At 40.5% G+C, this 123,141-nt stretch overlaps 1 protein-coding gene across 1 annotated transcript; it reads left to right on the forward strand.

Moving 5' to 3' along the window:
- Positions 1-24,825: 24,825 nt before the first annotated feature.
- On the forward strand, positions 24,826-115,805 carry plxnb2b (plexin b2b). Its single transcript, XM_036576542.1, is given in 37 exon segments — positions 24,826-24,891; positions 67,017-68,170; positions 69,145-69,339; positions 70,255-70,380; positions 70,615-70,715; positions 72,974-73,100; positions 73,606-73,762; positions 76,126-76,237; positions 76,784-76,895; positions 78,767-78,868; positions 79,813-79,908; positions 81,102-81,189; positions 81,407-81,570; positions 83,289-83,437; positions 86,450-86,555; positions 88,492-88,628; positions 90,723-90,905; positions 91,805-91,904; positions 93,242-93,448; positions 95,017-95,196; positions 96,641-96,780; positions 96,925-97,025; positions 97,114-97,343; positions 98,407-98,588; positions 99,351-99,417; positions 101,163-101,309; positions 102,442-102,598; positions 104,339-104,439; positions 104,562-104,646; positions 104,824-104,975; positions 106,873-107,033; positions 110,998-111,019; positions 111,021-111,146; positions 111,363-111,427; positions 112,449-112,524; positions 112,648-112,722; positions 114,857-115,805. Coding segments are annotated over 37 exon segments (5,646 nt in total). The 5' UTR covers positions 24,826-24,833; the 3' UTR covers positions 114,962-115,805.
- Positions 115,806-123,141: the final 7,336 nt, after the last annotated feature.

A 123,141-nucleotide genomic window follows, 5' to 3' on the forward strand; every position in this document is an offset into this window, starting at 1 on the left:
CTTAATATCAACTTAAATACTTATTTTCTCAAATGTTGACTTAGTATCTTGTAATAATGACTTTTGATTTTGTTGAAATAACTTGTTTTCCTACAATATTGACTTACAATGTTGAAGAAATTACTCATTTTCTCAAAATATTGACTGACTTAAAATAGTGACTTACTACGTCAAAATAATTTCTTAATGTCTTGTAAGTAGTAATATAATAAAAAATTCCCGGAATTATTATACCAAAATAATTATTTACTTTTCTTAAAATATATTAACTCATTATTTTCGACATTGTGTCTCAAAATCTCAAGAAAATAAGTAATTACTTTGTCATTAAGTCACTATCAATGCTGTTAATGTTATAGTAAGTCATTATTTCCAGATATTAAGTCAATATTTTTAGATACATCTGTTTTAAGAAAATAAGTCATTAGTTAGAGATAATAAGTCAATGTTTTCAGAATATTTTTAATTTCTTTCAGACACTAAATCAAGGAATCAATATTTCAAGATAGTAAGTAATTGTTTCCATATACTAAGTAAATGATTCAAGCGAACAGGTCGTTTTGAGGTACTAAAGCTATGTCAAGAAAATAAGTAATTCTTTTGAGACATTAAGTTAATATTTTGACATACAGCTGCCAGAAACAGAGAAGGGAAGAGAAGAAAAAAATCCTCCTCTACCCGACAGGAAAGGGCTTCCATAGCAGTGGCTGTGTGGTTTGTGCTGGTGGAAAAAGTGCTGTCCGGTTGCTTCTGATCGGGTTTCTCTCGCCGATGTGCCCCTTGCATAATCCTGATCATGTACCACAAAACCAGTTCTTCACACATCAGCAATATTTGGGGGCATAAAAATCGAAAGCTTGTATTTTTTTGTTTGCTGGAACAAAAGGACATTGCTGAGCTGTTCCAAAGTGATCGCCACAGAAAGCCCAGGGTAGCGAAGCAGCATTTTCATGTCAAAGTCAAGATGTGCGCATGCGTACAGACAGACACGCACACACTTCCTTCAAAAGAAGCTGGTGCTCATTCTGCAGTGATATCCAATATTTCGACCTTACATATCTTGTTACATATTCTGATATTGTTTCTCTCTTTCTGTCTTTCTCTCTTGCTTGGCAGGAGTGAGAAATCCTTGGAATACTTCTAGGCAAGAGTTTGTTTAAGTTCTAGATCAGGCCTGAGTCCGATTTCACTCCGAGTTCTGTTTTCAGGCTGAATAATGGCCCGTCTCACTGTTCTGAGGCTGCTGAGATGACTTTCTATATTTCTCCTGCGCAACAAGCCAGGCTGTGATAGCAGTGGTACTTTTCATCTCCCTGCCAGAGAGACTTAAAGGTTTTAGGGAACATAAATTGCCACCTCTGTAACCACTTTCCTAGGCTGCGAAGGTTGAGACTGCTACTCCAAAACACACAGCTCGCTTGTTGTTATACACTGATAGGAATGAACATTTTCCTGTTGGGAGCAGTTGAGAAGGAGGGAGGATATGACTATTACATCCTGAACGAACGCCATAGGAAGTCATCAACCGAACAGGAAGAGGAGACACGCATGTTTTCAGTCATGGCGGGGGATTGCTCCATCACTCCTTCCAATTGCCCTTCATGAGCTATGAAGAAACGCCCTAAATGCATTTCCGCTGATCGCAGATCATCAGACCCATGGCTGTGTTCACGAGCTCATAGACAAATTGCCAGCTACTTGAATTCACTTTCTCTCTTCACATACTTGTGCACAGCTGTCACCAGTGTTAGCGCTCTGGGCTACACGAGTCTCTTTTTATTTGGTTGTGTGGAGGAATATAAATAATGAAATGGAGCTGGTAATTGGCGGTTCATGGTAATTAGGCCTTGGCTGTCAGCTAAGCCAATGCCTTTCTCTTGTCAGAGGAGTCTGAACCAAGGACAGTAATTACTATTATCTGTGGGGGTTGTTGACACAACAATAATCCCGTCCTTAGTGAGCCTATCATGGTGCTACGTGGCCGCCCCCTTTTAGCATCTTTTTCAAGAAGGATTTATCTTAGCGTTAAAGCTAATTTTCCTACTGTGTCCTCACAACCTCCGCGGCACCGGAGAGAGCCTGACCCAGGTTTCTAAATTTTCTGCTCGGTGACTCCGAAAAGCTCGTCCATATTTTCATTAGACGAACAGTTTGACTCTTCCCTGCTAGCGGTGTGAGGCTCGACCATAAACAGCATTATCAGGCATCTCAGCAGGCTTTCTAATGCACCTGTAATCCTGTCATTTCATTCATGGGTACCTCCGGGGTTATTCTTGGATGCTGGTGGTGTATCTGCCTGCCTGTCTGCTTCTGTCTGTGTGAGATTGGATTCCCTTGACCTAATGCTCCCCCTCAAACCCACCCCCAGGGGCTAGCTTCTGCATGTGTTTCATGCGAGCGATACAGGGACCTGCTGTCGAGGTATGAATTTGAGCATCTGTTGATGAAGATTATGCTAAGGTTACGAAATATATATTTATACAACGGAGTATAGTCAGATTGGTGAAAGCGTGGGGTATAAAGCTTAACCACTGACCTTACTGAATTGTTGTTTGCCTGGAGTCAGCTTGCATTTGTAGTGGGACAGTTATGGCAGTACTGGTAGTCAACTTGGCTTTTGTTGATGTTTACCCGACCCTGGGGCCTCTATTTTAATCCCTTGTTGTTCACACAATGCCAAGATGTGTGGTTGAGATGGACCATGCACCACTGTTGATGGAGAAAGTTTGTTTTTAGCCTCTAGACACTGCCATCTTTCTTGTTGCTGGACTGTAGAGAAACGGTATCTAGCCATGGCCACAAAAATGGATCTAGCCTTGCATCTTGAAGCATTTCTTTAATACCATCACCCAGGTAGTCATCCAGAGCGTCCCGCCTCCAAGGCTGAAATGTATTTTAATAACTTTCTCTATCTGTACGCTGATCTGCTGTGAGACCTCTATCTTTGGTGCAGTGGAAATGGAGTGCTGGAGTGCAGGCCTGTAATGAATACTACATGTTTCTGGGAGATAAATACAGGGATGATGCACCACTTTCTGTGCTAGAGTAAGACAGAATTGCAGGTAGGTATTTGTGTGCCCTCCATGGTAGAAGAATTGTGTGTGTGTGTGTGTGTGTGCGCGTGCACGTGCGAGTGAGTGAGCTGAATGATGAGCGTGTAAATTGCATTGGATCTGAATTAAACATGCCGCACCTCTGCGCTTGCGGCGTGATGGACACTCAAACATATTGCAGGCTGAGAAAATGACTTTTTAAGTAGGGTATTTATGGGAAGATATTGTATTCATTTGATTATAATAAAACATCCATTGTGTAGGGAATGAATGGCAGGGAGAGCTGGCGACAGTTCAAGGCAATAACTGTCTCAGTGTCTGTGCCTCCAGCGCGGGAGAGGGCGGGCTTTCTAAGATTAGCTTTCTTTGTGCTCTGTAGATAGCCACAGCAATATGTTAAGGAGAAGTAATAAAGAAATATATCTGTTTTTATAGAGGCTTCATGACAGGGTTATGTTGGGAGGTAGCATAAAGAGCTGGGACAGGGTGTAAAGTGATATTATGGGCCATTAGACAGGGCAGATAGAAGAGCACTCTGTGGTAACCACCGCTGTTAGTAATGGAGCCCATCACTCTACCGCTGATCTTCCATCCACGCTGCTCCCGGGATGAACCCTTCAGAAACACGTCCTGACCACAGGCCCATCCCTCAGTGTATCACTCTCGCACTCCTGCGCTCTCTCTCTTTGCCCCCTATCTGAAATTGATACCGTTGTGAAATGGTGTCGCAGCTTGTTGAGGTCATTTGGAGCGCAGTGTTGATTGAAGTATTTGGCTTCCTCTTGTGTCACTGCTGTGAAGGTGAACTTGCACGTCTGTGTGTTTAAATGCTATCTTTTTGCAGCGTGTAGCCTCACTTTCTCCAGCTCCTGTTGTGGACAGAGCCCTTGGGACATTATACCGCTCTGCCACAAAATTTTGTCTTCCGACTGCTGACACTGACTGAAAAATGGTTGCGTAATCTGGAAGCTCCCGGTAACCCTCTGTAAACCCCCGGAGACAGAGCCTGTACACTAGGGGGACATTGGAGTAAGGATGTGTCGATCCAGGCTTTTTCTGTCCCAATACCAATTTCGATATCTAAGCTAAATCTAAAGCCACTACCGAGAACTGATCCGATACCTGTGCTCTTTTAAGGCAGACGCGTTTTATATTAGCAGGAGGGCTGATGTTCAGCGCGTGTGTGATGATCTCCTTTCTCTAACATACCTTGTTCATACAGTGAAAACTTTTAAATATGTGTCCAGTATTACAATATTAAAAAGAAAGAGGCCTGTATATTTAGTTAGACTACTGCACACAGTGGCACTGAATATAAAATATCAATAGCACAAACTTGGGTTTTATACCAGAAGCAATGTGGCACAGCAGCAAAGTGGAGTGTTTGAGATGCATATCTTTATACTCTATTGAGTGAGAAACTTTGTGGGAGTATTTTCTACATGTTTTCAGTGCAATATGGCTCATGGCAAATAGCAAAAATAGACATGTAGCTTAAAACTGTGTTTTATGTGCGTGTGTGCTCTTCTGCTGTTTGCCAAGCCGGAATAAAAGGCCATACTAATGAATTTCTCTTACCTGATGGCTCTTCCTTCTGGTTTAAAATGTGCTTCACTTGGCTTTGCTCTATTGGGGGATAAAAACAGAAATATACATGGTTATTAGGGATGCACTGCTAAGGGAATTGTAGGCCTATGCCAATATCCAATGTAATACATTTTCGTGTACAAATCAGCCAATACCGATGCCAATATATAACGTCTGTATATACACATTTATAAAATTTAGACATTCTGACCTGGTTTAGCATTACAGAGAAATATGACGTTTATCTGTGTAGGACTGTAGTAAATGCAGTAAAATTAATAAAATGCAGATGTTTTTGCTCAGTAGCCCAGCGTCAACAAAGCTTTCTGGACTACAATAAAAATATCAAGGATTGGTCAAATCTAAGCATCTGTTTTTGAGCAATTATTTGGCGATGCTGATATGATTCCGATATCATCATGCATCTCTAACAATTATGATGATGACATGCCCATCACTGCACACTGTGTTGCAGTGATCATTGAAGCCCTGTATAAAATAGCACTTTTACAATTTCCTAACGTCTACAACTAACCATGACTTCACTGTAGATCGGTCCCCGATGTCTGATCTATTTAATAAAGTCTGTATTGGTGCCGATACTAATCCAGTATGTGGTATTGGTGGATCACTGGCATTCCAGTCTGTAGACTAGGGGATTGTCCAGGGGGGACTTCCTTTAACGCTCTTGGTCAAATTAAGCAGACAAGGAATGGCAGGCATTCTGAACAGAAGCAGATGACTATTTTTTGTTTCTTTCCGGTGGTTTGCCTGCATGCTTTATTCCCTTCAGTTTTGATGGCCTCTGCCCAGTGTGCTGCAGCTGCCTATACTTTTCAGCGGACGAAGAGAACTGATAATAGTGCTAGATTAGCCTTTTTGCGGCCAAGGAGGGCTACTATCCAGTGCGTCTTCATTGGCCAGTGGCTAAAACAGTGCGTAAATCTCTTGTGCTGACTCAAGGAGAGGTGTTAGCATTGTTTCCATCCTGATGTGACTAGATCAAATCATACTGACTGCTTATGCTAAAGTTTCTGGCAGCAATGAGCCTCTGTGTGGTCATTCTGTTTAACTTGCAATTTTATAATAGATAAGCTTCTTAAGAATGGAGAGGAAAACAGTGGTCAGCCTCCTCTGTGTTTTAGCATTACAGGCACTTCCATAACCACTTTATGCTTTGGAAGGAGCTGTTGCCCGCCAGTGATGCAATTAGTGAAGTTTAAGTGGCCTTGTCTTGCCGCAAAGGTGAAAATAATTAGATGAATATGTGATGAATGTGCATACATGTACAGGTGAGTTTTAGTTAGTAGTGGGGTTGAAATTCTTCCTCAGGTATGAGTTTTGGAGTCAGTTTACACTGATATGCCACACATAACCGCAGATAACATGCAAGCCATGGTAACGTTAGCCCATTTGAAATGTGTAAAGTCAAGTTTCAAATGAAACTGAAAATGTGGCAGATTCTTGATCACCTCCTGCTGAACTAGACTGTTGCACCTGAAGTAGTCTACTTTGTTTTCAAGGCAATGGACATAAAGTAATGCCTGGTCTTTTGGGGTTAGCCTTAGCCTAACATAAATACCATAGCACCTCTGTTTTCTCTTGCAGCACCTAAGGAGCTGTCTTACTTGGGTCAGTTCCATCAGAGGAGGCCGTGATCTTGTGACCTTGTCCACGCAACAAGCTGTGGACCAGCTGGTACTGAAGTGTGGATGACTGTAGAATTTTCCAGATTCCAGCTGTGTCTGACAATCAGAGGCATGAGTGTATGGGACACACATATGACACAAATGAGTTGGAAATTGGAAGGGTCACCTTAGGTGGTGCAGCAGTTACTTTCATGTGTCTGTATGGGTGCCAGAATGTAACTTCAACTCTATTTAAGGTGGAACTGAAAATTCGAACAAAAAGTCGGTGAATAAGAACTTCAGCTTTGTACAAATTAAGACACAACATTTAGTTTTTGCAAGTGTTAGAAAGCAATATTGACAATATTGAAAGCGATATATATTTTGGCCATACCCCTCTGGATATTAGCCTCCCTCTGTTAAGACCAGACACCTGGAAGTTATTTTTAATTAGCTGGATAACATAAGCCAAAAGTCAGGACTGTCCAATAGGAGGAGACATGAGGGCCATTCTTTCTGGACAAACCTGAAGTTATAACTAATCCAGAAATCTTCCTTTTTTGCACCCCTGCTGTTCCCTCTATATTTTTCTGAGACCCAGTCTAGTAGTAAACACAACTACATATTAATATGGAGCCAGAGTCCAGGCTGCCACCAGACCCCACCCTCGCCCCCTTCGCGCCCTATTCTCACAACCACAGCCGTGTAATTGCATTTTTTTTCCCAAGATAGAAAGTCAAATGTGAACGTGATGAAATGTGAAAATTCGCCCTCTCCTCTCCTCTGGTGGTGGCTGGCCTTTCATGTCTGCATGTGGCGAGAGGAGATGAAATTAATTGGGTCACAGTTTAATAGTGATCTGTGCTCATGGGACACCACTCAGTCTGGGTTAGATTCTGCAGAGCATCAGCGCTCGCTGTGGCAGCCACCATGACACAAAGCCTCTCTGTCTGGAAATTAGAAAATCATAAGCTGTCACACTACAGCATCTCAGAGCTTCACACTACCTGCGTCACATAATGCTTAGGCCACACATCTTTGGAAGGGCATGACTCAAACTCCACCCAAGGAGATGTCTGAGACTTTTGATCACAATAAACTTCAGGCATTGGCAGTGAAAAGTTTGCCTGATCTGTGGAAACTTCAGGAACTTTTTTCTTCACTTTCTCGCATTCAGTCTTTAGGTTCACCTTATTCCTTTATTATTCCCACTCTCTTTTACTCTTGCTCACTCTGCTGTCATCTCTCTGTCTCTTTCTTTCACTCTCTCTGTCTGTCTGTCATGCTATCCCCATCTCTCTCTCTCTCTCTCTTTCTCTCTCTTTCTGTGCGGTATGTTTATGTCTCTAGAGGAGTTAATGACACAGAACATGGATTTGTGTCTGTAGCGTTCTGACCAGAGCAGTGCCGCCTCATTGGTCAAGCTCCCCTTTCTCTCTCCACACACACACACACACACCCCCTCACACACACACCCTCGCACCCTCTCTGTACCCTGGCTCCATGCCCTCTGCTCTCATCCATCTTCATCGCTCCGCCAGACGCTCTCACCTCCAGACGAGGCCATCCTCATCCTCACCTCCCCCTGACAGTCACTGATGACTGAGCAGCACCTCCCCGTACACCTACACATTCACGCTCACGCTCACGCTTACAGAAACATTCCCGGTCCGATCCGTCTTCATCCAGCACATGCTTGCCAGAGTGTTAATTAGACTTGGAGCCAGGAGACACAGTCATGTTATCAACATCGTCCTCTTTCATCTCTCTCCACTCCGTCTTTCTCTCTCTCTTTCACACATGCGCACAGCCCTCCTCTCTGGGTCTATGGAGAATGGTTCGGTGCGACGCTGTTTGCCGGGGTTGTGGAGGGTATCGGTGCCAGCTGTCACTGCAGTGGATTGCTGCCAACCACTGATATCTCTCCCTCTGCTCTTATCCCCTCGTTTAGTCCTTCATTTCTGTTTATTTATCCATTTGCAGTGTTTGCAGAGGCTGCATCTGTCTGCTTGCTCACTTTTTGCACACTTTTCTTGACTTTCTGTTAAGGGTGCACTGATCAAAGTTTTATGGCCGATATCGATGTCTTTAAAGCCAAATAAGTAAATTGACGTGTTTTTATTAGCCAAAGTTTTGTTTTTTGTTTTTTTTTCTTTTTCTAAAGTAACATTCCACAAAAACCATGAACTCGTTTATTTCTTCTATACCTGAAGCATGTACTTTACGGTGAAATGAACACACTTTTGAGACATCCTTGCACATCCTTGAAGCCAAGCATTCATCTCTACAGTCCTGCGTTTTCACAGAAACTATTGAATTGGATGTACATAATTAAAAAAAATAACTGTTAACAGACAGATAAACAAGTGTTCGACCAATGATGTTGGTTTAGAGTTCATTTAATTTTAGTTCATTTCCAGTAAGCAACTGTTTAGTTTTCAGTTTTTGCTTATCAGAATGCATTATAGTTTTTAGCTCCTCAGTTTAAATAAAACCAGGTTACATAGTGTTTAATACAGTCTCAGGTTACTAAATACACACTGATGCCTGGCCCCAACTATAAGTACTACATTCCACAGTCCATACAGGGAACACTTCTTAATATCTCTGTGCATTAATATAGAATTCAGTTGATGTGTTTGAACATCAAGTATTTTACAACGGCTTTAAACATGGCTCAGCCAGTTTAGAACTATCAGTTTTCCAAATAATATTTTAACGGCTCATTTCCTTGATTTTGCTTGCTGGTTAACTATTAATTGCCGACTAATGATGGTAGATTATTGGTCAAAAGAATTTACATCCTTAATAGCAACAGCATTCAAATGCAGGACATGTGTACTTAGCAGGATCACATTATTTACGTAATAAAATTGCAATTCAAATCAAATATTGGCTGGCTCCGATTGTGCACTCCTACTATTTCGCTCTTTTACTTTATTTCTTTGTGTGTGATGTGAGGGTACGGTAAAGCTGTGTGTTCTTTCAGTCTGGAGTTCAGAGCAGTTCTCCAAGGATCAGCAGCAAGGCCAGAAAGAGTGGAGAGGAGAGTGCCCTGTGCTGAAGTCCACACTATGAGTGTTAAACGAGGGCTGAACATGAGCAGAGGCAAATATGCACACTTTTACACAGACACTCACAGTAGCACACATACTTAGGCTTCAGTTCATTATTGTTTTTAGCATGCTCTCATCGACTTGCCCCTTCATTTCTCCCTGAGGGAATCCCAGTTGCCATCTTAAGGGCTGTTCCACTACTATCAACTCAAGTGAAGTTCATTAGACAATCCCTTGAGGGGCAAGTGCTCAGTCAACATAACTGTAGATATCAGTTTAAGAACTTGCCCAGGCGGCATTGCAATCTGTTACAGTTTTCTTTCCAAAACGGTGAAAACAGTAACATAAAATATTACGCGTACATCAGGTCATTTGATCTGTACGTGGCAAATGACATCATTTTGTTGATGACACTTTACTCTGCTAGGTAGTTAGCAAGCTAATTTTTGTCTAGCATATATATATTTTATAGCTTATGTTTGTATGTTATGGTAACATTAACTTTTTGTAAGGATCTTTTTTTTTTTGAAGGAAAGGGTAAAAACTGCCAACTGTATACACTGTAGTTGCTGCCAAGGGCAAGCATGTTCATGTTGAAAAATTCAGTCTCTTATATACCCTCCTGTCTAAGCTGTGAGTTACGTAGGTGATGTGCACTTCTGAGTCGTGAGTGAAAGTCAGTGAAGGTGTGTTGAAAACAGTAATGAAACAGAACCTTACGAAAACACACATTCTCTTGCTTTTCGCTCCACCACTCTGCTCCACGCCTTATTGCCCTGCCTTCCTAATATCCAGATATATGACGAAGAGCCTCATTGAGAACACAAGGTCAATCACATTCAATGTCAAAGTACTGAATTTCTGTCATCTTCCAAAAAGTGTTACAAATCTTTCTCAGATACTCCATTAACTGCTCATCTATGACCGTCTATGAAGCCTGTAGCCTCAAGAATAAAGTCATAATGGTACCCTCTGGATTTGTTGACCCTGTTTTTTATAATACTACCCGAATAATGTCTACCCTTTAGCACTCTTTACTGCAGTTTACTTGTTTATTTACCATTAAATCTTATTTGCCTTACACTTCCTATACAAACTGTTGTCAAACATCTGTGGTAAAAGGAAAAATTTTTTTTGATCTGAATGGTCTCTCATAACTTTAGGTTCACTCTGTAGAGAGCTTCACTCTAATCGCCTAAATCAGTGTTGCTCAAATCCATTCCTGGAGGGCCACAGCAACGCTGACACAACTCAACAGCTAATTATGAAGCCCTACATGAGCTGAATCAGATGTGCTAGAGTATAAACTGTGCAGGGATGTGGTCCTCCAGGAAGAAATGTAAGCGGCACTGGCCTAAACCTCATGATTTGTTTTGTAAACAAATTCTGGGGGAATCTGATGCAGTATTTTGCTACTGTGCTGTTTTTGTCATGGTTATCATTGCCTATCATAATCTATCATTTTGACATCCCTAGTTCTGTGCCCAGCTTGTTTCTCTGGCTCTGGCTTATGTGTGCATCTGTTTTGTCGTGGGCAAAGTGGGAGGGGGCTGGGGGTTCAGTTTTCCACTCAGGTGGAGAAATGAAGCTCCGTTCTGGTGCTTGGCTCCGTTTTCATTGTAAAGCCAGGATTTGAGTTTTGTTCAGTAATGCAGAATAGGCCGTATTCCATTTTGCAGCTGAAAATGGCTTTAACAGATCATGGAGTGTGACTTTCCTGTGAGGCTTTCTCCTCCGCTGCGCACTCTGAACGGTCAAGCTGGCAGAGAGTGGCTCAGCTCTGGGTCAGAGAGAAAACTGCTCGCACGACCCGTCTGACTACATCAGCTACACTGTCTGAAGTAGACCTGCTGTGTATGTGTGTACATATGTGTGTATGGTGAATGTGTGTTTGTGTCCTAGTCTCCAGAGGTGTAATTCTCACTTTGATATTTTCTGTTTTGTTCTGTTTTCTTCCCCCCCTTTTTTCTCCTTTTTCCTCCTCTGTCCCTAAGGGGGTGTGTGTGTGTGTGTGTGTGTGTGTGTGTGTGTACACTCTGTGACCTCCTGTCCTCATAGAGACCCTCTGGAGCCTGGCTGAGAGAGCAATAGCTGGGCCAAGTTTAGATATATGCTTATTCTACACTGCTTGTGCCAGGTGACCAGTTTCCTTCATGTTCTTCTACCTTTTTTAGGTGATCTTATTAGGGCTGTCATGATTAATCAATTAAGCTTGGTTACTCAATACCATAAATAAGTAATTAAAATGTATCTTCTTGATCTTATCTCAATCAGAAGTGATTAGCTGGCAATTTCCATGAGGTTGATGCATGTTTTAAACATGTTAAACATAGTTCAATTCACACTCATGAACAATACAGAGCCTGACAGACATCCACATTTTTTTTTTTTTAAGGATGATTTGCGTTTTTTAATTATTCTAATTATTCATTGCTACTCATAATACTCTATTCTATACTTCATTTAAAGAGCAAGCCAAATTTTCATGCTGCTTTTGTTAGTTTGCTGCTCATTGATTAATCCACAGTTCTCCCATGAGCAGCAACCCATGTAGTATACCAAAGAAATCCTCCAGTGTTAACATTACTAATATTGCTGACATCAGTGACATGTTTTGGTTGTAAATGACACTTAAGACTTTATGTACTTCAAAAACAAACAAATTTGTTGCATTGCAGTAGCTGGAAATAACTTTTTAATCAGGTATTATCAAGACAGTCATCACTATAACTTACCATTTAAAAGCTACATTTGAACCAGAGGGCTACAAATGCAGAGTCAAAGTTATTGGCATTAAAACAAATTGGTGGCATTAATCATTACAACTTTAATACAGCTGGTATTTTTAATTAAGTTTTTATACAGGCTTCTATTTTCTATTTTTTTTTTTTAAACTATGGTTTGTTATTGTTCAAAGTCTGTTTTTATTGTTTGGTTCATTATTTGATTATTGATTGAAAATAATCAGAAGATTACTTGATTAGTATTATAGCTAATCGTGACAGCTCTACTGCTTATGAATTTTGTGACTATATGCACACAGCATGTGTGTGCAGTGTAACATGATGAGATCTCCCAGTCTGCTAGAAGATAGACTGTAGCAGTTTGGCTGAGTTGATGTGTGTTCTGCCTGATGTATACTGACCAGTGAGCTGTTATGGCACTCGTGATGGGGCTGCTGTATTCTATGCCAGGGATTTGTCTTACACACGTAGGCACACACACACAAGCTTTTGGAGACGATGTGTGTATTGCCATCATCTGTGTGATGCCGTTGGGGGGTTGGGGGGGGCGGGGGGGCATGAACCATCTGTCTGCTTTTCAGCATTCATGTTCTTACGCATAAATACATTTCATATGCTGTATTTAGAGCTCTAGACCAGTTTTGCCTTGTTCTGGTTGCATAATCAAGAATGCAATGAGAAAAAGAATATGGCTTGGGTGGGAAAAGCTGGTCCTACATCTGGTGCAGTAACAGTGCGGTGACTCTGGTGGAAAGAGCGATAATCTAAGACCAGCTGTGTTAACTGTAACGGTGAGGGGTCACCTAGTTTCTGTAGCTCTAACTACTTCTTCTGGCCTTATTTTCTTGGTCCCACTTTCTGCCACTTGCCCTGCACTATAACTTCATCTCATTTCTCACATCTCACAGTTTTTCATGTACACTAAGGGGAAGGATGCCATATGTCTGTAGCTTACAACTACCAGGGGTAGACATTGCCTATTGCCCGAAGCATTTCACCATTAAAAATGTAGAGTTTGTGGACCAAGTGGCCACATTTTTTTCTTGTCTCTTTCCCTGTTTTACAAATCTGGTCGGACATGAAACTATTTAGACAAATCAGATTTTGTTTCAATTTGTTAACTGTAACTATCGCGATCCCCCCGCTCAGCTGGTCTAGATGCTGTTGGCTAAAGTTGGCTAATATAGTTTGAATTTTAAAAAGGTGTAAAATAAAATAAGCTGCTGTCACACCAAGAGACTGTCACAGCAATAGCTTATTAGTACCTAATGAAATGAACTACATTTGGATGACGCCAGTGTGGACCAGCTTAGCATGGAGACCACCATGGTGTCTGCAACAACAATGTTCTTATTAATGTAAAGTTTTTAATAGATATTTTCTTTTTAAAAGTAACACCTGATGGTTTTTGGTACTCAAGCATGTTTGTTAATTATAAATACAATGTATATACAATAAACATGTTTCTATTATTCTGGCCACATATTCTTAAAGATTGATTAGCTTTGTGGCCTTAGTGACCAGAGCAGATATTTCTATCAGTCCAGTTCAGTTTATGTATTAGTCATTTGTGTGTTAACACAGGGTCAACGGTACAATGGAATGTGCTGGGCAAGAAAAAACACTGTTTATACCTGACAACTACATTACCAAGTAAGAGTGGGAGATGTAACATCGTGTCACTAGAAGGCATGAAATTTAGCCTAGATTTTCCCTAAGATGATGTTCGAATAAGCAGGAACTGACAAAACAGTTGTGCCACATTTCCACCATGTTATATAAGACTATGAAAACTATGAGTGCAGTGGTTCTTTTTATTTAGTGTTTTCCGAAAAAAAATATTTAAGACCGAAAAATCAATCTGTAAAAATAAATGAAATGAACAAAATAATGCTGTTATGGGCTGAAAACCAGTTAGCTACTTGTTGATATGTAATGTATGCAGGTACTTTACACTTATTGCTCTTTAATTGGCCTTTTTAATAAAACATAGTTGCCCAGTGTTCTAGAAGTACTGTTGATACCTGTAATGTTCTCAGTAATGGATATTAGTCTAATTTATCACAGCCTATCATCAAATTGCCAACCTCTTCCCGGGAGGTGGCATGTATTCTACCTAAATAAATATTTTGAGCATAAGAAACAGAGAGAAAACGTAAAAACTCTGCAGTTTATTAACATTTTTTAGTGTGTTTATAGGAACATGAATGTGCCCCTAGCCGACAACAAATTCTCCTCTCCAAAACGGCTCAAAAAAAATCCCCACATTTCATACTTTCTCTGTCATCTCACTCCTCTGTTCGGCTCTGACCTAAGAAACCAAGTTTACATTGTGTGGGTCATATTGGAACATTCCTGAGCGCTGATCCAAGACATGGGGTATTTCAGCCCTGAGTGGGCTCAGCTATTTTGATCAAGGCACGGATGAAATAAACACAACAGAGTACAACAGCTTTTTTTCGGCCATGACCCAGCATTTAGTTCCAAGACCCACATTTTGGCATGGTCTCTTTCCCAGAGCAGGGAGAGGAATTCAAACCTGGAACACGAACATCAACATGTCCGCAGACAAAACAAGTCGAAAGTTGAACCCATAACAGCTCTTTTTTCCACCACTTAAAACCCTTATTGGCAGAAGTGGCTCTGAACTACTGCTCAGAGATCAGCTCACGTTGCTCTAACAGTGGTTGAAAGTTGGATTGAGGTGGGCGAGACAGATCCTAGACCTGTGCTCAAGGTCTTTTAGTTAGGGACAAGTTCACAGGCCTGTTAATGGAAGGTACTTTATTCCTTTTTGAAGAAATGTCAGGCTTTTTGAGGTCACGCACTCGTGCGTCTGCAGGATTTTGGTTCCCTCTTATGAAGCGACAGCAGCTTGCCGTTCTCTGTGCTGTTTCTGGCAGCTGTCACTTGTGTGATATTGCCCACAAATACAGCAGCGTTCCTTTTAAAACTGTCAGCAGCTACTCTGACACATCTTCACCGTGCAGATACTTTTATATGAGACTTCCTCTCCTCTTCACCAGTCACAGATCTCCGTCTCATTCTCTGTCACTCTCTCTCGTTTTCACTCCCGCTCGCTCACTCCTTGTCATCTTTCTCTCTCCCTAACCCCTCCTCCCCCCTCTCGCTGTGTGAGATGAAATTGGTTTCTCATCCATTAGTAATTTTGAAGCACTGGTTGGCTGTAGTCTGGACTGAGAGCAGTGTCAGAGAAGCTGAAAGTTTCTCATACACACTGTGTAGATTTCTATATGCACAAGATAGTGGAGTAGAGGAAGTGAGTTTAAAGAAAAAAAAAGAAAAAGAAGAAAAATGAGAAAAAGAAAATTGCTTTCTTTTTTCGTATTTAATTTTCTAGACTTTTTTTTTTTTTCGCGCTCCAACACTCAAATTAATTCCGGCAACTTGTCATTTTACATTAGAGCATGAAGTGGACTGGTGGAGGGCTGAGGAAAGCAATCTCGTCTTGTTGCCATGGGAGCGCTTTCTTATTGTGCATTTGGGTAAGGGAGCTGCTGCCAGAACTTCTACCCACCTGTTTCCGGTCTGCTTTCAGGAGGTAAGCAATGCTCCCAGCATGGGTAGAGGCTTGCACATGGAGGCCTTTTGCACACATATGATTTACCAGCCTGATTAAAATATGCATGTTTTGATTGGGGTGGAAATAGGAATTCGAATATGGTCTCCACGGCTTTGATCCTGCTCTGCTCAGAGCGTCTCTGCTGTCCTACGTTGTCCTCTCATCATTTTTCTCATAATTTTTCTCATAATTTTTCATTCGCCCTAGTATGGGATGCACTCATCCTTAAGTAGACTGGTTTCTTGTCAGGCTTATTTCAACAAACTAATCGACCTCCCTTCTGCCTGTCCTACTTTAAAACTTTTATGCGCCAGCACGAGAGAGATATTGGCCTGCACCCCAGCAGTAATCACACTGTTATATATTTATTTTGTTTGTTTTTATCTCTCTGTCTGCCTTATGGTTTATTAGCAACATCTCTGCCCCCGCACGCTCCAAAAAAACCCAAAAACCAATACTCTCCACCATTGTCTGATTGCCCCATCTTCTCTAAACCTCTGATCACCATCTGCCTGTGCATTGCAACTGTTCTGTTAGGGATCCTCCTGGCCCTGCTGTGGATTACTCTAGAGGCCAGCGTGGAGCGGCTGCCTGCTCGCTGCGAATGCACGCACACGTATGCGCACCCACCAGCGCCCATCGCCCCTCTTAATCAAGTCAGGCAAAGACACCTGTGCAAACAGATGTCCACAGGGACGGCTCTTGTTCATCGCTCAGTCGCAGCGCTTGCCCACCCACCTGGGCCCAGCGGGGGTCACAGGAAGCACTCCCAGGGCGAGCCAGGCCTCAGACGGGAAATGAGACGGCTATGGGGATCCTCCATCCTCTCACTCGCATGATTTGTGCTTAATACTCTATTAGCTCGCACGTGCTGCGAAGGGGTTCTGTTGTAGGGATAAAGATTTAGCCCATATGTTTCAGAGCAACAGTGCTGGGATCAGCTTAGCCCTGTCCGTATAATTGCATTCATTAAGATCTTAAAGACAAGACATGATCCTAAATGAGGACGAGATTGATATGTATGACACCAGACTCTCAGCAAGGCCTTGAGTCACAGAAGTGAGTGGTCAGCATTCTCCTCCAAGCGTGTTTAGCTGCTCTACAGCACTGCATTCACATCTCTTGGAGGAATCATATGCTTGCCTTCATACTCTTAGACTGACTGGTGTTGAAAAGGCCTTGATGCACTTGCAACTATCGGCCACCATTTACTGTCTGCGGCTGACCGTTATCCTTAGGTTGTGCTTTAGTCGGCCGTTCTCAGTGCCCATTCGGCCAATTCAGCATACTGAATCGGTGTCAGAGGCCATCAGTGAGAGGGAGCTCTCTGATTGGCTGTTCAGCCTAGTGAATCAGTGCATGAGACGAAAAATGCAAGCAAGGCAAGCATGACACTCTCAAGATGGCACTTTTATTCATCTACTCAGCGTATTCTTTCTGTTAAGTTTCTGCTGTTTCTTTGTTTCTAATCTGAGCCAGGCTACAGTGTTAAAAAAAGTAGATTAACCAGTTTCATTTAACTCAAATACTTTGAATAAACTATTGTTTATTCAAACTAGCTCTTGCTTGTTAGTACATGAAGTCATTTTTTTTTTTAGTTAAACTGGCAAACCAGTTTTCTAGTGCTGTTTGTTTGTCTTTCTGTGATAATGGGTCTTCCGTTTTTCTTTGAATGTGTAGTGCAATTTGCTGTGTTGAAGTGCAACTTTTCACGGAAGACGTGAGGTGACTGAGGGTGACGGAAGCCGATAATCAGTCGGCCTTGGTTGGTGTTAGTTCTCTAGCAGATGGGAATCGGCAGCAGCTAACATTGGACAGATTACAGAGTAAAGTCAGAAAAAAATCTTAAGAGGATTGAGGCACATCATTGAAAAATAAGAGGTACTTCACCTCTCAAAATTAAAAAAAAAAATCCTCCAATTTCAGGTTAAAAAAAGCAGTTCGTTAGTCTTCAGGCACAGCTCTTAAGCTCAATCGTGTGGTGAGAGTGAAATAAAGATGTCGTTGATTGTCAGTATGATGGACATAGCTGTAGTTTGAGTGATGCTGGTGCTTTCCTTTTTAGTACTCCACAGGTGTCGACCATTGTCTCAAAGAGAGAGAGGGGTAGAGGACGAGAAGGAAAATAAGAGATAGGGAGAGGTATTCATTTAACATCTCTAGAAATGTTGAATTGATGTTAATGATGTGCTTGCTGCCATGTGCATTTGTGTGATTGGAACGAGAACTGTCACTACAGAGTGCTGGCTTCTATCAAAGCTAGTTTTAATGACTGCCCTCTACACCTGTGAATGCTTTGTCGCTGGGATGAAACGCCTTGTATTCAGCAATGGTGGAAAGCAAAATGGAATCAACAAATGATTGTTAGAACATTTGATTAAGAAAAACTCAAGCTTTTTGAGCAATTGTGAAATTTTTATATGATTACGTAGGGTTTATGTTACAGCCTTGATTGCAATAGGACCCCTGCAGAGAGAACAGTCACATGCCATACACAGTAGAACCCGAAGACAAACACACACTAATTTTTGTACATTGTATGTGGGGTTAGAGCTGGGCGATATGGCCAAAACCTTATCACGATAAACAAAATTCATATCGTTCGATATCGATACATATCGCGATAAATGTCAAATCATGATTTCTTTCACGTTTGAAGGCTGATTTTGCTCCTGGGTGGTTAATTGTGGTTTTAAACTATCACTTATGGTCCGATCATGACAAACACTCGGCAAACAGTGGAACATTTCACTAAATCTGTGATGGAAGAGTGGGAGAAAGTTTCTGAGCTGTTTTTATCAGCTTGAAAAGCACTGCTGCAATTTTTGTAATAGTCATGATTTAAGAAAGAAAACAGATTATTTTTAGCAGTCTGGTGACGGGCGCTCGGCTATCCCGTTACAAATACTAAACAAGTGGCCAACAACAGTGCTAAACTCTTTAGTTTCTCAACAACGTCAACTCGGTTCGGTAGGTCACTGCCGTCACTCCTACCACATCCATGTCAGAGCAGATCACAGTATTCAGACACCAGCTAGCGACGACTGGGTTTCTCTATGTTATCGTAGTAGTTTAAGGGGTGAACCGCAGTATATCTGACGTTCGCTGTGTAAAAGCATTATCTGCAGTGTGAATCTCTCACACCAGTCACAGAGTCCTCCTTTTAGGTATGTTTAAACTGAAAGCGGTGATTTTGTGTCTTGTTTGATCTACCGTATCATCAGTTCACCGTGTTTTGCCGGAGCGCTGCTTCAAGTTAGCCAGCAGCTAAAAACAGCTAGCCTGGAGAGATAGCGCTCTCCCGCTCTCCAGTGCCTCACAGCTTCCTCAGTTTACTTTCGAACATTAACCCACTTCTTTCTTTCACTTTCGTTGCTCGAGAATGCACTAATACTAAAATATGACGGTTTGGCGCTGTAACACGGCGCTGTAGACGTAATTTAACACCGCTAAAGTTGTTAGGATGCACGGAAAGAGGTGAGTTCACTGTAGGACAGTACAGTTACACCACTGACCTCGTCACTCACACTCGGTCACAGGAGAACAGATCGCCGATAACATCCACTCAAACAGGGACTGTAGAACTCGGCGTTTCGGCCGTTGCTAAGGTATATTTGGCAACCCTTTTTTTACTCGTGGCCCCCTCCCTCTCTAATCAAGTCGAAAAACTCGGAAGTGCGCCCTCTCCTGGCGACAGCAGTGTAGTGTCGCTTTCCTTGCAGTAGAAAGCGCCACCAGGGCTTTCGCTAAAACGTGGAAGTGTGAGAATGGTGTATTATATCGAACATTTATCGAACCTGTCTTATCGCTCTATCGAGGAAAAGTTATATCGCGATACTTATCGTTATCGTTTTATCGCCCAGCCCTATGTGGGGTGTATGAAATCTTCAGTACTTTTAGGTAAGGAACATAATTTTACCATTTTCCTTTGCAGTTATATTTTTAAGTTAAATTCACTCCAGGTATTGTCTTTGTATTTAATTTTAGTATTTTAAAACAGGTTATGAAAACGTACAAATATGTCACTTTCTTCTAGAAACGTAAATGTAGTCTACCTTTAAAAGTTACAATATTGAACCTTAACAACATAGTTGTACCTTTAAGGATATATTTATATTCTTTGTTTCTTTGTATCTCAGTGGACCAAAATCTAACTGTACAGTAACTTTTTTTTTCTGACAGTGTGTGCAAAGTCAGAGACCATTCATTTATTTTGTTTTCAGTCAAAACGGCCATAAAGTAAAAGCTAATTTTTCAGGAGATATTTCTGAGGAGATTACATATAAGACAATTCACTTGTATAAGTAAGGGGGAGGTCAAAGAAAAAACAGTGAAAAACAGGAGTTTCCAAAACTGGAATACAAAATTATTAATAGTTACTGAGAAAATGTCACTGCTAACAACCATGCAAGACCTGGTAGACCAACAAAACTGTCACCATCAGATAAACTGAGCTTTCATCTCTGAGAGAGAGAGGAGAAAATCAAGCTCCACTCTTCCTGCAGATCTGAGAAAATCTACTATTATTTACAGAAGATGACTGCTTCTGTCCATCCTTCCACTGTGAGAAGACAGCTCAGCACTATGAGTCTGAAAGGATGTACAACTGTCATGAAGCTGTTACTGAGAAAAGAACATCATCTACAAATTAGTCAAAACCTAGAGGCTGCTGGTTTTCTCAGAACAATGGACTGACCACCCCAGAGTCCAGACCTCAACATCACCGATTGGATTACTTGGATTGCAAGAGGCAGAAAATGCAACCAACTTCTAAGACTAAACTTTGGAGGTGTGGAAAAATCCCTGCACATTTCTTTATAAAACTGAAAGCAAGTCTCTTGACAAGAATGGAAGATGTATAAAGGCAAAGAGTGGACACACAAAATACTGAACAGTTTTATATTATGCTTAATGTTGAAGGCTTTTGTGTAATTTTCTGTTAAGTATACACTGAAAAATGAATAACTGGTCTCTGGACCGTTTTGCACAGAAGGGTTGCTGACTTTTGCACAGTATTCTGTAAGTATCCAAGGCTAAAATTAGCTTCAGTAACAAGTAACAGTTTTCCTATAAAATCAGAACACACAAACACACTCACTCCTCTCTCTGACCATAATACGTTGTGTTTGCTTTGGAGCCACACCCTGAAAGCAAAGCCAGACTCTGGCAGCGTGTCCATATGAGCTCACGGATGCGTGCGCATGATTCTAGCATCATGATGTTGGCACACTCGCGCCACACCCAGTGGCGTGGTACACACACGCGCACGCACGTTTCCTCATTTGCAATTGATCTGGCTCTTATCTCGTCGGTAATCTGTCTGCTTGTTCTGGCCAGTGCAGGGATTGCCTAATGATCTATTGATCTCAGCATCGACCTCAATCAGCAGCAACAGGACAACAGCACAGAGGCACCCACTGACATTCACACCCAGCTCCAATCTCCCCTCTTCCACATTCTCCACCACTTTATCCTCCTGCCCTCCTCTCCCCTCCTCTGCCTTTCTCCTCTCCCATCTCTGCTATCTCTTTCTCTCTGCTTGCTGATCTCTCCTATTTGCTCTGCTCCACAGAGATTAGACATTACTGTGCTTTTAACATCTGGCTCCAAAGTTATTAATGCAATTGGCTAACTCTGTTAGGCTGACAGAGCTCCAAACCCAGCTCACGTTTTCCTCCTGGCGATGCAGGCCAAACAAGGACATGAGTTTATTACTATGAGTAGTAATCTGAGAGTTGTAACTGTGCACAGTCATGCTAGGCAGTGTTCACCAAGCAGTGAAAAGCAGGCAGTAGAGCTGTTTTTGGGAACAGATTTTGCTACGGAGTGAATAATTGTTTAAGTTAGTGTAAAAAAAAAAGTATAGGGTCCGAAGACAGGTCAGTACTTCTATCCGAGAGAATAGCGCCATCTATTAAACTGTGCTTTTTGGTTGAGTTTGCTCACTTTGCTAACCTTTAATTTCCTCTCCACTGAGTAGTAAGTTTTATAATGTAACTCCTGTTAATACAAAAGGGGAATTTGCTTTGGGTTGGCTGTTCAGAAGTGCTGTCCTGGTATAATTAGAAGCATTTTAGCCAGAACCAACCAGACAGAAAGATGGCAAATTTGATGTCTCTTGTTGGAAATTCTAAAACAATGCAGTCACTTGAGGAGTCAACATGAGGATTGTTTGTTTTGTTTTGTTTGATGATGATGGAGTAGAAATAGTGTAAAGCTCACCTGCAGTTTTCACTGGCTCTGTGTACCAGCATAGTTGACAGATTACATCTCTTAAAATAATCTTTTACAGAAAATGGTAATTAAGCATACACTGATATGGAAATTGTGGGACGAAGCTAATTTCTCATATGTTTCATGTAAATATTTGCTAATGCTGATACATAAATGTTTATAAAATATAGAAATTCTGACTGCATCTGTCTGGATTGAAGCATTATAGAGATTTATTTGTAGAGAGTTATAAATGCAGTAAAACAGGGATATTTCAGTGTTTTAGTCCAGTATCACCTTAACCTTCTGCTTTTCTGGAGTTCAGTAAACACAGTATCAAATATCGCTTTGAAATATCGATCAAATCTAAAAATCTGTCCGAAACAGTTTTTTTAAAAACCAAGGATCTGCCAATACTGATAGGATTGCACTACCATTATGCCTCCAAAATGATAATATTTATGTTATGTTTGACACAAGGTAAGTCGTTCTTAAATACCTCTAGAACCTTAGAAGAACTTAACCACTTTGTATTGTAGTTCCTGTAGTTTCTGAATAACATGCCTTAGAATGTAATAAGCCTGATGTTGAGGGAATCAGGGTTACTAATTTCACATTTTCACTTGAGTGCTTGTACCAGTGAAATTGAAATCGCTTGTATTACTCCTATCACCACATTTCTAAGGGTCTCCAGGCCTGTGCTTGAGAGATGTGTGTAAGTGTGGCTGTGTGTGAGCAGGTAAAGCCTCTCTCCACACCTCCCAATTCTCTGTTGAGTCTGAGGGAGATTCTTTACCAGCAGGAGGAAATGACCTGGTGTCAAAAAGTCTGAAGCTTTATTGGAAACATTTCTGTAGCCTGGTTTCTCAGAAGTCAGTTTGATTACTACTGCTCTCTCTGACCAGAGGGTGGGATGTATTATTGTACTTTTGTACAATAGGGGGTGGGTGTATGTGCTTGAGAGTGTGACCTGTGTAGCTGAACTCACAAACATGAATAAACAAGTTAATGTGAGGATTATTGCTGTTTGTGTGCGTGCTTGCTCGAGTTCAAGTCTACGTCTGAAGGGGCTAGAGTCGGATGCGTCTGTGTATGTGTTAGGGAGAGGAAGATGGACTCATACAGCAAGTCTGGGCACAACTGTTTGATACTGGCAAGAGAAGAAAGCCCTGGCATTCTGGGAACTGCATGAGTAGCTTACGTTATGAAATGTCCAAAATCCCCACCATCTATACAAACACACAGTCAGTGTGGCTCATGCAAGCTACTCTGCAGTTCCAGAGTTTGGCACTGGTAATGCATAGGGCTGCACCTAATGTTTGTTTCTCTAATCAATTGATCTATCAACGATTAGCTGATTAATCGACTATGCCTTCTGCCATTTTCTCCCCCTTTGCCCAGGTCCAGTTCCATCTGTGTGATAAATGATTTCATCTTTTTATGGTGCAACTAAACAACAGAAGCTAACACCAGCACTTCAAGTAATGCAGTCTGTCAGAGTGGCTGTGTATATGTATGATATGAACATTACAATGCATGCACGTCCCCAGCGGTGAAAGCGGCAAGCCGGAAGTCATTTGGTTTCAATGAGAGCCAGTGATGGCAAGTGGCAGGCAGCGTAGCGAGTGTTCAGTGCAATGCGAGTGATCTAAGCGACAAAATGAAGTTTTGTGCAAATGAACAGTGAAATGATGCGACGATAACCAGTACCCAAAGATGTTCTTACGTGTCATGGAACACACTGCATAGACTTTGGTTTCTGTTTCTTCTATTTTACATGAAAATAGAGAAGTTGATTATTGCTGAGGATAGTTCAGAATTATTAAACAACACTATCCCTCCAGAACATTAATGTATAAGCATTGTGCTCATTTGTTAAAAACATTGGCAGAATTTGATGAAATTAAAATAACCCGTTCAGTTTGTGAAAACATTGTTTTTGTTTGAGAGAGATGACTGCTCATTGTTGAAAACAGAACTAATTAAACATTTTCCAATTTAACAATTAGAACATTTTTCTTAATTTCTGTGATGAACATGAAATTGAAATGTTTAGTCTTTAATTGATAGCTTATTAGTAAATGATGGCTATAGGCTAATTGCCTTAATCAGTGCATTGATATTGAAATATGTGGTGAAATATGCTTTGTTGATGCACATGCATTACATGATCTGTTTAGTTAGATTGTGAACAAAGTGAGATTAGGATAGTTCAGCCTACTAGAGATTTCCTGTCAGGTGGAGCATACACTGGGAAAAACTGAGAGAAGTTCAATATTATCAATTTGTCTAATATAATCTATGTAGGCTGACTGCTAATTTGGTTGGTTCCTGTTACTAAAAATGTATGTTGCATGACCAGACAATTTGTTCAGACTTGCTGCCTGCCTACGCTCGATTCGGAATGCCTACCAATGACCGATCACCTGCTGGACGGGCAACAAAGAGCAGTTTAATCACCACTTACTGAGTATTATAGAGCATCACATTTCTGCTGTTTGCTAAAGTCAGTATCATCACTAAATACCTGACTTTGTTGAATTATTGCAGCCCTAGTAAACTGTTCAGTCCACTGATATGTAGTGTACAGTACCTGCTGGCTCTTGGCTGTGTGTTCACTTTGGAACAGCCACATGCATTCAGGAAGGACAACTCTTGGCCAGCAGTTAGAAATGGTGGTAAAGGAAGTTCACCTAAACTTTCTCTCTCTCTCTCTCTCTCTCTCTCTCTCTCTCTCTGTCTCTCTTTCCAGAGTCCATTCCATCTGCAGGCAGATTGGAGGTGGCAGAAAAGGGCCTCCTCATTGCTGAGAGAACAGACGCCGCTGCAATTAAACCTGACACCACCGTTTAGAGCCTTACACATACTCCTGTGAGGGCCTACTGGCAAGCTGCACTCAACTCACATGGGTACACAGAGAGAGCGAGAGAGTGGGAGGGAGAAGGAGAGAGAAAGAGGAAGGGGGCTGGATGGATGGATGGATGGATGGATGGATGAATGAGATAGAGAGAAATGCCCCAGAGCACAGTAAGAGGCTAGTGTTTTCAAACATGCCACAGCACAGCTGACCTCAGCCTTGCACTGACAGCACCAGCTACACTCAGACACACTCTCAGATCGTGTGTGTGTGTGTGTGTGTGTATATGTGTGTGTGCGTGTGAGCAGCAAGAATGTGTGCTTTTTCTACATTTTACATTCATTGACGCTTGAATGTGTTTGAGAGAGAGAGGAACTAAGAGTGACAGAGTCAGAGTCAGTTTGTGTGTATGGTTGTGCTTTAAGCTTGTATAATAGGGAACAGATACCATGCATGTCAATTTCATGGAAAACTTCTCTGAAATAAGAGACTGTCCTCAGAAGCAGAAGACATTTAACAGAAGATTACCCAGAAACCTCAACAACTGAATATATTATTGGTCAGTATGTAGTGGATTCACACTTTCCCTTTATTACACCTTGCCTTCTTTTCAGGACACTTGCTCTCAGTTTTTCAAAGAAATCTGCAGGGATATTTTTACTTGTTCCGTGAACGTCCAAAGTTCAGTCTTTTGCTGAAGTTGGTTGCATTTTCTGCTACTCATGGTCCAAGTAATCCCAAACACATTCACTGACTCATCAGTCTATAAAACCTTACTCCACATGTCTTTTGCCTGTCTCAGTACATACATGCTTTCAGTTTCATCCTTTCAAGCTTTGAGTTCAGTTTATCTGATGGTGACAGTGTTGGTGGTCTACCAGGTCTTGCACGGTTGTTAGGTGTCCCATTTTCTCTGTATCTTTTCAATTTTTACCCGGTTTTCTTCCCAATTTAGTCTTTGCCAATTCCACCCGCTAGTTAGGACTCCCCCAATCGCACACGACGCTATCAACGCTAGGAGGGCGAGGCTAACACAGGCTTCCTCCGAGACCTGTGAAACCAGCCACCGCATCTTTTCGAGCTGCCGCTCACGCAACGTCTTTGGACAGCTGAACGCGCTCGGAGGAAAGCGCCAACCGCCAGATCTGTTACGTCAGCTAACAGATGCCTGCGCTGACTAGCATCGCGCTTAGTGAGTGATGGGGGGAGAAAGGCAGCCATCCCACCCACCCAGAGAGAGCGAGGCCAATTGTGCTCTCTTGGACTCCCGGCTACGGATGGCTGTAGCATCACCAGGGATCGAACTCGCGATCTCCTGATGATAGGGCCAACGCTTAGACGGTTGCGCCACTCGGGAGCCCCTTTCTCTGTATCTTTTAATCATTTTATGGAAACTCCTATACTTATTTTCTTTTGACTTTCTTCTTACGTATGCAGGTGGAATATCTTACATTTAATCTCATCAGAAATATCTACTTCAGCCATTTTAGATGGGCATGAGAAAGAAATCCGCAGGGTAGTTAAGGTGAGTTTGAGTAGTTGCTTGCGTGAATGTTAGGATCTTGTTGAAGAGGAACGTACAGTATCAGCTTTGGGAGCAGCTTTTTTGAGAGGAGCTGAACTGTTTTGAAGATCAGACTGATAGAGTTAAAGTGGACGTACACAAAAGTAAAGAGTGAACAATTTAAATACTGGTTTGATATTAAACTTAGTGTTGGAGGTCCCCACCGCTTGTACTTAATGACCTCGAAATTGCTAGAAATTAAAGAATCAAAAGGGTGGTCTTTGACTTTTGCACAGTAGTGCATATTTATTGTTGAGCCTACTGCAGTTTAGCCCACTCACACTGAAGTTAAGAAGAGTGTTTCAGCCCAGACTGTTTTTTGAATGAGGCACAATACAGGACAGCCAAACAGAACAGAGATCATTTGCATATCTCACTCTTGAAAGCAGCAAAACAGAAACAGCTTGCTTAAGAAATAAATATATGTTGGAAAATGATCATGTTGGACTGTTTTTAGCACATGAACGTCCCAGGAATGGACCTCACAGAGAAAAAAGAGAAGACTTCCATTCTTTCTGGAAAGAGCTATGAAAAGTCATCTGTGATGCTAAAGATGGATGAAATCGAAAGAGAAAGAAGCGAGGGAATGTACGGGAGTCACTGAATGAGAGTGCGCGTTGGCGACTGTGGCAGATTACTGTTTGTGAGCGTTGTGGGGGTGTGTGTTACGGTTGTGATTTGTGCGTGTGTAATAGGGTGGAGATTCTATGGATGACTCTAAGTCTTTATTAGGAACTGCTCACAGTAAAAGACTTGTGAAAAGAACTGTAGGCTTTTACTACGATTATGAAAAGCCATCTGTGATGGCAGAGATGCTGATCTAAACTCATAGTTGTTCCCGCCTTTTATGGTGTATTTGTGTGATATCAATGTGCAGAGATCATTGCAGTTTGGAAAGCAATCTCTCTTTTTCTCTCTCTTCCAATCCCTCCTGATGGGTTTTACAAGCTGCCAATAATTCGTTGCCATTGCAAGAAGCTGCAGCCCACTCCCCCCCTTTCTCTCCCTAATACTAAAAATAATTTAGTGGCATCGGGAGAGGAAGCCGTTTTATCCCTAAATCTGAGCTGATGGGGGCTGGGGGGTTGGCATGGGGTGTATCGTATGGAATTAGACTGTGACAATCTCAGGGCCTATCTCAGTTCAGCAAAACACTGCTGTAATGCAATCACCCCACCCCCTACACTACTGCTAAAGCAGCTGCATTTTGGTGGCTTTAGTGCACTGTATGAAAACCTCACCATGAACCTGACGTCCTTCAGCCTGCAAATGCTCGACATCACACAGCAGCTTCAATGCCAGGCGCGAGATGCACTTTCTGAACGTGATGCAAATAACCTGTGACTGCGTTCAAACCCCACTGCGATCAATCACAAACACATCACATTCTGGCACCCTCTTCGCACGCTGTTCTATCAGTCAACACAGCAGATGATAACTTCATGTCGTTATGATTTATTCGTTTACGGTGACACTCCGTTTGGACGGTAATGATCGCCACCGTGCCCAGCAGGGACTTTATTGTTGACGTGACAGCGACAAGCTATTAGGAACATGACCAGAGGGCCCCATGCGCGGGCCTAGATTGAAACGAAGGAAAACAGAGGCTGTTAATTTCAATAAAGCCTGTGTGTGTGTATTGTGTATATATGTGTGTGTGAGAGAGAGAGGAGAGGATGCAGGCAGCAAATGAGACGGGCAATGAGGGAGTGGATTAGGGCCAGTTGGACCGTGTGATCACACGTGTTTTGGGGGAGGGTGTTAGGAAGAAGGTGCTGAAGTGGTGAGAGAAAAGGTGGAAAAGAGGTGATGGAGTGGGGAGGGATGAGAAAAATACTTCAAGTGTCACACATTTTTCTGATAAAGTGAGACAACGCTTCTAGGATCCCATTTGTTTCATAATATCAGTTACTGGTACATTTAGACTCCATTTAGAGACCTCTCTGCTTGGTTCAAACAGGTCTAGGTTTGTTGAAATGTCCTAGCTTGGCCAGCTTTCAACTACAAACTAATTTTGTAGCATGATTTCTTACAAATGCCACAAGTTGAGTAAATAGCAGCCAGTGATTATGCAATCTCAAAAATGCTTCTGCTTGAGTTTTATCTTATCAACAATGACGACAGACTCTACAAGCAAAAGCTCCATTACTGGTGTAATCTTGCATGTAGCTTCTTTAAAAGGCAAATGAGATAAGTGGGCTGGAAAATGTTTTTTGTGTATTTAGCCATCTGACATTTTTTTTTATTATTATTAGTCCTGTATTTCAGAAGCTGCTTTAGCTGCTGTGGCTAACCACAAGTGTTCTTGCAAAACTTCTTATCCAGCCCAGATTTCTAAATTACATATATGCATTAAATTTGTGCTCACAAGGATCTTAAGTTAGCAGAATTTTCTGCTTAATGAAATCAAAAGATAAGAAATGAAACTTTACTAATCATTTGTCTGTCATTTGAGTGGAGTGGTTGAATTCTTCAGATCACTGTAACGCGAGCTTATCTTGCAAATGTGGGTGGGTGGAGGGCTTCACAGAAAGCAGCTGTAGGCACAGACTGGTGTACATCAGGCTTCACAATGAAATACGTGTTGCCATTCTGGAGCTGGAAGAATCCCCCTCATCTCTATTGTCGTTAAGGCACACGAGCATGAAGATTCAGGAGAGCAGGACACTGATGAAGAAAAGCTCAGCAGACGTAATGAATCATTCTAATTGTCTACAAACAATATATAAAGTGGGCATTAATTATAGCAGCCGGAAATCCATGGCAGCGAGCGAGGAGTGTGGGCTGGGAGAGGGATTATGGAGGCCCAGTGTGGGCTCTGAGCCCCTCGCAGTTCGTTTGGTTTTTCTGTTTTTTGGTTTCCTGGTGTGCCTTAAGTGTCATGGAGTGATTCCACAGCTCTCTAGCTGCTCCAGCACTGCCTCTACATCACTTGGTTTGGAGGTTCCCTTTAGTGTTTGATGATCATTGTAAATCAACATTATTGATGAGTAAGGAACATTTATATGGATGTTAACATTCTGTTCCATAAAATGGAGCCATACCTGTTGTCGTGTCCCTTGTTGTCTTTAATTCTGTTTTTACGCATGGTGTCCAAGACGTGACTGGTAACTGCAACATGTGTTATTTGCTGCGTGTATGGGTGGGTGATAAGACAATATTGTGTTGCATTGTATTGTTATAGCTTATGTTGCATTAGACCACAATAAACCTTTCTGAGCATTGTGGATATTAGTACTTGCACAACACTAAACAGCTGCATGTTTTAGTAAAAAAGAGAGCCTAATTGATCTTGTTTATTTAGATGTAAGGCAGTGCAGTATGCAAAATATCAAATAAAAATCATTGATAGTATTTTTAAAAGTGCCACTATTAGAGGCATTCTGTCTGTTCCAAACAGAGATGGAGACTCAAGTCACATGTTGACTGACTCACAGCTTTACTCAGAATTACTTTTAAATGACTCGTGACACAAAGGGAAATTTAAGTCTGAGAGAAAAAAAAATTGTACCTCCAGCCTTAATGCGGTGAATGAATAAAACCTTCCACTTCCTGTCTTCCATACGGCCTTAGAGAACAAGTCTTTTATTACAAAAAACCTTTAGTGTGATGGATAAAACGAAACACTACATGCAATAAACGTAAAGTTTAAGAAAAAGAGGCACAACAACTTGACACTGTTGGCTTGGATGAAGTTTGTACAGCAAGTATGCTAAAATGAGACTGAACTAAAATTATATATTACACTTGGACTTGCACCCCAGATACTCAAGACTAGACTCAGACTTGCACCACAGAGACTCGAGTCTAAACTTGCACTTGTTGCGTCACAGAGATTTGAGACTAGTGTCAGACCACAGAGACTCGACTACTCCCAGACTTGAACCACAGAGACTCGAGAGTGATCTCAGATTCGAACCACAGAGACTCAATGACTAGACTCAGACTTGCACCACAGAGGCTCGAGACTAGTCTTGGATTACTCGTGAGTAGACTCAGACTTGCATTACAGAGACTTGAAGCTAGACTTGGACCATAGAGACTGGTGAGTAGCCTCAGACTTGCATGAATCAGCTTGTGAATATCTCTGCTTCTAACTTATCAAACCAAAATTATGATATTTATTGTCTATCATAAAAATGTATACACGTGTCTAGATTGTTTAGAAATAACAATTCCAAATATATAAAAACTAAATAATTAGCTTATACCCTGATATATCTAACATTACATTTTTTTTTTTTATATTGCCATTTTTTTTTTTGCCCCCACCCAGAATCCCCCACTTTTTTCTCCGGTGTCAGTGTGTGCTGCTGTGTGTGCTCTGGTGGGTGTGTGCCTGCCTGGGGCAAACTAGAGTCAGCCCAATGGGACTGATGAGGAAAAGACTGTCTGGTAGCCTCTCTCTCGCTCTCTCTTTCTCTCTCTCTCTCTTTCTCTCTCTCTCTCTCTCTCTCTCTCTCTCTCTCTATTCATCATGGCTGTGTTGCCGTGTTGGTGCTGGCCCTCAGCTGGAAAAACGTGCACAGCGTGCTGAAAGCTGCACCACAGGGGGTCACACACGCGCACACACAGGCTCACCGCTCTTATATGTTTGGGTTTATAGTAGCCTGAGGCCAAAGTGACACCTCATTTACATGTGCTGGAGTAGCTATGAGATACCACACCCTTCTCGCACTCTCTCTCACACTTTCTCTCTTTTTCTTCCTCTTTCTCTCGCTCTTTATCTTATTCTCTCTCTCTCTCCCCATTTTTCTCTTTATCTTAGTGAACTGGACACCTACAGTGTGTGTGAGTGCACAGGTGGCCACATTCACGTGTTGCCTAAAAGTGTGGGGCTAATTGTGACAATTCAGCTGAACACAAGTGCTGTTTGTGTACCATGATGCAGGCTCTCAACGGTTAATGGCTGTAGAAGAACAGTCCAGCCCCACTTTACAGTCAATTTTCAAACCTCAACCTTTGTCAACAAGTGCGCTCTCTCTCTCTCTCTCTCTCTCTCTCTCTCTCACACACACACACTGTCTTTCTCTCTCACACACACACTGTCTTTCTCTCTCTCCCCCCATTTCTTTCTCTCTTTCTCTTTCTGTCCTTCCCCCTCATTCTTCCTCTCTGTGTGATCCCTCTTCAAAAGCCTTTAGCTGGAGCAGCTGTTTATCTAGCTGCCCCGATTCAGATGGCAGATCTTTCTTCTCACACAGAGAGCCAACCTGTTCCCTCAGCATTCCCAGCCTCTGCGTGCTTGTTGTTTTCTTTTATAGGGTTCTGTATACGCGGGTTTCATTTTCATGGCTTTTCAGGGCAAAAAACAGGACTTACTTATAATGTTGAGGCTAATAGCAACATTGTCCTGTGGCTTCAAACTGAAAGGGCAAAACCATTTCCTTTTGGTTACTAAGGTAGAGGTTAGCAGTGGCTGCCTTTACATCGTTTCTGTTCTTTCATAAAGCTTGACAGACGCTCACGAAGCTACACAAATGTTTTCTAGCAGTTTTAATATTGTTTTGTTGTAGCTTGCTGTGGGAGATAGACCAGTATAAAAGGTGAATGATGTTGTATAACGATGCCTTATGGTGGATTTTGGCATACCGTGGCTACCGTGATGAGCTCAAAAACGGTGAACCACAGTCAGCACCTCAAAACATAAGCTTGAACAGCTCAAATAATTTTTTATGAACTCAACAAAAGGCATTTTAAACCAGAAGCGGGAACTACACCAGGTGCCACTTACAGAAGTCAGTGCTGCCTTTTGTACCAGCTCAGCACAACAAGCAGCACAGCAGTGCAGTATTTGGCACATGCGTAAGGTCTGTTTTCTGTCGCTTGCCACGTGCTGGCAAAACGTTTTGCATTGCCAGCTGTACTGCATTGGTGCAGATTATTCCTTCACAAGGAGTTCTTTAATCACTCTTTGTTGGCCAAAAAAAGATAAAACATTACCTGTTGTGCAAGATGAGGAAGAATGAACCAGCTTGTAAAACCCATCCAACAGGCAGAGCAGTAAACTTGGCGAACGTTAAATACCAACAGTGAAATATTGGTTTGGACAAACTACAAAGTGCCAAATCAAATTGAGAATGACTGATTAGGTAAAAACAAACAGGAGGAGAGGTTGTAGAAGAACTGGTTCCATAAAAGGGAGCTAAGGAAGCTACTAGAGTACCTGGTTGTATTTACATAATGAAGAAGGAACCTCACTTATCAACTTTAAAGTGCTCTTAAAAATTATATAAATAGTAATATTAATAAGAAGAAAAAGAATAAAAAGAAGAAGAAAATGAGAATTACAGCAGTAATTATTATTTTGTTGCTTAATATTATTATTTTTATTTTTTTTATTTATTTGTTTGGAGATCTCACAGCAGGAATGGCCTGGGTTTGGTTCCCTGGCCGGGTACTCTGATTTCCTCCCACAGTCCAAAGACATGCAGTCAGGATGATTGGCTGCGATGGACTGGCGACCTGTCTAGAGTGTTTCCTGCCTTCCGCCCAATGACCACTGGGATAGGCTCCAGCTCCCCCCGTGACCCAGAACAATAAGTGGTTTAGAAAATGTGTGTATGTGTTTGGAGATTGTGATAGTTATTGTCAAAACAGTGGAAAATAGTGTGATATATATTTGCACTCATTTTCCACATCCCTAGTTCTAGCTGTATAAATTCATTTGTGGTGTGTTTTCAAGGCTACATTTGCTTTGCTGTGTCATTTTTATATCGTCATTTTAATGCTTATCATAATAGAGCAGACTAACAACGCAAATCAAGTGCTGGCTCAAGCAACTACTCAAACAGCTGTCTTGTTAATGCTAGCTGGATAGCTAACTATCTAGTTAATTGATTACCAGCAACAGGCAACATTATTATAAGAGCTCATGGAGGACGTCTGGCAGAGATTTCCAACCAGACTCCACTAAGGCTACTATGAAGCACAGAAGTGGAAATGTTTGGGGCTGTTTCTGCTTCCGTGGTGTCAGTAAGCTTGTGTTCACTGATAAGATCATGAACTCTGAAGCGTACCAGTACATTTTGGTTGCAAACTTCCAGAGTTCTGCAAAGAAATTACTCAAACAGTAACAATCTGAAACCAGCTGGCTTTTGCACGAATACTTTGCCAAGAGGAAAATTACTGTCTTGGAATGGTCTGTTTAAAATAAATGGCACTTGATTGAACATTTTGTTTTCTAGCACAATAAACTAAACACATTTTAATATATGGCACAAATCTTTGGGGACCACTGTATAATTACTTGTCCTCACATTGTATAAAAACCTACCTCTGTGTGTGTGAAAGTTTACACTCTCCTGTTTAGGAGATGTACTTCGTCCTCATGCTTTCATCAGCCAGAGCCGTTAATAATGACTGGACATTAATGATTGCGAATGTTGCAGCTCCTCTTTTTCTTGCACTGTATCAGAGCATCACATCTCCACACCTTCTGCTTTGTGGCCCATCTGCTTTTGTGAGGTGTGTGCGATTGGACACAGATGTTGAGAGGTGTCAAAGCTATTAGCACTCGGGCGGCAGCTCTGAGAAATGAGATAGACGAACATAGTCTGGTGTTTTATTTTTTTCTGCTCACTACTACACTGATGAGTCTACCACTCACCACAGAGTGTCTCTTGCAGCAGGCCATTGTGAAACTTTGGGTGGGCCAGAGTAAAAGAAAGTCAGTTCTTCCTGAACTGGGGAAGTGAATGAGCGAGAACGTTAACTTTGGAAGAGAGGGTTAAGGAGTTGCATGAACTTGTTGGAGTTTGTTTGGCTTTTTGGAACGTTAATGGGATTAAGAGGGAAAGTTCTAGAGAATCTTGCTCTAATCCACATGCCCCTTGATCAAAGCTCTCTGATGACTTCTTAGTGTCCAACTCGTTCTTCTCGGCTCGCTTTCACTGTTTTACAGCATTGCAGACTTTTCTGATTAAAGATTGCTCCTCAGCAAAGGTTTGGGGGATACTGAGGAGAAGGAAGGGCCACACAAGACAGAGACAGGGATGGCAGGAGAAGGCGAGTAAAGACATGGAGAAAAACTACTGCTACTACTACTACTGCTGACCATAGGTGGAAAAGCTATTGGAGTTTAAATTATGTGGTACCTGGGCTAAAAGTGCAGGTCTAAGCGTGCCTTTAAACACTGGAGTGGAGCTGAAAGCCTCAGCCACTAATCTTATTTCCAACACCTCTTACTGCCTTTGAGCCTATTTTACCTAGACTTAAAGGGCCATTTTATTCCCCTGTAACTCGTGTGGTGGTCTTTGAGGGGGATTGGATAGCTTGTTGCTTGAGCCACATAGACAAGAAGCAAGTTGACATCTTTTCACTTTGTGATAATACCATGTGGATTGTCCTGTTGAGAAAACTTAATTCATGAAATGGCTCATCATTTTTTATGTCTCTGCTTTGATGCCAGAGGCTAGCAGGAATGTGTTAGGAAACGTTTTAAGCTCTTAAGTTTCATTCAGGGTTCTGCCTTGTGAACAGAGCAGTAGCTGTGGAAAACTTCCTTTTACCAAATAAGCTTTGGTTCTTATCTCCCATCCCGTAGAATGGTCGGAAGCTTTTGTGACATTTTGAACAGTTGACTTTTTTTCCTTGATCACCGGAATTTGAAGTCTGAGATTTAAACTCTCTGTGACACATATATTTTAAATGTTGCTGTTATTTCAACCATGTAAGTTAGATTTGAATGCCTTCACTGCTAAATTCATCGCTTCCTCATGCCATCTTACAGAATGAAACAAGTTGTAGCAAGCTTATCTCCATTGTGCGTACTCCAAGATCCTGTATCTAACCACACAGTTTGGAAAGGGACTAGTTTTAATACTGGGTTGCGAAAGCATCCAAGCAGACCAGCATTCCATTGCAGTCGAGACATGCCCTCAGCAAGCCTGGAATGCATTAGCCGGTCACAGATGAGAGAGGCGAACCGTTAGTGCCTGCATCAAATGTTATGCACTCTGCTGAAAAGTATGGTTAGATACCAGTTACTTTCATTGTGGTACAACTCTATAACAGGTTTCACCGGTTTGGTCAGGAATTGTCTGGATGAGAGCAGGTCTGATGGCGCAATTTCATGGGATGATAAAATACAAGTGGGGATGGATGGAACAAGGTGTTGCGCGAGTGAAAGCATTCAACCTGCGGCCTGCAACCTGATGGAAAAAGAAGAGAGGAGGCAGGGAGGTGCTGTCACTCTGAAAAGCTGACAGCTTTTTAATGTGTCTCAGGGACAGCATGGAAGCCAGCCTGAGTGGTAGAGTGAAAACGGTCATTGTGCCATCAGAACTGACAGTGGGCCCAAAAAACCTGAGTAGGGAAAACATTGTGTTTGTGAAAAAAGATAACGCGCATGGCTGTGAGGGCAGCGTTCCAGAGCAGATCAGCTGTGCTAGCCGCAGCCCTCTATTAATCAATGAGGGACAGAGGAGAAGTATTGCCAAACAGATCAATGAAAGAGAAACACTGCCAAATGCAACTTAAGCTGTGACTGAAAGCATTAGTTTGAGGAGCAGTTTAAGGCAAAGCTCTTTACGGCTTGAATAATAACCATCTCTCTCTCTCATTCTCTTTCTCTCTCACTCTCGCTCTCTCTCTTGCTCTCTCTCTCTCTCTCTCTCTCTCTCGCTCTCTCTCTCACTCTCCCCCCCACCACACTTGTTGTTTACTAAAGTACAGAAGATTAATTCTCCAATCTGGACATGAACTTCACATCAACTCTTAAACTACAGCTTTCCTAAGCACTCTACGTTCTATCCCTAATCACCATTGCACTAAATCTAAGTCAGACTTGTCATATACCCCTCAGCGATTTAGCATGAGTCAGTTTTGCAGTTGACCTCCAATCATGGTCTGAAAGACATGAGTTTGAGCAACTAAAATACACTAAAATGGAGGAAATCTCATTTTAAAATGTCATACATTTCCTCCAAAAAACCTTCAAAGCAGTGATTTTTAATGAAGGTGCACGCATTGCCACCGATATTCAGTGTCGACCTGCTGCTGTTTAGGGATTTTCAGCACTGCTCAATTTCTTTAAGTGCCACAGAGAGCGCCTTTCAGCATCTTTCTATTACTGCATTAAATTAAACCTAGAACAAAACCGCAAGAATCAATGGTAACTGACATTCGGCTTGAAAAGGCCAGTCTCAAATCTTTAAAGGGCTCGTATCATGGAAAAACGACTTTGCCTTGCTTTTTAAATAAATTAGTGAAATTAAGTTGAAGTAAAGCTGTTTTATGAGGTTAAAATATAAGGAAAAGATAAGCAGACAAATTGTATTTTGCCTCAGCTGACACTCCTAGCCTAGTCTTTTGTTTCACTTCATGTCTTGTAATTCAAAAATAAAGTCTTTTCTGAAGAGTTTGTAAGTTGGTACTAAATGTGATAAATTCACTAAACAGTTATGCATTTTTTATTTCATTAAATCTGTACGAGTATAAAATGAGCTTTGACTTATTGCTACTCTCACTGTGACACATTCTGTGTCATACATTTATGCATTTATGTGCTGTGCTTTGTGCTATCTGCTACATGACATCAGAAGTCAGTTATCACAAGCAATAACTAAAGCATTCCTTAATATGATTTGAATTATTTCTCACTCAAATCTCATTTAAACGAGAAAGGCTAAGTGCAGAAAGTGTGAATTCTCTCTCTTTTTTTAGCACATGGTTTGAGTGTGATTAAGTTGTTATAGTGCGTAGTCTTGTTTTCTGGAAAGAATTTTTATCTAAGTCAGAAGTGCAGACTTAAATCTGGTGGTACAGAATGTAAATTGAATGCAAATTTATGTTATTATGTAATTACGTTCAAAGCGAACTCTGCACTCCTAAGAGTTAATAGAATGCTAGAAATTCACTCTCGAGTGTGTCACAAGTCAGTTCTGTAACTGTGAATAAATTACTACAAGAGTGACACACTAGATAGTGAATTTCTAGCATTCTGTTAACTCTCAGAAGTGCAGACTTAAATCTGATGATACAGAATGTAAATTGAATTCATTGAGCAGCTCACATCATGTAATTATGCAATTACGTTTGAAATGAACTCTGCACTTCTAAGAGTTAGCAGAATGCTAGAAATTCACTCTCCAGTGTGTCACTCTTGCAGTAATTTATTCACAGTTACAGAACTGAGTTGTGATGTGTGTTCCTTTGTCGTCTTCCTGCTAAATACACACATCCTCAGTGTCTTAATGCTATCTGTAAGTGGGCAGGATAAGGCCCTAAGCAAATTCCAGCTGAGCGCTCTCCCGTCTTGTTTAGAGTGGTTGCTGTAACTTGCTTGTCTTGCATTATATCCCGCCATGCCTCCATAGCTGTGGCCCACGGGCCACTCTGACAGGAAATTGATGTGCTGCTCCTCTGGAGTCAAACACACACTTCACTCGGAAAGAAGAAAGAGTTCAGCTCCCCACTGAAGTGGAGCTGTCTGTCTTGTTGGCAGTCTGTATATTCGCACACGCGCACACACACTTTTTTCCACTCTCCCTCATGCTCACACACGCATTTTGTCTCCCGCACAGTCGCATGCATGTGCACACATATAGTTCAGATGTTAGGCCGGGCATCTGAATCGCAAGCTGCATTTAAACGGCAGGCCTGGCAGTATTTTCCCTCATGGTGGAGTGGCTGTCAGCGTTCTGTTAGCACTGCCATTTGTCCCAGAGCGCATAAAGTCGAGAAGCACTCACTCTGCCCTGCTGGAGGGATTCTTGTCTCTGTGGGAGTGGAGAGGCCAAGGGTCTTTCTTCATCGGCTGCAGGAGCGACCCATGGATGATGGAACTCGCCTGGAAAAATGGTGCCGAGGTTCCAGGCGCTTAGGTTTCGGGGCAGTGAAATGTTTTATGAGGTTTTAGAAGACATGACTAAATGAACCACTAGCAATGTCCTTTGCCTCTGATCTTGGTCAGAGTCCTCTAATATATAATATATGTACCGATAGAGATGTGCATTCTGAGTAATTTGGATCGAGATATCTGCAGGAGTTAGTGAATGGATATCCAGTGAACTGTGAGAAAGGAAAAAAGCTCTTGAAATTAAGCTGAAATTTACATAGCCAGAGCTGGAGTTTTACTTTCAGGTAATAGTGCTGATGTCAAGAGGCAAAAAAAATCAGAAGCACAAAAGTTTAGCAGTAAGCAGACAAATACATTTGAAAGCATGTTTTTATGAAAAAAATTAAAAGCATTTTAAAAAAGGCCGAGTAAAATCTGTAGTTTCATGTTGGATGAGTAATGGAGGCTGCCTCTTTAGATGCAAACAGTGGTAAAACACTGGATGCTGATGAAGACGGTATTTTCTCTCTCCAGTGAACAATGTGCTAGCCTGTTAGTTTGTCAAAGAAGTATATTTCCACTGTTTCTGGACCTAGGTGACATCATCTAAAGAAGTGAGCCTAGTTGGCAATAAAGCCATACTACAGCTGCCTTGTCAATCACAACCAACAGTGAGGTCATGGTTAGACACTCGTGTTTCAGAGTAGCGCAGTGTCATTTTCATTATTATTATTAAATGCCATCAAGTTGTTTCCGACTATATAGATAGTGTTCCCCCAGAATGTCCTGTCTTCTGTTTGGGTCTTCAGGCTTCTGAAAGGCTGGTTCATGATTCTTCTGATTGTATCCATCCATCTTGTTGCTGGTCGTCCTCTTCCATATTTACATTTAACTCTTCCAAGCATGATGGTCTTTTCCAGTGAACTGCTTCTTCTCCAAACATGTCCCAAATAAGTTTGGTTATTTGGACTTTGATTTAGAGCTGAGGCCTAATTAGTTTGAGGATCCATTTTTTTGTTGTTTTCTTTGATGTTTAAGGCACTCTCAAAAGTCTTTGCCGTCACCAAAGTACAAAGTCATCTATATTTTTCTTGTCTCACTTGTTTATTTATCCAGCTTTCACATCCATAAAGAACCACAGAGAAAATCATAGCCAGGATGATTCTGGTCTTTTGTTTGTAGAGAATCGTTGCTTTTTAAGATCTTTTCAAGCTCCTACGTCTTTGTCCTGCCGAGCGTCATTCTTTGTCGTACTTCTTGAGTGCTGGATCCTATGTTGTTAGTATATGAGTACAGTAGGCGAAATCTGTCCACCATTTCCACATCTTCTCCATCAATGGAAAAGTTAGCAAGTGTAAAATACTTAATAAAGTATGAGCAAAACCATAACGTTTTACAGTCTTGCTAAAACATAATCGATTCATTTAATTGTTAGTCTGTTTATTTTCTCCTTGTGCTGAAACAGAATGAGGACCCGAATAGTGATCTCAGTATTCAAATACTGACACCTCGAACAGTTAACTGAGTGCTCAAGTACCTGTACTCATCTATACTGTACTGATCTGTGTTTTCATGGATAAAATAGTCCAGTTTAAATGAAGGCATTCAAGGTAAAACCACTTCATTTTTAGTATGTGTGTGGTAGTGTGATGCACTGATTTTTGCAAGTGCTTTTTTGAAATGTGCTATTTATTGTGTATTGAATGTTCTACTTTTACATTTTACTTTGTGCACAATATGCTGCTCTTTTTTCCTCTGCTTTGCACATACTGTTTCTATTACAGCTGAGTGTAATAGCAGAGTACTCCAGTTTCTTATGAACTGAGCCTAGTTTAACCATGTTTTGACAAAAGGCAGCTAGATTAACCACAGCTGAAACTCTGCAGCTGGCACTGCAAATATTTCAAGTGGCTGTTGAGCTGTTCTAATTTATTCTAACTCACTATAAAAAAAAAAACTTTAATAGTTCCTCACCGTAGACATTTAAACCACTTTGACTTCTGAAAAAGTACCTCACTGCTACAAGTTTTAGTTAATGTCTTTCTGTCGGCTCAACGGCATGAATAGAGAGTACTGGGGTAAAATAGCCCGAACAAAAGATTAGAATGAGGTGTTCAGGTTTAAAATAGCTGATATCAGTCCATTAAAGTATGCCTGGACCTGCTTTGATACCTATCTTTTGCATTGGCCCGAGATGTCAAGCAGCACCTCTTTCTGTAGCGGGGGTCATAACGTTTTAGTCATTCTGTGAGTATATTCTGTTGAGGAAAGTTAGCAAAGCTGGAAAGGACTAGGCCTTTTCTTTCTCCTCCTGCATCGCTCACCACTCGCTCCATTGACCTCTGCTGTCTGCGACCTTATAAAGGCACCACTAAGAGGATTTGATTTTGACGACGAACATAATCCAGTCTGTGTCACTGCTAAATGGTTGAAAAAGTAACTTACATCCTCCAGCATTTTTAGCTAATGTAAGCATACAGTGTTGAATGTCCAGCATTTTTAGCTAATGTAAGCATACAGTGTTGGATGTCCATAGTAGGAAAGCTGTGTGCAGCTGTGGAATTCTTTCTGCAGCCCGAGGTCAAAGTCTGAATAATATTCGCTCTTAAGAGTAGAGCATTAAACAGAGTTGTTGCCTTATATTATAAGTTGTGATAAGGTGAAGGACTGCTAATATGGCTCTATTAACAAAACCTTATATATCGTTGATGGTAACTTTATAGAAGGTGAGGGGTGAAGGAGAATGTAGTTTAATGCATGTCAGTTTAACAAGATTTCATTCCAAATAGGTCTGGGTGATTTATGAAACATTTATGATATGTGTGTGGTGATTTAAAATCGGGCAACATTGTGAATGTTGCAGTGATTTAATGCACCAGTATGTGTTTTTTGCACAATTTTTGTGCGCAGTTTAGCTTTTTGAAGATCATGGCAACTCATGCGACCCCTTCTAGTCTCGTAAGAGTGTTTAAGCTTCATGAGAAAAAATAGAAACCTCATGTGATGATACAGAATGTAAGTAGCTGTACAGAATGGTGGATAACACCATAAGCCAACCCAGGAGAGCAGGGTTCATCTCCCCTTTTAGGCAGGAGTAGAAACAAGTCTCCTGATGCTGTACTTGTCTACCTTATTAAACTCTTCTAGATAAGAAAGTCAGTAGGTGTACAGAGGGAGAGAGGGAGAGAGAAAGAGAGGTTTAAGATTTAGTGACCATTTCATATAGCATCTCCTGTGGTGCGAAAGAAATATTTTGGAGATTGTTCGTCCTTGTGTTTATTTAGTGAAAGCAGGCCATAATTATTTCTAACTACTTCTACATTAGTTCTTTTTATAGTTAATATTTTGAATCTGCTTGGCAATAATTTGTTCACTTTCTGTCTTTGTGTTTAATCATTTCTGTTTAATCCAAATTATGGCTCTTCCTACTGAAAAATCACTCTTTTAAACCATTTGAGAAAGAATGAATAAATATACACATTTGCCAAAACAATGAAAAATATTAAAATATACTTTCAACCTACAGCCATTCAGCTCTGCCCATTTGCACTGAAGTTATAAGGAGTGTTTCCTCCGAGACTGCTTTTTAAATGTGGCATAACACGGGGCAGCCAATCAGAACAGAGTTTCAGTGAAAGGTTGTTCAGAAGAACCAGAACCCACCTTTAGGTACCAAAAGAGTGAATGTGTCTTTGTGTAATTTTTGCATGTTCACTATTTAGCTTTTCTGCGCTGTTCTTCATGATGCTGTTTGAGCATCTCTGCGTTCATAAATTTTCGTCTAAAGCTTTGGATGAAAGTGACTAACCGCATTGCTGAAAACAAACCCTGAAGACGATCTGGTGGAGGAAGCGTGAGGTGATATTTCTGCGCATGCCTGAGCTGTGATTGTTGTTCATAGCTTTTCATAGCTCGTCCTAGATTAAACTGTGATTACTGAAGCCATATGTAACAAAGGATTCAAGATCAAACCGTCATGTGTGTCCATTCTTTCTGGCTTTGTTTTAGGGATTCTGGTCATAATAAGGTCTGAACTTAAGTCGATTACAATGTTCAATAGAGCATCAGGATAAAGGTTTAGTGGAGAAAGAGAACAAGGCCTGCTTTAGGTTTCTTTGTCTGTTTTTTAAAGGGAGCATTTAGAGTTGTGTTGCTCTTTTATAAATTTCATATTCTGCTGTTCTCTATTCTCGGTTGTGTAAATATTTCAGATTTTTACCCAAATCCATGCTCCACAAAACAAGTCTTTCCCACAAGACAAGCCTTCTTAATAAACATCACATTGTGATCTAGATTTTAAGGCTTGTTTTATTTTATGCATGAAGCGCTCTTTTGGGATACAACTGTTTCTTGGCTTCATGTGGTATATTTGTGTGTGTGTGTGTGTGTGTGTGTGTGTGTGTGTGTGTGTGTGTGTGTGTGTGTGTGTTTTAGTTCTTAAACTGCATAACAATGAACTTTGCGCTCACACTGTATTCAGCACCAATCCTCCATTTCGCCCGACAGTAATAGAGCTTAAAACGTGAACTGTCAAAGAAAATAGAAGAGATGTCCACTTCCCTGACCACAGCCGCAGGCAGCTCTAATATACCTGACAGTGGAAACACTGTAGCCGTGTCTAGCTTCCCTTTTTCTTTTATCTTCTGAGCTTCTGCTGACACTAAAACATAAACACACATGCCCCCTTTCTGTAAATATATAGGAGTAGCCCCCATCCATCTTCTACCTCCCACTTTAACCCAAGCCATTCTTGCCATTTAATCAGCATTATTTACTGTTGCACAGATTTATCCCTCCCTTCTCCTTCTCTCATCATATTGGCTGCCTGTCAGTTTCTCATCTTCCCCTCCATCATGTGACTGCAGCTCAGATTTACCCATTTATTCCTTCTGTTAAAAAAATGCCTCCCTCAGCAGGATTTTTATCTGATTGTGCTCATGTGGCCTCATTCCAGTCTATCTGAGCTCCACCACTGTCATCATACTTTGACTCTCTGGCCATAGCAAAGAACTAGATTGTCAATAAAAAGTTCTGGGCGCTGTTCATAAAATTCGTTATCATGAAGTTTTCTAACTACATCATGGTATCAGGCGATATGCAGGTTTGCATTAATAAAGTTAATGTGCCTATGCTTTCTGAGCACTACTACTCTAAGCCAAAATAATGTCTTACAAAGCTGTGTTTATTTTGACTGGACTATTTTGTTCTGTCCTGCATCTCACTGAATTATGCCAAATAGAGCCTTACATGTGATTGTAAATGTTAACCAGACAGAAGCCACAATTCCAGGTCTTACAATTTATCATTTGTAAATGCTCTTTCCAAACATTCAAAGCACCTAGAAAATAGCATACACAGTTAACTTCATTTTTCTTACAGTTCACTTTATTTTGGTATCAATCAATACAGCTGAAACTAAGAAAATCAATATTCTTGTGTGATGTCAGCATTAATATAGACAATAACTGGGCTGTCCCAAATACCATTTTTTGGGGCTCTGTAGCTTCAGCAATAATCAACAGTGAATATTTGAAGCTTGTTGAAAGCACATCCGCTGCTTCGTGCACTGTAAAGTCAGAATCTCCAGGCTAGCAGCTTTACTCACAGCGCAGCTTCACTTTGTCTACCAGGCCCTCTAGCCTCTCTCAGCTCTGAGCTGGAGGAAGCACAATGCGTGCCTGGGTTGACCAGCTCTTCATGGAAGTGGTCTAACTCGAAGTACGAAGGGCATACATCGCGGTCCTAGTAAGAGTCCATTGCGACGAGGCACTGTCGCAGCCGCCAGGGTAATACATGCTGTCCAGCACCGCATTAGCGTGACATTGCATTAATAAAGTTAATGCACCTGTGCTTTCTGAACACTACTACTCTGAGCCAAAATAATGTCTTACAAAGCTGTGAGTGAGTGGGATGTCAGGTGCCCAAGCTGAGATGTTACATATTTTCACATTTAACAGTGCAATTAAAAAGTAAATGTATACATATAATACAAGAATGTGCTGACAAAATGTGCTATGTTCAGTTTTCAGTTTTTTAGTTTTTTCAAAGAGAAGAAATGTTTATGTTGGGCTGTTTTAGGTTCATTCTTACAAGGACTTTTATGTTGAAGAGCCTGAATACGGGAGTAGTGGTGGGTTTTCCTGAGTAGAGCAGAGGGCTGTGTTTTAGCTTAGCGCTGAAGAGACTGTTCTCAACGTGTTTGGCACTGTTAAAAAATAAACTGCATTATGGACCGCAAACTGGAGTAATCTAACTTTGTCCCAAGCATCCCGGACACCCCCACCCCCCACAAAAACTCTGAATATCCGAATTATATATTAAAACGTGACTACCTACCCAATGAAAGAGTACCCAAGTAGTCAAATATTTGGGTCCAGCCCTAGACCATATAAAGTCATATGCACAAGTTCAAATGCTGTTTTGTTGATTTTCTATGAAAAGTTAACACATCCTGTACAGGGAACAAACTTGCATTGCATTATTTTGCACATTTTAGCACACAATTTTATTTATTTGTTTAAGTTTAACATATTATAAACATAATTAAAAATATGCCTTTTATGTAACTTTTGCACAGGCCACATTTTATGTTGTATTTTTTCCCAATATGTTATTAGCAAATAAACAGTAATTGTGCAAAATGTGCAAAAGTGTGTTCTCTGTAAAGGGTGTGTTATTAAATGGCAGTGAAAATAAGTCTACTTTATAGTTCACTGTTGAGATGAAACTATTGAATTTTTGTTTTAGGAATCTTCCATAATAAGAGCACCTTACTGAAAGATTTTTCTCTGCTTGGCTTGTTTTTCTACCTCTGGGCCTCAAGGTGAGTAAGAGCCTTGCCATGCCAGGTTTGTTATGAGTGAACCCGCATTCTGGTAGTAACTGCTTTCTCTGTCTTTTTCCTGTATCCCCCACCACTCTCTTCTGCCTGGTGAACCATGCAGTCTTAAAAAGATGGTTCTTCAAGGGTTCCTTAGTTAAGATAATAGATCTATATAGAACCATGAACACCCAGAGACCCATTTGCATGATTAATGGGTTCTTTGCATGGTGAAATGTTTTTTCAGATTGATGAACATTTGGTCTCATTCACCAATATCTTTTTTTTTTTAAATTTGTTCTAAGAAAAAGTCTACATCAGATTGATGACATGCTCTTAAACTACAGACGTGTTCTCACCTTTATGCTCTTGAGTGTGTGTACATTCTGTTCTTACCTAAGAACAAATCCCAAATAAGAAAACATTGGTGAATGTCAGAATATTAGTGAAAACTGCATAAGTGGGTTTTAAGAACCTTTTTGAAAATGGTTCTGTATAGCACCAAAAAAGTCCCTTTTATCGTAACAGTTCATATCGTAACAGTAGCAGAACTCTTTTTGGGGCTGCATAGAACCTTTTTCAAAAATGTTCTATATAAAACCATCTATAGCACATTCTCCATCAATCTGAAGGCTCACTTCACCATGCAACGAACCCTTTAATCACGCAAATGGTTCTTTGAGTGTTCATGATTCTATATAGAACAACTGTCTTAAGTAAAGAACCCTGGAAGAACCACCTTTTTTCAGAGTGTAGGATAGCCCGACGCTGTGCTAGCCATTACAGGTGACAGAGGATTCCGGTTTATTCAGATTGATAAAGGGAAATAAAGGGAATAAACAGGAAGACGTTATCCTGCGTGCGTCCCGCAGAGAGCTGTGGTCTCCACACGCTCTGTAGTGCTGTAACATCTCTGTAAGTCGGGGCTGGTATGTGGAGCAGCTTTGCATGGCTGAATTTTGAATGGCAGTTTGGATACTATGTTCTACTGTGCTGGAGATCTCTGGAGAAGCGGCTTGCGGTGGCTCTGTGTAAAGAGGACTTGATTTGAATAAAGTTGTGTGAGCCTCACCGCAGCTTAGCGTGGAATCCCCCTGTCGAGGCGGGATGTTGTACTGTGCCTCTCTAAGGAGAAAGAGAAATGAAATAAACTGTCTCTCTCTCTCTCGCGCTCTCTCTCTCTCTATCGCGCTCTCTCTCTCTCTCTCTCTCTCTCTCTTTTTCTCGCTCTCTTGCGTTCTCTTGCTGTTTTCTCTCTCTTATTCTGTCTTGCTCACTCTCTTTCTCTCTTTTTCTCTCTCGCTCTCTCGCTTTCTCTTGCTCTGTTTTCTCTCTCTTATTCTGTCTTGCTCATTCTCTCCTTCTTTGTCTCTTTCACTCTCTCTCTCTCCTTTCTCACTAACTCTTTTTTTTTCTCTCTTGTTCTGTCTTGCGCTCTCTCTCTCTCTCTCTCTCTCTCTCTCTCTCTCTCTCTCTGTCTCTGTCTCTCCCCCCCCTCACTGTAAGTTGTAGTAGTGGTTGTAATGCCACCCAGCACAGCATAAAGAGAATAAGAGGAGAATGTGCGCTTCCTAACTAATCTAAAACAAATTAGTGCAGGCTTGTCGTCTCAGGCTGAAGCACAGAAGCAGCTGTGGTTAGCACTCGTAGCTGAGGTAGGGTGGAGGGGGCGTCTCTCCTAACACGGCGCTTAAAAAGCTGTTTGTGATTCAGGTAGGTGCCTGCCAGAGAAGCGGCCGCCGCACAGATGCTCTCATCAGTGAGAAAATTGCTTTACAGCTGCTAGCACTGCAGCCAAGACACCGTCACTGTGTTAAGTGAGTAACCTGGAGCCCAGTCATACAGTCATAAGCATCCTTTCCATTTAGAATTCTGCCATACTGCCATAAAATCTGTCATTCTCCACTGTGCCGTTCAAGCCATAGTTGTCATCTTCAGAGATATACAACCAGTAGCATATTGTCGCTGTTGTATTAAAAACTCGTCTTTCCAAAATGGTGCCTGTATGGAACAAGAGAAAAGACTCTTAACTTTAATGTATGTACGGCTGAATTTTTTTTGTTTTGTTTTTTTGTTTTTTGGTTTATCAAAAACACAATTTGAAAGAGTACAATTTTCACCTTGCAAGAGCTGCAATTTTAATTATATTTTGTGTTATTCAACATTGCCTCAACAAGTTTGTTTTTTCCATTCTTTGTGAAAAGTGCAAACAATTTAAAGGCTGGCTGGCATTTTCAAATGGTGTAAACATATATATAAATACTGAAAAAAAGGAGTTTAAGGTTCAAATGGTATAAACAAATATATAAATACTGGAAAAAGAGTTAAGGGTTCAAATGGTATAAACAAAGATATAAATATTGATAAAAAAGGAGTTAAAGGTTTTGACATGATGGTGACAAAGCTGGTATTTTCATTGCGTGGCTGGACCAGATGATTTTTCTTTACCGTAGTTGTTATATTAAAAAAGCACACGTTATTGATAGCCTGTCAGTATTATGCTTACAACTTATTGTTCAGGAATCTGAATGATTGATGATGTGGCAATGTATTCCCAAGCTCATGATCAATCTGAATTATAAAGGTGCTGGCTTTATTCTATGGCCCAGTCTGCATGAGGAACCCTATAATGGTATATTTTAAACCTGCAGTATTATCAGCTCCAGCTTTGGCTATTGGATTAGAGCGTGAGAGCTGTATTCAAGATTATAGCTGAGAGGGTGAGGAGGATTGGAGCTATAAATCCACCGCCATATAGGTCATGAGATTAATAGGTTATTGCGGATCGAAGTGTTGGGAGCCACAGCCATTTTTCATCCTCATAATTGGGAAGTGTTATACTGTTACAATGTGCCACTTTGGGTTTGTTTGGCCAGGACATTTTGCTGGAGTGTGATCCACATCATTTGGTGTGGTGTGGTGTGTGTGTGTGTGTGTGTGTGTGTGTGTGTGTGTGTGTGTTGTTCCAGTCAGTTTTGATGCTGAAAATATCAGAAAGATTGATGGGCAGCCTACAAGGTGGAAATGACAGTGGGATTGTTTACTGATCCTTTCACTTGCTCTGTGTCCAACAAGAGAGAAGAAATTTATACAGAGATGGATACTATCAAGCTTATAGGGCCCTGCTTTTGCACAGGTGCAGGTGCAGTGGTGTTATACAGCTGCTGTATTGAATATTTGGTTGGGTGAAAGTGCATTTTTTTTCTCGTTTGCACTCGTTTGCATGAACGCGCCTGCCTTGACGGGGCAGTGTCGCGCAACAGGAGGCGTGACCCTCAAAATCCGGCCTGCTGTGGGATTTTCAAACCCAAAATTGCGTTTGTGCTGCTGCCTCCACAGACCTCCTCTTAACGCAAACACCAAACGTAATTTTCATGACTTGAAATGCAAAATCGAGGCCCAGTTTCTTTTAATGCAGTTTTGCAGGTGTACCTTATTTATCATTCACTTCAATATAAATAGGAAATTACTAAGCACATACAAATGACTAAATTATTTTATTCATAACAAATGAGGATAATCAACTCAGATGTGACTACTAAATAGGAATTAAGTGCTATTCAGATGGGATTAGTTTTCCATGTGAAGGTGGGGTGATGCCAATTTATTGCAGGATGGCTGTAATGTTTATGACCAATTTGCATGAGATACGAAATTTAATAATAAATAAGAGTGGCTGCTCTGTTTACACACTGCCTTCAGAAAAGAGTTGAAAACACGTCAAAACATTTAATTTAGTCTTTATTTCATTTATGCGAACCATCTGTCTTGCTGCCTTAGGTGAATGCAGTGTCATTAGCATTATCATTAGCCTGGGAACTTACAGCCAACAGACAACATTGTTGTGTAAAAACATATTTTTTCTGCAGTTTTTACATATTTTAATGTTCTAAGTTGTACACGTGGGATAGGACAGTTCATATCTTCTTTATTTTAGCCACAGAGAACACAAATAAATGCTTCTTTGAGTGCTTTCATACTTAAGAAACGTTTCTAAAGAATATAATAGCGTTTTCACAGACATGTTAATTTTCACAGATTATTATAACCTGGGGTTATTTCAAAGGGTGGTTTTATAGAAAGAAAAAGTCGCTGGAATCTTTACTGATGCTTGAGTGTGCAGTCTGTAAAAATGACATGCTCGATTCGGAAGAGACTAAAAGAAAAATGCTGGTAAAAATCACATTACTTACATTACATCCATCTCCTCGCATAAAAGTAATCTTGTCCGAGTAGTGATTTGGACAGACACATATAATGTCTTCAACTAATACAGTTAATAAAATGTCTAACAAGTCTGATCTAAGAAATGAGCCAGGTTTAAAGCTCTTGTAAAATACTACATATACACACTCATGAACACACATCAGTTCAATTCTGTATTAATCCGCTATTCACTGCACCAAACTGTTCATGGATTAATCTTTGAGTTATATGTTGCCCGACTACTTTAGTGAGCTGCATTGATTGGCTGAATAATTATTTAATTCTTTTTAGTCATTTTTGTTTATTAATTTTGGATTTTTTCATTTTTTATTCTTTGGTTTCATTTGGCTTAGTGTCATTTAATTATTGGTGTTTTACTGCAAGCACCTCACAGGAAGAAGGGCCTGGTTTCAGTTCCGCAACTGGGCAACCAGAGCCCTTTCTGTGTGGAGTTTGCATGTTTTCCCCATGTCTGCGTGGGTTTCCTCCGCGTGCTCTGGTTTCCTCCCACAGTCCAAAGACATGCAGTCAGGCCAAAAGGATGCGCTAAATTGCCCCTAGGTGTGAATGAGTGAATAAGTGTGTGTGTGTTTGTGAGAGGATCTGTATGTCTGTCTGTCTGTCTGTCTGTCTGTCTGTCTGTCTGCCCTGCGATGGACTGGCGACCTGTCCAGGGTGTATTCTGCCTTCTGCCCAGTGACTGCTGGGATTGGCTCCAGCCCCCCCCACCGTGACCCCAGAGAATAAGTGGTTTAGAAAGTGTGTGTGTGTGTGTGTGTGTGTGTATTTGCTATAATTGCTTTTATATTGTTTTTAGGGTTGTAAGGCACTTTGATCTGTTATATTTTATAACACCAAAAACAGTAATGATTTTGCACCTTACTTTTTGCACCTGATGTGATCATGAAAATAGGATCCATTATCAGATAAGCACTGTGCTTGCTGATTTGGAATCCACTCAGCTCATATCAGTTAACACTCAGTTTTGCCACCCTCATGCTGTTCCATCACCTCCGTGACAGAACTTGACACATCTCCAGTTTACTATGGGAGTGCCACAGCCTGAGCTCCATTCATCATTACGCACATGATTCCAATAAAAGCGGAGACCCCATGTCGACGGAGTGTACGAGCTTTGATTCAAACCTAATTGGCTATGTGTTTGCCTCTGGTTGTACGGATACAACTAATTAGGCTCAAGAGTGATAATTAAAATGATATAGCATGGCCCGTTAAAGCAGGAAATGTGCTTAGCGATAGCAATTAGGGAATTTATCACCTGTAAAGATCCTTTATTAGGCTACATTTTCATTTTTTTTATCTTCATGTCTGCAGTAGAACAGTGAGAGCGTGTAAAATACAAAGGGCTTTTACAAAGAGGATTTTTTATAGACCTGTGAAGCTGCAGAGAATGTGCTGTGATCCTCGGCGACTGAGCGCTTATCTGAGTTAGTGCTCTTCCTCCAGCGGCTAGCTCTCACCCCTGCTGGAGCTTCCTCCTCATCTCCTCTCCACACACAGCACCATTAAAGTTTCATACGTACGACGCACCCTCACCGGGGGGCTCTGCCTTATTTGTGGCTCCAAATTCCCCTAATAAGAATTCTTCCACTAAATCCCTCCCAGCCCTCTGCATTAAGCATTAAACACATCAGTCTTGAGAGAGAAAAACACTCAATCTTTCCAATGAGAAGAGACAAAGAAGAGTAAAATATGTCAGTGTGTTTCTTATCTTTCGTTGTCCCAGTGTTGACTCTCTCTCTCTCTCGCTCTCTCTCTCTCGCTCTCTCTCTCTCTCTCTCTCTCTCTTATGTCCTTGCAGTTCGTAGACAGACGGTGTTTGTGCTGAAGTACCTCTGTTATGCACATTTTAGTGTTTTTACTGCTCTATCTCATCCACTTCAACTCAGACCTTGTTAATTAGCTGATTAGTTGAATCAGGGGCCGGGCATAATTTACAGCAAAAAGGCTGTTAGACACCAAACGTGATGCTAAAAAACGAAACGAAAATGCGAAATATTCCAACACCTTTTTTATGCATCAAAACTATGCACACCGGACATGATGGACTTTCGCTGTTTTCACACTGCAACTAAAACGAGCACTGGGCAGAATGTCTTCAAGCGCAAAAAAATATCCTTTGCTACTCACAAAACAGACAGATGGTGACATTGTGTGGCTATGTTCCAAAGCAAAAGGAGCACAGAGAATTTTACCCCGTCATTCAGCAGCTGGAACTTTGAGAGCTGCCACAGATATCTCAGAGTTTTGAGCCCTGTTTGTACTGCTTTTGGAGATGCTAACACCATCTGTGACAGAGCTGAGGGCAAACAAATTCTTTTGATGTTTGTGAAAAAGTTCTATTTTCTGGGACACAACCAATCCATGATCTTGGTTGTTGCCATGTCAACGCCAGAGACAACAGTGATTTGTCAGCAGGTTCCTGTCACTCAGATGTCAAACAAAAGGTGGAGAAAATGTTGCATTTGTGCTATCTGAAAAAAACGTGTTTGGTGGCAAGATCACCAGTTATACACGTCAAATGAATGTATTGATGTAGTAAACTGCATGAATAAAGGTCTTATTTTACACACAGTCAGGCTTAGCTGGCTAACTTTAAATGTAGTTCGATCTAACTGATTAGATCAACCAGTTTAAGTTGTAGATTATTTTTTACTAGGGGACATTGCCATGGCCACTTATGTTGTACTGGGAATTATCAATGGCTCTTGGTCAGGGCTTTGCTTCTGACCAATAGGACCAACCTAAAGGAGACAGCATATGCTGCATCCAAAATACTATCATATTAAGTAGTTTGGCAAAATAGTACACCAGCGTTAGAAGAGCCGTCATTAATATAGTATGTGTAGGATGGTAGATTGTGGTTTTGGATCCAGCTGTTAAATTGGTTTATAGTACACGCCTGAAGAAAATGCCACAGCACCTGCATTTCTACCCTTTTTATTATGTTTGTGCTGACACCTCTCTAAGTTTCATGCAGTTGGCTGTCATAAATGTCACACTTTCATGTGTACATGCACAAGTATTACTCAGAGACTGTATCTAAACTGGTTTAACAGGTAAAGTTATTAACCATCATCTTTAAAACAAGTTAAGCACTGCTGCATTTGTTAGGTTTTGTGAAGCTGACTTACCCAACGTGCTTTGCCAGACAAGCCCTGAGGTGTGTTAGAGCAGGCAAACTACCAATATATACAGCACAGGGAGTTTTCCAGGACCAGCGTTAGAAACCACTGCCTTAGACGACCATGCTTGCTTTGCACCACTTAACAAGCGGTTTAAACCAGAAACCAGTACCACAGCAAGCAAATGTTAGTTTGGGTAAAGTGCTGTACTTAACATTCCTGTGTGTTAAGCTTCACGGGACCTCACACAAACATAACCACACACATCCTTGACAGTTTTTAAATCAGTTTACCTCCCAATCCTCAGCTTTACCCATGGAGTGCTTGAAGATGTTCCCTCTGGACTCTAACCACAATTACGCCCTGATCGAAAACACATTCATCTTGTAATAACATCTAGCGTATGCTAATTGATGGAGGGGTGAAGAAGGCTTTGGGTATTAATCGGTCATGTGTGGAACGAGAGGGGCGACGCGCAGTGAAATTACATTAGCATAGATTCTCATTTCTAGACTCCTCGAGCTGGCTCTGCGATTGATGCTCTCAGTAAACTGTTGGCGGTGGATCCCCCTCTCTGTCTACTTCCCACTCTCTCTCTCTCTCTCTCTCTCTCTCTGTGTGATAAAGGGAAATGCAGGAGGTTTTTGAGCGTCTCGTCCTTGCTCACTCTCTCCAAGGTGGCCATCTCACTGTGGCTGCAACGGCGGCAGAGAAATTGGCTCTACTCAACGGAGCAGGACGCAAGATAGCTGAAGCGCAAGAGTCAATTCCGAAAAGAACTCCATCCAGAGTTCCATTCCAGGATTGAATCGTCAATTTCCATTCAGGCCTGCTGTCTGGAATGGAAAGTGAACGTGTGAGAGCGCACATGCACGTATGGGTAGTATTGCACCGTGTACGGTGGCTGTTCGCTTCTGAAGTAGCAATGTGATGGAGTCAGAAGTGGAATTGGACAGAGCCTGACCTTGGATCTGCAGGCCGATGGTGCAGGTGATAAATCCGTCCCGGTGCGCATGCTGCGGCCCAGCCGAGCCTGCTGGGGGCGGGTATAATTATCAACAGAAGGCTGCCGAGATAAAGAGTTTGGAATGAGAGAGCGACTGGCAGCCTGTGCCGCTATCTGAGCCGGGCCGCGAGGAACGGTGGTGGGCGAGAGATGCTAACAAAATGCTGCCAACAAAAACCCGGCTTTGATGTCGCCCAGGCCTGCCTGAGCCTGACAAAATGTCACCTTGTACACTAGACATGAAAGCACAGCCACCAGTCAGAGCGAGGGGTGTGTGTATATGTGGCTGCATGTGTGTGTGTGTTACAGAATCCACAGAATACTGAGTCATTCATCAGAAATACCCTTATTGCTTGTCAGACTGTTGTCAGATGGATGAAGCCGGTTTGTGATTTTATGAGAGGGCTAATTTCCCTTAACCCGCAAAAACCTCTCACCCCAGACTGGCAGCAGCTGCCATTTAGCCATATGCCATGCGATCCGGGCAGCTACTGAGAGGTGTGGATAATAGGCTAAGCCTTGAGCCCAGCCAGACAGGTAGGTGTCCTGAGGTGATAGAAAATACCTCCTGGCTTTCAATGTTTCGCTAATACCACGGTCCATTTTTTAAGGATTACAGTCAGCAGACGTGACTGCAATACCAACAGCATCCTGACTCCTCATCCCTGCCCTGCATGTTTTAGTGTTTTCCCTGCTTTAACATACCCACTTCAACTGAGTAAAGGGCTTGTTAATTAAGTGATTAGTTGGATCAGGTGTGCTGGAGAAGTGGTTCTCAATACCAGTCATGGGGAAAAACGAGTGCTCCCTAGCTCATCAGGTGATCATCAAGTCCTCCATTAGCAGGATCAGGTGCCGTCGGGTAGGGAATACTTGAAACTGTTCAAGGCAATGGGTCCCCAGAATTGGAATTGAGAACCACAGTGTTTGAGCAAAGGAAACATCAAAATTTACAGGGTACTCCAGGACCAGGATTGGGACCAAAAGTAATGGTCACAGAGGAATCATCTCCCGTAAGTGTGGCGGTTGGTGAGCAGAGGCAGGGGTTTATCCCATGTTCACCCTGATTACAGCGAGTCTGCCTGGGCAGCAGCTGTCAGCCATGCCTCTAGAAGAGCATTCTTTTCTGAAGCTCCACTGGTTTGAGTGACGGCTCGCTGATCATCGCACCGATTTCAAACTTAATTAACCTACACGTCAGCACGTCAGTTGCCCATATCGCCCTGCAGATGTTCAGAGGGATAGAGAAAGAGAGAAAGACAGTTAGACAAAGAGAGGAGTGGAGAGCAGAAGTTATAGTTTCAGTGCCCAGATTGCATCAGCAAGGCAACTAACACAACAGAGGATCAAACGTCGCTCCAAGTAGACAGTTCTGCATGGAAAAACTGTAGAACAGATGATGAAGCGTTTATTTATGGGGTAGATTATCACCTGGGCACAAGTGGGCCCCACTCTAATTCCAGCTGTCCAGCAGAAAAGCGTGGACCAGGTGCACTGAAGATAAATGCACCCATACAAATTGCTGGCCTAAACAAAACGAGTGACACAGCAATGATTGCAGCATAAGAGAAACGCTCTATATCACTGATGTTGCAGAAGCACAACAAACTTTGGTAAATCTGACCCCATTGTTGTTGGAGGGGCTATTGTTAGTGCAGAGCGTGGCCTGAGACTCCAGAAGTGCTGAGGGAAGTGAAATCACCCTCAACCCAACATTCCTACATACGGACAAGGGACAGTCGGTGACTGGCCGGTGCAGAGCAGCGGACGACTTTCTGCTCATTCACGACTGTGACATTTCGTGGAGGGTGGCACTCAGATGGCGGCTGGCCTCCACGCCTGTCGTGAAAAATAGCAGACGCATGCATGTTGATGTTGAGGAAAAAGGTCAGCGCTGTCTCAGTGGACCTAATCACCCGTTAGCCCTCTCTCAATGAGTGGCTCTCCTCTTTAGACTGCTATAACGAGGGGGGTGTGGGGGCTGGGGGATGGGCTGAGTGTATCTGAATGTGTGTTAACTTCCAATGAACCACCTGCCACGGTGGACAAGTATTTGAGCCGGAGAACAGTGTTTTTTGCTTGCCTCATTAGGTTTCCGTCCCTCTCAGCAGACTGTAGCGGGATGTATGTCTCGAGCTTATTCGTGAGGGACTGTTGCTCTGCCCCGTCTGTCTGTTTTTCTGTCTGTCTGTCTATCTTTCTCTCCCCTCTCCGCTGGTTAAAGCCCTCATTAGCTCTGAGGGGCCGCAGGGATTAACCGAGCACTGGAGTCAGAACTGCAGCTCAGAGCAGGGCCATCACGACTAGATAATGGTGTTTGTTTAGCCATTACACAGACACCTCTTAGCTGTGGGGCTCAGGGCCTCTGGACGCCTCCACTGAAGGGTGATGAATGTGGAAAGACAGACGCTTGGCTTAATCCCAGCACGTTAAAGACTTTGACATGGCCACAGCCTTTCGGAACCTGCATTACTCGCTGTGAAATGGTAATTATACTCCTATATATGTGAGACTGGATCTTTTGGATTTATGACTTCAAAACAAATTTTCTTGTGAGTAAACTGTAAAGCACATTCTCATGAATAGATTCTCTTTGGCCCAGCAGCTGCCGGTTTCCTATCTGTTACTTGCTCATGATGGCAATGGTCAAATCCATGAAGAACCAGCTCTTCAAGAAGCATTTAAATGAACACCAATCATGCACATAACAACAGCAAAACCCATAACTACTTTACTCTTGCAGTCTGTAGCTACATTTGTTTTCTCTGCAAGTTGCAAATGATAAAATTCAAATGGTTAAAAAACAATGTTATTTTGCTAACCAGCAAATTGTCTCCATCAAAATGAATTTTACCGCTAAAAACGCTTAGAAAAAGTATGACACATTACTTTTTTGTATATCCGAATGGTCACACTAGAGATCAAATTTCTATGCCATACGGAACTGTAAGAGTATTTTCCATTTAGAAAGGCTGTTTTCTGGCTACAGCTCTTTTTTAAAAACCTTCTTGGGCTCCCAAGTGGCGCAGCCGTCTAAGCATTGGCCCTATCATCAGGGAATCGCAAGTTCGATCCCTGGTGATGCTACAGCCATCTGTGGCCAAAAAAGCACAATTGGCCTCGCTCTTTTTGGGTAGGATGGCCCTCCCTCTCCCACCATCACTCAGTGTGTTGCTGGCCAGCGCATGCGTCTGTTAGCTGATGTAACAGAAGTGGCAGTTAGCGTTCTCCTTCAAACACTTTCAGCTGTCCAATAACATTACTGTAGAGGCAGTTCGGAAAAATGCAGTGGCTGGATTCACATGACTCGGAGGAAGCTTGTGTTTACCTTTGACCTCTTAGCACTGGTGTTATCGTGTGATTGGGGGAGTTCTAACTAGTGGGTGGAATTGGATATGACTAAATTGGGGAGAAAATTGGAAAAATAACCCCCCTTGGCTTTCTGTTTGTTGTAAGAAGTACATGAAGGAAATCTGTCATGTGACACTTAATTTGTGTTGTTATTATTCCCCAAAAAACAACAAAAAAAAAACTTAACAATGTTTCAGGTATCGTTAAACCTTTTTTTCTTACCATAAAAGTTGAACAGAACGTTTTGTCAACATTCGTAAAATGTGACCAATGTCTGCTTTCATAGCCTACTTCGACAAAACTTTTGAGACGGCGAAACATTATTCATAAAAAGTTCTTTGGATGGAAACGTGCAATCCTGTGTACTGTATATTTATGTATCATCACTGACTCTTGTTTCTGGCAGCGACATAGCTTGAGGGTATCTTTAGACTGTTTGCCCTAGTTTAAGGATACGTTTTCCAGGAACACAACAAAGTGCTTCAGGAAGTCTCTTTGGATGAGAGCATCCGCTAAATGCTGTAAATGTAATGCAACTCTCATAACTTACTTATTGACTCCCTCTGTACTTCTAGCCTGCCTCTGCGTGTGCCATTCCAGAGCTGAGCCACTGCCTGCATCTCAGCCATCGGCCATTGGGCTGTGAGCTGCTGTGTGCAAGCTGAAGACAGATGGCAGCTTGCAGAGAGCAACGAAACTGTCTCATCGGAGTAAAAAATGCTCTCTGACCTCCTGCTCTTCTTTCATAAGGCCAAACAAAGCCTCCCCTCTCTCTCCAGCTCTTGCACATTGCAGCTCCACTGCCATACCACAGGGAGCTGTCCACTTCAGATGCAAGGGGTGTTTAGTGTTCTTGGAGAGGTGTCTAAACTGTGGCTTTTAGGGCTCAGCAAAGAGAGTCACAGATTACGATCTCTAGCTTTTTTTTAAGTGACATTGCGTTCACTTAAGTATTGTTCTTGGCTCCGAAAGGCAGGGCCATGAGACTCGAGATAAGAGCAGGCTTTTGAAAGCAGCGTTTCATCAGAAGTGGATCAGTATTCCCCTTGAATCTGTGGTGACAAAGGAGTGAAACGGTGCTGTATTACTCCTTTGCTGCATGGCTCATTGGGCTTTATGAGCGCCAAGTGCAATCATTAAAGCCAATAAGGTGTGTAATAGATTTCTTCCATGACTTCTTAATTGTATGGAGTGTGTACAGAAGTGGTAAGGAGAGGACAGAGCAAGAGTTGAGGGCAGGCAGAGCATGCAAAGGAAGAATTTCTGCATCCTCTGCCATTCCAGAGTTTAATCAGTTTTTGTGTGTGCCAGCTGTGGCCCGAGCTTGCACATGGCATGCACACGTAAACAAAAATACGCACGCACGCACACACAAAGCAGAATATCTGTCAAGAGTAAGCTCATCCAGAATGTAGAGAGGCCTAGCAAGCTCAGGAGATTATCTCAGCATGCAGTGATCTTTGTGTGTGTGTGTGTGTGTGTGTGTGTGTGTGTGTGTGTGTGTGTGTTCTGCTTCACTTCACAGCTGGTATTGGGAATGGTAATATGGAAAGAGCAGTAGGACTGTAAACACTCAATTGGAAAATCAGGTCCAACAGTAATAAATACTCTCTGCCATGAGATAGAAACCGAGGGCTTTGGCAAAGAAAACACATTTTAAAAATGATTAATGTTGCCAGAGTAAAGCTGAACTGTGAAATTAACGCCTCTATTTTTTTAAAAAAATGCCATTATCACATTTTACTAGTTTGTCTCTTCAAACCATCAGCAGCTACTTGTGCACTGTGTGTTTCTTTGAATGGCTCTGCATATTTTACCTTCTTGTTTCGATACAGCTTTATATGGCAAGTTCTATGGGCTTTCTTGATAAACTTTTTTTTTGCAGTGCCTTGAATTTGTTTATCAAACTCTGGAGTCTTTTTTTTTTACCAGCAATTCACACCACAGGAAATATCAGTAATTGAGCAGATTACACTGGACAGTGCTTGCAGGAGAACCGTGTGTAAACCAGTGAGCAGCAAACTAACAAAAGCGACAGCAAAGTGGAAAGCTACAATTTCCCTCAAAACAAGAACAAGCCATGTTGTAGCAGCATGAGAGTGAGAGGCCTATGATAGCATAAGAGTTGAAACATGCAAACACTGTTTGATAAATATTACAAACTGCTTTCACCCAATTTTCATGTTCACTTTGCATTCACATTATTTTTATGTTCAGGTGAGCCCTACATTCACACAAAATAATGTTATTGCATTATTAAAGATAATAAATGAGCCCTTGCAGAAAGAGCAGTATATGTGACATTTTTTGTAAAAATCATTTAAGTTTCATATGGTATTGTTTGATGCCCTCTATTTAAATAAAAGGAGTCACTAAAATGTAAATACTTGTTGACTTTTTAATGTAAACATTTATGCAGAATAAAATAGAAAACTAGAAGTAACTCATAATCCAAAAAAAGGATGGAATGCTTAACATATGGTTTTCATTGGAGGATCTCAGATACATCCTAATTAATTCTTTGTCCACTTGTATTGGTAGAGCAAATGCTTTTAAATAAACTCCTAAGTCAGATTTAAACAAAAAAGACAAATACTATTAATTGGGATCACATGAAATTGCGACTAATTGACAACCCTAAGAAAATGTATGTATGCAGTTTATCCTATTCAAGGTTTGAATACCCCTGGTCAAATTATGTTTTGTTGCACACACTTTTAATGCACAGTTACTGTTTATTTGCAGAGGTTAACATTTTGGAAAATATAAACTGTGACAGAACCTTTGCACATTTTAGTTTTATTTATTTCTTTTTCCAATATGTCAAATTCAGCGAATAAACAGTATCTGTGCATTAAAATGTGTGTGAAGTGTGTTCTCTGTAGAGTATGCATTATGTTCACTTAGAATATCAACAAACTACATAATTTGACTGGGGCTCCCAAACTTTTGCTTACAACTTTATGCATAAAATTGATCAACTAAATTCATAAAATAAAGTTGATAAAATAAATAAGAAATAACCTTGCAGCTGAACTTGTAATAGGCTTACCTTCTCCCTACACCCAGTCATTAAGTGAGAAGCTTTGATCGACATGCATTTTAATCACTCATTTTGAGAGGAGCACATTGCCACACTCTAATGCAGAGTGTGAAGGCGTGCGTCACAGTCTAGTGACTACTTCACAGTGTAGTGTTTCTGAATGCCAGCCTATATGAGAAAGTGCTGAACAGTCTGAACATATTCAGCTTTTTATGCTCTACGTTCTGAAATGTTTTTTTAAGAATTCTGAAGACGCTGACTTACATCATGAAGTAGAACTGGCAGATCATTTTATGCTTGCGTCTAGATTTATACCTTCTTTTTTCCTCATCTTTAAGAACACAGGTATGTATTGCTAGGACTGCATTTGCAGTTTACACCATTGAATAATGCATCTGAATAGTCATTCCTGCTAAATACTGTACATTTGTAGATTCATGCTTAATTTGATCTTCATTTAAAACTGTGCTCTAATAGTTAGGGATGTGCTATTTATTTATTTATTATTATTTGTATAAAAGTCTGCTTTGGAGATGACTGTGTTGCGCTCTGGTTCCGTCTGTGCAATGTATGTTCATGAGAAACTGAGGACAGTAGAGTTCGTCCTTGTTTTATCATCTGCTGTTGTGTGCATGAATTTAGTGGGTATCTTTTACTAACTGTCATAAAAGCATGTATAGTTATTTGTTAGTTGTACGCTCATTAATTTTACTTTCGCAGGCATGGATTGTGGTTGTAATGAGTAATATGTCTGTAGCCTGTTGTGATTAGCACTTAGTCATTAATACTTTGGTTACATCTTTGTAGCACAGCGTCATGTAGTGCTGCTTCTTGTTGTGGCTCATCTTTGTACAGTAGTGCTGTTTCATGCTAAGCAGATGTTACTGCAATGTGTGATCTGTGGCATGTGTTTGTCTATCTTTTATTTGCTGTTTATTTTACAGCTAAAGACTCCCTCACAGGCATATGTGCCCTCATATTGACCACTACCTGTGCTGCTGCCTTTGTGGTTACAACTGAAGAAAGTTAATTCTTTTTTTTAAATCCCTGTGCTCTGACTAGCATTCCAGAGTGAATCACACCTATAATTCAGGCATTAGAAGCATCCCTAACATTGTTTATTTATGCAGTATTATTCAGTATGTCTGGTATTTTATGTTAAGCAATAGTGTTGTGGTTGAAATTCTGGCTATTTTTTGACCATTTTTATTGTAGTACAGAATTTGGAGATGTTTTATTTCTTTTTACTTTTTTATTTTTGTTATTTTGTTTTTTTTTTTACATTTCTACATTTATTTCCCTCGAAACTAATCTGGCAACCGTGACTACACATAAACTGACAGATCCACGTGTACCCTGAGCACTCACATGCAAACACACAAACATTGTGCATATTCCTCATGTTTCCCATGGAGGATGCTCATGGTAGAGCATTTAGGCCAAGGTGGGGGCGACTTGGCTTGTCTGAATTGTGTGAGTGCCCTTTGTAGAGGCTGTGCACTGATGTGATTGGCCTCTCTTGGGGCAGTGTGTATTGGTAGCAGCTGCCTCGCTGCCTCTAAGCGCTGGCTTGGTTGCCTTGGCGAGCTGCTCTCCCCCTCACTCAGTCAAATTGAAATAAATGAAGTGCCAGTCCCGACAGTGGGGTAATTGTTCATATGGAAATTGGATTGCTGTTGTCACACAAGCTTTTCCAAAGCACCTCTGCCTCCATTTTCCCTCTGCCCCCTCAGTGAGAAGGGCCTGCTCTGACATGCTTAACAACTTTAATTTCTCTTTTTTTATTGTCTACAAAATAACAAAATGTTCATTATCTTGGTCCTGTCCGTGAAACAGTTGTCGCTCGCGCCCTCTCGATGTGTGCTGCTCACCCTTGCTGTCATCTATCGAGTCCATGCTTTATCGGAGTTTAGCAGACCACCAAAACATGACTGATAGAGACAATCAATCAGATAAAGAAAGGCTGATTGGCAAATGAAAGTTGCCCCTTCTCCCTCACCCCGCAGGCAGTAGTTCAGGGCTGAGGATATTTTAATAGCTCTCACTTCTTTGTGTGTATGTGTGTCTATGATAGCCTTAGATGAAGTCCTCAGCTGTCATTATCGAAAGCAACATCTGAGTGCATTAGTATCCAATGGAAAAAGCGTCCATTACGCTTTCAATAGGAAATCTACTCGGTGTGGCCATGAATATGAAATGATATCCTGCTCATTGTTCATTGTCGTTCCTCTTTACAAATTCGACAGGCAGGTCCGTTGCTTTGTTGAGGCCTCTCTGCAGGACACAGGCTTTGCTAAATGCTAAGCTTTGCCTTTGAGAGTAAAAGTTTGAGCTTGGATTTTGAGGCTTTGAAGCTGACGCTGAAGAGATGGGGTCATGTGGACTCATTGCCATTGTAAAGCCCCTCACCTGCCTCCACAGGCTGCTGTCAGCAGCTGTTTTCGCTCCCAGAGACTCCACAAAGGCAAAAACAAGCATGCACCAGTTTAGCTCTGCTTGGATTTTTTTTTTTCCACAAGGGTCAATGCCAGGGCATCTGTCTCTTCCACATGAGAAATCCACAACCATTCAGGCAGCTCGCTGACCTCACCAGCCTCCAGAGGTGCATTCAAGCCCCCTTGCACATACGTATTTGACTGCACCTTGTCTGTCACTGCTTTAATGTGTGAGGCCTTCCACTGAAAGCAGGCCTATCAGAATCTCTTTCTTTCACAAAGTATATTACCCATACAAAGAAAACGTCTTGAGAAGTGTATGAGATGTAAGACACTGAACAGAACAGACAAGCACACAGACTATTAACAAGTATTTAACTAAAGGACAAATGAAATAAAAATATAAATATATATATATATATATATATATATATATATATATATATATATATAATTACTATATACATTATTATATACAGAATATTACAGACTGATAAGAACATTAAAAAAAAATTGTTCAGTTGTGTAAATAAGCATTATGCTACAGAGAAGTTACCCTGTAATGTAGTAAAAGTGATTTGTTAGACATGCAGCCCCCTGTGAAGTCTGGAGTCTAGACTGGTTGTATATGGAGTGATGAGCAGTGACTGGTTAAGGAGACGATACAGTCTTGTGTTTAAATCCTGTATGCTCTACAGCAGTAGAAAACAGTAAAAATGACTAGATGAGCTCTTCAGGCAATAAGATGCTAATGAATTTATCCTCACTGTTTCTCTCTCTCTCTCTCTCTCTCTCTCTCTCTCTCTCTCTCTCTCTCCCCTCCTTTTCATTTTCTTCTTTCTTTTTCTTTACTTTCTTTCTTTCTTTCTTTCTCTCTCTCTCTCTCTCTCTCTCTCTCTCTCTCTCTCTCTCTCTCTCTCTCTCATTCTTTCTATCTCTACACATATTCATCACTCCTGATCTCTCTTTGCCCTTGGAGTTGGCTTATATTAGCGCACATTTGCTTTCTTTCTCCCTTGCTCTTTCTTTCATTTCTTTTCTTGCACACCGTCTATCTCCCTCTGTGTCTTCTCTTTTCCTCCTGGAGGTACGCCTCCTGTTCTCCAGGATGATTATAATTTAACAGCATGGGCTTTCTGGCAGGATCGCTCCAGATGTGCCTGGCTCATTAGCAATTGGCTCGTTTCATTATTATTTATCGCCACCAATTTGCGACGGTGTTCGCTTCAGGCTCATTTTCCAGCCCAAAGTTAAATTTAGAAGTGGTAGTTTGTTTCCAGGAGCTCTACTGATGGTGATAAAGCTACGCACGCCTGTGTGTGTGAAGAGTGTAGAGAAGTCTGAAAGCGGATGGCGCCTCTCTGTTTTCCTGCTTTCTGACTGGATTGTGTAGCGCTCCGGTGTGACACCTGTGTCATTGTGCCGGCGTTGCGCTGGTTCTCCTGAAGCCTTTGATGGCGGGCGAGCTCCAGTCCCTGGGATTAGGAGTGTGGAAGAGTGATGAAAAGAGACGAAAAGCATTTGGGGAGTGGAGGCGTGCCAATGAAAAAGGGGGAAAAAAGAGAAAGTGTTCAGGATTTTTCATTCTTCACAGCGTTCAGTGACCCCCAACCCAACATCTGAAGGAAATTTGTATAGCAGCATACTTTGTTGGGCGAAGTGAGCGATTTGCATGAATAAGCAAATGATTCTTTGAAGTTATGCTCTGTAAAGTAAGAGAGAAGAGATGAATTTCTGTCGCTCTAATCATAAGATTCGCTCTCTCTTTCCTGAAGTTTCTGTCAGAGAAAAGTTCCCCGCTACATGTTAAAATGAGGAGACTTTTGTCTTTCTTTATGCTTTATAACAAGGCAGTGTTGAGGTATATTGGAGGAGGTAAAATACAGTTTTTTTCAGCAAGTAAACTTACCTGAGCTGTGTTCTATTTTTGTTCACTTTTTTTTTAAGAAATCATAAGTATAAGCAAATTTTGGCAAATCAATATGATGTCTGTCAGCCTGCATTTCTGTCAGAGTCGTTTCTGATACATTCACTGAAGCTTAGTGCCAATTAACTTCATCTTCATTGCAGACTTAGCCATGTAATTCAACCTCTAGCCAATTAGTGTCCCATCACTGATTGCCTTTTGTCATTTAGTTAATTGGAATAGACTTAACTTTTCCCATTCTGTTTTATAGCTCAGTGAGTTCTGTGAATCATGAGACAGTTGATGGATTAAGGCCCATGTGTCTTGACCTTTTGTCTTGCATTAGCAACACAAGAGATGTGTCAGGCTAATCGGATAACAGAAGACACATGTGTGATTTGTAAGTGAGGTCACCACCAGTGATCTATACGTCTGAGAGCCATTTCCTTTGTGTCCAGGAGGTTGATATTGAGTTAAGGTTTGTGTCTTGGGTTTTAACTCATGCTCTCTGTAAAATCCCTGATCTGTCTTCTTAGATTAGTGGTTGATCATTAATGTTGCTTCACAGACAGCTGAGACCTGAATCACAGGATGTTGGCTATTTTGTGTTAATGTACGATCAGCCTCCCTGACCCAGGTTTACGATTATAGGAGCAATAAGTTATTTCCTTTTACACCCTGATGAAATAGTAGGTATGAAGTGCAAGTCAGTGGCTCTTGGAGGTGTTTAAGCTGGATAAATGACTAACTGCTATACCAGCTGGACTCACCAAGTGACTACACATAATAATGGCTGTTACTATTGATTAGTAATTATTCATTGAGTAATATATCATTTAATTTTTATGACTAATCAGGTAATCAGGGTTTCTTAGGTTACACAATTAAAATAGACTTAACCGATCAACAGCAAAATATGTAAAAACTTTCAAAAGCAGTTAGCTCTTTTTGTGTTATTGTAAAATCAGCCTCCCTCATCCAGAGCAATTAGCCTTTTTTTCTTAACAACCGTATGAAATAGCAGGTGTGGAGTGCAACTCAGTGGTTCATGGAAGTGTGCTGGATAAATGACTCGCTTTTCTGCACCACTTGGATTCACTAAGTGACTGCACATAATAAGGGCTGTTGCTGTTGATAATACTAGTAATTGAGTAATCTGTCAATTGATTTTGTGATTGAGTAATCAGAATTCCTTTAAAAAAAAAAAAAGGCTAAACAATTGAAATGAACTTAACTGAAAAACAGCAAGCCATGCATGAACTTTCCAAAGTGTGTTTGTCGTTTTATATTAATTTGAGGTCAGCCTCCCTGACCAAAAATGTATGATTAAGGGACAGTATGTTATAGGCTGTTCCCAAAGTACTTAAGGAAAAAGATAAATTAGGGAGCCTTTAAAAACACGTCATAAAAAATGTAAAAACATTATTTGGCACAAAAATGCACAAGAATTGGTGTGTCCATCACGTTTCTTACCGTAAAAGAGACCCATTTAAGAAGTTGTTAAATAAATAAATGGTAATGTATCTCCATCTCGTTTTTTTTTTTTTCCCTGGATCATTTGAACATAGCAGCTGTCTTTAACCTTGTGTGATAGTTGCTTCACTGAAATAGAAACACTCTGAAATGACCTGGAATCAAATCTCATTGCGTGAACTTCCATTAAAAGTGAAGAGAGTTTTTGCCTTCTCCTGTAGAAGTACTGTTTTGGAGATTGAGATGTTTTTTTATCACATCATGAAAATCGCCAGCTAATCATCGTCAATTCAGTGAGAAGGTAAAAATTGAATCGATGACTTTTTAAATTGGAGAGAGAACGTCTTCAGTCGTCTCCAGGGGTAAACAAACAGAAAAGCACTAATTGCTGTTGCTGTAAAGAGCACAGACTCCACGTACTACCTTGGATCACTGTTTCAAACTGTTGTTGAAAATTGTTTAAGGGGGTGAATTAAAAAGGGCAGGCACATTTACCTGGAGAAATGGAATTTAAAATAAATGAGCTTCATGCTCAGAAGGGGGAGAAAAAGAGGCTGGGATAAAGCAGGGCAATAGAGGGACAGGAGTTTTTATGGAAATGAGTGTGTGAGCTGAAATTAACAGAGCCCTAGGGGGTGAATGGGTAATGAGTCGTGTGCATGGTCAAAGTTGCGGGGGAAAGGCAGGTTAGCATAACATAATGTAACACCCATAGTTGCTCAGTCGGGTGGGACTTCGTCAGGATTTTGAGTTTGACAAGTGTGCCTTCTAGGTTTAACTGTCTGACTGGAAAGAAGAACAGAGGCCCCACTGCTGCTGACGGCACCACCTGTAGAGTTCTCCAGAGGAGCACTGTGTGTGTGTGTGTATGTGTGTGTGTGTGTGTTGTACACTTATACGTTTTTCTTGTGAGTCAGGCAGTGTGTGCCCCCTCAGTTGTTTGTCTTTGTTGATGTGTGTGTGTGTGTGTGTGTGTGTGTGTGTGTGTGTGTATCTGTGACTTAGATTGCCTTGCTGTCATTTATATGTAATGAAATAAGCAACAGATGATTGACTGTGCTCGAGCAGCTGTGACCAAACTAAGATTAATGTCCTCAGAGAGAGAGAGAGAGAAAGAGAGTGTCTATGTGTGGGGGGGTGGTGGTTTTTCGTGGTTTAGTCAGTTTTTATGTTGTAGTCAGACATCTTAAATTTCTAAAGACTCCCTTGGAATCTATTAATGCTTAGCTTGAACAACTTGTAGCTTGATGAGAATACTAAAATAGAGATACAAAAGTCCTTGATGAAAGCTAATTTAAAAATATATTGGAGTCTGAACCAGGGGAAACACTGTAGGCATCTTTCCGTACAAATCTCAGATGTAGGTCTAGCCGCTCATTAAAAACATCATTTATTGTCCCAGCAGAAGCTGCTGGCTAGCATTGACCTTAGAAATGGTTTCAGTCGAGTGATTTTACAAAGTTATCATGACTGTTTGCTGTATTTTGCTTCTGAAGACATTTATTTCACTCATCTTATGTTTTTGTCCTCTCTTTTTCTCTTTTTCTTTCTTTCACTCTCCTGCAGAGATGGCGGGTTGGGTGCAGATTGTGCGTTGGGTGCAGATGGTCCTGTTCTTGGTGTGGTTTGTTTCTGCTGAGGACTCTGGGGAGTTCTCGGAGTTTTCCACCGATATGCCCATCAACAACGTGGTTCAGGATCCTGCAACAGGTCGCCTGTACCTGGGCGCCGTTAATGCCATTTACCAGCTTGATGTTTCTCTCAAGCTGGAAGCTAGAGCTGTGACAGGGCCAAAGAAGGATGCTCGTACCTGCACGCCGCCTGTCTCTACCTGCGTGACCACCGAACTGAAAGACACCAACAACATTAACAAGCTCCTGTTGGTCCACCCCACGAACAGATCTCTAATAGTGTGTGGGAGCGTGTATAGAGGCATCTGCTCGCTTCTGAACCTCAACAATGTAAACGAGCAGATCTACTACAGCGACAGCAAAGGCGAAAGGACATATGCCGCCAGCATTGACGAGAACGTCTCAGTTGTGGGCGTCATGGCAACATTCCAGTTAAAGGACGACCCGGATAAAAAGCCATTTGACGTCTTCCTGATTGGTAAGGGCTACGGTGGCCATGAGGACAACCCTAAACTCATCACCACGCGCATCCTGGAGAATTATAAGGAGTGGGTGGTGTTTGAAAGCATCGTGGAGGCCTCTCCGGTGCAGGCCATCCCCTACCCCCCCATGTACCAGCACCAGTTCCGCTTTGCCTTTAAAGACACTGGATTTGTTTATTTCCTCTTCTCCCGCACCCTGGGCGGAGCGGACAACTTCACTTTTGTGTCGCGCCTGTGCGAGAAGGACGAGGGCTATTACTCCTACACTGAGCTACAGCTCAGCTGCAGTAAAAATGGAGTTCAGTATAACAAAGTCCAGGCTGCATACATAACTGAGCCAGGAAAGGAGCTGGCTCGTGCCATGCAGGATTCTGGTCAGTATGGCACTGTTACAGTCTGGGATAAAGTGCTGTTTATAGTGGCCAGTCGAGATGGTGAGGATGCTACAGACTCCGCTCTTTGCATGTATCCATTAAAGCGCATTAACGAGAGGGTGGAGGACATCCTCAATGCCTGTTATACTGAAAATGGGAAAATTGGAGGACAACCAGCTGTGTATAGTCCCTACAAATCCATCACAGACAATCCTTGTGAGAATCGTCATAGTGTAAGTAGCACCGAAATTAATTAGGTTATAGCAATGTTTCTCCACCCAGTCCTCAGGGAAAACTGGACAGTCTGCATTTTGTGGTGTGTCTCGGGTTCTAGGTTTCTATACCTGTAACCCATGTATTAAGTATGCTTTATGGCTTGTTTCAAGTGTGTTGGGAGATGGTATAGAAGACTGGGTTGTAGGCCCATGAGGACTAGGTTGGGAAAACACTAGTTTGTAGGACGGAGTTGCCTCTGGAGATCATTCCCACATTACAGAGTGTAATTTTAACCCTGATTTCACACCTGACATAGCAAATAAAGTGATGTCTTCACGCATACTATTGCAAAGTGATCATCAAGATTAGTTGTTTGGAACTCTGCTCTGTTTTAGATTCAAACCAGTACACCTGGTTTAGAAATATATATGTTAAAGCCCTATTCAAGCAAGAAGGCTCTGAAATGTAATTTATAGGGGATCTGCCTGAATGATTCATATGGGATGAAGTATAATTAATTTCTACAAAATTACCACAGATAGCCCAAACAGACACATAATAGCCAGAATGTGTTATGCAACAGGTGCCACACTCACTAATAGTGCACAGGAAGCAGCGAAAGAGTAAGTGTTGTAGCTTACAGTAGGCCAAAAAGGGGAGGGATTGGGTATTATCAGGCTTTATTATTACATTAGTTTGAACAGGACCACTATTACTGAAGATGCTCCAGCTTCCTCAGATTAAAGAAGGTCATTCAGTACGGATTCATTACTGTCAGACTACAGACATTTCAGATTTGTACTGGATTAAAATCACAAATCTCATTGGTAATCACTTAAATCATAGTACTTCACCAGGTCAAACTAATCCAGCTTGAATAGGGTTTAAGAGAGAAGTCAGTCCTGTAAGGATGTGACCACTGTCCTGGCTGTGAGGTGAATTCTTCAGAGACTCTAATAAGGCTTGAAACTCTCTCTTTCCTCCATTGCAGAAGGACATAGTGGAACAGAACAGGTGTGGAGCAGAGTTTCTCCGATACCCGCTGGCCAGCAGGCCACAATTCGCCCTGCAGGCAGAGGCAATCTTCACCAGAAAAGGTCATGGTCATCTGACCGCAGTGGCCATCGCTGTGGAGAACGACCACACTATAGCCTTTCTTGGGAACAGCCTGGGAGAGGTGGTAAAGGTAGGCATTGGAGAGTAAAAGATTAGCAGTAAACATTTACTTCTAGATTCTTTGTGAAAGCACTGGTGTTGCTCCTGGAATGCACATTGTGGGTCTTAAAAGCCAGTTGAGGCAGACCGATTGGTTAAGTTTTAAAAAAAATGCAAGGAATGGTGACAAAATAGTGTCTAATTGATCATCTACCAAAGATTTACATAGCCTGCATCCAACAGGGTAGAAAAAAGGAGGATTTTTGGCAGGTGAGATATTCTGTGTAGTAATTCTGTTAATCTACCTGCCAGAAGAACTGCACATGTATTGCAGTTATTGGGATGCCCTATTGCAGGCTTGGTAAACACAGCGCATTTGGTTTGTAGACAAATCTACCATGTTTGTTTTCCAGAAACACGTAAATTGGATAAAAGACTACAAGCTTATTGTGATCGTAGATTAGATCTGCTTCTCTAAGACACTTTCTGAGTACAGACACCAACTAATTACAATAAATTTGTTTTTAGATGATGAGTCACTTCTCACATGCAGCCATCAGTTTTAGGAGTGTACCGAAGCCTCCCTTACATGGATTCTCTCCTTCATTAACAACAGAACTCTGGCAGACAGAATGAAGAAGAGAAGCCTAGATTGGAATGGCTGGCATCTTCCTTTCACTCGTCTAAGTCTTACTGATAGCACTACTCCTAATGAAGAGTCCAAGAGGCTATTTTTGGAGTTTTAGAGCAGATTCCTGGAGGTTGTGGTCATTAACTGCTTGTAGACCATTAGTTTGGGAATGACATTTTGTCAGGTGTGTCTCAGGTGCGTAGGATGCTGTGTGTGGGTTTTTTCGTGGTGGGTAAGGATGACGGATGTGTCTTGTCCCATGCTGCACTGTATAATTGTAACCTGCTCCATGTCTATTGTTCTCCGACTCTGCAGGTTCATTTGTCAGGCAATCCGGAGGTGTGCATCAGGGTTCCCGGGGACACCATGGGCAGTCGCGTGAATAAGAACCTTTTCTTTGACAAGACCCAGAGCCACCTGTACATCACTACAGAGAAAAAGGTGCTGCACTAAAGTCATTTATCATGGCATTAAGTCTGTGTGTGTTTGTGAAAGAGTTAATTTCTTTGCCTGTCCATAATGTTCGATGCTGCAGGAATATGTCCCGTCGTCTTCCACTGTGTACACCACCCGCTGATGCGGCATGTATGGTTCCATAATGATATCTAAACAAAAGGATATGGCTAAAAGTAAGACTAAATCAAAGGTTTTCATGCTGTTTCTGTGGGTGTGTAGATCACTAAGGTGCCAGTGCAGTTATGCCATCTGAAGACTGACTGCATGTCCTGTATGGCCCAGAAAGATCCTTACTGTGGCTGGTGTGTCCTGGAGGGCAGGTGAATATTATTTATTATGTGTTTGACCATTAAATGTGAGGAATAATGCAAATTCTATGTTGTAATTTATTTACCAAACGCAAACAGAAAAAATGATCATGTAGTCTCATCATTTGTCACACATACTCAACATATTGCAATACTTATTAGTCAGTATATGTTGGACTAGACCTGCACTGCAAAACATGATATCCTGGCAAGTGAAATCATCTTAAATCTAGTTCATATATCAGATATTTCTCATTTTAGGATTGTTCTAAGTACATTAGGATTATTTATTTAAATACGTATTTGTAGACACAAAATGATCTGCCACTAGAATAATAATAAATAATTTCTCTACATAAAATGTCTTAATACAAGTTAAATCAGATAGAACGGGGTGTCCAATCTTATCCGTAAAGAGTCAGCATGGCTGCAGGTTTTCATTCTAACAAAGCATTTTGTAATATTCTTACTACAGTACTAAAATGAGTCAGATACATTGACTAGACTTAAGGTGTTTTCACTTGCCAAGATATCCTTTTTTTGCAGTGTGATCTTAGATTAGAATTTAAATCTGCAGATTTCTGAATATACTCATGCATGTCTAAGCGTGTCAAACTGAATATTTTACCATAATAGAGGGAAATCACAGAATGTGAAAACGTCTATGAAAACCTTTTTTTGGTATCGCAGGCGCCCACACTCTGTACAGCCCATAATGAGAGATTCTTGAAAGGTTTGTGTTGAGCGCGGGTGCAATGTACAGAAACAGGCTTTTCATAGAGCACTTAATTCACTGATCCCTCACATTTTATCATGCCAGTAGAAACGTGTTTTGCTCAGTGATTTTACATATATTTTAACAAGTAATAAGTTAGTGTCACACAGTGAGACTTCATTTAGAGAACATTTTGCTCAAATGCTAACATTTGTGAATGGTGGAGGTGTCAGTGAGCGCAGACTGAAACTGTAGATTGGAACAAAGTGAAAGTTTGAGTTTGAGGTCAGTTGTACAAAGCCAGTCAATAAGGGTTTCTCACTGGAACTTGTGCTGTTTACAAAAATAAATCACCACAACACTACAGACTATATTGCTTATTCTTTATTGTGCTTACACACAACACCAAACAGACAAGCTTGTTAATCCGGCTTTTATTCTATTAGTTCTTTCCATGCTTAGTCCCATTTGTTGTCACCCCAAAGTCAGCTTTAAAGAATGCCATAAAAACATACCGTTTACAGTTGTGTTCAGAGGTTTGAATACCACTGGTCAATTACATGTTTTGTTGTTTTTCTAAATGAAAATAACACATCCTCTACAGGGGACAAACTTAAATATGGCAATTTCTGGGAAACATTCGTGCGCAATTGCTATCTATTTGGTTAAAAAAAAACACACAACAACAAAAAAACACTTTTGCACAGGCCTCATTTTATGTTTAAATTTTCCCAGTATGTTTTATTCAGCAAATTAACAGTAATTGTGCATTAAAATGTCCAAAAGTGTGTTCTTTGTAGAGGGTGTGTTAACTTATTTTCACTTTGAAAATCAACAAAATTTGTAATTTTGTCATTTTCGCATACAATGGTGTATTACTTCAATCACCCTCCCTCAGGAATGAGCTCACTCAGTAGAAATTAATAATTGATGTAAAGTGGAGCAAAAGTCAGACGAGTGTGGGCAGTCCTGGTTTTAGATGTTTTTGAAGGGAATGTATAGTTAATACATAAAGAGTTAATATCGCTGGTTTGGTTTTTGCAACTGTAAGCACTAAGACTGATAGTATATTGACTGACGCCACAGCTTGCCGTTTTGTTTTCTGTTGTCTAGCGCTTTCAAGGTTCGGGAATTCGCGGGATTAAAGTTCGCCTCGTCACAAAGCAAAATGTAATACTGCCGAATACAAGCTAATACGTTTTTTGCATTCTCCTGTTCTGCATTTACCTGACACGAATGCCAGCCACTCGTCAAAATTATTATTATTTTTTTACAGCCCGACTCTTGTGACCCCCTGCTAAAGGTTATTTGTTATTTCAAACTTACCTTTCCCTTTTAATTATTTCATTTAACCCTCTTCCACAAATATTGATTGCAGGAATTAGAGCTGAAAGTTGTTTTTTAATAGCATTCCATTTTTTTGTAGACTCTCCACGTGCAACTATAATACATGAAACACAATTAACGCATGCCATATGGCAGCAAACTGCCCGTAACTCAAATTGCCATGATGGAGTGAGTCGTGGGTTGAGCCTGTTCTATCCCTGCACTGTAGATGTACAAGGAGGTCCGAGTGCAGTCGAGCTGAAGAGAAGAATGGTTGGCTGTGGAGCTCCAGGAAAGAATGTGTTAAAATAGTCTCCTTCCATCCTCCTAACCTCAGCTGCAAGAAATCCCAGCAGGTGAGCGCACAGGTGTCACAGACACAATTACCACACTTATTTTTAAACTTCCCTACTCAAATAATCATTAGAAAAGCTGAGCATGCTGATCTCTTGCATCTACCTAGCTATTGCGCATTAAAGCCATATGGTGAATGTACAGAAAGCATATAATGCATGCTAATGCAGTTTTGTAAACTGCGTTTGTAATTGCTTACACAATATGCATTGTTTGTATGTCTTTTATCACATATGGAGTATTCTATCAAGCCTCCATTTGTTAAGGGGGAATAATGGAAGCTTACGAAAAGCCTATGCAACCTCAGTTGTAATGAGGCAGGATTTAGTGCATTGTTTTTTTGCACATGATGTGTGCAACCAATCAGTATTTGACTCTTGTTCATTCCACAGAGAAATTGCAGGAGACTGAGCCCAGACATTATTTTGGAGCTCAAGACAGCAGGGGCTTGTCAGGGCTCTCACATAGATTGCCAGTTCATTAAACCTGCTCTCCATCTCCCAATAGGTTGAGATCAACATCCCATCCCTGCCCAGCATCAGAGATTTTGACAGGATTCAGTGCAGAATCGGCTCATTCCAAAGTAAAGCCGTGATGGTCGACTCCATGGTGAAGTGCCACCTTCCTCCACCTCATGAGCTGCCAGCTACACCACCACACCAAGGTACGACTCTAAAAGCATTGAATATGTATATACAGTCAGGTGACAAATAAAGGGAAAATAACAACATAAAGCATCCTAGGCTACTTTCACACTGCAGGTAAAAGTGGCCCAAATCCAAATCTCTCATCAAATCGGATTTTTTTGTTTGGCTGTTCACAATATCTTTTAAATGTGACCTGCATGGGACATTAGTCTGAACAGATCACGCTCCTAAACTGACTCACATGTGCAAAAGAACAATGTGCTTCACATGACGCGCTCAGCCAGAGGTAAACAATTATGACTGCCAACGAATGCAGGTCTGCTCCCAGAGGTTTCAATTTCATCTTTGCCAGCATCACAGAAGTGATTGTGAAGCTTCACTGACTGACAGCTGGGCTCATCACCCTGAATGTGTTCGAGCTCGCTGTAAAAAGGGCATGGTCACTTCTTTGGTTCATGTCCTCAGATTCTTTAAACTTTGCTTTCAAACTGTGGTTTGACACTGCATCCTACAGTCGTGTTCTCTCTTTCAAAATCTCTTCAAACAAGGATGAGGGTTTGGATGAGTCTCTTCAAATTTATTTGCACAGAAACATTACCTCAAATGTTTATGAGGTCTCAGTAGTGCAAAGTTATGGCGAATGTCGAGTTGGATTGATGTAAAAGCCTGCGTATTGGATACGTATCGCATTTCAGTACCACATATGAAAGTGTCCCAAATCGGAACTGAAAAGGTCAGAATAAATGTGTTTTTTGCTTTTCACAGTGCCACGCAGATGACACATCTGTGTCACATATGAAGAAAAAGGTCAGATTTGGGCCACTTTTACTCGCTGTGGAGCCTAAGTAAGGCTTCTCAACAGCTTCAGTGCACCTTGGCAAAGATTCTCAAGGTCTCTAGAATTGTGCTGGAGAGATGGGTCACCACTCTTGAAAAAGATGTTCCCTCAGCTTGTGTTTTGATGGCGGTGGTAGAAAGCTCTGTCTAACACCTTGGTCAAAACTTCCATAGTTGTTCAATTGGGTTGAGATCTGATTACTCTAAAGGCCCGTGCATATGATTTACGTCATTTTCATGCTCACCACCATTTGGTGGCACACAATACAGACCAATGTGGGCTAAATTTGTTTTGGTTAGTGGACTTCTCTCAGTGACGCTGATGTGTTTAAAGTGCTCATATCCCATATTTTCCATTTATAACATTTGTATAGTTTTGTTTGCCATGGCCATTTTTCAAACTTTCTTTACAGTTAGGTTGTTTTTGTGACTGTAACTTTAAGACTGACATGTGTAAATGAGCTTTGTTCTGATTGCCTGCCATGTTTTGTGCCTTGTTGAAAAAGAAGGGTGAGGCTAAACTGCTGGGGGCAGATGCGACAGAGTGAATTCAGAACAGGCTGTTTTGCTTTTTTTCATACATGGACTGTAATGTAACTTTAATGATGTTTGCATACAACATCAACATTCTTTTGAAAAAAGCATGGGGAAGTTTTTCCTGGATATGGGCCCATTCTAGCAATGCCACTGTGCCCAGTCCACTTGTACCAGTGCCATGACCATGTTGTTTTACTGTTTATATGGTGTACATAATGAAAATGGCCAAAGATTGTAGGTTAGAGATCTGCACGGGCATGATATTAAAGCCTGAACCCAACCCTAACCCGACCAGGCCTGACTGCTACGGGTACATTTGGAACTTAAACTCGCTTGCATGGACTAACAGAGATAAGTTCCTGAAAACGCAGTTTGACAGTGGTTTTCTTTGTTGCAATTGCTTCATCAACAGAACATGTCATGCTGGCATAAACTGGTACTTTACACATCTGCAGTACACTAACAGTAGTTATCAGTATATTTTGTGAAATTGCCTATCATATCCTGCGGAGAACAGCATCCAACCTCCTCTGATTAACCGTTAGCCCTGCTGTGCCGATGTTTTTCTCGCTATTGCTGCAACTGCAGAAATGCTGAACATACTTTGGGCTTTATAAACAAGAGGAAAGATCCACTATGACCTTTCTCCAACTCAACTCATCGCTCTCATTGTCCGTGGTGTAATCGCGACTGCTGTTCTGCTGAACTTCTTCCCTGGTTTCATTCACAGTTTCCAACTCCTCAAACTCCGGTCATTAGGAAGCAGTCCTGAGCTGGACCCAAGCCCGATGCTGTACATGAATGAAAAGCCTGATATTTTATCAGGCTCCATCAGGCTTCAGTCGGGCAGCAGACGTCTAGTGTAGGAACACTATGGGTATACCTAATAAACTAGCAGCTGGTGTAGAAAGCTACAGTGTGTGATGGTTCAGCTTGTGAAGGTATTGTGAAAACACATTTCCTGAGTGTGATTTATTTCTCCTCATGTTTTGGTCTCCCTGTCTAGATTTCGTGGCAGTGCCGCTGAAGGTCTTTGTGAATGATAGTGTGGAGGTGGCCTCTCGCAACTATGAGTTCTACAACTGTGCGGCAGCCATCCGCAAAGCGGAAAATACTCCGTGAGTGGGTTCTCCTCTCTCCTCCCTGTGTTGGCCAGTGTGTCACGTTTGTGCTGACACTGGGGTGTGTGTGTGTGTGTGTGTGTGTGTGTGTGTGTGTGTGTGTGTAATGAATACGAGCATCTGTATGGATGAAACTAAGGTTTACTCATAAATTGTGATGCATGAGTTATACTGAAATTGAATTTGCTTCTATAGGGAATCCTTGCGTTTTCTCTTTCCTTTTTTCACCCACACACCAAGAGCAGGAAATTGCTTTAGTTTCCTATTCATTTATCAAAAGCAAAAGGTGATCTCTAGTGCTTTTTCCTGCTCCCATAGAGTGTTTTTTCTGATTTTTTTTTTTCTTTCTTTAAGGCACTGTGGAATATATCTGATGAATGTGCATTGTTTCTTGGGAATTGCAAAGATGTATTATTTCCCCTCAACATTTACACACTGCTGAAAAATGTAATTACAGATCTGTGGGGTCTGTGTGCTGATGCTTCGCTCTCCTTTCCCACTGTGGGTGTATATTTAAATCGCTCTCTGCTGTTTGCTGTGTAGATGTACAGCGTGTGTGAGCAGACTGTGGGCGTGTCAATGGAATACTGCTGACCACACCTGCTCGGATTTGAATGATGCTGAAATGGGACCCAACATCATCAAACACAGACAGGTGCAAAACTACTAAACCTCATGTGCTCATTCTTTTGTGCAAGGCAACTGTTTACTCTGCTTGCAGAGGTTTATGGAATATTGCTGTGAATTCACCTTAAACTGCATAATCAGCGCATGTCAGAGGTTTAAGACATTTGGGCCTCATTTACCAGCTTCTTTCTCAGTTTTATATTAAATTGTTCTTCAGAAATGTGTGAAAAAAGTGTGTGGAAATTGTGTTCTTACCTAAGAACAAATCCCAAATAAGAAAACATTGGTGAATTTTAGAATCTTAGTGAAAAGTGCTTAAGTGGGTTTTAAGGTTTTCTTTTCTGAATAGCAGTTGGTGAATGAGGCCCAATGTTTCCAGTTTCATAGCTACACATCGTCACTGTCAGAACAAAACCTTTAATCTCCAGAAAACACAATTTTACAGGAGGAGAAAAAAGCATTTTTAACTATTAATGAAAGTTAATGGAAAAAGTATGTATTCCAAGTGCTTTTGGATCATGTCTGTTGATCCTTTGGTCATGAAATTTTGACAAATTTTGTCAAAAAGTTTGAGCTATAGAGACAAGGTTTTGTGCCGACAATGACAATATACATACTGAACTCTACTAGATTAAAAGACAGAACTGCAAACTGAAAAATTGCTCTCCTTATTCTATCATTACTAACATGATTATATGTGTACAGTTGAATGCAAAAGTTTGGCCACCCCTGGCTGAATTATACATTTTCTTGATTTTTGAAGTGGGGAAAAAAGTAAACACAACTTTTTAAACTCTTTAAGAAATGACATTTTTCTGCAAATGTTAATGCCAGTTATTTTGTACTTGATTTAAAAACAAACAAACAAAAAAAAAACACACCCTTCTAAGTCAGTATAACAACCCCATTTGGCAGACATCACAACTTACACATTTAGTAGCAAGCAGGGAATCTGTCTATTCTTATATTAAGAGTTGTCACGCTTCTAGTTCTTTGATATTTTTGGCCATCTTGTGTGCACGGCGTGTTTAAGATCTACCCGAAGATTAGTTTCCAGGTAGCTTATCTCAATGTTATTTTGCATACTTCAGACGTTGGGTTTTGTGGTAAGATTGCAGATTATGAGAATCTTTCTGGTGACTCTTCCATGCAGGTCATGTTTATGTGAGCAACGCTGTACAGCAGAATGGTGCACCACCACTCCTGTGTCAGTTAAACCTTCCTGCAGGTTCTTTGCTGCCTTTCTGGCCAGAATACAAGCAGTTCTATCTGTGTTTTTTTTGGTCTTCCAGATCTTGCCTTTACTTCCACAGTTCCCCTCAACTGTCATCTCTTAATGACATCTCAGACAGTGGAAATTGTGAGCCTGAAGCACTTTGATATCTTTTTATGGTCTTCCTGCTGCTTAGAGGAGCTCATGGGTGTTGAGTTTTAGCACAGTTTAAAGAGCCAAAGAATGTGTTATGCTCCGTAATTGTCATCAGCTGACTCCTGATGGCAATTCTTGACCTACATAAACTTAACTGTCTTAATGACAGTACACCTGTCACAATTACTATTTTTTTTATCAGTAAAATCATCATAAAAATATTACTTTGCTGCAGAACTTGTGTTCAATAAAATATGTAATTTGGCCAGGGGTGCCTGAACTTTTGCATACAACTGTGTTTATCATTTGTACAGTCTTATATATTTCCTGTTTAATAACCAATTAGATCATTAATTTGGATTTTTTATATACATCTAGACAGGAATTTGGAACCTTAAGTTATAGAGAGCTTTAAGAGCTTTTTCCAGGTGGTGTAAACTAATCTTGATGTTTTTAAGCATACTGTATATTTGCTGTTAATTCTTCTGTAAAGTAACATTTAAAGCTGTGTTTTTTTCCACCTGTTTCAGGCAAAGAACTGTCCCCGGTTTGAGAACCCAGACCCCACCCTTATTCCAGTGGGATATAAGACTCGCATCAGTTTTGAGGGAGTAAATCTGGGGGCCTACAAGGTTAGTTGTGACATTGTTATATTGCTAGCCATCCAGATATAGGTAGGCACTTGCTGTGATGAATTGCATCACTAAGATTTTGTGAGCATATTGAGGATGTTGTCATTACTTAAAGAACACCAAACAACTGCATGTTTCATTAAAAAGAGATTAAGAAGAGTCTCCCAAGTGGTGTAGCTGTTTAAAGTTTTGCCTTATTTTCGAGAGACGGAGTTTGAATCCTGATCATGCTAAAAGTCCAGAAGAAAGTAAATTGTCCTGCTTAACTGGATGTAGAGAAATGCATTGTGTGAAATTTTATTTTAAAAAATCACTTTAATCATGATTTTTAATTGCATTTTTAAATGTCCCTCTTTTGTTTTGCAACTTCCCAGAAAAAGTCCAGAAAAAAAACAAAATATCATTATGCATGCCATGTATCATTAAAAAGTTTTTAAATATTGTGATTTTTGCCCATCCCTTCCATCAAGCTTATCAGTTTAGTTCTACTGCTTTAGCTCATATATATATGCTGATCTGAAACCTACTCATACCAGTTAACAGCAATTTCTGCCACCTTCATGTTGGTCACCTCTGTGACAGAACTCTGTAAACTCCAAATTATGCAATGATTCCAATAAAAGTTCATAAGATGTTCATTAGAACATAATCAGTTCAGGACTGAGAGAGATGGTGTAAGATCAGTATTTACCTTTTGTTTATTCCAGTCTTGATTATAATATTGTAAAACCAACTTCTGCTTTGTAGTTCTTGTACAAAGTGAGGCTTCATTGACAATGCTGCTGGTGTTGGAGTCTGTTGAGTAATGTATTAGCTCAATATTAGCTGTGTGGTTATTGATGTTCCAGGGTAGAAAGGTCACCATCAGTACACACTCACTCCACAGGCACCTACTCTACATAAAGTATTAGTTCACTAATTCATCTGAATTATTGATGCTGCAGGACAGAGAGTTCACCATCGGCACAGAGCTGATGAAACAGTTTGAAGATGATGTGAAGGCTGAAGAGGGTCCGTTTTATTCCTTCAGTGGATACATGGTGGGTACACACACACACACACACACACAGACACATCTCTCTCCCTAACTCTCTCTCTCTGTCTCTCTTTCTCTCATATACAGTCACAATGTAGTTGATCTACACCTTTGACATTCTAGTCATCAGTAATCCAACTGGCAGTCACTTTCAACTTGTGTGTCCTCCACTCTGTGGTCATCATTATTCTGTTAGAGTGGTTTATCTCAGCTTGACCTGGAGCTCCTCAGCATACCCTATCACTCTCAATCCTTTAAACTCTAGACTTATTATTCAGTTATTAATCAGTCACTACAATAAATTAATCAGTATCAGCTGCCATATGTAATATGAAAGGTATGTAGTTATTAAAGTGAGGGATTGAAGTCAGAACCTGCCCACTGTCCAGGAGAGTTTAAAGGGTTTACTGGTCTAAATTGTAGATTATTATTTATGGAAGACAGTTTTACTGAAAACAAAAAGCTGACTAGATTTAGATTTAGCCCAGTCCAGGTCCTGGAGACTTTAGCTCCAACCCTGAGACAGCGAAACATTTGAGTCAGCTGTGTTGGATCCAGGGTGGTAGACCTCCAGACCAGGATTGGTCACCCCTGCAATAGAAGAACCACTTTTGGTTCCCTAAAGAACATTTCAATGGAAATGAAATGCGTCATTGCACAGAACCTTTTTGTAATGTTTAAAGAACCTCCACATAATTTAAAGGTTCTGCAGCCAAGAACCATCTAGGAACCTTTATTTGTGAGAGTGCAGCTGAAGTGAGATGATGTTTTTTTTGAGAACTGATGTGGGTTCAGTAGTGATGGATCCACCTGCACCAACCGCAATAGCACCACGGGGAGTTTGAGATTACGGCACCCCCTGTTGGTTAAACACCAGCCTGTCATAGCTCTGCTCAGTGAACAGCTCTTTGCCTGCCCGAGCCCCTGACCACGGCAGGGAAACAACATCTAGCAACACACACCAAGAGAACAGGCCTGCAGCTACTCTCCTCCACCATCAATTCTCTCAACTGTGTTTGACTTACTGCCAGATGCGTTGAGAAAGTGAGAGGGGGTCTGTGAACAGCAGAGTGCCTGCATATAGGAGAAGTAGACTCTTATTCAAGTGTGACTGTATAACAACACAGGCCTCATGTAGAAGCAAGAAATTCTTTTAACGGCCTGGTTGGGTCTCTCTCTGTCACCTGTTGTGTGTAGTTTTCCTATGATAAGACTCAGGAGGCCAGCATCTTATTCCACATTAAGGAGAAAAACACTGACAAGAAGATTGACAGCACACTCAATGGTAAGTGTAGTGTCGGTAGGTGTTTAATTTGCCTTTTTGTTGCAATCAATATGGTCTGTAACTCTCTCTTCAGTATTCAGTGATTTTGTTTGATAGTTTTATTTTTGCATTTTCTTGAAGCACTTTATTGTCTGACTACAGTGGAGCGTTCAGTCAATGTTGTTCTTGTGAAGCTTATTTTATTATGATGAATACCTCCTTGTCCTTCTCTCTATAGTCACTCTGTATAACTGCTCATTGGGCCGGGAGGACTGCAGTCTGTGTAAGAACGCAGACCTGAAATACCAGTGTGTGTGGTGTCCTCAGACCCGCTCTTGTGTGTTTGAAAAAGTGTGTCACACCCTCGAGCCGCAGGAGTGCCCGGACCCTGGCATCTCAGCTGTAAGCTATTCTCTAAAACACTGTGTTTTCAAACAGCATTTAATATTCCCACTCTTCATAGAGAAGGTACCAATACTTACTGCTTTTCTACTCAAACTTCTGCTGGTTAACTTTCAAACTGTTATTCTACAATAAGGTTTTGTCATGCCAGTGTATAGTCTTATAACTATTATAAGAAAATTAACATTTGCTGTAGTTAATTTAGTAGTAAAAATAAAAGCGTAAAATAGGATTCTTTGGAGTAATTTTTTTGGAAAGAACCATTCTGGAACCTGTTTACAGGTTAAAAAACATGTGAAGATTAAAGATTATTCTTGCACGTCCAAGCCAAGAACCATTTGGGACCTGATGGATGGATAGATGGATGGATCATTGGATAGGAACATAAAAAAAAACTATGAATGTCATAAACATATATTAAAGAAGTAGTTAAGTGAAAAATCTAATTTGCCCCAAATGAGATTTTCCCCACTTACCCCAGATGTAGTATGTCAGCCATGACACTGGCTTCTTGGAGTCTACCTTTTGCTTATTTAGAACTAGAGTTACGAGGCTAATGTTGCTAACAAACACGAGAACTCAGCAGTTACCCAAATCGTTTCTAGAAAATACTTCCTCAAAACTTTTGTCCTCCTCTATCTATCTGCTCAGGCCACATCCACTTCTTAATCAAGGTTGCACAAACTTCTTGATGTGGTTTACAATGAAGTATGACTTACTGTGAGCTATAAAAATGAACAAAACTTCAAACTTGCTACTTGTAGCCATTTTAGACAACACCAAAGCTGATATTCACAAAGCAGGACTGATCTTGGATCAAAGATGACTGTCAGTGACAGATACTGATTCTAGATTAGCACTGCTTCTCATGCGGTGGTATGTTAATACAGGCCCTGTTGTCTAAAGTGGCTGTGAATAAAGACCATGTTGTCTAAAGTGGCTGTCCGCAGCATTCAGATACACTTGTTAGGTTTAGTTCATTTTCACAGGAAGTCATGCTTTGTTCTAAATCACACTGACAAGTCTATGTGACCTTAATGAACACCTGGTTTGAATTGATTGAGAGAGGTTTTGGTGATGTATTTTAACAGAAAATATTTGGGCTATTTGGGTGACTATAGAGTTCTAGTGTTTTTTAGCAATGGTAGCCTTACTGCTACAGTTCTAAACTAAAGAAGCAAAGTTTGGACTTCAAACCTTAAGAACTGACAATATCCATGATATCCTCAGAAAAGCATATTGTGGCTTATTATGGCGTAATTTATCACAATAATGACAAATATTGTCATGTTGTTCACCCCTAAAGGCACTTAAATTTTAAGTTGACAAGAGTGCAAAATATGTTCATTAAAGTTGAATAAGGTAGTTGTTAATGAAGCGAAGCTGGGGTTTCACATTTTTAAATGTAAAGTAATGCAGGCAGCATAATTTGAGTTAACCAAGTAAGTAGCTAATTCTTATTTACAGAGAACTGAAGAGTACTATAGTACAGAGATAGTGTAGTGCTACGTAGTACTAGTGCTGTTTAAGAGTTTATAGAATGTTTACTTTAGGTGGAGTTTCTTTAAATTTTAAAGCTCTAAGACATTTTAGAGTGCACTTTAATAGACTTTTTGTTTCTCGTCTAGTGCATAATATATAGTATGCGCAGTAATATATTTGTGATTCTGGATCTGCGCTAATGTTTGTATTTCTTTCACTCTCTCTCTTCCTTCTAGATTATCCCCCGTTATGGTCCTCTGAAGGGAGGAATCTCTGTCACTATTAAGGGCTCTAACCTGGGTATTCAGAAGGAGGACATTGAGAACATCACTGTGGCAGGAGTTCCCTGCATCCAGCAGGAGGAGAAATACTCTGTTTCTACCAGGTAATAGTTCAAGAGTGCAGGGACAATCATGAGGCTTGATTGATAATGTATATTAACATACATTAACATACATATGTATATTGTGTATTACAAATTTTGACTGTGCATACAATGTAGAACCACAGACAATGTTGAGACACAAGCAACTGACATGACTCACGTTAAGCAAAAGCTCTGTGTCTAAGCAGAGTTGTAGATAAGAGGCTGACAAAGGTATACAATGACTTTTATGCTTCTTTATTCATTCTGATTATGTATTAAGTCACACATGCCTAAAACAAAGATGAATGAGTTTGAGCGTGGTACTGTAATAGGATGCCACTGTTGCAACAAGTCAATGCATGAAATTTCTTCCCTCCTAGATATTCCACAATCAGCTCTAAGTGGTGTTATTGAAAAGTGGAAGCGTTTAGAAACCACAGTAACTCAGCCGCAAAGTGGCAGACGATGTAAAGTTACAGAGCGGGTCGCTGAGCGCTGAGGTGCATAAAAGTCATTAACATCAGCACAAAAACTGTGAATTGGGGAGCTTCATGGCATGGGTTTCTATGGCCGAGTAACTGCATGCAAGCTTTACATCACCAAGCACAATACCAAGTGTCAGACAGAGTGGTGTACGCCTTCATTGGACTCTGGAGCAGTGGAAACATATTCTGTGGAATGACAAATTACGCTTCTCTATCTGGCAGTCTAATGGACGAGTCTGGGTTTGGCGAATGCCAGGAGAACATTACCTGTCTGACTGCATTGTGCCAACTGAAGTTGGTGAAGGAGGGATAATGCTACGGGGTTGTTTTTCAGGCGTTGGCCTAGACCACTTAGTTCCAGTGAAGGGAAATCTTAATGCTTCAGCAAACCAAGACATTTTGGACAATTGTATGCTTCCAACTTTGTGGGAACAGTTTGGGGAAGGTCCATTTCTGTTCCAGCATGACTGAGCCCCAGTGCACAAAGCAAGGTCCATAAAGGCATGATTGGGTGAATTTTGTGTGGAAGAACTTGACTGACCCACACAGAGTCCTGACCTCAACCCCATGAAACACCTTTGGGATGAACTAGAACAGAGATTGTGAGCCAGGCCCTCTTGTCCAACCTTAGTGTCTGAACACACAAATGCTCTATATATATATATATATATATATATGTGTGTGTAAAATATTACAGTAGCAAAAATGTTTGAAATGCCTGTCATGAACTTTGGAACCCCAACAGACAAGTGTTTTTTCTCTGTAGTTACTGTGTGTAATATGTGAGCGTTAAGCTCAAAGGAATCGAACCATGTAAACCTCCTCGTCTCCCTTAGTAAAGGAAAGCAAAGACTTGTATAATAAACTCAGGACTGTGAGCATACAGTCAAAGCTAAGGAAGTAATTCCAGCCCTCACCTCTCCTCCACTGTTGAGCTGGGACGTGCTAGCAAGATCACACGCTGGTCTTTTAAGCTCCACTTGTACAGCATGTGGTGGAGGGTGGTCTAGCTTTGTGTCTGGCTGGCTGCTAACAAGCCTCTCAAGCACCAAGGACTATGTGGAGTGTGTGTGTGCTTCAGGCAGAATACAGTGGGCTTTGGCATCAATGTGGTGCATAAGCAGTCACAGCACTGGGAGGCAGAGCCTGCAGCTAGTGAAGGCTTATATAGTCTCACTACAAGGGGCAGGTAGAAGACCCTTACAATGGATTATATAGTAGAACTCCAGCTTCTGTAGTTCAGTACTATATTGCTGCCTCATGACACTCCTGTTACCCTATTCTGCTGCCATCCTCTGCAGTGTCCTCTAAAATATCACAGCAGCGTTGCTGTAGATGTACAGTACCTGTCAAAAGTTTGGATTGAATGTATGATCTTAAAGGGCCCATATTGTGGAAAACTGAATTTCCCCCCACTTTGTCAAATAAGTGTTTATACTATGTACATACACACTGCTAAAATTTCAAACTGTTCACAGCTCCTACAGTCCTTATACAGAAATAATGCTGCAAAACAGCCTGTTTTTAATTCATTGTTTTTTGTGATGTTATAAAAACAAACACATTTACATATATATATGTAGGAAGAATGAAATGTAGAAAAATATAGGATATAGGCCCTTTAAAGGTATTTTCAAAGGTAACTTTATTGGAAATCCCTTCTAACAAGTAGTTTTCAGCAGCTAACAAGTGCTTAGCATATGTAGGAACCTCTCCCACTTCTGCTGGAAAAGCTTCCCAGGTGGCTTCTCATGAAGCTGCTTGGGAGAATGCCAAGAGTATGCAAAACTGTCATCAAGGCAGAGGGGGCTTCTTTGCGGAAACGGAACTAGTGAATTGTCTTGGTGTGTTTAATACATGTTTGGTCACTGTATAATTCCATATGTGATTTGGGTTTGTAGTTTTTATAGTCATTAATAGTGATACAAATAAAAATGTGACAATATGAAATATTCCACAATTATTTTTTCACACCGCAACTATACAATTTACAATTTACAATTTTTGTAACACTTTATTTGAACCCTGCCACATACAAGTATATACAAAAGTCTGGACACCCCTTGAAGTGTTCTGTTGGTTTTCTGAGTAAAAATAATTTAACACATCCTCTACAGAGAAGACACTTCTGCACATTTTAATAAACAATTACCGTTTATTTTCTGAATGTAACATACTGGGGGGAAAATAAAACATGAAATGTGGCCTGTGCAAAATCTTATATGTTAAACTTACCAAATAAATAGAAAGTGTTTACTAAAACTTGTGTTGGTTCCAACGTCAGCCACAACAGTGATTGGTCAGGTGAATTTATGGTGTCTGCAGAAGTTCACAAACATTAAACAGGAGGTGGATAAAATAATGTTGCAGTTTTGCCATTCAAAAATCTAATTTGTTATTTATTTAAATTCATGGGCGTCTTGAGTAAATCACACACACACACACACACACACATCTTGTTCACTAAAGGCCTTGATTCTAAAATAATGAAAACTGGTACTCTGTATTGGAGAGTAACGCTAATGTATCTGTTCGTCTTGCACAGTGTTGTGTGTGAGATCGGCGCAGTGGGCAGTCCGCTTGAAGGAGCAGTGGAGGTGGAAGTCAAAGGTGGGAAGAAAGGCACATCATCTGTCTTCTTTACATATCGGGTAGGTCACAAAACTCACACATCAGGTACTTCATTGCAAATAATGTTGCACTATATAAGTTTCTTATTCATTCTCAAATGCTGTCGTATGTCTTTATGAATTGACATCACAGTCTTGGAATCAGATCAGACTGGATTCCAAAGTACCGGAGCATAGCTTGCAGTGCTGGTGACAGCGTAGTGGATAACAACATTGCTCAGCACACAGAACAATGAAATTTACTAAGTCACGTTATAACTACAACAGACAAGGCAAAGAAATGTCAGATGTTTATGATTTCATGAACCTTTGTTTATAGCTCTCAGGGCTGCTATGAATGACAGTGTCATGATAGCTTAGTGGCTAACACCATCACCTGATGGAGGTTCAGAGGTATGCCATTATGCCACAGCTATACCATTAAGAATCTTTGGGTGAGGCATTTAATGCTATGTTCGTGCATCATCCACAAACATGCTTGCAATTACATATTTCCACTAGAGAGGTCTCCACATCCCTGAACTTATGTAGTGCAGCATCAAGTGCCACCAAGGTCACTACTTTTTACTCCTTTATATCCTTATGTAATGATGGTAGGTGGATTGCAGAGCACACTGGGGCTTGAATTCAACACATTTACTCAGCTTCTTTCTTTATGAATGATGGCAGTTGTATTGAACTTTTAGCACCGAAGGAAGAGAAATTCTCTTTTTTTCCTTTTCTACTGTGTGATGTCTGAGAAATGCAGAGGTCCAGAAACACCTGCTTTCTGTCATGGAACTCACTTTTTCACTCTCCTCATCTTGTCTGTTTTACTCTGTATAACTGTATTCAGTGCGTGAGCCTTCAGCCCAGAGGAACTGACCTGTGCAGCCTCCTCTCCTAGTAAAGGAAAGGAAAGTGAAGGCTGTGTTTAATAAACCCATGTGTGAACGGACGGTGAAAGAAATTCCAGCCCTCACCTCTTTTCCATTGTTGAGCTTGGATGTGCTAGCAATATCATGCTGTGTTTTTTTTTAAGCTACACTTGTACAAACTAAACAGTGAAAGCTTCTAGTGCTGTGGGATGATGTGCAGTGTCCCCACTGTTTGATATTTAATCTGTCAGGTGAGCAGTGCATGCTGGTCCTAATGCATTAGCAGATTTTATTGCATCAGTATTATAGGCAGTTAGCATCGCTCTATCCCTCCCACAAGGCTTTGCTAAGGCTATGTGTTTACTCAGCAAACTGACAGTGCTCTGAGTTTGTGTGCAAGTGAGTGTGTGTGGGGTGTGAGCGAGAGAGAAAGTGAGTCTGCCTCAATGTCAGTGCAGCCTAGGGGATATGAGACTAGAACTCAAGGGAGTTATGATACAGTTATGAGTAGGTGGTAACACAGTTTAATGTCTTTCACTGCCAGTTTTTTTAGCTACTGCTCACTCAATTAGCCCCCAACTGATACCCACCCCCAGGATTTCAGATTCAAAGGCTACATTTAGAAAGCAGGCTGTAATGTTTCAATCAGCTTAGTTTTGTAAGTCCTTTTTTTTTCCATTACCTAATCGGATTTGTATGTTCAGACAAGCTACCTGCTTGTGATCGTTTGCTGAAATGCATGTGAATGTAATCCAGATTGGAAATGAATGGAAGTGATTCTGTGTGGTTAAATGCACACTTAAATGTATGATACTAGGTGATTTATGCAGATTCTTAGGAAGAGGCAAATGGTTACTAAATTACAGACAACAGTGGTAAGACAACCTGGTGGCTTTGGACGCTCATGCTCAAGCACTTTTGTTCGTCTTATTTCTTCTAAAGACTTTCTTTTTATTTGCACATCCTTGTAGCTGTGGGGAAGAGAGGCTGCTGAATGACGTAACGTGCTGTAATATATTGTAATGTCGTATTATAAAAGCACTTCAGAGCTGGCCAGAGTTATGCCACTTTTTTTCTACACTCTCTCATTGATTTCTCAGGACCCCAAGCCTTTAGCAGTGAGCCCTAGTCGAGGTCCCAAAGCGGGAGGGACGGTCATCACCATCACCGGAAATCAACTCCACACAGCCTCTAAGGAAGACATTGTCATCACTGTGGGTGCAGTGCCATGCCAAGTGTGAGTGCCGCGTTGCATCATGGTGGATGTAGTTTGTGTAATTGCCTTTATTTCCCATAGAGCTGTACTTGTACATAAAAGTGAGTCGGCAGATTCGGTGGAAAGTAATTACCCGTAACTCATAACTCATCAGAGTTTTGTGTGTGTGTGACCTTATTTGCCTTGCTGCGCTCTCATGCTCTGCTTGGAGATTTCACATTCCTCTTCTCTCATTCAGAATGTCCCAGTTATCTTAACCTCTCCCCTCAATTTTCTTCTCTCCTGCTTGTCTTTTTACTCATTTCAGTCTAACTGTTACTTGCCACTCTTGCTTAAAGGCACAGTTTGGAGAAAAATCTAATTTACCCAATTTTACCCTTATCCTGAATGTAGTTGATCTGCTACATGTTTGGCGTCTGAAGTTAGCTACTTTACTCTTACGCTGGAGTTATGAGGCTGTAGCTAACAAGTAATGGACAGAAGTAAAGCCACCAGTTTGAATTGTGCAATCTACGAACCTTAAATTGTGACACATTTGCTTTAAACCACTAAGTTCTTAGGTAAGCTCAAATAGATTTGCTAATGTGATGTGGGGCACTGTTTAACATATTGTCAGGGCTGGCTCTGGCCTTTTAGGAGCCCTAAGCAGGATTTTTTTGGAGGCCCCTATTTTACAAGCTGTTGTAGTGTAACATTAGAGGCTAACTAATAAAAATGACAACACAGGCTGTTTTAATTATAGAAATTGGCTAAAACTTGCTAATTTGTGTGCTGCAGATGATGGAAGCTCATTTAGGGTTGTAATAAATTACAGTTTGATTACAAATAACCTTCTCAGCACTTTCAGTCCGGGGGTCTGTCTCACCACACATGATTTCTTTCTTGCCCAACTACCTTAAAGCGTAGTTTCTAACCCTGCTGACTGTACTTTGTACATATTTAGGTAGTTTGAATTCTTTTTTACTTCTGATGTTTCATGTGACTGGCTGCTCGTCATAAACATCACGCTTTCATGTGCACGCATGAGGATTAATCACAGCCTGAGTACCTAAACCTGGATTAACATAGAAAGTTGCTAAACGAGTGAAACGAGTTTGCCGTGGCTGTGGTTGTTTAAGCAGAAATTTAGACAGAAAGCTGAAGTTCATTTTAGACAAGTGAACATGTTAGACAGAGAGGAATTTATTTTCCTATTCAGACACGCACACCACTGTGGTCACTTTCCAGTTAAAGTACTTGAGCATGAATCCTCACACTACACTTGTCTACTGTTGCAAATTGCTAGAATAAAATACGAAATGCAGCAATTCGAGACAAATATGTGTATTTTCTAAATCATCCTGGTGAAATACGCCAGTGAAAGCATTGCTGCAGGATTATGCATGCTGATTATGTTGATCAGTATAATTAGTTCAGATGGCTTTTGCATAGTAAACATTCACTAACTAATTAACTTAATATAACATCAGTTATTTATTTGCCAGACATTACAGTAAGTAAACATTGTTGAATCAGCTTACATGAGAATACAGTAAGATTTTTTTTATTTTTATTTGTCTGTCAGCTGTTGTCACTAGTACTCGAGACTGGTCTTGTAAGTTAATGGTCTTGGTCTCTCTCTCTCTTGACATTATCTTGGCTTGGTCTGGTCTTCTGTAAGGAAGACTCGGAAATAGTTTTTCGAGACAAGTTAAGTGTGATGCCTCCATCTGAGGTAACTGGGAACTTTCTGTATTTTTAAATTCTGAAAAACTCTTAATCAGGTCTCAGTTTTGTTTTGACTCTGACTCGACTATTACAAAATCTTAGTCTTGGCTCTGCCTCGATGTGGCCAGGTCTCGGTCTTGACTTGGACTCGTCTCTAGTGGTCTTGACTGCAGTACTTGTTGTCGCATCAAACAGTGCAGCACATAGGTGTTTTAGTCCTCCCAGTCAGGAAAATGGCAGTGTGGTCATACAGTGACAGATGGATGATTTAGACATGTGTTTTGCACAATGCTAACACCAAACATGTCCTGGCTGATTAACCACGTTTGGTGCAAGGGTAAAATTGTGCAAATAATATCTTTGTAGAACTATTCCTTTAATGCATTTTCCTCTCTGTTTCTCTGTCAGTGAGGAGTTTGGAGAGCAGATCACGTGTAAGGTGGGAAAGTATCTGCAAGAGAAGGTGCCCTCTGACCTCCTCCCTGTTACTGTGCGCTATGGGAAGCACACCAGCACTCAGGTCTCTGCAGCCTTCCAGTTCTCCAACAACCCCATGATTACTGAGTACCAGCCCAAAAACAGCTTCGATTGGTAAGTTCGTTCTGCATCCTCCACCCACCGCCTCTTATTTCTAGTTTGCTCTTCTCTTTTTTAGAAGGCTAGAATGTACTCTATGCAAATGCAGAATGCTTGTGGACTTGGAAAAACAGATTGTACTTGAACAAAGAACAGAGGAAAATTGCCAGCGTTAGATTAACTCCTACAGATAAAAGCTCCATTTCTGCTTTAATCTGTAGGAGTAAGAAGTTTATTTATTTTTTTTAACACTGTGGGTTTTACTGAACCTCTTATTGTTAATTTACTGGACCCTGAGAGAAGTGAGAGAAGCTCATGTGGTTTTTGAATGATCATGAGTTGCAAAAAAAAACACATTTAGTCTCAAGAAACTTTGCTAAGCTTTACTTGCACCCTGTTACATAACACTAACATAAACATGTCATGGTAGATGTCATGTGCTGTCATGAGCGGTCATGACTGTTTGTGTCTAGTTATATAACAGCGTCACGTTACTATTACAGGTCATTGTTGTCATAAAATTTGTCATGTTTGATGTCATAACTGCTGATGAGAACACACAGCGAAAATGAGCATGTGATGTAAGTTGTCATGACATCAAATGTTGCGCCATTCCTGACTATTACTGGTAATGGTAACAGGACACTGTTGTATTATTGGACATAATCTGTCATGACTGCTGGCAGCATATGACATCTGCCATGATGTGTTGATGGCATGATTATGTCAGTGTTATATTGCAGGGCTCGAGTGACTGTTACCAAACTTTTTAATGCAAGCATTTTACTCGCCAGTTCATCATGAAATGTTCACACTATGTAAAGAACAGTTGGTGTTTTTAAATGGTATAAAAAAAATAGCATCATTTTTTCTTACACAAGTGCTGACAGTCACTGCATTCTTATCTGTTTCAGTGGTGGGAGGAGGATTATGGTGATGGGCTCAGGATTTGGCCTCATCCAGAAAGCCACTATGAGAGTGATGGTTAAAGCTGATGAGGGGCCTGTGCAAGAGGTGGGTGATATGGCAATAATATAACTTCAAAAAAAGTTTTTATTGTACGTTATGTTGCAATATTTAGTGTTTTTGAGGCTGAATAAGTTACAACTACAAAAAGGAAAAGAAAAAGTGCCCCTTTTTAAAAATGCTACCAAAACCTATGAGTTGTTGGTAGTACTGCGCTGCATTAACTCCGCGTAAGCAGGACTAATTCTGCTGTCTTTTTAATGAAACATGCAGTTGGCCAGTTTTTAAGGATATCCATGATATTCTCAGAAAGGCATATTGTCACGTAATTTAAAATGATAAATATCGTTATCTTGCCCAGCTCTAACCTGGGCTGAAGCATCAAGCTACAGTAGAGGTATCCACAGTGCACCTTACTTTAGCAAATCAGCTCATAAAGGGGAGGAAATGTTTGGTCCAGATTCTCTCTTGAAGATGAATTGCTCTTTGTTTCCGTATGTTTTCTTTCCTGTTAGAAACCAAGAATCGTAGCAAGGGTTTCTCCTGCTCACATCACAGTTTCAATTATTTGATGTGGCAGACACTTAATAACTTGTAATTCCAAAGCTGTCATAAACAAAACATGGAGATTAAACAAGCATTTATCTCGTGGAAAAAGGGAAAAAAACTTGATGAATGTTTCATGTAATCTTTCTTATCTGAGGATAAGCTTTTGAACTCACTCGCTTCTTCTTCAGCTTGTTCTCCTCTAGCTGCCGCCTCCCTCCCCCTTCCCCCCATACACACCCACACTCTCTCTCTCATTCAGTCCCCCTCTAGCCACACTGAATACCAATAAGTCTAAAAGCTCTGCAGCCTTCTGCAAGACCTTACTGAAAAATGAATACTTTTGTAAATATATGTAGAATATATAGAAGTGTATTAAGAGTGTAATTGGAATGCAGGGTATACTGCGAGAGGTTCAGGAGGTCTCCACTATGTCGAGTATGTGTGCTCTGAGTCACACTCGGAGAGCAGTAGAGGGAAATAAGTGGAGAAATCTGATTCACTTTCATTTAGAAGCTGCATTAATACATGGCTGGATGTTCTGCTTGATTAACACAGAGGGCAGCCGTCTCTCTCTCTCTCTCTCTCTCTTTCTCTCTCTCTCTCTCTCTCTCTCTCCCTCTCTCTCTCTCTCTCTCTCTCTCTCTCTCTCTCTCCTCTCTCTCTCTGTTTCTCCTCTCTGGCTGGTAAGGCCATGACTAAATAGCCCTCAGGGTCTTCTCGGCAGTATCGGCAGAACAGAGGCTGTTCTCACACAGCTGTAGTGGGTGTATGTGTGCGTAGACACTTTACTCTCCATTTCTTTTTTTTCGTTACTGTGGGTTCTTCTGTCCCCTTAGTTTGTTCAGGAGGCTGTGAGTATGAACGACTCCATGCTGCTGTTCCTCTCGCCGGCCGTGAATAGAACGTCTGAGAGCCAGACGCTTACCTCCATCCACCTGGACAACTACACAAAGGAGCTCGAGCTATTCGAATATCACACAGATCCCATCTTCTATAAGCTCTCCAAGGATGTCATCATAGAGAACAGCGTGTTCATTGTCACGGTGCGTCTTCCCAAGAGATGCAAAATACACTGGTCATAAAAAGTTTGAGAACACCTTTCCTTCTTTTGAATTTTTTCCAAGTAATGTTTGTTTTTCACTCTTTTCAATTAAATCACCAGTTAATTACACATACTCAAAGATATTAAAGGGTTGAGATGCAAACAGCGTTATTCAGAGTGGTTTGGTGTGAAATGCCCCATTCTAGAGAAACTTACCAAGTCAGAATTGATCACAGTGGTGGTGATAGGAACCAGACATCTGAAGAGTTTAATGCTTCTAAAAGCTCCCTCACAGAAAAAAATATTGCTGAAATGGTTGGGGACACACTGCCTGATGCTGGAAATAATGTTTTATGATTAAAAAAAAGTTACATATATCTATAATGTTTACCATTGTAAACATTACATATAGAAACTCAGAAAACCAGTGTAGATTCATCTGTTGTCATGGATAGTAAATAAAATGGCTATATTTGTGTTGTAGACATCATGACCCCTGGTTCCTTTTACCGGCACTGTAAAGAAGTCTGGGTTGGTAAGTTTCTCTACAATGAACCGTTTCACATCAAACCACTCTGAATGACTTTGTTTACTTCTCAACAAGGGAATTATGCAGAAAATCAGTGGAGTACACTTTCAAATAAGAAAAGGTATCTGCATACTGAATATATTCTGAGTATATTCTGCAACACTCAGCTTCATGCTTATGAAAGTGTCTTCCTCAATATGAACAGCAGACTTGCCTAAATAATTATTTGCCCCTTTTCTTTTCCAAACTATTGTTAAAAGCTCACATTGAAACTCCTTTGGCCCAAAGATGGGTTAAACAGCTGAAAGGTTTAAGTGCTGATGAGTGCTGACATCACAACAAGGAGATAAATGTACACTGCGTTCACATTGGTTCACTCATCAACTCGTTTTCTGTTCACTACTTAGTGTCATTGTGTTTGCTATGTAATAAACTGACTGGAAAATGATAATGGAATGGCTGAAAGATTTAGTCAGAGAGTTTGAACAGCACTCCTACATGGCTACCAGTCTATATAGTGCTCTGTTTCTGTAATTAGAAGTGAATTTGAATGCAGCATTAGAAATGGCACAGATACAATACACCAGAAGTAGCGAACTCCGGTCCTGGAGGTCAGCTGTCCAGCACAATTTGAGCCTGGCATTAGGTGCTGAGCTGTGTGTTTGAGTGGGAAAATCACCAAACTGTGCTGGATTTTTATGAAAACAAATGGCAAGATTTGAACAAAATTCTGTTTAATCATTTATCATAAACTGACAAGAAAACATACTAATTGAAAATCTAGTTGTCACTAAACCTTTGACTGATGATGTCACTTTGTTTGCAAATCATATGTCATCTGAGTATTTATCCTCTCCGGTGTGTTTTTGACCAATTTCAGCCTAATGTTGAGTATTAAGTATTTAACTACTGATAGGTATGAAACAGTGAGAACCAACCTCTGTAAATATTTCCACAAGTCGTGATCCTGAACTTATGGGGATATTTTTATTATTGAATATTTGATCTGATTCCCAGCTGGTGCTTGTTTGCCTGTCCAGGGCTGGGGTTTTTCCAAAGCCATGACTGCTAAGGAGGCGCAGGCGTTTCTGGGCGACGTGTCCTGTAACGTGAACACGCTTCAGGACGATAAGCTGTTCCTTGACCCGCCGACCACCACGCCTAGATCACGCTCTAAGAGACAGCGGCGAGACGTCACGTCTGAGCTCCTCGACCTCCTGGTGGGTCAACGCTTTACAGCAGTTACAGCTGCTCCAGCACGGACTCTCACTCCTGAGCTCTGACCTTTGTTCATTTTTGATCACTCAGTGGTTCTGTGTATCAGACACGCTCTGACCATTTCTGTGGTGTTCAGATTAGCATATGACGGTGCTAATGAGTGATGGTTGTGAGATTCCTTCGTGTTTGCATGCATTACAATTTGGTTTAACATTTTAGCCCTAGCCCTAACAGCCCTATTATTTGGTAATATGCAGGATTTACAGTATCATATGTTCTGTTGTTTGATTCAGCGCAAACTCAGCTTTTCAGTTATACCAATTTTTGAACACAAATATTCAATATAAATGATTAAAAAGTATGCAAATGTTATAACACCCTGTACCATAAATGGACCTACTAGATGGCATATTTATTCCTCTGACTGGCTTTCAAGCGTTGGCTATTAAATTAATCAAGGACAGAAAAAATGACAGATTAGCCTGTATCTCTATCTGGACAGTACAACACACAATAACACAAGTCTATCAGAAAGCTCCACTTTTCTACTTTAATGTGGAATTTGTTTACATCAAACAAGTTGTGAAGTTATTTAAGTTTAAAGAAGACATACAAAGGACAGTAATGTGTCATTTTTTTCCTGTAATGAAGTGAATGAGTATAAGGAAAAGTGCATCACAGTTCTTGTTATCACATTAGTTACAGATGCAATAAGAATTTAATGACTTGGGTTACTCATATGTGTGTAATAGAACAATATTAACTGTGCACAATGACTTTTCATTTTCATAATGCGTGAACTCCAAGAACAATCTGTTAAAACAGCTAAACACATCACACCTACAGCTACTATGAAGATGATGTATAAAGACCCCCTAGCTAAACAAGAAAGAGACACAACCTTACCTAAAAAGTCCAGACTCAATTCTCATTCAGGACCAGCTCTATAAAGTTTTTGTTTATTTACAAAGAAATTATTTAGAGGAAGCTGTTTTTGAACTGGCCAGTTTCTAGGTTATGAAATAGCATTTGCCAGTCATCATTTTAATCCAGCATAACTGTCTGGATTTTTCAGAGCAGAGACATGGACATGGAGTGATATGCCTTTTAAATGGAATTTGCTGTGATCGACTGTTTATTTCCAAATCAGGTTTAATTAGGTATTTGTGTGGATTTTAGAGATTAACTTGGAAGTCAAGTAATGAGTAGTGAGTTTCCAGAAAGTGAAGTAATCTCATTTAATTTTTCAAAGAAATATCAGTCATTTGTTATGGTTTACAGATTACTTTCCTTTGGAAAAAATAATCTCACAACTCATTACATTACTTCTGCGTAATCCCAGCACTGGTTGGTAGCAACACATTCGGTCTTAAAGGGGTAACAAAGATACTTTGTTTTGAGTTGATGCTAATCAAAGCCTTGATCTGTTTCTGTTTTCTGCCTCAGATTAAGTTTGGTAATGGAGAGTGGGTTGTTGGTTCTGTACGCTATGAGAGGAAGTACGAGGTGAAGCTGGATAAAATTATTATCCCTGCAGTTGTCGTCCCCATGCTGCTGATCATAGCCATCTCTATAGTCTGCTACAGGTAAACAACTACATCTACCACCTCTCAGAGTTAGATCTGTGTAGCATGTCATCTGTGCTAGTATGAAATCTTATTTACTGCTTGTTTATCTCTTTCTTTCTCTCTATCTCTCTTTCTCTATTTCTCTCTTTCACTCTCTCTCAGGAGGAAGAGCCAGCAGGCGGAGCGGGAGTATGAGAAGGTCAAGCACCAGCTAGAGAATCTGGAGGAGAGCGTGCGTGACCGCTGCAAGAAGGAGTTCACAGGTCGTTACACAGCATTATACACATACTGTACATACATGAAAAAGATTTAACAAACTCTCACACCGTAACTGTCTGTATTTCTCTGCAGATCTGATGATCGAGATGGAGGATCATACGAATGACCTGAGTGAAGGACGTATCCCCTTCCTGGACTATAAGACCTACACAGACCGCGTCTTCTTCCTGCCCTCGAAAGATGGAGCCAATGACGTGATGATCACCGGAAAGCTGGATATCCCAGAAGCCCGCAAGGCAACAGTGGCTCAGGCCCTCAACCAGTTCTCCAACCTTCTCAACAGCAAGACCTTCCTCATCACTGTATGATATAATAATAACAATATTAACGATAATATTGATAACATTTGTCAGTTTAGTTGCAGAATCTCAAAGTGCTTTACACAATAAAAATAGGCCAAGCATTGTAAGGCAAAAATGTTATGGTTTAATGAAATATAATATGTACTGTATAAAATATATAATGAAACATTATAAATTACAGATTATAGAAGAATACAACTCACATACACATTAGGATACAGTTACTCATTTAGCTGATGCTTTTGCCTAAAGCTTCTTACATTTGCCAGCTGCTGGGTCAGTCTCTCTAGGGCAATCTCACTTAAGTGCCTTTTCTCAAGGGCACAATGGCAGTAGCCATAAACTGGTTTCAATCCCATGACCTTATGAGTTAATTTCTCTGACCACTATACTTCCAACAACAAAGTTCCTCATTAAACTACTAATGGAGTTTGTTACCACAATTGATGCAAACTTTTTTAGTCAGTAAAGTGAACGGTATTGATTATTACTGATCATTATGTCCTTTGAGTCTTTTGAACAGGCCTGCCATCCTAACGCATTTAAGCGCAGTGCTTGTCTTAGTTGTAGAAAGTGAGATGCAGTTATCTTAGTAAAATCACAAAATTATCACAGTTTCACTTCTGGACAATTACATATTAATGCTTACCTCATTTTGTATGTCTAATAATATGGACACACACATCTTAAACCTACTCAGTGAGTCTTAGCTTTCATTATTTCTCAGTTTCATCTTCCTTCACTGCATAAGCTAGTAATTAAGTGATCACACAGATAGGAAACACTTTACTCTCTTTCATTAAAACACAAATTGCCCTGTTACTTTAATGATATTAAAGAGTCTTGACACTGTTATTATGTCCGTTTTATTTACTGTCTGATGGACTGTTTGCTCAAAGCGAGCATTTCTGCCAGTTATGAAAATGACACCACAATTGGCTCAGTTACTTTAATCATGCAAGAGATTTTAGACTTTGCGCATGTGCAGAATACATCCCCAATCTATCTGCATCTTGTGTGGTGGGGGATGTTCTAAATTCTCTCTTTTTCTCTCTCTCTCTAGTTTATCCGGACTCTGGAGGCTCGTCCAGACTTCAATGCAAGAGCTAAGGTGTATTTTGCGTCTCTGCTGACTGTGGCTCTACATGGAAAGCTGGAGTACTACACAGATATCATGAGGACACTGCTGCTCGGGCTTATGGAAGAATACGTGCAGAGTAAAAACCCCAAACTCATGCTGCGCAGGTGAGCTGACACCACCTCAAACACCACTCCACACATATTACACAGAAAGAAACCTATTAAATTGTAAAAAATGTTTTGTCAGGTCAATGTAAAAAAATATTTCATGTTTCAAGCAATTTAACTGGTTTCAAAAGACTTAGTAAAACAAAATTTTAGTTTAAATGAACTAAAGCAATATTTTACATCAGTTATATCCTCAAAAATGCTTCAGATCAACTTCTGCCCTATTCCACATTTTATAGTATAGAGTATTCCACTGAATCATACAATAATAATAATTTTATTTGAGCATACATGTAGTGTCACTTTATGCCTTTTCTACTAAGGAAGCTTCTTTGTTAAGATAAGGTAATGCTGAATTTTCTTTTTCAGAGACTGAATCTTGCATTTGCTTTTCTGGCTGTTCTGCACCTCTGCAGCTTTGGCAAACATCCCTCATGAGCTTAGATTAGGATCGGATAACAATAGATCTGGCTGTGCCATGTTCACCATTATTTTAAGCCAATTGTTGATCTGCCACTCTTTGCTAGTTTAATTATAATTCTCCTCAATCAGCTGATGATCCACAGTAATTATCTCCCTCTCTGATTATCCCATAAGTGTTCATTAGCCACTAATCGCTAACATTTGGAGCATTTTGAGGTAAAAGAGCGAGCAGTAATTGGTTAGAAAACAAGTGTGTGTGTGTGTGTGTGTGTGTGTGTGTGTGTGTGTGTGTGTGTGTGTGCTTGGTGCCTGTGTGCGCACATTTTTCCTCTCAAGGTCAGAGACAGTGGTTGAGAGGATGCTGTGTAACTGGATGTCCATCTGCCTCTATCAGTTCCTAAAGGTAATGCGGACTCTGGTGCACCATCAGTAGTTTTTATCTTTATGTGGTTGTGTCAGGTTTAAGATTACTATCTCAGTAACACTCTCTTTTACAGTCCCATAAGTTTTAGGTATTATCTGGGTAATTCCAGGGTAATAGATAATAATTGTAATTAACATGATGGAAAGTTTCAAGACAATTTAACTTAATTACAGTGAAATTCCTAACTGTCTAAGCTATTAAGCTGATAAAGACATGGTAAAACACCTAATAAATATTTGGAGTTACAAGGTGGTGAGTGCAAGCATGCACTAAAATTAACTGTAGTGTCACATGTAAGTGTTTAAGCAGGAAAGTAAATCAAAAAATGCCTCCAGGTACTTGGTAAATTATATGGTATACAATGATGGCACAAAATACAAAGATAGTGTTCTGAAGTGGAAAAAAAGGAACTCAGTAAAACTCCAGTAAGAATTATTGCTTTCTTTAACAGTCCAGATTCATTAATTGGTAATAAACAGATACTTACTATGTAAAACTCTGTTGTCTATTCCTGTGCAATCTTTTTACATCAAATTACTGCCCAATATTTTTACCCAAAATAATTTCACAGTACTGTGGAGTTTGTGCCACATACTTGCGCAGTTAATACATACAGCCTTTTTGGCATTTTAGTATAATTTAGTTAGACTGCCATGGAACTTACCATGTTACCAAAAATAATTACCTAGCACTTTGTTGTTTGTACCTCACGTTTACCTGGTAAATACCTAGAACCTAAGGAACTGTAAAACAGTGTGCTACCACTATTACTAGAGGTGGCCAGTATGACAGTATTTTATCAAATCATCACAGCACACTTTTTCTGAGCAACGTGGATATCGTCACTACTTGAATGCTGAACAGCTGCATGTTTCAACACAAACAGAGCACAGTTGTTTGTGTCTGATTATATTTAGCACAGTGCAGTAAGTGAAATGGTAAATAAAAATGATTGTACTTATAGTTTAAAGTGTGGCACTGCTGTTGCACTCTAGCTGTTCCAACTTATAAAACCTCAGAAAAACAAAATTTAATGATACATAGTATTTATCTTAAAAAAGCCTTTGCGTTGTGATAATGTATTTTTGCCCTATTTCTTACTTTTTAACAAACTTAGAAGGCCTGAGATCAGCACTGTATACCATACTTTACTGAACTACATGTCTTCAGGTTGATTACAGAAAATGAGAGGTTGTATTTAAATATGATCATTAGCGTATTATAAAGATAGTAAATGTGGCATTTTACCCCTCATCAGAAAACACACAAAAGGATTTCAGACAGTCATGGTGTGCAAGCTAAATTATTCTTATTTGCTTTGGTCTCAGGTGCATCATCTTTGGACCCTTAAAGGCTGTTAAAGGCTGATGAGTCATGTTTTTAGCCGTTATTATCTTGATAATCATGATTGCCATATTTAATAAATGTCAAGATTTCTGGAGTCTGCTCAGGTATTATTAGATGTCAGTCAGCACAAGAGATGGGAAAGCTAACCTAAATTCATACCAGAGCTTATGTGAGGGAAAAACTGAATAGAACTGGGAATCCGTTGAGTCAAGTTGCATTTCACACTGTGAAAGATAGACTGCCTGTTCTATAATTAATAAAATAGATAGCTATAATCTACCTCCAGACGTCAGTGGGAGAAGAACAGATGATTGCTGACAGAAAGCTTAAACCATTTTTATAAGAGGGTGTATGTGCATTGTTTGTTGTATCTATAGGACTCTGCAGGGGAACCACTGTATAAACTCTTTAGAGCCATAAAGCATCAGATAGAGAAAGGCCCAGTGGACTCTCAAGTGAAGAAGGCCAAGTACACACTGAATGACACGGGCCTGCTTGGTGACGATGTGGAGTACTCCATGCTGGTAAGGTCTGTGTGTGGGTGTGTTGGTCAGGAGTCCTGATCACTTTAAAAAGTACAAGAAGCAATATAAAAGGTTTTTACTTGTTTATTAGTGATGAAAAATCATAGGGCAATAATATGATTTTGGAATATTGTAATCGATTATCATCAACTATAATAATATTTAATTAAGTATAGAGTAACTTTTTTGCCAAAAACATTAAAAATCTCATTGATCATCAGTTGTTTACTTATTAAAATAATGAACCATGATTAATTACATTCATTTGTACAGTTAATCGTGTCATTTTTTTTCTCATATTTGACCCTAAAGAGAGATTTTTCCATTTAGAAAGCAGTGTATTTTGTTATAGCTATGAGTAAACAAAATATTTTCTTCAGAATGTATGTGCTACCCTCAATAATTCAGCTTGAACCTGAAAGTCAATAATTTATAGCACTAATGAATTATAAATGCTAACTTAAACACCACTATAAATTACATATGCCAAAAGTTAACTCTAATAAGTTTTTAAAGAGAGAAATGATTAACGCTGCTAATTTTTAATGCATTTTTCTAGTCTGGCCCTTCAAATCATAGTATTGCAGACTGAAGCCCAGCTGCTTGTACGCTGTATGTTCCTATGAAAGAATACATGATTGTAGCCCTTTCTTTCAATTACAGCTTCTAATGCCTTTTAAAGCAGTACTTTCAAGACCTTTAACAGACTATAGTTGACAATGCTTGCTGGGGACCTAAATCAACGAAAAGCAGTTTTCTCAGTGGTGAAAACATGCAGCCACTATTGCTCTCACTGGATGCTGGTGACGGAAGTTAGCAACTGCGTTCACTCTGTGGAAATTATTTTCATGTTCAGGTTCTTGTTCTTGAAAACAATGTTACTGGATTATTGAAAGTAGTAAATACATTCTGATGCTTATATTATCCACTCAAGCAGCTATAACAAATGCACTGCTAATTAAATTTGCACAAAGACAAATGAGGTTAATTGTGATTGACTATGTATTGAATCTTTTTCTAAGGAATCATCAAATCATTGTGAGGTCAGAGATCTACATTCCTAATGTTTAGGGTCAGGGTTGGTTCCCCTTCTTTAGCTTTCAGGGTCATAACCCTTGACTTGTTGCTCCAGACCCTGCAGGTGTTGGTCCAGGGAGAAGGTCCTGATATTACTCCAGTGAAAGTGCTGGATTGTGACACCATCTCTCAGGTGAAAGAGAAGATCATTGAGCAGGTGTACAAAAACCTGCCGTACTCCCAGAGGCCAAAAGTAGAGAGTGTCACACTCGGTAAGTCGAGCAGTGTTTTGTCTGTGTGACTGTATGTACTGTTGATATTTCTTGCTTTGATGCTCCATGTTGAATGGCCTTGCCATGATTCAGCTGGTGATTTGTTTGTGCTTTAGGCATGAATCGCTGACTTTTTCAAATGGGTATTGATGCTAGAAATATAGAGCGATTTCACGCTTCTTGCTACCTTCTGAAAAAAAATGGAGAATGCATGTGGTATGTCAATATATCAGAATCAGAAGAAAATGCAGCCTCACTATTTGAGGCCAGTTTTCTGTCTCGCATATAACAGTTTTTTTTTCAAATCCTGGTTTGGTGTGTGTTTATGAAAAGCACGATTAATTTGATTTAAACCATTTCAGATTGATTTGGGACAAATGCCAGCACAATTCAATCCAGTATTTCTGTTAAAGGGTTGATGCGTTTGAGTTGGCAGGAACATTGCATGATGCAATGTACTGAGTCATTACAGCTCTAGTCGATGCTGTAAAAACATCCCCAAAACACTCCAGATTGAGGTATGACTTGGGCAGAGGTGAGCGCCAGTGAAACATAGGGTTATTCACAGATTGCTTCTCGCTCACCAATGTGTCGGCCACTTATGTGTCTCCTAGTCACATGGTAGAGTCGGGTGATTAGCATTCCCTGCTGTGCGTTGCTTTTCTGACAGTGTTGCATGTCTGGTTGTTTGAGTAGACGCCGCTACGGGCTTCACACAAAGGCAGCTAAGACCTTTCGGTCTACCTTTCATACTTATATAGCAGGACATAGGATGTTACGAGTGCCTCAGGAGGAATTTTAAAAAGTAATACATTTAAGAAAGCATTAAGAGGTGCCATAGAGAAAAGGTAACAGTTACTAGTTTATACTTGACTGCTTAACTGCAAGATGTAGGCTTACACTTCAGTTATGTCTTTCATAACTACATAACATATAGGCTACAATAGTTTCATAGTACCACATAATTTATGGTACTTACTGAATAATAAGCCTAAACGTTAATAACTGAATGATAAGTGTAGGGTCAAGAAGGTTAACCTTTCGAAGCTTGTTTGTCCGCATCCTAAGACTTATTATTTAGTAATTACATGGAAGATAATGCCAACAATGAACAACAGTGAACAATGTATATAGTCACTTTTGTAACAAAACCTCATATCTTAAAAATGTTCTTAGCTTAAATATACATGAATGTCACAATAGTTTAATGGGTAGTACTTTTGGACCATTTTTTACTGGTCCATTCATCATGAAACGTTCACACAGTGTAAAGGACAACCAGTGTTTTCAAATGGCATGAAAACATGAAAACAAAAAAGAGGTGTTGATGTGTCAATGAAGATATGGGCCTGCCTGCAGATACATGAAGATTAAGGAGTTCATGTTAGCTTTAACTTACCCAGCTTTAGAGGCTTTATGTTTGTTTTGGCCTGTGCAGTGCTGTAGGTCGTAGTCATAAGGCTACATGGCACCTACATAAGCACATCATGACAACTGACAAACCCTCATACATATTCATAAAGGCATCTTCCAGTACCCGTCGTCAGTTATAAACAGCAGAGTTGGCGAATTCAACCTTTTATAATAACTAAGGCCTATTTGAATAAGTGTTTATAAATGTTTATGTAGGTTTATGTCAGTTGTCATGAAGGGCTTATGTAGGAGTCATGTAGACTTCTGAACACTGCCCTACAGTAAAGTGTTGCCCAATACTCTGAAAGGTTTTTTTCTTCCCCACAGAATGGCGCCCTGGCTCTACAGGCCAGATTCTGTCTGATTTGGATGTGACCTCCCAGAAAGAAGGCAGATGGAGACGCCTTAACACACTAGCTCACTACAATGTGAGTATCACTCCTGAAAACTCACAACATCAGCTTTCAGTAGCACTCCAACTGCTCAGCTTCAGAGATAACTTTGAAATGCAGCATAAAGACGTGTCCCTATTTATGTGCCCATCTTTCAGGTTCGAGACAACGCCACGCTGGTTCTTTCCAGGGTTTTGCACACACAGCAGTCATATGACCAAAACCACGACAACCATGAGGAGAGTAAGTGGAAACTATTCTCCTTTTAAGATCACTACTTTGGGTTTAGGAAGCACAGACTTTGCATGCATACATACACTCTGGTATGTACACATTGCTTTGTGGCTCTCAGTAGCGTACAGATGAAACACATGGACACCTGCTCACTAGGCCTACGAAATCCTTTCTATTCCCTCTTAGGAAATGCCTTGCTGGAGGATGATAAAGTGTTCCATCTGGTCAGGCCAGCAGATGAGCTGGACGAGATGAAGTCGAAGAGAGGCAGCATTAAGGATAAGTCCATGACCAAAGCCATCACGGAGATCTATCTCACTCGCCTGCTCTCGGTCAAGGTAGACACCAGCACCACTATCCCAGATACCCACTATCACACACATCAAACCCTGTGAAGATATTACAATGAAGTTCCAACCAAACGAGGACCTGCATCAAACCTGCTGTGAAATCTCATTTCTTTTCCGGGTAGAAACAAAATGCAAGATTTAACCCTTAGACCCCGAGATGGAGTTATCAAGTGTAGTGATGTAATCATATATTTAATTATGTAGTGAGTTACAAAGTGAATAACATTTCGATTTGATTTACATTTTGTATCAACAATTTTGAGTGAACACTAAGCTTTTTTTCTGTTTGTATCGATGCCATGCAATGATTAAAAAATGGCAAAAATGTGCATAAATTTTTTTTCTTTCCACACAAGACTTTATGCAACTTTTATCACATTTAAATCATATTAAAGGGCCCATGTCCTGCAATTTTCTTGCATTGTACTTTTTATATATAATATAAAATTAAATTTTTACATGATCATTTTTAAACTCCTTTCATTTCTTAGTATTAAACAGGCTACTTTATTGCTGTGCCTTTAAGACTGATGTCTATGTGTGAACAGCCTCTGTTTTGATTGGCTGCCCTGTTTTCTGCCTCAATGAAAAAGTAGTCTGGGCTGAAACACTCCTAATAATTTCGGGCTAAACTGCTGTAGGCTGGAGAGGTGGATATATGTAAATATGTTGTTTTTTGTGACATCACAAAAACAAAATTTAAAATTCCATATATGGACTAAATAAATAAATACTTTTTAAAAAGTTGAGGAAATTCTGTTTTACATGATATGGGCTCTGTAAAATACCTCCTCCTACTCCATCAAACACTCAAATATGGAATCTGCACTTGTTTCAATGAACTATGAATGAGAAATAATTAATATCAAATTTCAACACACTGATAACTGAGACTCATGAGGGTTAGTGCTGTCAAGTATTTTGTAATTTATGACCCTCCTTCAGTGGCTCCGCTTGCTTTAAATGGATCGTGCATCAGTGCCGCATCTCCTTGTATATGTAATCTTCAGAGCTTGTTTTGAGCAATTGAAATGTGTCTGAATTTTATCTGCCCAGTTTGTGGAAATACAGTCCTGTCTGATGTGTAATCATGTATCCTCTACAGTAAATTGGGCAATTAGCATAAGTTTCACCTTAGGCAGCATTACGTGAAGATTTGAAGCACAGCAAAGTAAACAAGGGGACTGCATGTGTTCTAGTCTGTCTGGCTCTCAGTGTAAATCAATATATTTTCAAGGCAGCTGTGCATGACCATGTTGGATACCTCTGGCATAAAGATTAGCCTGGCCTTCTGTTGAGTGTGCAAGGGTTATGGCCATCTGACATTTTCACAGCTTGACAATCAAGCAGTAAAATGTCATCATTTTCCAATGTGTAACAATATTGTTTCAGAGACATGAGATCTCAAAATTAGGAAAGCGAGAGAAGTTTGCTTTTTACTTTATCATAATGCTACAGTTTTAGAAGTATGCATGCACCTGTTTTATAATTTAATAATACATATATAGGGCATTTCCAGTTTGTATGTGTTGTACTGGTTTATAAGTATTTCGCTTTGTCTTCACTCAGCCCTTAGGGGTGCTTTCTCTATTCCCTTCCTCTGTGTCCTGAAGAATGTCTTTGCTAGCATAATTTGTGCAGACTAAGTGTTTTCATTTTCCTCCTCAGTGTGTTTGTGTGTGTGTGTGTTTGTGTGTGTTTGTGTGTGTGTGTGAGCTCTGTGTATGGTCCATTTAGAAGTCCTTTTAAGTTTGTGATGTTCTGCTTGAAACAAAGTAAGACACTTTGGTCGTGAAGTGACATCATATGTGTTTTGCATTTCTCAGCATTTGTGTCTGTGTGTCTCATAACACTCCTGTTTATGTGTGTGTGTGTGTGGTTTCAGGGCACGCTGCAGCAGTTTGTGGACGACTTTTTCCGCAGTGTTCTCTGCTCAGGAACCGTGGTGCCGCCTGCTGTTAAATACTTTTTTGACTTTCTGGATGAGCAGGCCTTAAAACACGAGAACGTGGATGAGGAGACCATCCACATCTGGAAGACCAACAGGTAAAAGTGTGTGAAAGAGAGAGAGTATCATCAGTGCAGAGTGTTCATGCATTTCATATTAGAACAGCAGAAACTACACACTGTGCACTTTATACATGTAGTACTGATAAAATTCAATATCTCAGTATGTTCTAAATAGTTCACACTATCACAGTAACAGATGATGTATAGATTTGCATTAATAAAGTTAATGATCCTGTGTGTCCCGAGTAGGGGGTTATTTTGCTATAAAAGTTGCGATCTTTTAAGGTGGGGATAATGTTTTTTTGTGTGTTAAGCAAAAAAATCTCTCGCTAAATAAATACAGTTTGGTTGGGTGAACCTGGTCAAATGACATGTTTTGTTGATTTTTCTAAGTGAAAATAAGTCAACACATCAACACATTTCTGCACATTTTAGAGCACTATTACTGTTTATTTGCTGAATTTATCGTATTGGCAAAAAAAAAGCTACAGCACATTTTATATTTTATGTTGTATGCATATACTACATTGCATACTAAAAACTAAAAAAGTGCAGTTCTGTGCTGTGTCACTCTTGATATACTTTTTTATATTAAATTTACATTAAAGTTGTTCTTACTTCTTACCTCCTTTTGATGATAAGCAAATTTATCTTGAAATTAAATAAAATAATTTTAAACCCAAACTATTTATGCATTAAAAAACAATTTAAAAGACTTAACATTAAACAAGACAACGTTTAGTTCACTAAGTACAAGAAAAGATTGTTTATAAAATGTTTATTATAGGCTAATAAAAGAAACATTTTATTATCATATAAGTATAATGAACATGGTTATTGTTCTTATTGTTTTTTAGTCAGTGATAAATGAAATATCTGTAGCGTTTCCGCATTTGAATGTTTGTTTTTGTTTGTAGTTTGGTTTCAATTAAAAAGCTTAAATTGTTTCTATGAGTTGTTTGATTCACAGTATGAGTTTAGTCATGAATGCACTAATTCCAGGAAATATTTTTGACACTGAAAGTATGTTTTAGCTAAGATATTCAGCTTTCATTTGCTGTTTGATGGGTCTTAACTGCTAACCAACTCTGCTCTCCCCTACTGTTACTCTAAGCTAAAAGAATGTCTTAAAAACTGTGCTTGTTTTCACTGCTGGCTTTGTTTTTTGCCCTTGAAATTATACCAAAGGGAATCTTACTCTAGAGGGTAAACAGACTCCAGATTTCCAGAAAGGAAACTTATTATTTATTGCATTTTTTAAGTATTGCAACACCCAGCAAATGAAACACATTACAGTTAACATTTAAGTTTTGTTATCTATCAGTATGGCTAAAACTAGGGGTGGGAATCTCTAGGCACCTCACGATTTGATTCGATTACGATTCGGAGGGCTGCGATGCGATTATAAAACGATTATCGATGCGTCTTTTTTTCTATATAGCATTTATATTTTCTCACTGTGTGAGCTCAAGTTTCGAGTTCAAGTTTATTTGTCATTTGCACAACATGTCAGGACATTTATACATTGAAATGCTTGTGGTGAGGCTCTGCTAATCACTCTACGGAAAGTAAATAAGTAAAAATAAAAATACAAGAAAAAACAACTGAAATATATTAAATATACACAAAATATGCACAGAATATAGAGACAATATACATTTTAAAGTGACTAAGTGACTCAGTGTTGTTATTTCAAAATGACTTGGTATTTTTAAAGCAAAGTATTTGTAAAGATCCATAATGAATTTACTTCCAATATCTTTTTTAATAAAACAAATGGAAGTGATGTGGCAAGTGAACCAGAAGGCTCTCATTCACTGCTCTTGTTTGGAGCACGAGAAGCTGCTGCTACTCATCTGCGATAAAATGCACAGTTACATTGAAATAAGATCCAGTGGTAATGGATGTCCACGCAGCACATGTTACAGCTATTCTACCCGTTTTCTTTAGTGATTTTATAACTTTGGTTTTGGTCTCGTTGTAGAGACGGGGGGATCGCTGTGTCAGTAAAGTATCTTTGAGACGGGTCGTGTGCAACATAGCGCGAAAGCCCTGTTTCACAACGACTGAGAACCGCCGTGCAGACTGCAGGTCACATAGCAGCGATGCGTTATTCGCATTTATAAGCAGTGCAGTTGGTTTCCTGGTACATTAAATCTGCAACAAGAGACTGTCAAACACTAAAAAGTGGCGAAGCTTCTCTTTCGAATTCTCCCGTTCCACCTTAAATGGTGCCGCATTTACATTCGTCGCCTCAGTTAGAATTTAAGGTGGAACGGGTAAATTCGAACAAGAAGCTGGAGAATAAGAAGCGACTTCAGCCTCGGAAAACAGCCGAACGTTGAGAGACATTTAACTGATCTACTTCAGAGGAAAAGTTTTCTGGCGGAAATGGGAGGAAAGCGGCTATAGTTAAAGCTTAAAGCCGAGTAAAGTAAATCTGCGCTCTCGTTTATATTGTTTAGTCTATACTAGGACATCAAGCACATACTGAAACATACTGGACATTAAATGCTGAGGCTCCCAAGGTGGTTTGATTTTTGAAAGGTCAAAATGGCTCTTCTTAACTTCTGGGTTGTGACTCCTGATCTAACCTGGCTTTTAATGCAGAGGGAGCCGGTTGGATTTCTCGCTCATCCAGTTGTGTTTTTGTTATGTGCCGCCACAGACTGTCCGGGCGCTGCACTTACCCACTTCCAAGTTCCGCCTTTTGCTTTCCGTCAACATTACGTATAAATTAAATATTTAGAAAATCGATTTTTGACATTTGTGAATCGATTCAGAATCGTTCACGTCCGCATCGCGATGCATCTAAGAATCGATTTTTTTCACGCACCCCTAGCTAAAACTAAAAATTAATACTAGTATGTGACACCAGTACTGGTATAGATTATATTTCATCCAGCACTGTGTGTGCGTGTGTGATTGATTGTTTTAGACTCACTCATGCATTCACACCCTCACTCATGTCCTGCAGGAGTTTGACCCGCTCTTTTATATTCAGGGTATCTCATCTCCTCATGGGACCTCGCTGCATCAATTAACGTCAGCTCCGTGTTTGTTTATTCCCACTGATGAGTCGTCGTGGCCGCAGCAAGATTGACGGCCGTTAGAGAGACGTGAATGAGGATGATGAGCAATATCATCAGACCCGCTCACTTCACACGCTTGTTTTGTTCGCTAAACCAGCAGAGACCGCTCCTATTAAATATGAATGTGCCAAAGAGCCAAACAAACATAGTAATTACGTCCCTGGTTAATTTAATTGTGCTGTTATTACACACTCTTTTTATTTTGTTGTTGTTCTCTCGCTGCGCAGAGGGATGCGGCTAGCCGGTATATATTCCAGAATTGCCCATCTCAATTAGTTCGCCTTTAAAACGCATGACAGAACGCAGGGGCACGAGCTATTTCGGGCCTGTTTGTAATTCTCTGGCATCGCTACAGTGGATGGGCTGTGGAGTCTCTTGTGTGTTGGGAGTTTTTTGTGTGAGGTTTTCTGTGGGCACCGGAGTGTGTTTGTGTGTGTTTGTGTGTTTGGGGGTGGTTGCGTGGGTGCTGGAGCGTGTAGTGAGGTTTTCGCTCAGCGTGTGCCCATTTGTTTGCTCCCAATGTGAGAGTTCAAAGAAAGTGTTGGTTAAAATGTGTAATTTTCCTGGTACAGTAGAAATGCACTCTCAGGTCAATGATGAATAGCAGGGGTGTTCAGAATTCTGTTTGTGGCTGCGGGCGTTGAATCCGAGGAGCTGATAAGCAGCGTCATGCTCAGCTGAGTCACAGTCATTAAATCTCCTCACAACTTTCTTCATTCTAAAAGCTCGCCATTTTAAGACACTCGGTCATCAGGGGAGTTACAAACAGTTCTGGACCTCCTGCTCTGTTAGTTTGGGCCACAGAATCTAAAGCTATGTGCTATGGAAAAGTGCCAATTACTAAGTCTCCTCTTCTCTTCTCTTCTCTTCTCTTCTATTCTTCTTTTCTCTTCTGTTCTCTTCTCCAGTCTCCCTTTAAGGTTCTGGGTGAAACATTCTGAAGAACCCTCATTTCATCTTTGATGTGCATGTGACAGAAGTGGTTGATGCCTCGTTATCGGTCATTGCTCAGACCTTCATGGATGCCTGCACTAAATCTGAGCACAAACTCAGCAGGGTGAGACAAATTGGCTTCTTTTTTGCACTCATCCGAGACCGTTTTTGCTTTTTTTGTTAACTATCTGAGGATAGAATTTGAGAAGAAGGTACTGGGCCTAGATTGATATAAAAGGGAAAGGAGTCTACAAATCAGAGTTCATGGAGAGTGCTTAGATTTCAGCCAAAATGGAGATTTTGATTGACAAACATTTTGATTGACATTTTTCTATTTTAGGACTCACCCAGCAACAAGCTTCTCTATGCAAAAGAGATCTCCACATACAAGAAGATGGTCGATGAGTAAGTTGTGTTACTTTGATCACCTGTTATGGGTGGTTATCCTATATTAGACCACGTATTCAGTAAGGACAGGACTAATAAAGAATAGAGATGCACAAATCATCATTTTTAATGGCTGATTCAAACTTTTTTTTGAGCCAATTTTTATTGCCTTTTTTTTAATCTGGAGCTCACACTGTTAAGGGTAAATGAAGACATAAAACACACTAGCATATATCCAGTTTTTTTTTTATTAGCCAAACTAAAAACATTATTTGCTCTTTATTGGGCCAAACAGGCATTTAATGTTTTTTAACCCCTTAAAATCCCAGGCTTATCACACACTAAGGTTTATTATTTAGTACCTACAGGGACTCCAATGCAAGCTGGTTGAGCTATTCTTAGGTTATAGAAGTGTGTAACACTGAAAGTAAGAGGCAGCTGGCTATTTAGCACAATGAGTCATGCATAATTATGCCATGACAGTTTGGTACAGGCATAGCGAGTGCACTTACCCGACTGATGTTATTTACCTTATAAAATGCACAGAGATCTGCTTAAATAAAATAACAGTAATATTATTAAAATTAAAATAACAACAATGATTCCAATCTTTGATGATTTTGATTGTGCATCCCTAATAAAGAGTAATTATAAGATTGATATTTCTTAATTATTATTTGTGATTGATCATTGAAGTCATGTTGGTTAGATCCACTTCATGGTAGGTGATTTATGACACTTATTCTTGAAAATAAGTAGACAACTCATGGCCTCAGAGCAACATTCTTATGCTAATGTGAGCTGACATGAGTTTTGAATTCAGTACGATGTATAATGTAAGCAGTTTTTCAGAAAATGTTTCTTCACTTAGCTGACTGTTAGGTCTTGCACCAAAACTTTCGTCTATGATGTTTAAGGGAAAAGCATTGCTTAACTGTATAACACATGACAGGACCACCACTTCTGTAAGCACAATATGCCTTTTAAACATTACCTCATAAAACTCATTGATAACAAAGTGACTGTGTAAATCTTGCAGATACTACAAAGGAATTCGACAGATGGTGCCAATCAGTGACCAAGACATGAACACTCACTTAGCTGAGGTGTCTCGGGTGAGAATACCCTCTTTCTGCTCAACTCTGTCTCCTTAACTGAATACTGTGGGATAGTGAGTGAAGGGGAATTTCTGTTACTGAGTGTGGTCCTGCTTAATGATGTCCCTTTGTGTTCCGTAGGCTCATACAGACAAACTGAACACACAAGTGGCTCTCCATCAGCTGTACCGGTATGCGAGCAAATACTACAAAGAGGTAAACATGCCTACACATTGTGCACAATATATCATTTGATAATCATTATCATGATATTGGCCTTTGCAGTACTGGTATCGCAGAAGGCTGTAAAGTGAAAATGACCATGCTGTGAGCATCTTGACCACTCATCAGTTCCAGATGAGTGTTTCTGTGGAATCTGTGTATTCAAATGATCAAACAACAAAAGTAAATTATATTAATCAAAATAATACAAAATAATGTTTCGCAATAAACAATACACATCATGATATTTTGACACACTGACAAAATGTGCTAGTAGTGTTTGCTGAAAAAAATATAGTGATGGTCTACACTTCACATAATGTGTTGCACTTAATCCGATTAAACAGGACTAATTATAGACGAATAAGATCTGTAGACCCCCCAGTCACAGGTGCGAACCATTCATTTGAACAAAGCATTAGTTCTCTTCATGCCATTCAGCCATAAGAACAATTGTGAGTTCAGGCACTGACATTGGACAAGAAGGCCTGGCTCACAGTTGACATTCCAGTTCATCCCAAAGGTGTTCAGTGGGGTTGAGGTCAGGGCCGTACAGGACTTCACTTTGTGCGCAGGGGCACAGTCATACTGAAACAAGAAACAGCATTCCCCAAACAGTTGCCACACAGTTAGAAGCTTATAATTGTCTAAAATGTCTTAGCAAGCTGTGGCATTAACTTTACCCCTAACTGGAACTAAGAGGCTGAGACCGAACCCTGAAAAACAGCCCCAGACCATTATTTCTCCTTCACCAAACTTTCCTGTTGGCACTATGCATTCCGGTACGTAGTGTTCTCCTTGTTCATCAGACTGTCAGATAATGAAGTGTGATTCATCACTTCAGAGAACATTTCCACTGTTCCAGAGTTCAGTAGTAGAGTGCTTTACATCACTCCATCAGATGCTTAGTATTGCGCATAGTGATCTTAGGCTTGTGTGCAGCTGCTAGGCCATGGAAACCCATTTCATGAAGCTCCTGATGGATAGTTCTTGTACTGGTGTTGTTTCCAGAGGCAGTTTGCAGCTGTAGAGGACAAGCAATTTTATGTGCTTCAGCATTTGGTGGCCTCTGTCTGTGAGTTTGTGTGGTCTACCGCTTCGTGGCTGAGCTGTTGTTGCTACTAGGTGCACTTACAGTGGACCAGGGCAGATCTAGCAGGGCAATTTCACATATTGACCTGTGGCAAAGGTGGCATCCTCTGACAGTGCCACAGTTTAAAGTCACTGAGCTCTTCTTTATGAGCGACTCTGTTGCCAGTGTTTGTGTATGGAGATGGAATGATCAGGATCAGGAGGAGTGTCTAAAAACTTTTGGCCAGATAGTGTATTTTGCACAGCATCAGAATACTACTATTTTGTCCATACCGTGCAGAAGTATTCTCGAAATGCATTTTTCCTCTGGGCAGTGCAGGACAGCGCACTGTGGTTACTAATCTGAACCCAGAACTGTCCATACTCTGGTCGAGTACCTGTGTTTGTTTACCATCACACAACAAAACTATGAAATAAGGTGAGATCTCTGGAGGTTGTGTGATTCACAAGATTTCTCATGCAGCGCTAGTGTTAACAGTAAACACAATCAACAGCGGCAACAACTGAGAAGTTTCAGATGTACCTTTTAGTCCACATTTGGTTTTACATGAGCGTCACAGACAGTGATTCTGGCTAGTTCGCTCATGGTTTTTATTTACTTATTTATTTTTAAAATGGTTTCTGTTTGACTTGACTGATCATGTATGTGACTATTGGATTTGACCAGTCAGTGGTCTGCAGTAGTGGTCTATTTCTATCTCCACCCATACATTTTGGATCAGTACTCTTAGCCCAGAAAGAAGGGTAACCAAATTCGGCACGGGTACTCAGGTACAGTACGGTTCGCTTGGCAGTAGAAATGATGACAAAACGCTTGGTCATGGGTTTGTAACTGTACCTTACTGCACTGTACTGCCCTTTGGAAAAACACCATGAGTGTACATCATGTAAGTACAGTTTTCAAAGTCTACTGCCTAGTACCCAGCGACATAAGAAAGCGCAGCAATACTTCTACATCTTTACTGTGCAGGTGGTGTAATGTGACACCTTTTCTCATACACTGACTCATTCAGCTCTCTTTCTGTTTCCATCCTAGATTGTCCTGTCTCTGGATGAGGACCCTGCAGCACAGAGTAAGCAGCTGACACTGCGACTCCAGCAGATCGCTGCTGCACTCGAGAACAAAGTGACAGATCTGTAACCCTGCCGTACGGAGATAGAGAGAGAAACAGACAGAGAGAGAGAGAGAGAGAGAGAGAGAGAGAGAAAGAGAGAGGCTGGAATGGAATCAAACCGCCAGAGGTCATGTCGGGCTCAAGTCTCTGGGGTATGAAAAGAGGATACAAGAAAGAAAAAAAAGAACAATTTAATGAATGAAGCCCTCAGAGTGTAATTAGCATTATAACTATAATCAGATGTTCAATTTCTTCCTGTGTAGAGAGAAAAAGTTTTAAGAATTGTATTATATATTTTTTTTATTGTGCAGTCTTTATGCGGAAAGCTTTATAAGGAGAAAATAACTTTTTAAATGGACAGCCTTGTGTTAATTGTGTTTATAAAGCCTCTGTGTATATGTGGGGGGGTTCTGTGGGAGTGGGTGTGTGTATGTGGGTGGGTGGTTGAGTGTGAATTGACTGCTAATTGCTCACACACAGGATGCCTAAATTCTGACCCAAAGGGAGTTGCCCACTCATCTGTATGACCCTGTTTTGTGTGCGTGCATGCGTGTGAGCGCATTTGGTTTTACGTAAGCTCACTTTGGGGTCATAACTTACGTGTTGTCCAACCAAACATCATCTGATGGACCCTGACTGGCAGGAAGGAGAGGTGTTTTCCAGCAGGTGGTGATTATATTTTTCTGTTGATTCTCTGAGCGGACCTGCTGGTCTGATGGGGTCAGCTTCCATCAGAAGAAACACTGGAAAAGCCAATAATATGATTAATAGCACATTTCTTTTACATGCTCTTAACTCACCATAACAACATGGACCAACCTGAGCACAAAGAGATTCTGTTTAGGCAATAGCATTTCAACAAAAAAAAAAAAAAAAAAACAGAACAAAAAAAGTGTCCATTGATACGAGGCATGTCATTTTTATACATAGATTTATGTGTCATATTTGTACAACCTTTTTGTTATGGTTCATTTCAGAATTATGGTTATTATTATATTGTGCAATGAAAATTTCACTTATGATAATGTCTTATGCATCTCATAAATGAATGGTTATATTTTATGGTTCATGGTACCAAAATGTAATGTTGATGACAAATCATTTCATAGATAACTGCAGCAGCCTTGTTTTTCCTACGAGAATAGGTACGATACTGCTGAATCAGACGGCACTTTAAAGGGCCCATATCTCATCATCATAAATTTGCCTCACACTTTTGTTGTAAAAGATGTAGCACACAGCATGTAAACATTTGTTAAAGTTTTAAAATGTATCATTCACTCCTCAGCCTATACGGTCATATATATAAACTAAGCTGCCCATTTTGGATTCATTGTTTTTGTGTTGTCATGAAAATCAGCACATTTACATTTATCCACCTACAGCAGTTTAGCTCATGCTGAAGTTCAGCCTGGACTGCTTTATGAATAAAGCACAATACAGGATAGCCAGTCAGAACAGAGCTCATTTACATATGATTCTTAAAGGCACAATAACAAAATCAGCCTGTTTAATTCTAAGGGAGAAAGAGAGGTTGAAAAAAATGGCCATGTAAAATGAATTATGACTGTTTTTCAGTACATAAAAGCACACAAATGTCATGACTGGATTGAAGAAAAATATAGGATATGGGCCCTTTAATAGAAGTTGTCCTGTTACCTTAAAGCTGCCCATTTGGGTTTTTGTCCAGCAGGTGGCATAAGTCAGCTACTAAGGCTCAGAGTCAGTCGGTCGCACATTTTTCAAAAGCTCTGAGCTCCAACCAGTATGTTATCACTGGTGATGTTTTACCTAGTACGGTATTTTTAGGGACCCTTTATTAAGTGACAAGCTCCTTTAGCCTTTGATGCACAAAAACTCTGATAGGCAGCTTTAAACACGAATAACATTTCATACTGCAGTGTGTATTCAAATGAATTTTCCAACTGTGTAAGTAGCATTTCATAGCACTCTTAAATAAGCAGCTGCTTTGGTACTAAACAGCTAAACAATATGGTACTTCTGAACTGAGCTGCGTTACAGAATTTTAACTGCAAAAGAGCGTGTCCAGTTTATAAAACCTGCTGTCCTTTTTTTTCTTTTTCTTTTTCAATGTTTGTTCATACTACTAAAGTTCATAATGTATGTACCAAATACTGCAATACACAGCAATCCTTCTCAGTTTTGAGTATTACAGGTGTTTAGGTAGCCTTTTTGAAGCTGGTGAATATTGCTTTTTGCTGTTGATCCAAAAGCAGTTCTTTTGCTCTCTTATAGCGATTGAGGTTAGGATTCAGGTCAGGAAAAAACTGGTCCTAGATCACCACGAATCCTTTTTTGAGCCTCTTATTGAGCTGTATCTCTCAGGGCTTGAGCTGCCCTTGATTTGACTGCCAGATGGCTGGATTCTGGCCTTCGAATGGTGGGATTCCTCCTTAAAGCAGTGGTGGTCTGCTCGTGGTCTCTCTGTCGCTGAGCGGTATGAAGAAGCCTTGCAGCGGTTGGCACTGCCCACTCGATTCCCCTCTGCTTTAATGAAACCAGCGGGAGACGCGTTTGATCTTAATTGCATGCAAGCTGCTGACACCGTGCTTTTAAATACGCTCACAATATTCCTTTTTTTTCATTTGAATTAGGAAGCCGTGACCCAAGCCCCTACAGCTCGATGTAAAGCTTCTTTAGCCTTTCTTTCACCAAAACGTGCCTTAATGATATTAAGTGTTACTACTATCGTTAATTATATCGATAATATCGAGTGGCAAAATGGCAAAGTTTTAGAGCTAGGGTGCTTGCAGTGTCTTTGCAGCTGTGGTGTTGACCGTGAGTAAGTGCAGTCGTCATGCTAGGATCATTTGTGCTGTAGCCACAATGTGCCAATTAGGTTGATCTTGAGTAAGGGAGGACGAGGCAGTTTTTATAACGTGCATATCTTTTGGGCGTCCGTGGTTTGTGTGTGTATGTGTGTGTGCGTGTGCACTTTTGTAGACGTTATATTGGGAACAAGCTCTGAACTAAACGAAGCCGTGGTGAATGTAAAACCATTCCCCCTGCCCCCAAAGCATCTGCCATTCCGCTTTTATTCCTAAAATTTTTAAGAGGAGGATGTGCAACAGAAGTGTTGACTAGCGCTAGTGTGTCCCACTATTGTGTTTTTTCCCATAGACCTATAATTTCTATGCTATCCCATAGTATGTATGAAAAATATCTATACTCGACAATGACCTTCTTACTGCTGTGCAGTTATTTTTATTCCTTCATGTCCTTATGATAATAATATATGCCTTTGTATTAAAGAAGCAAATCTGTCAACACTGTATTTCTTGTGTAATAATCCTATGCATTTTGAAGTCCAGGAAAAGAAATGCCAGTATGTTGTGGTGTTATCGAGATGTTTTTTTGGTTTGTCCTTTATCTTCCTTGTGAATGTGTAGTGAAGTAAGATAGTTGGGACTGTACAAGGTACAGTAAAGGCGGGAGACTATAGACTAGCCGTGGCTATTCCAGGCCCGGCAGCTGAGAACAGCTCTTACATGCCTAATCTGTTTGTACTGAAGTGCTCACCACTCAGTGGGGGGCAAGGCTCGAAAACACCTTGCACCCTTACGTCAATAAAGAGACACTTCCATTTCATCGCCTCTTGCTCTCGTCCCTTTCTCGCTGAACGAACATTTGCCACCTTCACAATCTTCAAGACGGTTCAGTTGCCATCGAGCTGTTATGTGACCTGTAAATGAGTTGCTTTTCTTATTAAGATGTCATCAGAAGCTGTCACTTGGGGGGGTTTTGGACACATAATGTCACTGCTTACCTCTAATAACCTTTCAAATAGCCCACATTTCATTATAGGAAATGTGCCAGTGACAATTTGTTACAATCTCATTCAGCTGAGGCGAGACACTACAAGTGAATAGGATCATTTTTCAAACAATAGGCATCACAGAGAAAGAATTTTACATAAGATTATTGAAATCTCATTGTTTTATTGTTTGATAAACATTTTGTAGGTCATTTTGTTGTACAGAATCTAGTGTAAATCTAGCTATGAGCAATATGTAAGAAAATCAGTCTTCAATAACCTTGGGCTTAAGCATTAACTTGGAGGTATTCTAAAAGCTGTGATTTTTATTTTGTGATAGGATGATCTATTTAGACTCTACATGAAACAAGCTTTTCAGTGACAAATGACATGACATGGTTGTGCGAAACAATGCAGAGCTAATCCTTCATTAAAGTTGCTAAAAGGCCAGTCACAAAAGTGGAACTTCAGCTGATGATGAATTGTTATATAAATGATTGTGATTAACAATTTGTCCTTTTTTTGTTGATCATTGTACGGAACTATTAAAATATAAGACTAAAGTGGCCAAATTGGCTGATTAGTCAGTAAAAAATTTCAATATACACACACACACACACATTTTCTAAGCCGCTTATCCTTCTTGGTCATGGAGCCTATCCCAGCAGTCATTGGGTGGAAGGCAGAATACACCCTGGACAGGTCACTAGTCCATCGCAGGACAGACAGACAGACAGACATATACATCCACACACACTCACACCTAGGGGCAATTTAGCAAGTCCAGTTGGCCTGACTGCATGTCTTTGGACTTTGGGAGGAACCTGGAGCACCTGGAGGAAACCCACACAGACATGGGGAGAACATACCAACTCCACACAGAAGGGACTGTGGCTCCCGGCCAAGGAACCGAACCCAGGCTCTTCTTGCTGTGAGGTGACACCATACCGCCCCATAAACCTCAATACATATGTTTTATTTATATGCATTTGTCTTTACTCAACCCAGTTCACATTCTCTTTGTTGTGACATAAACTTAGGATTGTTAAAGATGACAAATGTGAAAAATAATTGCAAATAGCATAAATAATTGTACATAATAAATAAATAATAGCGGTCAGGCGATGATGTCGTAATTCTGGCAAGCCTAGTTTTATAAAATATAGTTAGACAAGAGTGGACACAAAGTCACAAAAGATGCCAAAATAAATTATTTTCTGTTGAGTTTGGACATGTGATGGATACAATTTATCTAAAAATTTGAAAAATGATTGATGGGACCAAAATCACCATTTCTGCCTATCATGCCTTGCCATAAATTCCAATTTTGATTTTGTATTCAAGAGCTTGGTGAATGTGTGCAGTAATATAAAGTATATAATCAATATATTGGTGCATATTTGAATATGTGCAGTAATATAACATACAGAATGCTTAAAAGCCCTGTGCAAATACTCCTGCTAGTACTGTACGCCACCACAGGCTTCTTTGCTGCATTAAAAATTCTAGTCAGAATGTTACATTATTAGATTCCTAAAATGAAGAGAATCTGCATCTAAAGCAGTAAGAGTTATGTAGAGAATAAACAATTGGGTGTTACCCAATTGTGAGACCCCCAGCGATGGCCCGGAAAAGTTTGTCTAAAGAGAAATTAATTAAATCACTGGAAAAAGGGGAGAAATAAATAAATAAATCCAAAAAGATGAAAGAAGGCAATGCCTGGTGCTTCGTTCTCTAATAAACCTTGGAGCAGATGAGAGAAATATCAAAGAGAAGGCTGACTCCCATGAAACCAACGGAGCGATACAACACAAGATATACACCCACCATCCACCCCCACCCTACAAAAGTGAAGAGGAAAAAAGGAAATCTTCAAGGGCCAGAATAATTACGTTCTGTTACTCGGAATCCCTTGTGTGTATCATTGTAGACAGACATCTGGTGTCAGAAATGTAGTTTCAAGCCTGATCATGTGATTGTAGTTTGTAATTAGAAGAATGTGGCAATCTCACAGTCAAAATCCATCAAAAGAACTTTGATAATGCATTGAATGTTAGTTAATATGTATTGTACTCGGCAGAAGTCAGAGACCACCCTTTATTTAACTTCCAGTCAAAGTGGCCATTAAGAACAAGTTATTTATTTTTCTGTCAATATATATACATATTTATGTCAGAATATATTTATATATTCTGACAGAAAATATTCTGATATATATTCTGATATATATTCTGATGTGTGTGTGTGTGTGTGTGTGTATATATATATATAATGTATATATATACACAAAATTGGCAACACAATATAAGTATAATTTCAAACCTGTTAGTATTTAATTAGTTCACTCTTCTTTTTTTGGCATCTTACTGCTTTACCTCTTCCATGCTTCCAATCTTAAAATGAACAAAGTACAGCTGCCCAAACTACCCAAACACATCTAAGCTGCCCTGTGGATCCCTTTCCCACGTGCATAAAATGGCCTCAGGAAATACACTGTATGGACAAAAGTATTGGGACAGCTACAGGAGCTTTTTTAACATTCCGTTCTAAATCCGTAGGCATTAATATGGAGTTGGTCCCCATTTCCAGCTACAAAAGCTTCCACTGTTCTGGGAAGCTTTCTACAAGATTTTGGAGTGTGTCTATGGGAACTGTTACCCATTCATTCAAGAGCATTATTCACAAGAGCATAGTTCATCCTAAAGGTGTTTGATGGGGTTGTGGTCAGGACTCTGTGCGGGCCAGTCAAGTTCACCAAACTCACCCAGCCATGACCATGGACCTTACTTTGTGCACTGGGGCTCAGTCATGCTGGAACAGAAAAGGGCCAACTGTTCCCACAAAGTTGGAAGTGTACAATTGTCTAAAATGTCTTTGTTTGCTGAAGCATTAAGATTTCCATTAGCTGGAACTAAGGGGTCCAGGCCAACCCCTGAAAAACAACCCCATATCATTTTCCCTCCTCTACCAAACTTTACAGTTGGCACAATGCAGTCAGACAGGTAACGTTCTCCTGACATTGGGCAAACCCAGACTCCTCCAACAGACTGCCAGATAAAGAAGTGTGATTGATCACTCCACAAAATACGTTTACACTGCTCCAGAGTCCAGTGGCGCCGTGCTCTACACCACTCCCCCTCAACGCTGGCATTGTGATCTTAGTTTTGTGTGTAGCTGCTCGGCCATGGAAACTCATTTTGTGAAACTCCTAACGCACTGTTCTTTTGCTGATGTTGCTTCCAGGGGCAATTTGGAAATGAAAGACATGAGAGGGTGGTCTCTGACTTTTGCACAGTACTGTATGAAGAAAGGAGGTTTACTACTGCCACCAGAAACGTCTCACTTGATCAACTCTCATGCTCTACCGCGTTTCACATGACTGCTCAGTTTAGCAAATGAAACGAATATAAATACAATCCAAAAAAATCTAGAAAATAACTTGACTTTCTCATGCTGAGTGATTTAAACACTTGTACGCTTTTTTCCTCTCACTGAGAAGCGTCTCTCACCGGAGACTCAGACTCAGCAGGTGAATGTGTGTGTGTGTTAACTGCAGTCGTGTCTAAGGCCTCATACCTCATTCTGATCAGATTTAGTCTTTTCTTCCTCCTCTTCCTTAAAGGGAGCACACGCCCACGCACATGCTACAAGCAGCAGCAGAGACCCTAATTAAACTAGAGAAGCAGAAAAAGCAACGTGACAGTTGTCGTGATTAATATTACATCGGTTGACCACAAACAGATGCTGTGGGTGTGTGTGTGTGTTCAACGCGTCAGCGCGTCCCATAGGTGTGTGAGTGCGTTTGAAGCCAGCTTGTACACTGACTCCACTCCAACATCTCTCTCCCTCTCTCTCTCTTTCTTTATTGCCCTCTCTTTCACTCTCTCTCCCTCTCTGTCTCTCGCTCTGTATTGCTCTCTGCATCTATCTTTCCCCTCTCCCTCTCACCATTTGACTCATACCCTGGCCTAGTCCTGTATTGACCTGATATCAGTTTGGTGCACAAGATCAGTGTTTCCCTCAAGCTAAAACTGAATTGGTCACAGTGAAAGTAATATGTGTCAGTTATTCTCGGCTCGGGTAACAAAGTGTCAAGTTGTTTATCATCTCCTACTGGCTTTTTCAATGTTTATATCTTAATATGAATAAATGACACAAAATAGGCCAACAACAACAACGATAATAATAATGAATGCAGTAAAAAAAAGCACTCATGATTTAATTTAATGAAGTACTGATTAACCAAACCAGGTATTCATACAAAATAAAGGCAAATAATACTGAGCTGCGACAGGAGAAGCTTGGAAACGGTTAAGTGCACACATTAACATACATAAAATCCACTTCTCATTGTACTAATGTTATTTGTATTTATTCTAGTTTTTCTGAAAAAATAAATTTACTGGCCAATTAAATAGAGTTTTAAATCTA

The sequence above is a fragment of the Colossoma macropomum genome, unplaced genomic scaffold (genome assembly GCF_904425465.1).
Source record: "Colossoma macropomum unplaced genomic scaffold, Colossoma_macropomum, whole genome shotgun sequence".
In the NCBI taxonomy this organism is placed as follows: Eukaryota; Metazoa; Chordata; class Actinopteri; order Characiformes; family Serrasalmidae; genus Colossoma; species Colossoma macropomum.